General features: G+C 45.3%; 1 protein-coding gene across 1 annotated transcript; it reads left to right on the top strand.

Annotated features, from left to right (window-relative positions):
- Positions 1–91,218: 91,218 nt before the first annotated feature.
- LOC141098227 (beta-microseminoprotein-like) lies at positions 91,219–140,314 on the top strand. Its single transcript, XM_073585835.1, has 4 exons — positions 91,219–91,358; positions 102,556–102,664; positions 103,135–103,240; positions 140,019–140,314. Exons 1-4 carry the CDS (start codon positions 91,353–91,355, stop codon positions 140,143–140,145), a joined length of 348 nt encoding a protein of 115 aa, XP_073441936.1. The 5' UTR covers positions 91,219–91,352; the 3' UTR covers positions 140,146–140,314.
- The last annotated feature ends 3,865 nt before the right edge of the window (positions 140,315–144,179 follow it).

The raw sequence follows: 144,179 nt of genomic DNA, 5'->3' as shown, positions 1-144,179 counted from the left end.
TCTTCCACTGGTCAGGAACATACAACTTTCCACTGGGACAACGCTCAGGTTTGTCCTCCTGGAACTCTTCCAGAGCACGTCTCAAATCGGGCGAGATGGCAGAAAGAACTACCCCTTCGCCTAAGATGGTAGCAGGCTTGGTCACCACAGGAGAATCAGCAAAGAAACTCCTAGAGAGGGCGTCTGCCCTGACATTCTTAGTTCCAGGAAGAAAAGAAACTACAAAATCAAAACGTGTAAAAAACAAGGCCCACCTAGCCTGTCTAGGGTTCAAGCGCTTAGCCAACTCTAGATAAATCAAATTCTTGTGGTCAGTGAGGACCACGACTTGATGCCTAGCTCCCTCCAACCAATGTCTCCACTCCTCAAATGCCCATTTCATGGCCAACAGTTCCCGATTCCCCACATCATAGTTACGTTCAGATGGAGAGAACTTTCGGGAAAAGAAAGCACAGGGATTCATTTTAGATGTTACAGGATCCTTTTGGGTCAAAACAGCTCCTGCACCAATCTCAGAAGCATCCACCTCTACCTGGAACGGAAGTGAGACATCAGGTTGCGGCAAAACCGGGGCGGAGGTGAATCTTCGCTTCAGCTCCTGAAAGGAAGAAACAGCCTCCGGAGACCAATTTAACACATCAGCACCCTTCTTAGTCAAATCAGTCAATGGCTTGGCAATACTAGAAAATTTTGCTATAAATTTCCGATAAAAATTAGCAAAACCCAAAAACTTCTGGAGGGCCTTCAAAGAAGTGGGCTGAACCCAATCGTAAATGGCCTGTACCTTGGCCGGGTCCATTTCAATAGTTGACGGAGACAAAATAAATCTCAAAAAAGAAATCCTCTGTACTCCAAAAAGGCATTTAGATCCTTTGACATACAGGGAATTCTCCCTCAAGATCCGGAACACAGTCCGAATATGTTCCACATGAGAATCCCAATCCTTGGAGAAGATCAAAATATCATCCAGATAGATAATCAAAAATTTATCGACAAAATCTCGGAAAATATCGTTCATGAAGCACTGGAAGACAGAAGGGGCATTAGTGAGCCCAAAAGGCATCACCAGGTACTCAAAATGTCCCTCCGGAGTATTAAACGCCGTCTTCCATTCATCCCCATGCTTAATGCGAATAAGATTATAAGCCCCCCTGTGGTCAAGCTTGGTAAACCAGCAAGCACCTTTAACTCTGGAGAATAGATCAGAAATCAGGGGTAACGGATACTGATATTTAACAGTAATTTTGTTGAGAGCACGATAATCAATACAAGGTCTTAATGATCCATCCTTTTTGGCTACAAAAAAAAAAACGGCACCTAAGGGTGACGAGGATGGTCTAATATGACCCTTCTCCAACGCCTCCTTAATATAGGATCGCATAGCCTCGTGCTCGGGTACAGATAAATTGAAGAGCCGACCCTTGGGAAATTTACACCCCGGGCTCAGTTCAATTGCACAGTCATAACTCCTATGAGGAGGCAGAGACACAGACTCATTCTCACTAAATACATCATAAAAGTCCGCCAAATAATCAGGAACATCATGTGACTGAGGAGAGGTGGAAAACACCGGAGCCTCACTAAAGGCACACCGACAACCCCAACTCACCACAGACACATATTTCCAATCCAAAACTGGATTATGAATTTGTAACCAGGGAAATCCCAGAACAATGGTATCATGCAGATTATGCAACACCAAAAATCTGCGATTTTCTTGATGGTCTGGGGCGACCCGCATTACCACCTGGGTCCAAAACTGAGGTTTATTTTTAGCCAAAGGAGTAGCATCAATCCCCCTCAAAGGGATAGGTGTCTGCAGAGGTGTCATCGGAAACCCACAACGTTTAGCAAAATCCAAGTCCATAAGGTTTAGGGCTGCTCCCGAATCCACAAAAGCCTTGGCGGAAAATGTGGACAGCGAGCAGATCAGAGTAATAGCCAAAAGAAACTTAGGTTGAATACCACCAACAGAAAACGTGTGTGAAAAGCGTTTCTCTCATTTAGGACAGACAGAAATAATATGCGAGGCATCTCCACAGAAAAAAACACAACTTATTACGCCTTCTGAACTCCTGACGCTGCTCTCTGGAGAAAACTCTATCACATTGCATAGGTTCAGTCATTTGTTCAACAGGTGGCAACACCTCTCGTGCAGTTTTGCGTTCGCGCAAACGCCGATCAACCTGAATGGCTAATGACATAGAATCGTCAAGACCAGAGGGAACAGGAAATCCCACCATAGTATCTTTTACGGCTTCTGACAAACCCTTCCGAAAGAGAGCAGCCAAGGCATTATCATTCCAGGTATTAAGTACCGCCCACTTTCGGAATTTTTGACAGTACAATTCTGCAGAATCTCGACCCTGGTTCAATGCCAGCAGGGTCTTTTCAGCCTGATCAATGGCATTAGGTTCGTCATACAACAACCCCAAGGCTTGAAAAAATGCGTTCACATTAGTCAGAATAGGATCATCTGGTTTCAAAGAAAACGCCCAATCCTGGGGATCGCCACGCAGCAAAGAGATGACAATTTTAACCTGCTGCGCGGAGCTCCCTGACGAGTTAGGCTTCAAGGCAAAAAATAATTTACAATTATTTTTGAAATTCAAAAATTTAGACCGATCACCACAAAATACATCAGGTGTAGGAATCTTTGGTTCAGCAGCATGTGAATGAGCAAGGTAGGCGGAAATTCCCCGCACTTCCGCAGCGAGCTGCTCCACACGATCAGACAATTGCTTTATCTCCATTGAGAGAAAAAAAAAATTCCCCCTACGGCCTCAGAGATATAGAGGAAAAAATATACACACTTTTTTTTTTTTTTTTTACAATTCTTTCCTGCTATTGAGTACCCTAGGATCTGCGGTATGGCGGGTGATTCTGTTATGAACGAGTCACCGTAGGAGGCAGACACAAAAATAGAAGCTACGTCCAGAAAACCAGGGAAGTTGGCAACTATCAGATTTCAGACCCCTGAACCTATCAACACAACTAGCAGTAGCCGTGGGGGGTTCCTACGGTGCCCTAGACCCCTCGATCACAGCCGGAGAGCTAAATAGCCTAAAGACAGAAAAGGAAATCTAAACTGCCCCAGAGCATACCCCAAAGTAAAAGGCAGCCCCCAAAATATAATGACGGTGAAGCAAGATGAAAAAACACTCACACAGATAGAAAGATAGGCTGAGCAAACGTTGGGGCCCAAGCTAACTAAACAGGACAGGAAAGGAAGGTTGCTGTCTGCAATCTGCCAAAACCCTATCAAAAGACATAAGCCAACAAGCTGATATGGAAAAAGATCCTGAAGCAGCTAGGCTTCAAAAACTATATCAGCAGTCAGGTATTTTCAGAAGACAGAGCTAAAGGAATTCAGCTCACCCCAGCAGGGAATGGCTGAAATCCAGAAAAACAAAGCAAAGCAAAGTCAAAGCACAAATGCAAAAAGCAGGGCAGAAAACTTAGCTTTAGAAGAGCAGGAATTCAGACTGGTCTCCAAGGATCCCACAGAGAAATCACCCACAGGGCAGAAGGGCGTCGGCAGCCTTATATCCAGTCTGTAACCCAACTCAGCCAGTCATCATCATTAGGCTCAGGTGCCTGATAATCAGGCTCACTACCTTTCCTTACCAGAAGAGGGAGTTCATCGGGCCTCAGTAGTGAAGGGGAAAATGAACTCACAACATAAACCGCTTCTAAAGTCGGAGCTTCAAGAACAAGTTTTGGCTTACATTGCTGACTCAGCCTCCAGCTCTATCGCCTCCTCTTCTGAAGTTTTTTAAAAAAAAGCACTGAGTCGTCATTGGAAGCTCATGGTCAAGAACCACACCTTTCCTTGTGTCCTTCACCCCTACCAAAATTGAAGGATGCGGTAGGCCACACTACAGATTACTCCATGCCTGGGTTATCAAGTCAAATAGAAATTACCCAGGCCAAGATGAATCTGACATGGAGTGCACTGATGCACAGCCACTGCTAGATTTATTTACTGGTACATTCACTCAGAGCACTACATTGTGCTCGCAGTGTACTGAGCCAGAATCTGACCCTGATGAAACTCAGTTGCCCCCTCTCGCATACTATACCACCATACACGGTGACACAGAGGAAGGTGCACATGACATTGAGGAGGAGGTGATGGATGACCCAGTTGTTGACCCAGATTGGCATCCATTGGGGTAGAATGTGCCGCTGCCAATAGCTCAGAAGAGGAGGAGGAGCATCCGCAGCGGGTATCGACATCGCAACAGTTGTTATCTGGCAGGCCCGGAGCAGTCCAAAAACGGGTTACAAAAACCCAAAATATTGCAGGACACCTTGGCCAGATGGTCAAAAAAGCACAGCGTGCAAGGCCTCAAACTGTCTTCCCTAGTAGGAAGAGTGCAGTGTGGCACTTTTTTGAACAAAATCCTAATGATCAGGCAAAGGTAATCTGTAAGAAGTGCACAAAGACCTTTAGCCGAGGGAAAAATCTGAGAAATTTGAATACCAGTTGCATGCTAAGACATTTAACCACCATGCACTTGCAAGCGTGGATGGAGTACCAAAACTCATGTACCACATGTGCAACTGCTCCCAAAGAAGGTAGTCAGCATCGCAACATTGTTTCCCCCACTGTAAGTCCACCGGTTAGCACACCACAGCAGCAAATGTTGAGTTGTCGTCGCAAGGGCAAATCATTCAGGGAATCACACTGTTATTGCAACGAAAGACTGAATCTAGGCCATCCGAAAGAACACCAACTCCATCACCATCATCAACCCTCTCTCAGTCCGCCATGTCCACCGCTACTTCCACCATATCCAGCTCTCAAGTCCAGCTCACCATACCAGAGACTATGAGTAGGACAAAAAAGTACTCATCCTCTCATCCTCGTACACTGGCTTTGAACACCCACATTGCCAAACTAATCTCGTTAGAGATGATGCCCTATCGGTTGGTTGAAAGCGCAGCTTTCCGCAAACTAATGGCCTACGCAGTTCCACGCTATGAACTACCCAGTCGCCACTTCTTTTCTCGCAAATCCATCCCAGCCCTCCACCTTTATGTGAAAGACCGCATTGTCCATGCACTCAAGCTGTCAGTGAGTGGAAAGGTGCACCTCACAACTGATGCATGGTCCAGTATCCAGTAGGCATGGCCAGGGCCGTTTCGTGTCCATCACTGCGCACTGGGTTAATGTGGTGGATGCAGGGTCCACAGGGGACAGCGGTGGTGGCACAGTGCTGCCTAGCCCACGGTATAGGAAACCATTGGCTGTAGGCATTCGACCCTCCTCCTCCTCCAGAAGCGAAAGCTGGTCCACAGAGCGCAGTCGCACAAGCACTGCATCCGCAGTTGACAGTGTTGCAAACGAGGTGTCCCACTATCGATCAGCTAGTGGAAAGCGTCAGCAGGCTGTGTTGCAGATGATGTGTTTGGGCGACAGACACACCGCAGAGGTACTGGCCGACTACTTTCAGCGACAAACTGAGTCATGGCTGGGCAGTCTACATCTTGAGGCAGGCAAGGTAGTTAGTGATAACGGACGGAATTTTGTGGCAGCCATAGCCCTTTCAAAACTCAGACACATACCTTGCTTGGCTCACACCTTGAACCTGGTGGTGCAGTGCTTCCTCACTATTTATCCGGATTTAACAGGCCTGCTCCTTAAGGTTCGAAGACTGTGCTCGCACATCTGCCGGTCGCCGGTACACTCCAGTCGTATGCAGAAGCTGCAGCGATAGCTCCCCCTTCCCAAGCACCGCCTAATTATCGTTGCAACAAGGTGGAACTCCACCCTGCACATGGTTGAGCGGCTGTGCGAAAAAGGCAGGCCGTAATGCATTTGTGGGAGGATACACGGGCAGGCACTTTGAGGGCAGACATGGAGTTGACAGGTGTGCAGTGGTCGAAGCTGAAAGACCTCTGTAAAGTCCTTCAGTGTTTTGAGGAATGCACACGGCTGGTAAGCGCAGACGACGCCATCATAAGCTTGAGCATCCCACTTATGCGTCTGCTCATGCAAACTTTGATGCACATTAAGGAGCAGGCATCTGCAGCCGAGGTTGATGAGGAGGAAGAGGAGGAGAGAAGCCTTGATGACAGTCAGCCATTGTCTGGTCAGGGAACTGTCGTGGACGAGGTGGAGGAAGAGGAGGAGGATGATGATGGGGATGATTATTTAGGGGAGGAGGATGCTCCTCGTGGGGCAAGAGAAAATGTTGGCTTTGCAAGGTCTGGTACAGGGTTTGTGCGTGACTGGAGGGATGTGGATTTGCCAGAAAGTGCTCCTCCACCCAGCATTCGCAGTGCATCATTGACACCGGGAACACTGGCCCACATGTCAGATTATGCCTTGCAGGTCCTAAAAAGGGACCCCTGCATTGCCAAAATGATGAATGATGATGACTACTGGTTGGCCAGCATCCTGGATCCACGCTATAAAGGCAAATTCCAAAACATCATGCCACAGGAGAACCTTGACCTAATATTGGCTAACAAACAAGCTACTCTGGTAAACCGGTTGGTTGAGGCATTCCCAGCACACAGCAGCGGTGATGGTTCTCACACAAGCCGTTGGGGTCGGGGGCAACTTGGAAGCGGTGTTGGTGGTGGACACATCAGAAGTGGCGTTGGAGACAGGGGTTTCATGACCATGTTGTGGACTGATTTTTCAAGTCCCGCTCACACGACTGGTAATACTGCATCGATTGAAAGTGACAGGAGACAGCACTTGTCAAGTATGGTTACAAACTACTTTTCCTCCCATATCGATGTTCTCCCTCACAGGTCATTCCCATTTGACTATTGGGCAGCTAAACTGGACACCTGGCCTGAATTGGCACAATATGCCTTACAGGAGCTCGCATGCCCAGCTGCAAGTGTGCTATCGGAAAGAGTCTTCAATGCTGCTGGATCAATACTGACAGAAAAAAGGACCCGTCTGTCGACCCAAAATGTGGATGATCTAACCTTCATTAAAATGAACCATGCATGGGTTTCCAAGGATTTTGTACCACCTTACCCTGATGACACATAGGTTGCCAGAAAAATTGTTTTCTTTGGTCCGCCTGTTCCTTGGACTTGACCAATATCGCCTTTAGCAGCAGGTGAATGTCCCACATCAACATATGCCATTTTGTAAACCTCTCTAACTGGGCAGCCTCCTCCCCCCAATGGCCGGGGTCACCACCGAGCGCACGCAACCGTGCGAGTGCCATTGCCCTGGACAGGTGGGTGGGCCGACTCGTGGGCGCGGGCACTGGCACAGGGTCCCTCATAGTGCAATCAAGTGTCTCTGACAGTGGTGGTGCACACCTGCCGTCAGACACACTGACGTACTATGAGGAGCCCAGTGCCAGTGCTTACCTCTCCCTGCTCCTCCGCTGTGTAGTCTGGGCTGTCAAATCCATCACTGGGACTGGCACTTCAAATTTGGTGAACTGATAGAAGATGATGGTTAAGACACAGCTATGCCCTGTCCCGCTGGCCGGGATCCAGCTTCAGATGATCAATGGCTTCCATTTCTTATGGACGTCGACTCACAATGAGATGCAGTGGTGGTTTCTCATCAGCTTTAACAGTTTTCCTACCCACAGACATGTGACATTCCAGCGCACATTTTTAAATGTGCCCTCCCTCTCATGCCAATCCAATTGAATCGCCTACGACCTGTGGCTTCTGTGTTTTGCACTCCAAAGTTACGTGACAGATCATGATAGGCAGTGAGCACCATGCTTACATCTCTCCCTGTGATCAAAATTGGATGGATATGAGTAACGGCGATGGGATCAACGGTACTGCGATACAGCAACACTTTCTTCACAAAGAAAGGTTTTTGCTGCGTCCACACACTAATTAATTGAGGGTCAACATCCCCTCTGAGAATTGCGACGGAAGTTGTTCCTGTGAATAGTAATTCGTAGATTTCTGCAATCACTAGACTTTAGGTAAATAATTGTATGCATCTAATTTCCTATTGCAGAGAGTCTGGGCTGTCTTACTGAGACAGAAATATAAATGAAGATTTAAAAATACCACCAAAAGTGTATCATGGTGTACGCTTGAAATACATTTCCTTTTTTCTAGTTTTTAGATTGTTGTGTAATCCATGCAGAGAACACAGAGATTTTAAATGTTTAAACTCTGCTCTATATACCTGCTATCCAGTGATAATGTACCCTATCTCAACTTTGTACAGTCTGGTCTAATCCATACTGGGCCTGAGACCGTCTGAGCCTGCCTCCTGATCGATACACATAGGTTTTTAATGTGTAAACTATGCAACATATATACGTGTCATCCGGTGAAACTGTACCCTTTATCAACTTTCTCGAATCTTGTAGAATCAATACTGGGCCTGAGAACGGCTGCAGAGCTGTTAAGCAAGCTACAGCACCTGTGGTTTGGACACGTAATGTTTTGCATTTTTTCTGGAATGGCGGTTAGGTCGAAATCAGGAATTGCTGTTGACCTGCACTTACTGGGAAATCATTGTTCACGGCGAATTATTGGAATCCCAGATCCCCATCACTAACAGTGTTCAGCGGGTTATCTGCACCTGTAAGCGACAAAAGATGGTCCTTTCAGTGTAGCGCGCATGTAGCCCCGGACATGGAAGGCCATGATAGCCCTGTTATTGCTCGATCGCGCGTGCCAGAGCCTCGCTTATCCCTCTAGTAAGCTTTACGCGTACCGCATGGGCATGCCGGAGTCTCGTTCGTTAACGGAATAAAGCTGACAAATCGCTAGCACAACTACAAACGGACATACCGCACCACACACACACACAATCGACAAAGCTTTCAATGTGTGCATCTTTTTTTGAGGTGGCATGGTTGTGGTTTCCCGGGTGGAGTCCAATTAAGCCGCAGGCTCCACTCCTGGTGGTGCCCTTTTGGACATTCCTTTAAGGTTCAGCTTTGCAATCATACTTACTGCCCCCGGAAAGCAAACACTTTGGCTTCATGGACGCTGTTTGGAGGTTCATGGGAATAATGCCGCCCGATCGCCAGTTGCCATAATTTATTGGTGGGAAGTACGACGGTATATGATCGTGTTCGTTTTCAGATTTTGTTTTTTTGGGTTTGGCTTTTACATTTTTAGTCCAGACTTTCTTGACTTCATAAGGGCATGACAAGCCTAGATCTGTGTCTCCTCCACCTCCTCCTTTTACTCCTCCACCTCTTTTGTAAATGTAGTTGCCCTTTTCCATATGTTATTTTTGGCTTCTGAGCATTTTGTCGGCTTTGGGACACCTTTTAAGGTGTTTTGTAATTGTTTTGTATGTGTTAGTATGTGTTAGTGTTTGCCTGCCATTGTTTTCAGTGTGGTTCGACGAACATTCGACGAACTTGCCTCCTGTGCGACGAACCAAAACACTACCGGGGTGGCTCAACACTACTCATGATATATAGACATACATTGTTAATGTTTAAACTATGCTATATATACCTGCTATCTGATGATACTGTACACTTTGTCTACTTTTTATATTCATGTCTAATCCATACTGAGCCTGGGAGTGTCTCTGTGTGACTGATGGAATATATATGGAGATTGACAATTATCCTTTGACTGAATAGAGCTGTACGCTTCTGATACAGTACCATATATGTGATGTTATTTTGTGTCTATTTTGTGCTAAATTTGGAAGTTTGGTGGAAGAGGCCGCGGACGTGGATGTGGGGGGGCCAGCTGGTGCTGATGGTGGTGGCGCATCTGCTGGTAGTGGCAAAAGCACAATAGCAGCTAAGGCAGGAGGTGTTGAGCCTGCGTCATGGTCTGTCTACGGAACGCCTGGAAGGCTACCTTTTCTGGGAGTAGGTTAGCCGTTTTTAAAGCCGGAGCATGAGGAACTGGTTTGGGCTTACATTACCGAAACAGACTCCAGCAAATATGCCCTCCTCTTCTGAAGTTTCAAAAAATGCAAGCACTGAGTCGTCAAGTGCTGGCTCCTGGTCAGGAAGAACCCCTTTCCTTGTCTCCTGAACCCCCACCCAAAGTGAATGATGCAGCAGGCCACACTTTACATTAGTCCATGTAGCTCTTTCTATCATTCCATGCATGGGTTATCAAGTCAAATCAAGTCAAATCGTGAATTCCCCAGTCCAAGATGAATCTGACATGGAGTGTGGGTGGCCAGGCAGGGCAGTGGGGTTAATCGGTACCAGTGTCTCCCTGGGATGTGTCACAGTGGTGGTGACCCGTTCCGTGGCTCTGGGCGTCCATGCAAAGGGGTGAATTACGTTTATAGGGGAATGATACGTGACGCCACCTGTGGTTTCTGAGTAGATTGACCAGCGCTGCAGTGGTGCTTCTCTGGGACAGAAGTTGTGGTGCAGCTAAGATGTAGAAGCCCTGCACAGGTATGGCCATTGTCGCAGGGCACATGAAAGAGTTGGTAGATGGTGTGCAGTGCAGGATGTAGCAAAGCTGGCGCAGGCGCAGGAGAAAGAGGACAGACACAGTCGTGTAGTTCCTTTACCTGTACTTGGTAAGTGCCGTCCAGGACCCAGAGTACAGATGGAGAAGGAGTTGGTCAGCCAGGAAGCCAATTTGGAATTCTCTCTCTGCAGATAGGTAGTGTGGCCTCTGTTCCATCGCTTATCTGAGGTACTCGCAGTGCTGAGTTCAATGAAGTTCCCCCTGTTGACTCTCTCTTGGAACTTTCTCGTATGGCAGGCAGACGTAGCCTTTTCCTTCTGGCTCCCACATGTCGCTACTGGGGCCTCCGAGCCTTAGTTGGGTACAGAGCATTTACAGCTGCTACTTCCTCCGGTTTCTGCTGCAGGAACGCCAGTGTCCCTACAAACTCGGAGACCGGAATCCGGACCATGCGCTCAAGCTAGGAGTGAGCCTTAACTCTGCTCATCCTCCAGCTCCCCTACTCACGTCCACACACTTCCCCTTCCCTTCACAGACTGCCCTAACTTACCTCCTCCCGACCACAGACAGCAGCTCCTCATCAGTCAGGTTCAGAGGTCTCCCTGCTGGCCTGGAGTGGGAAATGTGTTGTGTGTTGGTTTAACTGCTAGAGAGATCCTTTGTTGCTCCCAAGCATGACATCACACTCCCTAGGAGGAAGGTAATGCCACTGTGGCGACCGTACTCCTGGGGGCACCACAAGTGCACTGAGGCCCAGGCACTGCTAGATGATTCTGCTGGTACATTGACCCAGACCACTACATTCCCCTCGCACTCTGCACAGCCTGAATGTGACCCAGATGAAACTCAGGTTACCCTTGCCATATACTGTACCACCTTACACGGTGACAAAAAGGAAGGTGCAGCTGAAAGTACAGGTTCGGCCCACCCGCCGTCAGACACACCGCCGTACTATGAGGGACCCTGTGCCAGTGCCATCGCTAACGAGTGGGCCCCCCCTGCTTGCTCTGGATCACAGCACTTGCAAAGTTGAAATACTTACCTCTCCCTGCTCCACCGCCATGACGTCTTCCGCGTTTCCTGACAGTGATATTCTGATCAAAGAGCGCAATGACATCACGTCTGTACGCCCAGACTAGTACAGGGATTCCCTAGCGAGGAGACTTATTTGAGGAGACTTATTTAATTGTTTTCAATGTTGGGACAGCAATTTTTGGGGAGCAATATACTCTGGAGAATGATATATGGGGCCCACCATACACTGGAGCATTGCAAAGGTGGACATCAGTCACTGGAGCAGCATTTACAGGGCCCATTATACACTAGAGCATTAGAAATGGGGCCCATTATATATAGAGCATTATTTGGGCCCATTAGACAGTGCAGTTTCATCCATGGGGACCAACATATAGTGTAGCATTATGTGGAGCTCATCATATACTGTTTCAAACATTATATGGGACCAATGATTCTGTTTGGTGAAATATATGGGCCTCTTTACTCTGTATAGTGCACTATGCGGTGGCCATAATAATGTATGGAGTAAGATACTGTCCATTTTTGGAGCTATTGGAGAATTTAAAATGGATATTAGTCATGAGATGTAAAAAGTGAAGTATTTTTCATTGTACTATACTCTGCCGTATCGGAGCATCATGAGTTGTGGTATGTGTTAAAGGGGCGCTCTTTGGCCCAGGGCACATGAAAACCTGGAGCCAGCCCTACCCCCCCACAAATGTAGCCAAATAACCCCCATTTTTCAGTGCGTAACTAGTATTATGAAGTAAATTAAGGTTGAAAAGCTTCAGTAATAAGATTTGATGTTTTTGACATTCAAAAGGGCACTGTAGGTGTGTTTCCTGGCCTCCATTCCCTGCCGACTTTGCTTCCCCATTGACTTGCATTGGGTTTCGTGTTTCAGTCGGCCTTCGACTTTTCACAAAAATCGGCCGATTTCATTCGACCCGACTTTTGCGAAAGTCGGGTTTCATGAAACCCGACTCGACCCAAAAAAAGGCAAAGTCGCTCAACTCTACTAGTAACCTTTTTTATTCCTTAAGCTGGTGGTTTCAGTTCTAGTTTTGCCCTGGTGGCCGTTAGGGTCATTGCACTTGATGTTTTCTTTGCTTTGCCTTTTGCCCCCGGTGGTCAAAAGCAGCTTTTGGCCCCTGATCATTTGACCATTCCCTTTTCCTATATAGGGTCACATGGTCTATGAGCAGGTGTTGGTGATATTGGTCATTTCAACAATCCTTGGTGGAGGAAGGAGCTAGAGAGAGTTCCTTGCAGCACGGTCAGAGTCCTGGTGTGGAAGGACACACAGTGAGGAGTTCCTTGCAGCTCTGACAACGCTTGGTGACGTAGCAGCTATTCAGGAGGAAAGCTGCATTCTGGTGCTGGACTCTGTCGCTGGTAGCAAGAGCAACAGAGCAGAGCTAAGTGCTGTTATCCCTGTTTGTATTTTTCCCTGGTGTGTATTAGTACAGCGGTGGGGTCAGTGCCTGCACCACCCAGCTCCCTAGCAAGGGATAGGTGTAGGGTGTGCTAGGGTGACAGATTCCAGCTCGGCGACAGGTGAGGAGCCTGTATAGAGAACGTTAGGAGTGTGAGGGACACTGACTCAGGGGAGTGCAGGAGGTCTCCACATCCCCGTTCCATATCGCAGGGCCCACCATTGTAACTGTTTCCCCTTCCCCCGTGTCTTTTTGTTTTAGTTACCGGCCTGCGGGTCGTGTCACAGGACAGTTACGCATGCCGTGTCTTGTTGTTTTAGTTACTGGCCTGTGGGTCGTGTCACACAAGACGGGTCCACGAGACAGCCAGGCAGGCTCCAGGCACTGGGCAGTGCCAGGCAACGTGCAGCGCCAGCCAGGCTCCGGTCGTCAGGCTCTGGAAAGCAGACACGACCTAGAAAGAAACTTAAGCAGTATGGTGCAAGCACCACAGAATCAAGACTGTGCTCACAACATCTCATTCACCAGTGGTTCTCAGCCTGGACGGTCGCATCTTGGTACCGTCCAGGTTGAAAACTAATTATCCCTCAGACACGGATTACGGCATGGGACAGACCGACGTACATGTATGGTACATTGTTGTTTTTTTATTTTATTTTTATTACAGGAGATCAAGGGCTTCAGTGGAATTAGGCGAGGTTGTAAGTTTGATTTATTTGAGAATATTAAAGGAGTCTGTCATCTTTTCAATTAAAGGACTTTACTCTGGGTGTCTGTGTTTTCTTACAATGTAACTATGGGGTTAGTAATGGGGGCGTCTTATTGACCCTCTCCATTACTGCATACAGCCACAGCATCCAATCCGCAGCAAATCCTAACGTAATCCTGAATGTGGAAACATACCCTTAGACACCTATCCATTATTTATCCACTAGTCTGAAAGGGGTTGTTATTATTATTATTATTATTATTATTATGCATTTATAAAGCGTCATTTATTCCATGGCGCTTTACAAGTGAAAAGGGGAAATATAGACAAGTATAATAAACATGTGTAAGACAAGGGACACACAAGTACATAAGGAGAGGGGACCCTGCCCGCGAGGGCTCACAGTCTACAGGGATGGGTGAGGATACAGTAGGAGAGGGTAGAGCAGGTCTTGCTGTGGTTCAGTAGACCGAGGATCATTGCAGGCTGTAGGCTTGTCGGAACAGGTGGGTCTTCAGGTTCTTCTTGAAGGATTCCTTTGATGGTGAGAGTCTGATGTGTTGCGACAGGGAGTTCCAGAGTATGGGGGAAGCACGGGAGAAGTCTTGTATGCGGTTGTGGGAAGAAGAGATAAGGGGGGAGTAAAGAAGGAGATCTTGAGATGATCGAAGGTTGCATGCAGGTAGGTACCTAGAGACCATGTCACAGATGTATGGAGGAGACAGGTTGTGGATGGCTTTGTATGTCATGGTTAGGCTTTTGAATTGTAGCCTCTGGGCAATAGGATGCCAGTGAAGGGCCTGGCATAGGGGGGAGGCTGGGGAATAGCGGGGAGACAGGTGGATTAGTCGGGCAGCAGAGTGTGTAGGATGGACTGGAGCGGAGCCAGAGTGCTAGAGGGGAGGCCAGAGAGTAGGAGGTTGCAGTAGTCGAGGCGGGAGATGATAAGAGCATGCACTAGTGTTTTTGTGGTTTCGTGGTTGAGGAATGAGCGGATCCGGGAAATATTTTTGAGTTTGAGGCGGCAGGAGGAGGCAAGGGCTTGGATATGTGGTTTGGAAGAGAGCGCTGAGTCGAGGATCACCCCAAGGCACCAAGCGTGCGGGACTGGGAAAAAAAAAGCAGCCTTTGACATTGATGGTTAGGTCTGGTGGAGGGGTAGAGTGAGATGGGGGAAAGATGATGAATTCTGTTTTGTCCATGTTCAGTTTGAGAAAGCGAGGAGAGAAGAAGGCTGAGATAGCAGACAGACATTGTGGGATTTCAGTCAGTAAGTAGGCGAGGTCGGGTCCAGATAGGTAGATCTGCGTGTCATCGGCATAGAGGTGATACTGCAAACCATGGGATTCTATGAGCTGTCCCAAGCCCAAGGTATAGATGGAGAATAGTAGGGGTCCTAGGACAGAGCCTTGGGGAACACCGACAGACAGGGGGCGAGGTGAGGAGGTGGTGTGTGAGAGGGAGACACTAAATGTTCGGTCTGTTAGGTATGATGAGATCCAGGATAGGGCCAGGTCTGTGATGCCAAGAGATGAGAGAGTCTGTTGCAGGAGGGAATGGTCTACGGTGTCGAAGGCAGAGGACAGGTCCAGGAGAAGGAGGACAGAGTAGTGTCGCTTGCTCTTGGCGGTTAGTAAGTCGTTAGTGACTTTAGTTAGGGCAGTTTCAGTTGAGTGATGCGATCGGAAGCCAGATTGTAACCGGTCAAAGAGGAAACAGGAGGAGAGGTGGGAGGACAGTTCAAGATATACATGCTGTTCCAGTAGTTTTGAGGCATAAGGGAGAAGTGATATTGGGCGATAGTTAGACACAGAGGATTGGTCAAGGGAGGGCTTTTTGAGGATGGGTGTGATTGAGGCATGTTTGAAGGATGAGGGAAAGACACCATTTGTAAGTGAAAGGTTAAAAAGGTGTGTTAGAGATGGGATGAGGACTGTGGCCAAGTTAGGGATGAGGTGAGATGGGAGTGGGTCGAGGGCACAAGTGGTGAGGTGTGATCTTGACAGAAGGGTGGAGAGCTGATCTTCTGTCATGGTGGCGAAGCTGGCTTTTGCAGAACAGGGCTGAGCGGCTAAGAGGGGCATTGGGGGCTGCGGTCCAAAGTTTTGTCTGATCGTGTCGATCTTCTGCTTAGAGAAGGAGGCAAAGTCTTCAGCAGAAATGAGAGGAGGGGGAGGAGGTGTTGTGGGACGGAGTAGAGAATTGAAAGTGTTGAAGAGCTGTTTAGGGTTGTGAGACAGGGAGGATATGAGAGATGCAAAGTAAGTTTGTTTTGCGGCAGAGAGCGTGGACTTAAAGCTGACAAGGGACTGCTTGTACGCATTGAAGTGCTCAGTAGAATGGGTTCTCTTCCATCTCCGCTCAGCGGCCCTGGAAACCCATCTCAGTTCTTTGGTCAGGCTGGTCAGCCAGGGCTGCCTGTTGATTGTTTGAGTTTTGCTCTGCGTGAGGGGGGCAGCCGAATCAAGTGTTGCTGTTATTGTGGTGTTTTAAAAAGTGGCAGCAGCATCTGTGTCATGAAGGGAAGCTATGTCTGTAAGAGGGAGAAGGGACTCAGAGAGTGATTGTAAATTGAGTTGTTTGAGATTCCTGCGAGGGTGAGCGAGTTTATGGAGCGGGGGTTGTGCAGTAGGAGAGGAGAGGGAAGAGAATGTCAGTAGGTTGTGGTCAGACAGGGGGAGGGGTGAGATAAAAAAACACACACACATTAAGAAAAAAGACTTTTAATGAAGTAAACAAACACACATTTTCTCCATCTTTATTACACTCCCAATCCAATCAAAGCCATCGCGTGGTTCTCACCCGAAATTACGGACATGCGTCTCGTCTTTTTAGACTGCAGCATGTGTATTTATCTTGCGTAGATGCTCTGTCTATGCAAGACAAATTACCCAGTCTATGGAAATGATGCAGTGATACTACATGTATTCAATGAACACATGCGGTATCACCACGCGTAGAAAGGGGGGCGGCACTTTGGGCGGAGCGGGGATTCCGCAGTGCCCAAAAGCTCCTGCAATACTGAAAGTGGAAACATACCCTTATTGACACCTCTCCATTATTAACCAGGCTTAATGTCACCTTACAATAGCAAGGTGACATTAACCCCTTATTACCACATATGCCACCGCTAAAGGGCAATGGGAAGAAAGTAAATGTTGGAATTGGCGCATCTTACAGATACGCCTTTCCTGGGGTGGCTGAGGGCAGATTTTTTTTACCCGGGGGGGCCCAAAAACAATGGTCCCTCTCTATGCTTTTAATATCTGCCCTCAGTCACTGGCTTGCCCTCTCTGGCGGAGAAAATTGGGTGGGAGCCCACACCAGTTTTTTCCGTGAATTAATCCTTTAATTTAACACCTACAGCTCCAAAATTTAACACACACACACTACTAACATTATTAGCCCTGCTGTGGTTCTGCAATCCGCTGTATTCCTGGAACTCCTGATCATGTGACCTGCTCTATGGTTCTACCCAGGCTGTTCTAGCGATGCTCTCTATAGTCCTGGAGGATCTGAACCCAAAGTCCCTCCCTGGTCTTGACCCGGAAGTACTGGTGCTATGGTGCTATATCTGACGGCCCCTCCCTATGGTCAGGGGCTGATTATCGTGTTGCTTCCCTGCATGGCTGCTTGGTCTGCTCGGTCGCTCTCTGTATTCTGTACCCCTGCACTCTGCCCTGTGGTGCGTCTCTGCACACGCTCTGTGCTTGTACTCTGCCTCCTGTCTCGTGCCATGTCTTGTGTTGTCTCTCGTGCCATGTTTGTCTTTCCCTTGCTTTGCCTTGTAATACTTCCGCTGTTCTTTGCCTTTGCCTGTTTCGCCATGTCTGGTCTTTGCTATTCTGAGCCTTGTAGTGCTTCTCATGTTTCTTGTCTCTGCCTGGTTTTCCGTACTCTGTCCTATGGTGCTCTCTTGCACATTTCCATGTCTAGTCCCAAGGTGCTCCCTTGGCCCGGCTCTGTGCTTCGGCCTACGCTCCGCTGCTAGCTCTGTTCTCGCTCTGCCCTGGCTCTGTTTCTGCCTGTGTTCCGCTCCGTGTTCCGTACCCGGTTTTGCCTTGTTTCTCTCCTAGCCTTGCCTTGTTTCTTGCTTTGCCTTGCCTTTTTTCTTCGTGTGCCCTTTGCATGCGCCTGGCCTTCCTAGCTTCCTGCTTGTGTCTCAGCCGTGCCCGCTCTAGCTGTGCCCGCCTGCTTGTGCCTCAGCTGTGCTCGTCGGTCAGTGACAGCTGTGTCGCCTGCTATGCCCCAGTCGGGATCACTGGAGTCTTACCTGCCTGTTTGTGCTGCAGCTCGTCCAGCTAGCCAGTGCTCCAGCTGTGCTCTCTGTGCTTCCTTGCACCCACGATGTCTCTGCACTGTGCTCTCCGTGCTTCTCTTAGCACGCGCAGGCCCTTGCCTGCCCCGTGGCATACCTCCCCGTGCTTCTGTAAAAGTACACGCAGGTCTTGCCATGTACCCTGTCATGCTCTCTTGCACACATAGGCCCTAACCCTGTTCTTGAACCCTGACCCTGGCGTGTCTCTCTGCACGCGCAGGACTCTGCCTTGAACCCTAACCCTGGCATGTCTATCTGCACGCGCAGGACTCTGCCTTGAACCTGACCCTGGCATTTCTCTCTGCACGCGCAGGACTCTGCCTTGAACCCTGACCCTGGCGTGTCTCTCTGCACGCGCAGGATTCTGTCTTGAACCTGACCCTGGCGTGTCTCTCTGCACGCGCAGGACTCTGCCTTGAACCTGACCCTGGTGTGTCTCTCTGCACGCACAGGACTCTGCCTTGAACCCTGACCTTGGCGTGTCTCTCTGCACGAGCAGGACTCTGCCTTGAACCCTGACCCTGGTGTGTCTCTCTGCACGCGCAGGACTCTGTCTTGAACCTGACCCTGGCGTGTCTCTCTGCACGTTCAGGACTCTGTCTTGAACCTGACCCTGGCGTGTCTCTCTGCATGCGCAGGACTCTGTCTTGAACCTGACCCTGGCGTGTCTCTCTGCATGCGCAGGACTCTGCCTTGAACCTGACCTTGGCGTGTCTCTCTGCACGAGCAGGACTCTGCCTTGAACCCTGACCCTGGTGTGTCTCTCTGCACGCACAGGACTCTGTCTTGAACCTGACCCTGGCGTGTCTCTCTGCACGTTCAGGACTCTGCCTTGAACCCTGACCCTGGCATGTCTCTCTGCACGCGCAGGACCCTGCCTTACACCTTGCTTTGAACCCTGGTGTGTCCCCTACACACGCACCCTGCCTGGAATCCTGCCTTGGACCTCGGCGTGTTCCCTAACATGCACCATGCCTGGAGATCTGTCGTGCCTCCTTGCCTGAACCCTGGTTCGCCTGCCAGATGCCCGGAACCTGCCAATCACTGCCAGAGAGCGTAAGCCTGATGACTGCGGCCTGATGTCCGGAGCTGATGTCCGCAGCCAGATGCCCTGTTCCTGTCGATCGTTGCCAGTTGTCCGGAGTCCGATGCCATTGAGCCCTTGCCTGTACCCAGGCGTGTCACCTGGCACGTACCATGCTATGGACCTTGGCATGTCTCAGAGCAAGCACCTTGTCTTGGACTCTAGCGTGTCCTAGCACGCTTCCCTCCTAGGAATTCTGGTGTGACCCCTAACACTTACCCTGCCCTGGACTTCGGTATGTTTTCTGCACGTGTTATGTTTGGAACTTTTGGCGTGCCCTCGCACGCACCATGCCGTGTTTCACCGTTTGTGCCCTGCATCTGATTCTCTGTTTTTGCCTTGTATCTGATTAAAGTGTGTAACCATGTTTGCTGAAGAAACCCTGTGACCTCGCTTATGTTTCATATCCTGTTCGTCCTGTTGCCAGGCACTCAATAGTGTCTCCCTGAGCCGGCCGTCTGGTCCAGCTGCCATGGTGGCTCACCCCCTTGGTCTTGCCCCTGACACTCCCTGTACAGGGGGTGGGTTCTCACTAGGTCAGCTCGCCCTAGGTGGGTGGGTGCCACGGCCCAGAGGGTCCACTCAAAGAAGAATAACGACTCTGCGTAAGCTGACACTCGTCACAGGGAATCAGTCAGTGGAGACATATACGAATTCTGCAGATGTGCAACTGATATAAAATGGAATGACTCGGCTCCCAGAAGATAATTTCTTCAGAGCCTTACTGAAAAGTTGAAAGATACTATGGCAGTGCATGAAACCCCTGAACCCTTGGAGGCTGCTATGTCGTTGGCTATACATGTTGATAAACGCCTTTGGGATAGGTGGATAAGACCACCTTATCCGGAGGCTCTTTTTCGGCCGAGGAGGGGGGAAAGAAGCCGACTAAGCAACGCCCATCAGACCGGACCTCGGTGATTTGCATAACTCTTCACCAACATAACAAAGGTATTTTTTCATCAAAGGTGCGGGGTCGGGGGAAATAAAAAATCCTAAAAGAATCCTTAGGGGACGCACAATTGGGTGATATCTTTACATGATATCACTAAAGTAAAAAGGGGTGACAGATTCCCTTTAAAGGGAACCTGTCACCCACCCAGGGTGTTTTTCAATTAAAGAGGCACCTTCAGCAGCACTAAGGCTGCATTCTGTGAAGGTAGCTCTTCATTTTCTGACCCTTAGTAACGCTCAAATATCGACTTTTATAAATAGCTCCTCATACCTGTAATATGTCCCATAGGTATGATGTGTCCCCCTGTATCAGCTGCCTACCATCCGTCCATCATGTCTGTCAGGTGTTTCGGCGGCGCCCACCATCTGTCCATCATGTTGCCACTGTGCGTCGCTGCCTCCTCCTGTTTTGAATGCAGGCGCCTGCGCTGTGATAAGAGTTCTCGGGCATGCACAGTGCGCGCTGCCCGAGAACAGACATCAGGCTATTGCGCCTGCGTGTTGTGGAGGCCCCAGATCCCGCCCCGCAGTGTGTTATGATGTATTCACACTGCGGGGCATATAACTGAGGGCAGTAGACATGCACAGATCGAAGGCAACTCCCTGATTCAATATGGCACCACACAACTTGATAGAGAGAAGAGAGCAGGTGCAAATTAGTCAGTGCAGGGGCGGACACTGACAGCTTGGGGCCCCTATGCAAGAAATGTTTGGGCCCACCTCTGTTTATGGCAACAAAGCTACAGATAACCTTAAGATATGCTTCCTCTCAATATGAATATTACCGTCCCCTGTTACATGGTGCCCTCTTATGTACAGCACCATCCCTTACATATCGGAATCTCGTTATTTATAGCATCCTGTTTTTGTTACATAGCATCTGTTACACCACTCCGACATACTCACCCGGCCTCTGATCCCAATGGCAGACCAGACGGGGCCATATCAGGCCGCTTCCCCCTGAGGGAGGCGCCTGATCGTTGTGTTACCTTGCACACTGGGCCCTGCTTCCTCCTGTGCTCTCTGCAGCCTCTTGGTACCGTCCTCGGTGTTTCCTGCAGCAGCCTCGCAGGATGTCTTCCATGTTCTCTGCAGTATTCTCAGTCCTGCTCCAGTGTTCCTGTTTCCTCCGTCTCCTGCCTCCGGTGTCCCTCTTCCATCCTGCTCCAGTCCTGCTGTCCTACTCCAGTCCTGCCTCCGGTGTTCCTGTTCCATCCTGCTCCAGTCCTGCCGTCCTACTCCAGTCCTGCCTCTGGTGTTCCTGTTCCATCCTGCTCCAGTCCTGCTGTCTTACTCCAGTTCTGCCTCCGGTGTTCCAGTTCCATCCTGCTCCAGTCCTTCCGTCCTCCTTAATTCCTGTCTCCTGTGTTCCAACTCTGTCCTGTCATCTACACTTCAGTTCCTCCACATTCCAGTCTATAGTCTTACTCCATTCCTGTCTCCTGTGTTCCAGCTCTGTTCTGTCATCTACACTTCAGTCCCACAGTCCTACTCCAGTCCATCCTGAGCCGCCCCTCTCGGTACCGGCTACCGTGTTACTCGAACCCCTGGGCCTGCTCCTAACGGTCCATGTATAGGAGCCGTTTCCACCTGGCAGCTCTCCCGGGGCCCCTCGGTGCCACGGCCCAGAGGGTCCACTCCTGGAGATTTCGGCTCAGACCAGCCATGCTAACAGCATCCACTCTTGTTATATAAAAACTGAAGTGATTGCTGATGGAATCTGGTAAAGCTACTTTTCTGATGGTGGAGTATGATGGACTGGTCAGATGTTGCTCCATCAGCAGTCATGTTATATCTAACAACAGAGGACATTTTGTAGTAAAGAGAGAGCGCTGTGATTAACAAAAATAATGAGAAAGTAGTATGTAAAGGATGGTGCTATATATAAAAAAACATAATACTTTGTAATAATGGGAAAACACTGTTCATAAAAACAGAGGATGCTACATCATAGGGGGCCGTTCCATACATAACTGGAGAGGATGTCACGTAATAAGGGATGCCCCTTCCTGGGATAATGTCCCCCACACTGGGACCATTCCTGGTATGATGTTCCCCTTCCTGGGATAATGTGTTATGTTCCACAAACATAAAATAATATACTACCTGTCTTCCCCTACGCTGCATGGTGTTCACTTCTACAGCCGATGCAGCTGAATTCAGCATCCCCACCATGTTGCATGATGTCACTGTCATGTGTTCTCAGTAACGGGCACGCTGACACCAGCTGCCAGCCTCTGATAGACCACCGGCATGTATTGCAGCTGAGAGAGCTGGCGGGACTCCTGCTCCACAAAACATTTTCAGCAAAATGTGGTTCCAAGGCCTTGCATCCAGCACTTGCATCCAGCTGATATAGTCGCTGGTGTTGGCGTGCCCCCTCCACCTCTGAGACCCCTGGTGCCATGATTACCTGGGATCGATGACATCACAGTTGAGCCTAGAGCACATAATATGTATATTACTAATGTCAGCAGTTATGTGAGCAGTCTTTAATTGTAACACAAGTGTTATCCCATTATCTCTATCAAGCAATTAAGGTTTTTTAATATTATATGCACAATACCTGTGAACTGGCACAGAATAAAAATGAATTTTTATTATTATATTCTTAATGACACACGAGGAGATTGATATTATTGCACTGTATACATATGCAGGGTCAGCATCAGCACCAAGGCAAGTGTCAGGGCCCTGAGCAGACGGGGGGCCCACTCGCCGTCAGGGTCACCGACACGCTATGGGGACCTGGTGCTAGCGCTGGCGAGTGGGCCCCCTACTTGCTCTTGGCCCCGGTACTTGCAATACTTGCCTCTCCCCGTTCCTCCACTGCATCTTCTTTCACGTCTTATGACTCTGTGATGTTTCAGGTCAGATGGCGTGATGACGTGACTAGTGTGCGCCCTCTGCTCTGAACTGTCACAGAGCAAAAAGCCGGACGACTGCGACGCTGAGGAGTCTAGAGGAGAGCAGCAGCCAGCGAGGAGAGGTGAGCACTTCAATTCTTTTTTTTTTTTTTAATGTTTGGCGCAATATATGAGGTCCATCATATACTTGAGCATTACATGGGGTCCATCATACTGTATAGAGGACTACACTGTCCAGCTCCTGAGCTATTGTAGAATTTACAAGAGATATCACTCATGTAATGTAAGAAGTAAGTGAAATCTTTGGCATTATACCTATATTTCTCTGCTGTATCTGCATCATGAATCGTGGTATGTGGTAAAAGTGCCAACTGAGACACTTTTCCCCGGGGCCCACGAAAACCTGGAGCCGGCCCTGTACATATGCACTATGCTCTCCTGATGGATATTGATTAATCACTGATTATAGAGTATAACCTATACGTACCGTGTTTATACTCTGTGAATGTTCATGGTTTGAGAAAGGTTCACAGTTTGAAATGTTGTGCATACCTGGGTGAATAAAGATCAGTTTTTTTCACTATCTCATGCCTGGAGTGCTGCTATTTATTTTTGTCGTATGCCACTATACATCTGCCTCTATTGATATGGTTACATTTCTATATGTAAAACAATATATATATATATATATATACTTACACATTACAGAGACTCAAGTATTCTGACACAAGCATCCTGGCTGAATGTGGCATGTAATACAAGAGTTTAATATTTCTTGACCGAATGTGTAACTTTGCATGACCCTAATTGGATTCCCGTGGAGTCCTGGAAACCTTTTTTTCGGCTTTACAGTACACTGTATTATATACTGATTCTGGGTTACACAATGATTTTGGCCATGGCACAGGTTGTGCAGCATGAAAACATTGTAAACTGCTGCTACATGACATAGCAGCAGAAATAAGTGACCAGGGTCACATTACAACCCCTGGGTACCGTGACAAGCAGATTGAAAACAAAAATCAGAACTTGTCACACCACTGCAGGGGTCGCACTGTGACCCTCCTCACCTGTAACAGCGGCATGAAGAGAAGTTTGGCAGCTTGATCTAAGTTGTGACCAAACATCATGTAACCCCAGCATGTGTATGTGGGATAACATTCCTGCCGTGCGACGACAATGCCATGCATGCCGATGTCAGCTGCTGTCCTGATTGGCGGTATGGATTGCAGTGCAGGGACCCGGTGCGTTTCCGCTCTGCAACACATTTCAGCTGATTGTGCCTCCTTGGACGCACAAACAGCTGAAGTAGGGGCCCCCCTCCAGTATATACCCGATTGCACCCACTATGATTGCAATCATTACGCCCATGGGTAATAGAAGACATGTGACAACGTTATCACCATTGTGGTGTGAGGTGTAGTGATCGGTGCTGCACTGCCACAGATGGAAGCACAGGATCACTGCTCAGTCAGTTCCAATGCTGGAATGAATGCTAGTATCTGCTCCAGCACTGATCTCTAACAGCCAATAATTGTGCAGTGGGTGGGAGGAGGACAGGGCTGGACCCTTAGGCCAGGCAGTGCTAGCTCTGGTTGAGAATTTAGAAGAAAAAGCAAAGGTTGTTGCCTAGTGTGGAGTGCAGCATGTACTCAGACTCGGTGCAGGAAATGAAGTGAAATTCAGGGTGTCATAAATTACAATAGAGCATAAACTAGGTTTAAAAAAATATTCTGGTGCTTTAATAATCGGTATCAGTTTAGGCCAGGTGGTATCGGCGGTGGTTTTCCAGGTGGTATCAGCAGTGGTATCGGCGGTGGTTTGACAGGTGGTATCGGCAGAGGTTTGCCAGGTGGTATTGGCAGTGGTTTGCCAGGTGGTATCGGTGTTGGTTTGCCAGGTGGTATCAGCGGTGGTTTGCCAGGTAGTTTGCCAGATGATGGTTTGCCAGGTGGTATCGGCAGTGGTTTGCTAGGTGGTTTTGGAGGTGGTATGCCAGGTGGTTTCCACAGTGGTTTGCCAGGTGGTTTGCCAGTTGGTATCGGCAGTGGTTTTCCAGTTGGTATCGGCATTGCTTTGCCAGGTGGTATCGGCGGTGGTTTGCCAGGTAGGTTTCGGCAGTGGTTTGCCAGGTGATATCGGCGGTGGTTTGCCAGATGGTATCGGCTGTGGTTTGCCAGGTGGTTTCGGCGGTGGTTTGCCAGGTGGTATCGGCGGTGGTTTGCCAGGTGATATCGGCGGTGGTTTGCCAGATGGTATCGGCGGTGGTTTGCCAGTTGGTTTCGGCAGTGGTTTGCCAGGTGGTATCGGCGGTGGTTTGCGAGATGGTATTGGCGGAGGTTTGCCAGGTGGTTTGCCAAATGGCATCGGCGGTGGTTTGCCAGATGGTATCGGCGGTGGTTTGCCAGTTGGTATTGGCGGTGGTTTGCCAGATGGTATCGGTGGTGGTTTGCCAGGAGGTATCGGTTGTTGTTTGCCAGGTGGTATTGGCGGTGGTTTGCCAAATGGTATCGGCGGTGGTTTGCCAGGTGGTATAGCCGGTGGTTCGCGAGATGGTATTGTGGTGGTTTGCCAGGTGGTATCTGCGGTGGTTTGCCAGATGGTATCGGCGGTGGTTTGCCAGATGGTATCGGCAGTGGTTTGCCAGTTAGTATCGGCGGTGGTTTGCCAGCTGGTATCGGCGGTGGTTTGCCAGATGGTTTTGGCGGTGGTTTGCCAGGTGGAATCGGCGGTGGTTTGCCAGTTGGTTTCTGTGGTGGTTTGCCATTTGGTTTTGGCAGTGGTTTGCCAGATGGTATCAGCGGTGGTTTGCCAGTTGGTATCGGCGGTGGTTTGCCAGATGGTTTCGGCAGTGGTTTGCCAGTTGGTATCGGCGGTGGTTTGCCAGTTGGTATTGGCGGTGGTTTGCCAGTTGGTATCGGCGGTGGTTTGCCAGATGGTTTCGGCGGTGGTTTGCCAGGTGGAATCGGCGGTGGTTTGCCAGTTGGTTTCGGTGGTGGTTTGCCAGTTGGATTCAGCGGTGGTTTGCCAGATGGTATCAGCGGTGGTTTGCCAGTTGGCATCGGCGGTGGTTTGCAAGATGGTTTCAGTGGTGGTTTGCTAGTTGGTTTCAGTGGTGGTTTGACAGATGGTATCGGCGGTGGTTTGCCAGTTGGTATCGGCGGTGGTTTTCCAGTTGGTTTCGGTGGTGGTTTGCCAGTTGGTTTTAGTGGAGGTTTGCCAGGTGGTATTGGCAGTGGTTTGCCAGGTGGTATCGGCGGTGGTTTGCCAGGTGGTTTGCCAGATGGTTTCGGCGGTGGTTTGCCAGGTGGTATCGGCGGTGGTTTGCCAGATGGTTTCGGTGGTGGTTTGCCAGGTGGTATTGGCGGTGGTTTGCCAAATGGTATCAGTGGTTGTTTGCCAGATGGTATCGGCGGTGGTTTGCCAGGTGATATTGGCGGTGGTTTGCCAGGTGGTATCGGCGGTGGTTTGCCAGGTGGTATCGGCGGTGGTTTGCGAGATGGTATCGGCAGTGGTTTGCCAGGTGGTATTGGCGGTGGTTTGCCAAATGGTATTGGCAGTGGTTTGTCAGGTGGTGTCGGCGGTGGTTTGCGAGATGGTATTGGCGGTGGTTTGCCAGTTGGTATCGGCTGTGGTTTGCGAGATGGTATCAGCAGTGGTTTGCCAGGTGGTATCGGTGGTGGTTTGCCAGATGGTATTGGTGGTGGTTTGCCAAATGGTATTGGCGGTGGTTTGCCAGGTGGTATCGGCGGTGGTTTGCGAAATGGTATCAGCAGTGGTTTGCCAGGTGGTGTCGGCGGTGGTTTGCCAGATGGTATCGGCGGTGGGTTTCCAGGTGGTATTGGTGGTGGTTTGCCAGTTGGTATCGGTGGTGGTTTGCGAGATGGTATCGGCAGTGGTTTGCCAGTTGGTATCGGCAGTGGTTTGCCAGATGGTATTGGCGGTAGTTTGCCAGGTGGTATCGGCGGTGGTTTGCCAGGTGGTTTCGGCGGTGGTTTGCCAGGTGGTATCGGCGGTGGTTTGCCAGGTGGTAATGGCAGTGGTTTGCCAGATGGTAACGGCGGTGGTTTGCCAGGTGGTATCGGCAGTGGTTTGCCAGGTGGTATCGGCGGTGGTTTACCAGTTGGTATCGGCGGTGGTTTGCCAGGTGGTAATGGCGGTGGTCTCTGATTTTTTCCTATATAGAGTGGAGATATAATAAACTGTGTTAAAGTGCATTCCAGCTACAAGATATTGATGTGATATCCTCAGGATCTATAGTATATCACAAAAGTGAGTATACCCCTCACATTTTTGTAAATACAGTGTTGTCCCATGAAAAAAAATATCTCCTCTACATAACTCAACACGCAGCCATTAATATCTAAACCGCTGTCAACAAAACCGAATGCACCCCTAAGTGAAATGGCCAAGTTGTGCCTAATTAATATTTTCCCTCCCGGTATCACGTGACTTATTAATGTTACAAGATCTCAGGTGTGAATGGAGAGCAGATGCGTTAAATTTGGTGTTATTGCTCTCATACTGGTAAATGGAAGTTCAACATGGCTCCTCAGGGCAAAGAACTCTCTGAAGATCTGAAAAAAGGAATTGTTGCTCTACATAAAGATGGCCTAGGTTGTAAGAAGATTGCCAACACCCTGACACTGAGCTGCAGCATGGTGGCCAAAGCCATACAGCAGAATAACAAGACAGGTTCCACTCAGAACTGTCCTCACCATAGTTGACCAAAATACCAAAATAGTTGAGTGCACGTGTTCAACGTCATATCCAGAGGTTGTCCTTTCAAAATAGACGTATTAGTGCTGCCAGCATTACTGCAGAGGTTACAGGGGTGGGGGTGGGGGGTCAGTCTGTCAGTGCTCAAACCATATGATGCACATTGCATCAAATTGGTCTAAATGGCTGTCATCCCATAAGGAAGCTTCTTCTAAAGATGATGCACAAGAAAGCCCGCAAACACTTTGCTATAGACAAGCAGACTAAGAACATGGATTACTGGTACTAAGTCCTCCTGGCTGAGATCAAGATAAACATATTTGGTTCAGATGGTGTAAAGCGTGTGTGGCAACAACCATGTGAGGAGTACAAAGACAAGTGTGCCTTACCTACAGTCAAGCGTAGTGGTGGGACTGCATGAGTGCTGCCAGCTGTGGGCAGCTACATTTTATTTAGGGAACCATGAATGCCAACATTGTCTGCTTCAGTATGTCATAGTACAAGATTCCCTCTCTTAGGAAACTGGGCCTCTGGGCAGTATTTCAACATGATAATGACCCCAAACACACCTCTAGTGTAACACGACCACTGCCTTGCTAAAGAAACTGAGGGTAAAGGAGCTGGACTGGCCAAGCATGTATCTAGACCAAAACCCTATTGACCATATGCTTGGTATCTTCAAACGAAAGGTGGAGTAACGCAAGGTCTCCAAGATTTCCCAGTTCCGTTATGTCGTCATGAAGGAATGGCAAAGGATTCCAGTGACAACCAGTGAAGCTCCAGTGAACTCCATGCCCAGGAGACTAAAGGCAGTGCTTGAAAATAATGGTGGCCACACGAAGTATTGACACTTTGGGCACAGTTTGGTCATTTTCAGATAGAGGTGTACTCACTATTGTTGCCAGCGGCTTAGACATTAATGGCTGTGTGTTGTTATTTAGATGGCACCAAATTGACACTCTTATACAAGTTGTACACTGACTATTGTACATTGTATCAAAGTGTCACATCTTCAGTGTTGTCCCATGAAAAGATACAAAAAAATATTTACTAATTTTTGTAATGTGCTGTATCCCCAAAGATCAGCTGTTATAAGTTGTTCTAGGACCTGATCTACGTTGTCTGGTGATGACCGCTATACAGTGACTGGGAAGACATATTAGTACTCTATTCAATATGTTTATATGAAGCCGGAGCTTATAATAGCTGATCAGTGGGGGGCTGGGTGTTAGATACCCCCACACACACACTTATCTGATATTGATTGCCTATGCTTAGTATATTTTAATCAATATCTTGTGACATGACAGGACAACCCCTTTAAGAAACACATAAGCTAAATTTTTATGTTTTTTTAACATTCAGACATCCTGGTTAAGAATGAATAAATTATGCACTACATAATTGTTAGAACTACAAGGATGCCATTTAATGTTGAAACCATTCCTACATGCGATGGCTCGATTGCACGATTTTGCAGAAAAAAATTTAGGAAATGCATTTAAAATTATGTGGTTATTGGCACCTGCATACAGTCTAAAGACATTTATGTTTTAATAACCATTCACTTAAAAGGGCACCCAACAAATTATAATATGTAAGTACAAAATAAAGGCCATATTTATTTGTGAATGCAAATACAATTCCAAATGAAAAAGTCCCTTTTCACAAACTCCCCCTCATGTTGCCATCCCATAGCTCCAATGCTGTCAGTCGAGCATGCCCCCTGTTTGTCTCTTTATTTCTCCATAGGCTGTTTGGAAGAGTATGGACGGTGAACAGGCCTGAAGCACCAAGGAGAAGCTGTGTGCTCCTGGGCAATTAAACTTCGGAAGAATAGGACCGCTTAGCCCTGTTAAGCTGGATACATGGAGGGGCTGAAGGAGAATAAAAAAGATGCAAAAAGAAATTTCATGTTGGTCTGATCTGTATATTAACGTTTATTATACAGATTTGGAGTTTTTTGCCATTGGCAAATTATATTTTAAATGCCCAAAATGCAAATAACTGCAGACATAAAAAATCCTGTTTGATTTCATGATGACTGCAATGAATTACACCACCTAGTAAGTAGTAAAAATTTAGCGTACTGGAAATTTCAATCATGAAGCTAGAGGCAGCACATTACAGAATGACAGTGAAACCTGGGGTGACGTGCAAAAGGGATCTTGTATACTCACTGTTTTCGTTTTTTCTGAAGAAAACGAAGCCGGAGAAGAAGGATCGAAGCCTAAAAAAAGATAGAAACAAGGTACCATGAGTGTTAAGAAAAGACATCCTCCATTTCCTGAGATACCATGATATTGTGTACACTCGCTTACTCTACAAATGTCCAGCAGACTCATGAAATATGAGGAGGTCTCCTGAACGCCAGGTACAGTAGGCAAGTAGCACAGTTTATAATCTGTCCTGGTCACTGTCCGAATGAATGGAAGTGCTGGTACTGAGCTCGCACCATTCAAGGGAATAAAACTCATGGATTAACACTTTACTGACATCCACCATACATAGGGTGCAAGGTGGTAGCGGGTGCATGGAGCGGGTTCACGGGAGAGCCTACCCCATAACCAGCTGATAATGGCTGTGACAAACAGCCAGAACCTACCTATAACAGCCGTAACTGTTAATCAATTACATTTTCAGTTTTTCAGTTAAGAAATTTGTCATTTTTTGATTGAATCTATTAACCCTTTCACGACTTATGACTTAAACTCAAAAAGCCATCATGTGACTTAACAGCTGCAGGAGGAGGGGTGTTCCACCGGCAGCTGTTGTCCAGTTAAATCCCGCTATCAATCACTTACAGTAGGATATAACACGCGACAATCAAAATCGCATCATCCATTCCACCTCTCTGCACCGATGGGTTAATATGACAAGGTATAAAGTTTGCGGTTAAAACAATGTGAGAATTGCACTTTCCAAACTTGGAATTTTTTTCCCTTTTTCCAGTACACTTTATGGTAAAATGAATTGTGCCATTCAAAAGTGCAACTCATCCCACAAAAACAAGCCCTTATATGTCTATGTGGACAGAAAATAAGTTATGACCCTTGGGAGAAGGGGAGGAAAATACGAAAACAGAAAATGGTTAATTGTCCGGAAGGGGTTAAACAATGCTTGTCTTGTGCCCCCCAAAAACATGATGCAACTTCCTTCGTTTTTTTGCAGGAAAACATGATACCTGTGGTTTTTGCTGCATGTTTGCACTTACTCATTGCTTTCTATGGGTGAAAAAACGCTGAAACAAAACAGTGAAAGAAATTACATGCTGCAGTTTGCAAAAACACAGCCTTTTTACAATTCAGTCAGGAAAAAAAAATACAGCGTGCGTGCATCAGATTTTTAATATCTCATAGATTTTGATGTATTGTAAAATGCAGCTTAAAATTTGCATTTAAAAACACAGCAAAAAAAATGCAGCAAATACGTATTGTGTGAACAAGGCTTAGACACACACTTTTTTAAGCATGAGTTTTTTTCTTGCTAAAAAAAGTGCATCTTGTAGTCCAGAAAATACAGGACATGTCTTAGTAATTATTTAAAGAAAAATATATTGTGGCTTTAGAAGGGAATATTAGTTTGTAAAGCAAAAAAAATAAGTCGTCTAGTCAGTGAAATTGGACTTGACTTGAAGAATAAAGTTATCATGTAATATATACGGAGCGCTGAACGCTGGGACTGTAAAGCCCAATAAACAATGGGGAAGATACTGATGATTTAATTTAATTTCCCAAACACTTACACAAGTTTTTCAACACTTTTTACGTATTTATGGTTTTTATAAAAACTACACTGAATTTCTCACAATACAATGATTTATATTGATTTATCATGATGTTATGTAAATATCTTATGTATGTATCTTATGACATTATAGATGTATGGAAAGATCTGCAGATCGTCACTGACTCATGTAATAACTAAAGGGCCTGTTACACGGGGCGATTACAGGCGTTCTGCCACTTGCATTTACCTTGATGGAAGCTTCTCGCTCCTTGTTCTTCTGCAAAGAAATAAAATCAAATAAATAGGAGTCCAGATAATCACTTAAAATAAATCTTTCTCAGCCTGCAATATTGTATAATGAAATCTTGCCTATCAGAGGAGCTGTGTCTCATCATCCCATATAGTCCCTCTAACTTTCAAGAAGAAAGTCATAGATCAGAAATAGAAAAGAATGATGGACACCAGTCACTATGCTCAAAGACAGATATCAGGACACTTTATTCTTCTCCCAGTCCCAATCTTTTCTCCACTGGTACAAACATCCCATTGTTTTCTCCACTGGTGAAAACATCCCAGAGATTGCCTATTACTAAGAAACTAATTACTGGCGTACAGAATAGACAGGCGGACATCTGACCCCTCAGTGACTGAAAGACAGAATAGAGAGGTTGACAGCTCCATTTACTATCTGCAGGATATGTATGTGGATCCAAAAGGAAACCACAAAAGATTGCACTAAAGATTAGACAATCAGAAGGCAGCAAAGAAAGCTTCAGGAAAAAAAAACTTTTCCAAAACCTCTTAAAAATCAAATAAATAACAAACATGACTGATAACCAATAAATGGGTGCCTTATTAGCAGCAGCAGGCATCGGCTGATGGGAGCAGTAGTCCCATCAGGTGAGCCCCAGTGACCGGAGGTAAACTTTACACCTCCAATATCAGCTGTGGGCTCATGTTTTTTGGCAGTGTGGGAACCGCAGCAGTCTGACCAGTGGTGATGATTTTACAGCTGAGCAGAAGCAGTGTATGACGCGCTGTCATGCACATGACATGGCAAACACTTGATGCTCAGGCCCCCCATCCAAGTGAAGGGGGTCAGGGTTTTGGTCCAAGTACTGTTCTGGTACCTGAACCTGAACTTTTTGTAACTGTTCGGCCAAAAACACCGGACCCAAACATCCAGGTGTCCGTCCATCTGGGCCTAACACCGTCTGAGCCTGCCTCATGCTGTATAGACATATATTTTGAATGTGTACGCTATCCATACATGTTATCCGGGGATACGGTACCCTTTCTAACCTTTGTGCAATGACGTGCAATCCATACTGGGCCTAACACCGTCTGAGCCTGCCTCATGCTGTATAGACATATATTTTGAATGTGTACGCTATCCATACATGTTATCCGGGGATACGGTACCCTTTCTAACCTTTGTGCAATGACGTGCAATCCATACTGGGCCTAACACCGTCTGAGCCTGCCTCATGCTGTATAGACATATATTTTGAATGTGTACGCTATCCATACATGTTATCCGGGGATACGGTACCCTTTCTAACCTTTGTGCAATGACGTGCAATCCATACTGGGCCTAACACCGTCTGAGCCTGCCTCATGCTGTATAGACATATATTTTGAATGTGTACGCTATCCATACATGTTATCCGGGGATACGGTACCCTTTCTAACCTTTGTGCAATGACGTGCAATCCATACTGGGCCTAACACCGTCTGAGCCTGCCTCATGCTGTATAGACATATATTTTGAATGTGTACGCTATCCATACATGTTATCCGGGGATACGGTACCCTTTCTAACCTTTGTGCAATGACGTGCAATCCATACTGGGCCTAACACCGTCTGAGCCTGCCTCATGCTGTATAGACATATATTTTGAATGTGTACGCTATTCATACATGTTATCCAGGGATACGGTACCCTTTCTAACCTTTGTGCAATGACGTGCAATCCATACTGGGCCTAACACCGTCTGAGCCTGCCTCATGCTGTATAGACATGTATTTTGAATGTGTACGCTATCCATACATGTTATCCGGGGATACGGTACCCTTTCTAACCTTTGTGCAATGACGTGCAATCCATACTGGGCCTAACACCGTCTGAGCCTGCCTCATGCTGTATAGACATATATTTTGAATGTGTACGCCATCCATACATGTTATCCGGGGATACGGTACCCTTTCTAACCTTTGTGCAATGACGTGCAATCCATACTGGGCCTAACACCGTCTGAGCCTGCCTCATGCTGTATAGACATATATTTTGAATGTGTACGCTATCCATACATGTTATCCGGGGATACGGTACCCTTTCTAACCTTTGTGCAATGACGTGCAATCCATACTGGGCCTAACACCGTCTGAGCCTGCCTCATGCTGTATAGACATATATTTTGAATGTGTACGCTATCCATACATGTTATCCGGGGATACGGTACCCTTTCTAACCTTTGTGCAATGACGTGCAATCCATACTGGGCCTAACACCGTCTGAGCCTGCCTCATGCTGTATAGACATATATTTTGAATGTGTACGCTATCCATACATGTTATCCGGGGATACGGTACCCTTTCTAACCTTTGTGCAATGACGTGCAATCCATACTGGGCCTAACACCGTCTGAGCCTGCCTCATGCTGTATAGACATATATTTTGAATGTGTACGCTATCCATACATGTTATCTGGGGATACGGTACCCTTTCTAACCTTTGTGCAATGACGTGCAATCCATACTGGGCCTAACACCGTCTGAGCCTGCCTCATGCTGTATAGACATATATTTTGAATGTGTACGCTATCCATACATGTTATCCAGGGATACGGTACCCTTTCTCACCTTTGTGCAATGACGTGCAATCCATACTGGGCCTAACACCGTTTGAGCCTGCCTCATGCTGTATAGACATATATTTTGAATGTGTACGCTATCCATACATGTTATCCGGGGATACGGTACCCTTTCTAACCTTTGTGCAATGACGTGCAATCCATACTGGGCCTAACACCGTCTGAGCCTGCCTCATGCTATATAGACATATATTTTGAATGTGTACGCTATCCATACATGTTATCCGGGGATACGGTACCCTTTCTAAGCTTTGTGCAATGACGTGCAATCCATACTGGGCCTAACACCATCTGAGCCTGCCTCATGCTGTATAGACATATATTTTGAATGTGTACGCTATCCATACATGTTATCCAGGGATACGGTACCCTTTCTAACCTTTGTGCAATGACGTGCAATCCATACTGGGCCTAACACCGTCTGAGCCTGCCTCATGCTGTATAGACATATATTTTGAATGTGTACGCTATCCATACATGTTATCCGGGGATACGGTACCCTTTCTAACCTTTGTGCAATGACGTGCAATCCATACTGGGCCTAACACCGTCTGAGCCTGCCTCATGCTGTATAGACATATATTTTGAATGTGTACGCTATCCATACATGTTATCCGGGGATACGGTACCCTTTCTAACCTTTGTGCAATGACGTGCAATCCATACTGGGCCTAACACCGTCTGAGCCTGCCTCATGCTGTATAGACATATATTTTGAATGTGTACGCTATCCATACATGTTATCCGGGGATACGGTACCCTTTCTAACCTTTGTGCAATGACGTGCAATCCATACTGGGCCTAACACCGTCTGAGCCTGCCTCATGCTGTATAGACATATATTTTGAATGTGTACGCTATCCATACATGTTATCCGGGGATACGGTACCCTTTCTAACCTTTGTGCAATGACGTGCAATCCATACTGGGCCTAACACCGTCTGAGCCTGCCTCATGCTGTATAGACATATATTTTGAATGTGTACGCTATCCATACATGTTATCCGGGGATACGGTACCCTTTCTAACCTTTGTGCAATGACGTGCAATCCATACTGAGCCTAACACCGTCTGAGCCTGCCTCATGCTGTATAGACATATATTTTGAATGTGTACGCTATCCATACATGTTATCCGGGGATACGGTACCCTTTCTAACCTTTGTGCAATGACGTGCAATCCATACTGGGCCTAACACCGTCTGAGCCTGCCTCATGCTGTATAGACATATATTTTGAATGTGTACGCTATCCATACATGTTATCCGGGGATACGGTACCCTTTCTAACCTTTGTGCAATGACGTGCAATCCATACTAGGCCTAACACCGTCTGAGCCTGCCTCATGCTGTATAGACATATATTTTGAATGTGTACGCTATCCATACATGTTATCCAGGGATACGGTACCCTTTCTCACCTTTGTGCAATCACGTGCAATCCATACTGGGCCTAACACCGTCTGAGCCTGCCTCATGCTGTATAGACATATATTTTGAATGTGTACGCTATCCATACATGTTATCCGGGGATACGGTACCCTTTCTAACCTTTGTGCAATGACGTGCAATCCATACTGGGCCTAACACCGTCTGAGCCTGCCTCATGCTGTATAGACATATATTTTGAATGTGTACGCTATCCATACATGTTATCCGGGGATACGGTACCCTTTCTAACCTTTGTGCAATGACGTGCAATCCATACTGGGCCTAACACCGTCTGAGCCTGCCTCATGCTGTATAGACATATATTTTGAATGTGTACGCTATCCATACATGTTATCCGGGGATACGGTACCCTTTCTAACCTTTGTGCAATGACGTGCAATCCATACTGGGCCTAACACCGTCTGAGCCTGCCTCATGCTGTATAGACATATATTTTGAATGTGTACGCTATCCATACATGTTATCCAGGGATACGGTACCCTTTCTAACCTTTGTACAATGACGTGCAATCCATACTGGGCCTAACACCGTCTGAGCCTGCCTCATGCTGTATAGACATATATTTTGAATGTGTACGCTATCCATACATGTTATCCGGGGATACGGTACCCTTTCTAACCTTTGTGCAATGACGTGCAATCCATACTGGGCCTAACACCGTCTGAGCCTGGATCATGCTGTATAGACATATATTTTGAATGTGTACGCTATCCATACATGTTATCCGGGGATACGGTACCCTTTCTAACCTTTGTGCAATGACGTGCAATCCATACTGGGCCTAACACCATCTGAGCCTGCCTCATGCTGTATAGACATATATTTTGAATGTGTACGCTATCCATACATGTTATCCAGGGATACGGTACCCTTTCTAACCTTTGTGCAATGACGTGCAATCCATACTGGGCCTAACACCGTCTGAGCCTGCCTCATGCTGTATAGACATATATTTTGAATGTGTACGCTATCCATACATGTTATCCGGGGATACGGTACCCTTTCTAACCTTTGTGCAATGACGTGCAATCCATACTGGGCCTAACACCGTCTGAGCCTGCCTCATGCTGTATAGACATATATTTTGAATGTGTACGCTATCCATACATGTTATCCGGGGATACGGTACCCTTTCTAACCTTTGTGCAATGACGTGCAATCCATACTGGGCCTAACACCGTCTGAGCCTGCCTCATGCTGTATAGACATATATTTTGAATGTGTACGCTATCCATACATGTTATCCAGGGATACGGTACCCTTTCTAACCTTTGTGCAATGACGTGCAATCCATACTGGGCCTAACACCATCTGAGCCTGCCTCATGCTGTATAGACATATATTTTGAATGTGTACGCTATCCATACATGTTATCCGGGGATACGGTACCCTTTCTAACCTTTGTGCAATGACGTGCAATCCATACTGGGCCTAACACCGTCTGAGCCTGCCTCATGCTGTATAGACATATATTTTGAATGTGTACGCTATCCATACATGTTATCCGGGGATACGGTACCCTTTCTAACCTTTGTGCAATGACGTGCAATCCATACTGGGCCTAACACCGTCTGAGCCTGCCTCATGCTGTATAGACATATATTTTGAATGTGTACGCTATCCATACATGTTATCCGGGGATACGGTACCCTTTCTAACCTTTGTGCAATGACGTGCAATCCATACTGGGCCTAACACCGTCTGAGCCTGCCTCATGCTGTATAGACATATATTTTGAATGTGTACGCTATCCATACATGTTATCCGGGGATACGGTACCCTTTCTAACCTTTGTGCAATGACGTGCAATCCATACTGAGCCTAACACCGTCTGAGCCTGCCTCATGCTGTATAGACATATATTTTGAATGTGTACGCTATCCATACATGTTATCCGGGGATACGGTACCCTTTCTAACCTTTGTGCAATGACGTGCAATCCATACTGGGCCTAACACCGTCTGAGCCTGCCTCATGCTGTATAGACATATATTTTGAATGTGTACGCTATCCATACATGTTATCCGGGGATACGGTACCCTTTCTAACCTTTGTGCAATGACGTGCAATCCATACTAGGCCTAACACCGTCTGAGCCTGCCTCATGCTGTATAGACATATATTTTGAATGTGTACGCTATCCATACATGTTATCCAGGGATACGGTACCCTTTCTCACCTTTGTGCAATCACGTGCAATCCATACTGGGCCTAACACCGTCTGAGCCTGCCTCATGCTGTATAGACATATATTTTGAATGTGTACGCTATCCATACATGTTATCCGGGGATACGGTACCCTTTCTAACCTTTGTGCAATGACGTGCAATCCATACTGGGCCTAACACCGTCTGAGCCTGCCTCATGCTGTATAGACATATATTTTGAATGTGTACGCTATCCATACATGTTATCCGGGGATACGGTACCCTTTCTAACCTTTGTGCAATGACGTGCAATCCATACTGGGCCTAACACCGTCTGAGCCTGCCTCATGCTGTATAGACATATATTTTGAATGTGTACGCTATCCATACATGTTATCCGGGGATACGGTACCCTTTCTAACCTTTGTGCAATGACGTGCAATCCATACTGGGCCTAACACCGTCTGAGCCTGCCTCATGCTGTATAGACATATATTTTGAATGTGTACGCTATCCATACATGTTATCCAGGGATACGGTACCCTTTCTAACCTTTGTACAATGACGTGCAATCCATACTGGGCCTAACACCGTCTGAGCCTGCCTCATGCTGTATAGACATATATTTTGAATGTGTACGCTATCCATACATGTTATCCGGGGATACGGTACCCTTTCTAACCTTTGTGCAATGACGTGCAATCCATACTGGGCCTAACACCGTCTGAGCCTGGATCATGCTGTATAGACATATATTTTGAATGTGTACGCTATCCATACATGTTATCCGGGGATACGGTACCCTTTCTAACCTTTGTGCAATGACGTGCAATCCATACTGGGCCTAACACCATCTGAGCCTGCCTCATGCTGTATAGACATATATTTTGAATGTGTACGCTATCCATACATGTTATCCAGGGATACGGTACCCTTTCTAACCTTTGTGCAATGACGTGCAATCCATACTGGGCCTAACACCGTCTGAGCCTGCCTCATGCTGTATAGACATATATTTTGAATGTGTACGCTATCCATACATGTTATCCGGGGATACGGTACCCTTTCTAACCTTTGTGCAATGACGTGCAATCCATACTGGGCCTAACACCGTCTGAGCCTGCCTCATGCTGTATAGACATATATTTTGAATGTGTACGCTATCCATACATGTTATCCGGGGATACGGTACCCTTTCTAACCTTTGTGCAATGACGTGCAATCCATACTGGGCCTAACACCGTCTGAGCCTGCCTCATGCTGTATAGACATATATTTTGAATGTGTACGCTATCCATACATGTTATCCAGGGATACGGTACCCTTTCTAACCTTTGTGCAATGACGTGCAATCCATACTGGGCCTAACACCATCTGAGCCTGCCTCATGCTGTATAGACATATATTTTGAATGTGTACGCTATCCATACATGTTATCCGGGGATACGGTACCCTTTCTAACCTTTGTGCAATGACGTGCAATCCATACTGGGCCTAACACCGTCTGAGCCTGCCTCATGCTGTATAGACATATATTTTGAATGTGTACGCTATCCATACATGTTATCCAGGGATACGGTACCCTTTCTAACCTTTGTGCAATGACGTGCAATCCATACTGGGCCTAACACCGTCTGAGCCTGCCTCATGCTGTATAGACATATATTTTGAATGTGTACGCTATCCATACATGTTATCCGGGGATACGGTACCCTTTCTAACCTTTGTGCAGTGACGTGCAATCCATACTGGGCCTAACACCGTCTGAGCCTGCCTCATGCTGTATAGACATATATTTTGAATGTGTACGCTATCCATACATGTTATCCAGGGATACGGTACCCTTTCTAACCTTTGTGCAATCACGTGCAATCCATACTGGGCGTGAGAACGGCTGGCGAGCTGTTAAGCAAGCTACAGCACCTGTCCAGACAAGTACAGGGATTCCCTAGCGAGGAGACTTATTTGATTGTTTTCAATGTTGGGACAGCAATTTTTGGGGAGCACTATACTCTGGAGAATGATAGATGGGGCCCACCAAACACTGGAACATTCCAAAGGTGGACATCAGACACTGGAGCAGCATTTACAGGGCCCATTATACACTAGAGCATTAGAAATGGGGCCCATTATGTTTGGAGCATTATTTGGGCCCATAAGACAGTGGAGCTTCATCCATGGGGACCAACATATACTGTAGCATTATGTGGAGCTCATCATATACTGTTTCAAACATTATATGGGACCAATGATTCTGTATGGAGAAATAGATGGGCCTCGTCATGAGATGTAAAAAGTGAGGTATTTTTCATTGTACTATACCGCTATTTCTCTGCCGTATCGGAGCATGATGAGTTGTGGTATGTGTTAAAGGGGCGCTCTTTCGCCCAGGGCACATGAAAACCTGCAGCCAGCCCTCCCCCCCCACAACTTTAGCCAAATAACACCCATTTTTCAGTGCATAACTTATATTATGAAGTTAATTAAGGTTGACAAGCTTAAGTAAGAAGAATTGATGCTTTTGGCATTCAAATGGGCACTGTTGGTGTGTTTCCTGTCCTCCTCTCACTGCCGACTTTTATTCCCCATTGACTTACATTGGGTTTCGTGTTTCGGGACGACCCCGACTTTTCCCTATAATCGGACGATCTTGCTCGACCCGACTTTTGGAAAAGTCGGGTTTCACGAAACGAAACGCGACCCTAAAAAACCAAAAGTCGCTCAACTCTACTCTGCACCCCATCTTGACTGAAAAAACCCAGAAATGTAAACATTTTTGCAAATTTATTAAAAAGGTAAAACTTAAATATCACATGGTCATAATGGTCATAAGTATTCAGACCCTTTGCTCAGTATTGAGTAGAAGCATCCTTTTGAGCTAGTACAGTCATGAGTTTTCTTGGGAATGATGCAACAAGTTTTTCACACCTGGATTTCGAGATACTCTGCCATTCTGTCAATGCATTGACGGACTGCATTAACACTACTCACATAACGCGATCGCGTTATGTGAGCCCGCTAGCGCAGATGCTCCCCGTGTCTGAGGGTTCATCACAAAATGACAGCACATCGCTAGCGCATGCCGATTTATGGCATGCGCTAGCGATGCGCTCCTAATGGAAGTGAATGGCAGCGTTAACGGATTGCGTTACACCACGTTATGCCACGGTGTAACGCAATCCATTAAACGGACTGCCTTAACGCAGTGTGACACCAGCCTACTGCATCTGTGGAGCTCAGCCCCAGTGATCTTAGGGTTCTACTTTACTTCTCCCACCAAGGCTCTTCTCCCACGATTGCTCAGTTGACTTGACGGCCTGGTCTAGGAAGACTTCTGGTGGTCCCAAACTTCTTCCATTTAAAGATTATGGAGACCACTGTGCTCTTAGGAACCCTGAGTACTGCAGAAATTCTTTTGTAACCTTGGCCAGATCAGTGCCGAGCCACAATTTTGTCTCTGAGCTCCTTGGCCAGTTCCTTTGACCTCATGATTCTCATTTGCTCTGACATGCACTGTGACCTGTGAGGTCTTATATAGACAGGTGTGTGCCTTTCCAAATCAAGTCCTATTAGCTTAATTAAACACAGCTGGACTCCAATGAAGGAGTAGAACCATCTCAAGGAGGATCACAAGAAAATGAACAGCATGTGACTTAAATATGAGTGTCTGAGCAAAGGGTATGAATACTTATGACCATGTGATATTTCAGTTTTTCTTTTTTAATAAATTTGCAAAAATGTCTACTTTTCTGTTTTTTTTTACCCAGTCAAGATGGGGTGCAGAGTGTACATTAATGAGAAAAAAAATGTACTTTTGTGAATTTACCAAATGGCTGCAATGAAACAAAGAGTGAAAAATATAAAGGGGTCTGAATACTTTCTGTACCCACTGTATATACATACATAAATACATACATATATATAATACATTTTATTTCTATAGCGCCGACATATTCCGCAGCACTTTTACATTTCAGAGGGGATTTGTACAGACAATAGACATTACAGCATAACAATAATCACATAGATTATAACAAATACCAAGAGGAATGAGAGCCCTGCTAGCAAGCTTACACTCTATAAGGGAAGAGGTAGACACGAAAGGTGGGTGGTATCATTTGCCCTGATTGTTTGGACCAGCCATACTATTAAGTGTGTAACAGTACAGACACAGAGGGCTAATGGATGCTTAAAGCATGTGGGAACATGATGCGGGGAACCTGGTTATGGTAAAACTTTTGACTGTGCCACCCAGGGATAGATTAGGTTAATGTGTTGAGGCGATAGGCCAGTCTGAATAAATGCATTTTCAGGGCACGCTTAAAATTGTGGGGATTGGGGACTAATCGTATTGACCTGGGAAGTGCATTCCAAAGAATTGGCGCAGCACGTGTAAAGTCTTGGAGACGTGAGTGGGAGGTTCTTATTATTGAGGATGCTAACCTCAGGTCATCAGCAGAACAGAGGGCGTGGGTAGGGTGGTATACTAAAGCAAGGGAGGAGATGTAGGGTGGTGCTGAGCCATGGAGGGTTATGTGGGTGAGGGTAATAAGTTTATACTGAATTTTGGAGTGGATGGGTAGCCAGTGTAATGACTGGCACAAGGTAGAGGCATCAGTGTAACGATTGGTGAGGAATATGATCCTGGCTGCAGCATTCAAGACAGATTGGAGAGGGGAGAGTTTGGTAAGAGGGAGACCGATTAGAAGAGAGTTACAGTAGTCGATACGAGAATGAATAAGAGAAACAGTAAGAGTTTTTGCGGAGTCAAAAGTAAGAAAAGGTCGAATTCTAGAAATGTTTTTGAGGTGCAGATGACAAGAGCGAGCCAGTGATCGAATGAGGGGGGCAAAGGAAAGCTCAGAGTCAAGTATGACCCCAAGACAGCGGGCATGTTGCTGGGGAGTAATTGTGGAACCACACACAGAAATGGCAATGTCGGGTATAGGTATATTAGTAGAGGGAGGAAACACAAGGAGTTGAGTCTTTGACAGGTTCAGTTTCAGATATAGTGAGGACATGATGTTGGACACAGCATTTAGACAATCGCCGGTGTTTTCTAGAAAGGCTGGCGTGATGTCAGCAGAAGAAGCGTATAATTGGGTGTCATCAGCATAGAGATGGTACTGGAAACCAAATCTACTGATTGTTTGACCAACAGGGGCAGTGTACAAGGCGAAGAGGAAACGAAACCCGACCCTAGGATGATGTCGGCCACGAGGTCGGCGACTTACGTGCCAAAGTCGCGTTTCAAAAGTTTGTTTTGCGCTCTTTTTCAGCCAATCAGGATCCACGGACACTGTGGGCAAGGTGATGACATAGGCCGGGGTCACCACCATCTTTCAGAAGGGCATGCAAGTGATTGGCTTGCTTTGGTGGGCGTCACAGGGGGTATAAAAGGGCGTGCATGCCGACCGCCATGTTCCTCATGCTGATCTCAGAATAGGGAGAGCTGCTGCTGATTCTGTAGGGAGAGCGTTGGGCAGGGAAGAAGACACCAAAAACTGCTTCTGCTTCTAGCGATTTTGCCTGTACAACACACCAGTCACTGTGTGTGCAGTGCAAGGGGAGGCTATATTTTGCTGGATCAGCGGTGTTGGTTGTTAGGCTGCCTTCTAAGGCTTCCTGACGGCTGCATTGCTGTTTACCCACTGCTCTGCAAACTGCTTTTTTAAAAGCATTCCCAATTTTTTTTTTTGTCCTGCTGAGGTACTGAGCGTGCATTTTTTCACACCATACAGCGGTGCACACTCCTCACACAGTACCGTGTAACGGCTGTTATCACAGCCACAGTGAAGCTATCTGTGTGTCACTCTGTAAGAATAAGTCGAGGACATGTTCCGTTCTTACAGACCTGCACCTTCTAGTTTTGTCTAGCTTTCAAACAGTTAAATATATTTGATATTTGATCACATTCAAAACTATAGAGAGACAGCGTGTGTCAGTCCGTATACTTAAAAAACACGGAGCTTGACAATTTTACGTACACCGGACAGCCGTGTACGTGCACGCTCCTCTCAGTACCGTGTAACGGCTGTTATCACGGCCACAGTGAAGCTATCTGTGTGTCACTCTGGAAGGATAAGTGGAGGACTTGTTCCGTTCTTACAGACCTACACTCTAGGGAGATTCCTATTCTGCCCAATTCTATATACACCTTGTAGTTTGTGATACACTAGCCAATTTCTGCCTGTGACATAGCGCTGTGATATTCAGTGGGCCTCACACAATCCAAAAGTGTCCAGTGTCCACTAGTGTGTGCAGAAATTCAAAATCTCCGCTATTCTGTAGTCAGTTTTTTCACACCTGTGCCATCGAGCCTGTGACATAGCGCTGTGATATTCAGTGGGCCTCACACAATCCATAAGTGTCCAGTGTCCACTAGTGTGTGCAGAAATTCAAAATCTCCGTTATCCTGTAGTCACTTTTTTCACACCTGTACCATCGAGCCTGTGACATAGCGCTGTGATATTCAGTGGGCCTCACACAATCCATAAGTGTCCAGTGTCCACTAGTGTGTGCAGAAATTCAAAATCTCCGTTATCCTGTAGTCACTTTTTTCACACCTGTGCCATCGAGCCTGTGACATAGCGCTGTGATATTCAGTGGGCCTCACACAATCCAAAAGTGTCCAGTGTCCACAAGTGTGTGCAGAAATTCAAAATCTCCCTTATCCTGTAGTCACTTTTTTCACACCTGTGCCATCGAGCCTGTGACATAGCGCTGTGATATTCAGTGGGCCTCACACAATCCAAAAGTGTCCAGTGTCCACAAGTGTGTGCAGAAATTCAAAATCTCCCCTGTCCTATAGACACCTTGTACCTTGTTTTACATTACTATATAGTTTGTTGGATTTTGTCTACATTTCTACCAAAAATAAGGAAGGCTGGTGGAAGAGGCCGTGGAATTGGGCAGGGGTTGGCAGCTGGTAATGATGGTGTTGGTGGTGGATCTGATGGTAGTGGCAAAAGCAAAATAGGACCGAATGCAGGAGGTGTTGAGCCTGTGTCATCGTCTGGCTCCACAAGGCCTCGAAGGCTTGCTTTTCTAGGAGTTGGTAAACCGCTTTTAAAGCCAGAGCTGCAGGAAAAAGTTTTGGCTTACATTGCTGACTCAGCCTCCAGCTCTATCGCCTCCTCTTCTGAAGTTGTAAAAAATAAAAGCACTGAGTCGTCATTGGAGGCTCATGTTCATGAACCACACCTTTCCTTGTGTCCTTCACCCCAACCAAGATTGAAGGATGACGCAGGCCATACTACTGATTACTCCATGGAGCTGTTTTCACATACCATGCCTGGATTATCAAGTGAAATGGTGAATTACCCAGGCCAAGATGAATCTGACATGGAGTGCACTGATGCACAGCCACTGATAGATGATTCTGCTGGTACATTCACTCAGAGCACTACATTGTCCTCGCAGTGTACAGAGCCAGATTCTGACCCTGATGAGACTCAGGTGCCCCTTCCCGCACACTATACCACCATACACGGTGACACAGAGGAAGGTGCACATGACATTGAAGAGGAGGTGATGGATGACCCAGTTGTTGACCCAGATTGGCATCCATTGGGGGAAGAGGGTGCTGCTTCCAATAGCTCAGATGAGGAGCATCCACAGCAGACATCGACATCGCAACAGCTGTTATCTGGCAGGCACGGAGCACTCCAAAGACAGGTTCCAAAAATCAAAAGAGTTGCTGGACAGCTTGTCCAGAGGGTCAAAAGATCACAGCGTGCTAGGCCGCAAAATGTCTGCCAAAGTAGGAAGAGTGCAGTGTGGCACTTTTTTGAACAAAATCCTCATGATCAGGCCAAGGTTATCTGTAAGAACTGCGCAAAGACCTTTAGCCGAGGGAAAAATCTGAAAAATTTGAATACCAGTTGCATGCTTAGACATTTAACCACCATGCACTTGCAAGCGTGGACACAACACCAAACCTCAAGTACCACATGTGCAACTGATCACAAAGAAGGTAGTCAGCAATGCTACATTGTTTCCCCCACTGTAAGCCCACCGGTTAGCACAGCAGCAAATGTTGAGGTGTCGTTGCAAGGCCACAGCAGTCAGGGAATCCCACTGTTATATCAACGAAATACTGAATCTAGGCCATCAGAAAGAACACCAACTCCATCACCATCATCAACCCTCTCTCAGTCCGCCCTGTCCACCGCTACTTCCACCATATGCAGCTCTCAAGTCCAGCTCACCCTCCCAGACACTATGAGTAGGTCAAGAAAGTACTCAGTCTCTCATCCGCGTACACTGGGTTTGAACGCCCACATTGCCAAACTAATCTCGTTAGAGATGATGCCCTATTGGTTGGTGGAAAGCCCAGCTTTCCGCGAACTCATGGCCTATGCAGTACCACGCTATGACCTACCCAGTCGCCACTTCTTCTCTCGCAAAGCCATCCCAGCCCTCTACCATCATGTGAAAGACCGCATTGTCCATGCACTCAAGCAGTCAGTGAGTGGAAAGGTGCACCTCACAACTGATGCATGGTCCAGTCGGCATGGCCAGGGCCGTTACGTGTCCATCACTGCGCACTGGGTAATGTGGTGGATGCAGGGTCCACAGGGGACAGCGGTGGTGGGACAGTGCTGCCTAGCCCACGGTATAGGAAACAGTTGGCTGTAGGTGTTCGACCCTCCTCCTCCTCCTCCTCCAGAAGCGAAAGCTCGTCCACAGAGCGCAGTCGTACGAGCACTCCATCTGCAGCTGCCACTGTTGCACACGAGGTGTCCCCCTATCAAGCAGCTAGTGGAAAGCGTCAGCAGGCTGTGTTGCAGATGATGTGTTTGGGCGACAGACACACTGCCGAGGTGCTGGCCGAGTACTTTCAGCGACAAACTGAGTCATGGCTGGGCAGTGTACATCTTGAGGCAGGCAAGGTAGTTAGTGATAACAGCCGTAATTTTGTGGCAGCCATAGCCCTTTCAAAACTCAGCCACATACCTTGCTTGGCTCACACCTTGAAACTGGTGGTGCAGTGCTTCCTCAAAAATTATCCAGAGTTAACAGCCCTGCTCCAGAAGGTGCGAAGACTGTGCGCGCACATCCGCCGGTCGCCTGTACACTCCATTCGTATGCAGAAGCTGCAGTGATTGCTCCACCTTCCCAACCACCGCCTCATTATCGACATTGCAACAAGGTGGAACTCCACACTGCACATGGTGGAGCGGCTGTGCGAGCAGAGGCAGGCCATAATGCATTTGTGGGAGGATACACGGCCAGGCACTTTGAGAGCAGACATGGAGTTGACAGGTGTGCAGTGGTCGAAGCTGAAAGACCTCTGTAAAGTCCTTCAGTGTTTTGAGGAATGTACACGGCTGGTAAGCGCAGATGACGCCATCCTAAGCATGAGCATCCCACTTATGCGTCTGCTCATGCAAACTTTGACGCACCTTAAGGAGCAGGCGTCTGCAGCCAATGTTGACGAGGAGGGAATCCTTGATGACATTCAGCCATTGTCTGCTCAGGGACCTCTCCTGGACGAGGTGGAGGAAGAAGAGGAGGAGGAGGATGATGATGGGGATGATTACTTAGGGGAGGAGGTTGCATCTCGTGGGGCAAGTGAAAATGTTGGCGTGGCAAGGTCTGGTACAGGGTTTGTGCGTGACTGGAGGGATGTGGATTTGCCAGAAAGTGCTCCTCCAACCAGCACTCGCAGTGCATCATTGACACCGGGAACATTGGCCCACATGTCAGATTATGCCTTGCAGATCCTAAAAAGGGACCCCCGCATTGCCAAAATGATGAACGATGACGACTACTGGTTGGCCAGCATCCTGGATCCACGCTATAAAGACAAATTACAAAACATCATGCCACAGGAGAACCTTGACCTAATATTGGCTAATAAACAAGCAACTCTGGTAAATCGGTTGGTTGAGGCATTCCCAGCACACAGCAGCGGTGATGGTTCTCACACGAGCCGTACGGGCCGGGGGCAGGTGGGCAGAGGTGTTCGTGGTGCACACAGAAGTGGCGTTGGAGACGGGTTTCATGACAATGTTGTGGACTGATTTTTCAAGTACCGCTCACACAACTGGTAATACTGGAAAGTGACAGGAGACAGCAGTTGTCATCTATGGTTACAAACTACTTTTCCTCCCATATCGATGTTCTCCCACACAGGTCATTCCCCTTTGACTATTGGGCTGCTAAACTGGACACCTGGCCTGAATTGGCACAATATGCCTTACAGGAGCTCGCTTGCCCAGCTGCAAGTGTGCTATCGGAAAGAGTCTTCAGTGCAGCTGGATCAATCCTGACAGAAAAAAGGACCCGTCTGTCAACCCAAAATGTGGATGATCTAACCTTCATTAAAATGAACCATGCATGGGTTTCCAAGGATTTTGTCCCACCTTCCCTTGATGACACATTGGTTGCCAGAAAAATGGCTTGCTTTGGTTATCCTCCTATTCCGCGAACTTGATCTATTTCGCCTTTTGCAGCAGCTGAAGGTCCCACATCAACATATGCCACTTTGTAAACCTCCCTAACTGGGCTGCCCCCCCCAATGGCCGGGGTCACCACCTAGCGCCTGAAACCGTGCGAGTGCCGTTGCCCTGGACAGGTGGGTGGGCCGACTCTTGGGCGCGGGCACTGGCACAGGGTCCCTCATAGTGCAATCAAGTGTCTCTGACGGTGGTGGTGCACACCCGCCGTCAGACACACCGCCGTACTATGAGGGGCCCAGTGCCAGTACCGACGCCCACGAGTGTGCCCCCTTGCTTGGGAAGGGCCCCAGCATTTGCAATGTTTACCTCTCCCTGCTCCTCCGCTGTGTAGTCTGGGCTGTCAAATCCTTCACTGGGACTGCCACTACAAATTGATTGAACTGAAAGATGATGGTTAAGATGTAGCTATGCCCTGTCCTGCTGTCCGGGCTCTAGCTCCAGATGATCAATGGCTTCCATTTCTTATGGACGTCGACTCACAATGACATGCAGTGGTGGTTTATCATCAGCTTTCACATTTTTCCTACTCGCAAACGTGTGACATTCTGGCGCACATTTTAAAATGTGCCCTCTTATGCCAATCAAATAGAATCGCCTATGGCCTGTGGCTTCTGTCTTTTGCACTCCAAAGTTACGTGACAGATCATGATAGCCAGTGAGCACCATGTTTACATCGCTCCCTGTGATAAAAATTTGATTGAGATGAGTAACAGTGATGGAATCAACGGAAGTGTGATACAGCAAGACTTTATTCACAAAAAAATGTTTTCACTGTCTCAACACACAAATTAATTGAGGGTCAGCATCGCCTTTGAGAATTGTGAAGGAGGTTTTTCCCGTGAATAATAATTCCTAGATTTCTGCAATCAATAGCCTTTATGTCACTAATTGTATGCATCTCATTTCCTATTGCGGAGAGGCTGGACTGTATTACTGAGACAGAAATATCTATGAAGATTTAAAAATAACACCAAAAGTATATAGTTGTGTACGCCTCCAATGCATTTCCTTTTTCACACTTTTTAGATTGCTGTGTAATCCATACTGAGAACACGGAGATTTTACATGTTTAAACTATGCTATATATACCTGCTATCCAGTGATAAAGTACCCTTTGTCAACTTTGTACAATCTGGTTAAATCCATACTGGGCCTGAGAACATCTGAGTCTGCCTCCTGATCTATAGACATATGTTTTTAATGTGGAAACTAGGCTACATATATACGTGTTATCCGGTGAAACTGTACCCTTTATCAACTTTCTACAATGTTGTTGAATCCATACTGGGCCTGAGAACGGCTGCCGAGCTGTTAAGCAAGCTAGAGCACCTGTGGTTTGGACACGTAATTTTTTCAGGAATGACGGTTAGGCCTAACTCCGGAATTGCGGTTGACCTGAACTTACTGGGAAATCATCGTTCGCGGGGAATAATCTGAAGCCCAGATCCCCATCACTAACGGAGTTCAGCAGGTTATCTGCACCTGTAAGCGACAAAAGCTGGTCCTTTCAGTGTAGCGTGCATGCAGCCCCGGACATGTACGGGAATGCTAGACCTGTTATTGCTCGATCTAACGTGCCACAGCTTCGCGTATCCCTCTAGTAAGCTTGACGCGTACCGCGGGGCCATGCCGGAGTCTCGGTCGTTAACGGAATAAAGCTGAGAAATCGCTAGCACAACTACAAACGGACATACAACATGACACACAGAATCGACAAAGCTTGCAATCTGTCCATCTTCTCTGTAGCTTGTATGGTAGTGGTTTCCCGGGTGCAGTCCAATTAAGCCACAGGCTCCACTCCTGGTGGTGCCCTTTTGGACATTCCTTTAAGGTTCAGCTTTGCAATCATACTGCCCCTGGAAACCAAAAACTTTGCCTTCATGGACGCTGTTTGGAGGTTCGTGGGAATAACGCCGCCCGATCAGCAGTCGGCATATGGGTCGCCCTCCCAGGGCTGTGGGGTACTCGGTACCGGGCCGGTGTCAGTGGGATGTGTCACAGCAGCGGTGACCCGGACGGTGGCCCTGGGCCCACGAAAACCTGGAGCCAGCCCTCCCCCCTCACAACTGTAGTCAAATAACCCCCATTTTTCAGTGCGTAACTAGTATTATGAAGTAAATTAAGGTTGACAAGCTTAAGTAATAAGAATTGATGCTTTTGGCATTCAAATGGGCACTGTAGGTGTGTTTCCTGTCCTCCTCTCACTGCCGACTTATTCCCCATTGACTTACATTGGGTTTCGTGTTTCGGGACGACCCCGACTTTTCCCTATAGTCGGCCAATCTTGCTCGACCCGACTTTTGGAAAAGTCGGGTTTCATGAAACGAAACTCGACCCTAAAAAACCAAAAGTCGCTCAACTCTAATCAGAATAGAAGCAGAGGTACAAAAACGGCAGGCAATAGAATGGTCAGAAATCCAGGCTGAGGTCAGAGTTTAACTATAGCAAATTACACAGTAGCACGCAGGGGAACCAAGAATATATCCGGCGGCTTGCAAGACCAGTCCCAAGGTATTTGAGGGATCAGGTCATCCCTCACAGGTTCCCAGGACTGATGATGTAACCAGGACCGCCCCAGGACCAGGCCAGATGGACATGCAGTAAGCCCTACATGATTGACAGAGGGGCAGAGCCTGCAGCCACCAGATGCCTGCGCAGGGACCTCTTCTCTGTCACCACCCTCACCTTGAGGCGAACCACGGCGCCTCCCAGTGGTCGAGGCAGGAACAGCCGTCCCCGAGTCTGACGGCGACATGACGGCCCGGCGCTTCCTAGTGACCGAGACCGGAACAGCAGGCCCCGAGTCTGGCGGCGAAGTGTCAGTCCGGCGCCTCCTAGTGGCCGGAGCTGGAACAGCAGGCCCTGAGTCTGGCGGCGACATGCCAGTCCGGCGCCTCCTAGCGGCCGAAGACGGAACAGCAGGCCCTGAGTCTGACAGCGATGTGACACTCAGGTGGCAGATCTCCACTGATCAAACCAGCTGCACCACCTCCCGTCACCACCAAAGGGAGTCCAGAAGGGGAACTCACAACTGGTGAACCAGAGAATGAACTCACAACAAGTCGGTGAGTCAGAATCTGCAATCACTGCTGAAGCACGGCAAGACTAGCTGAAGCTGTAGCTGACTTTCTAAAATGTGCACACAGGCGGCGTACTTTAACCAGCAGTTCCGGCAGCTCTGGATAGCTTTTTAGAAAATGTTGAACCACAAGGTTCAGCACATGGGCCAGGCATGGTACGTGTGTCAGTTCGCCTCACCTCAGAGCCGCCACCAGGTTCCTGCCATTGTCACACACAACCATGCCTGGCTGGAGATTCAGCGGTGTCAGCCACACATCTGCCTGCTCTTTCAAAGCTGTCAACAACTCTTCAGCATTGTGCGGTTTGTCACCTAAGCAAATTAGCTTCAGCACAGCCTGTTGCCGCTTTGCTTTGGCAGTGCTGCAGTGCTTCCAGCTTGTGACTGATGTGCTCATTTTGGACATGGAGGCTGAAGAGGAGGAGGAGGTGCAGGAACTGTACACAGTGGGGGCAACAATGATTGATGTAGGGCCCGTAATCCTTGGTGTCAGGAGGACGTGTTCCATCCCAAGGTCTGACTGGGTCCCGGCTTCCACTATGTTAACCCAGTGTGCCGTCAGCGAGATGTACCTTCCCTGGCCACAAGCACTTGTCCGCGTGTCCATGGTTAGGTGTACTTTCCCAGTAACTGCATTGTTGAGGGTGCGGGTAATGTTGTGGGACACGTGCTTGTGTAATGCCGGGACGGCACAGTGGGAGAAATGGTGGCGGCTGGGGACCGAATACCTTGGGATGGCCGCCGCCATCAGGTTGCGGAAAGCTTCCGTCTCCATGAGCCTAAAAGGCAACATTTCGACCGCAAGCAAATGAGAAACATGAGAATTGAGTACTGTGGCCTGTGGGGCGTTGGCTGCGTATTTCTGCTTACGTTCCAATGACTGGGGTATGGACAACTGAAGGCTACGCTGGGACAAGGACGTGGACGTGCTTGATGATTGTGCTATTTGACTGTGGGCAGCGGCAGGTGCAGGGCAGGAGGCATCTTTGCATGCGCCATGGACAGGGGATTAGCTTCCACGCACAACAGTGGAAGAAGCAGTGGTGTCACCTGCAGACACTGTTCCTGGAGCATGGAGTTGGGCCCACAAAGTCGGGTGCTATGCTGCCATGTGCCTGATCATGCTGGTGGTGGTAAGGCTGGTAGTTTTGCTACACCTGCTGATGCTGGCACGACGTCTTGCAAACGGCCTGTTTGGGGTTATCTGCGGAGTCTTTAAAAAATAACCAGACTCGAGAAGACCTAACAGTTGGACTAGCAACTTCCGTCAGGTTGATGCTACGGGGAACAGTTGCACGCCTTCTGTCTGCAGCTACCACACTGCTTCTTCCTGCCTGAAGTGGTGTGATGCCTACCTCCCCCTGTGTGCTGCTGTCCTCACTCTGCATGTCCTCCTGCCAGGTTGGGTCTGTTACTAGATCATCCACCACCTCATCTTCCACTTCCCCACCCTGGTCCTCCTCCTGACTTTCCAGTAATTGTGTCTCATCATTTCCACAAATTTCCAAATGCAAGTATGGGCAAAATGCCACCTATGTATAATCAATAATAAACCTAGTGAATAAAAATAATACGTGCCCAAAAATAATACTAACGGATAAAGTAATTGTAAACTCCAAACAGAATATACCAAAAAGAAGAAAAAGGAGTGCGATACATATAATGAAGTGCACAACAGTACAATAAAGTGAAAATAATATTTATTAATTACAAATTAATGTGTACAAATATTTATTAAAATTAGGTATATATTAAACCCTAATCAGTATATGTACCCAGTGCAAACCAAAACAACAAAAACTCTTAAATGGCATATGATAAAATTGTTTTACACAAAAGTGCTATAATGACCATAAAACAGCGGTATTGTTACATACATGTAGGTAGAAAGCCTCAATAGTACATAATAGAATCAGTTTTACACCAAATGTTAGAGTAACCATAGAAACCAATAACGCTACATGTATATAAGGACCAACCCACAAAATATTGCCAATAAAAATACCAAAAAGAGCCAAGTAAAGTCACAGCTTCTTAGCGCTTACCCATATAGTATGGTGCCTGGTTGCTCTGGAGCCACGTGTCACCCTTGACGCGCGTTTCGCACTTGGCTTTATCAAAAGGGATCCCTAAGCGCTAAGAAGCTGTGACTTTACTTGGCTCTTTTTGGTATTTTTATTGTGTTTTGCTTTATCAGATTTAATAAGTACATTAACAGACTGCAAAAAAATACAATGTGTAGGCCTAAAATGGCCAAATTTTTGGCACTGATAAATGAGGCCTGTTAGGGAGATACCACTATGACAAATGTGTCGCCTGTATTCTTTTATTTTTTTTGCTAACTAGTGCTGTATATAAGTACTGTGACACCCAGGACAAAAAAAGGAAAACCGGCCTAAACTGGCCAAACTTTGAGCATGCACAGATATCAGCTGGCACGGAGATTCCACTATAACAAATGTGTGGCCTGTTTTTTATTTTTTTTTTGCTAAATAGTGCTGTATATAAGTACAGTGACAGACAGCAAAAAAAAAAAATTGAATTTAGGCCTAAATGTAGCAGAGTGTATCTTTTGAGAATCCACAGGTACACAGGAGAACTTCACTGAGCAAGTTATCTTGAGTAAGCAGCATTTACTTCTTATAGTGAATAAAAATATCTTTGACAAGTATCTGCATTTTAAATATCAGAAAATCAGCATAATAATTCAATAGCAGACACAAATAGATAGACAATAAGGACAATCACAATCTGCCAAGAGAACAAACTGAGCAAAGCTCCAAAAACGCGACTATACTGTAAGTCCAAAGTAAAATCAATAATTTTTATTATTTTTATTGAGACAAATCCAGATACAAATGGCGGGAAGTGGACAATAAAGTGTGAAAACCGCACACCGCATGGATAAAAAGGGGTTGCTGTACAAACAGAACCTATGCAGTAACAAGAAAAACATTTGATTTTACAAAAGAGTTAGGATCGCTGGTGGGTATTTGGCACTAGTATAGCTGAGACTGATCAAAGAAATTGTTTTATTAAAAAGAGACTTTCCCATCATGGCGGCCCGCACTTGACCCACAAGAAAATGGCCGCGATTTGGAGCGCGTGCGCAGTGCGACCGGTATTGGTGTGATATGCTCCGGTCACGCGCATTATAATGACATCACATGGGTGGTTGTTTTACCACGCATGCGCGCGACTCTTGTGATGGTGGCGGTTCATTGCATTAATGCCGCCCGGCCTCACTGGGCATGCGCCGCTTTAATCAACGGGATCTGGGAGTTTGGGCATATAAGGTGGATTTGCAGTATAGGCAGACATCTCCCCTTGATAAAGAAGTGGCGAAACGCGTGTCGGGGGTAACAGTGAGGCGTCGACCTGGGCACTGTGGCAATATGGGTGAGCGATTATGCACTTTATTTGGATATATTGATACATATCTTTGTGAACTTATCCTTGCTTGACCCACATGTGGTGCATATTTTAATAGGCTGTCAATGATTTTTCACGTCTGCATCTTTGTATAGGATTGCTGCATTGCCATTCGGGCCTATTCTAATACTACACATTGGGACTCATACTTGTACTTTTTTGCCGCTGTCTATTATTTGTACCATGGTGACTCTTCACTGTCTGTTGTTTCTGGGATTGCACCCTCTATATACCTCATGCATTATAAGTGTTTGATATTTTTAACTTTAATAAAGATGTGTTTTCTATATAACTTATCTCATCTTTTGTTGTGGTTTATGGCTACTCCACTTGTTCTCTTTATTTGCGTACATAAAGTTACTAAATTATCGCAAAGTGCATATAGTGCATGGCAATGTATGGCAATTAAGAATGCACTGCCAAAAAGTACATATCTATATCTTATATGAGCTCCATCCATCAAGTAAACAGTTAAATACACAGGTCATTATCAAATAGCAGGTGATAATTCACCATGGTTAGACAGGTATATGATGCCTAAGAAGCATAGTAGTAAGAGAGGAAGCATAAATTACCTAATGAAATGGCGGGCAGAGGTTCCAGCAATCCACCCCAACGATTGTTTCGGAGGGTTACTCCTTCATCAGGGGGCGTGAATGATCACCTGCTATTTGATAATGACCTGCGTCAGGATTTTTAGAATGTTTTTGTTATCCCTTTCTTGTTCAGAACAAATCAAAATGTCGTCTACATATATGAGTAGAGTTGAGCGAAACGGATCGAAAAATTTCAAAAGTCGCCGACTTTTGGCAAAGTCGGGTTTCATGAAACGAAACCCGACCCTAGGATGAGGTCGGCCACGAGGTCGGCGATTACGCGCCAAAGTCACGTTTCAAAAGTTTGTTTTGTGCTCTTTTTCAGCCAATCAGGATCCACGGACACTGTGGGCAACGTGATGACATAGGCAGGGGTCACCACCATCTTTCAGAAGGGCATGCAAGTGATTGGCTTGCTTTGGTGGGCGTCACAGGGGGTATAAAAGGGCGTGCACACCGACCGCCATCTTACTTCTGCCGATCTTAGCATAGGGAGAGGTTGCTGCTGCTGATTCTGTAGGGAGAGCGTTAGGCAGGGAAGAAGAAAAAAAAACTGCTTCTGCTGCTAGCGATTTTGCCTGTACAACACACCAGTCACTGTGTGTGCAGTGCAAGGGGAGGCTATATTTTGGTGGATCAGCGGTGTTGGTTGTTAGGCTGCCTTCTAAGGCTTCCTGACGGCTGAATTGCTGTTTACCCACTGCTCTGCAAACTGCTCTTTTAAAAGCAATCCCAATTTTTTTTTTTGTCCTGCTGAGGTACAGAGCGTGCATTTTTTCACACCATACAGCGGTGCACACTCCTCACACAGTACCGTGTAACGGCTGTTATCACAGCCACAGTGAAGCTATCTGTGTGTCACTCTGTAAGAATAAGTCGAGGACATGTTCCGTTCTTACAGACCTGCACCTTCTAGTTTTGTCTAGCTTTCAAACAGTTAAATATATTTGCTGTTTGATCACATTCAAAACTATAGAGAGACAGCGTGTGTCAGTCCGTATACTTAAAAAACACGGAGCTTGACAATTTTACGTACACCGGACAGCCGTGTACGTGCACGCTCCTCTCAGTACCGTGTAACGGCTGTTATCACGGCCACAGTGAAGCTATCTGTGTGTCACTCTAAGGATAAGTGGAGGACTTGTTCCGTTCTTACAGACCTACACTCTAGGGAGATTCCTATTCTGCCCAATTCTATATACACCTTGTAGTTTGTCATACACTAGCCAATTTCTGCCTGTGACATAGCGCTGTGATATTCAGTGGGCCTCACACAATCCAAAAGTGTCCAGTGTCCACTAGTGTGTGCAGAAATTCAAAATCTCCGTGATCCTGTAGTCACTTTTTTCACACCTGTGCCATCGAGCCTGTGACATAGCGCTCTGATATTCAGTGGGCCTCACACAATCCATAAGTGTCCAGTGTCCACAAGTGTGTGCAGAAATTCAAAATCTCCCTTATCCTGTAGTCACTTTTTTCACACCTGTGCCATCGAGCCTGTGACATAGCGCTCTGATATTCAGTGGGCCTCACACAATCCATAAGTGTCCAGTGTCCACAAGTGTGTGCAGAAATTCAAAATCTCCCTTATCCTGTAGTCACTTTTTTCACACCTGTGCCATCGAGCCTGTGACATAGTGCTCTGATATTCAGTGGGCCTCACACAATCCATAAGTGTCCAGTGTCAACAAGTGTGTGCAGAAATTCAAAATCTCTGTGATCCTGTAGTCACTTTTTTCACACCTGTGCCATCGAGCCTGTGACATAGTGCTCTGATATTCAGTGGGCCTCACACAATCCATAAGTGTCCAATGTCCACAAGTGTGTGCAGAAATTCAAAATCTCTGTGATCCTGTAGTCACTTTTTTCACACCTGTGCCATCGAGCCTGTGACATAGCGCTCTGATATTCAGTGGGCCTCACACAATCCATAAGTGTCCAGTGTCCACAAGTGTGTGCAGAAATTCAAAATCTCCCCTGTCCTATAGACACCTTGTACCTTGTTTTACATTACTATATAGTTTGTTGGATTTTGTCTACATTTCTACCAAAAATGAGGAAGGCTGGTGGAAGAGGCCGTGGAATTGGGCGGGGGTTGGCAGCTGGTAATGATGGTGTTGGTGGTGGATCTGATGGTAGTGGCAAAAGCAAAATAGGACCGAATGCAGGAGATGTTGAGCCTGCGTCATCGTCTGGCTCCACAAGGCCTCGAAGGCTTACTTTTCTAGGAGTTGGCAAACCGCTTTTAAAGCCAGAGCTGCAGGAAAAAGTTTTGGCTTACATTGCTGACTCAGCCTCCAGCTCTATCGCCTCCTCTTCTGAAGTTGTAAAAAATAAAAGCACTGAGTCGTCATTGGAGGCTCATGTTCATGAACCACACCTTTCCTTGTGTCCTTCACCCCAACCAAGATTGAAGGCCATACTACTGATTACTCCATGGAGCTGTTTTCACATACCATGCCTGGATTATCAAGTGAAATGGTGAATTACCCAGGCCAAGATGAATCTGACATGGAGTGCACTGATGCACAGCCACTGATAGATGATTCTGCTGGTACATTCACTCAGAGCACTACATTGTCCTCGCAGTGTACAGAGCCAGATTCTGACCCTGATGAGACTCAGGTGCCCCTTCCCGCACACTATACAACCATACACGGTGACACAGAGGAAGGTGCACATGACATTGAAGAGGAGGTGATGGATGACCCAGTTGTTGACCCAGATTGGCATCCATTGGGGGAAGAGGGTGCTGCTTCCAATAGCTCAGATGAGGAGCATCCACAGCAGACATCGACATCGCAACAGCTGTTATCTGGCAGGCACGGAGCACTCCAAAGACAGGTTCCAAAAATCAAAAGAGTTGCTGGACAGCTTGTCCAGAGGGTCAAAATATCACAGCGTGCTAGGCCGCAAAATGTCTGCCAAAGTAGGAAGAGTGCAGTGTGGCACTTTTTTGAACAAAATCCTCATGATCAGGCCAAGGTTATCTGTAAGAACTGCGCAAAGACCTTTAGCCGAGGGAAAAATCTGAAAAATTTGAATACCAGTTGCATGCTTAGACATTTAACCACCATGCACTTGCAAGCGTGGACACAACACCAAACCTCAAGTACCACATGTGCAACTGATCACAAAGAAGGTAGTCAGCAATGCTACATTGTTTCCCCCACTGTTAGCCCACCGGTTAGCACAGCAGCAAATGTTGAGGTGTCGTTGCAAGGCCACAGCAGTCAGGGAATCCCACTGTTATATCAACAAAATACTGAATCTAGGCCATCAGAAAGAACACCAACTCCATCACCATCATCAACCCTCTCTCAGTCCGCCCTGTCCACCGCTACTTCCACCATATGCAGCTCTCAAGTCCAGCTCACCCTCCCAGACACTATGAGTAGGTCAAGAAAGTACTCAGTCTCTCATCCGCGTACACTGGGTTTGAACGCCCACATTGCCAAACTAATCTCGTTAGAGATGATGCCCTATCGGTTGGTGGAAAGCCCAGCTTTCCGCGAACTCATGGCCTATGCAGTACCACGCTATGACCTACCCAGTCGCCACTTCTTCTCTCGCAAAGCCATCCCAGCCCTCCACCATCATGTGAAAGACCGCATTGTCCATGCACTCAAGCAGTCAGTGAGTGGAAAGGCGCACCTCACAACTGATGCATGGTCCAGTCGGCATGGCCAGGGCCGTTACGTGTCCATCACTGCGCACTGGATTAATGTGGTGGATGCAGGGTCCACAGGGGACAGCGGTGGTGGGACAGTGCTGCCTAGCCCACGGTATAGGAAACAGTTGGCTGTAGGCGTTCGACCCTCCTCCTCCTCCTCCTCCTCCAGAAGCGAAAGCTCGTCAACAGAGCGCAGTCGTACGAGCACTCCATCTGCAGCTGCCACTGTTGCACACGAGGTGTCCCCCTATCGATCAGCTAGTGGAAAGCGTCAGCAGGCTGTGTTGCAGATGATGTGTTTGGGCGACAGACACACCGCCGAGGTGCTGGCCGAGTACTTTCAGCGACAAACTGAGTCATGGCTGGGCAGTGTACATCTTGAGGCAGGCAACGTAGTTAGTGATAACGGCCGTAATTTTGTGGCAGCCATAGCCCTTTCAAAACTCAGCCACATACCTTGCTTGGCTCACACCTTGAACCTGGTGGTGCAGTGCTTCCTCAATAATTATCCGGAGTTAACAGCTCCAGAAGGTGCGAAGACTGTGCGCGCACATCCGCCGGTCGCCTGTACACTCCATTCGTATGCAGAAGCTGCAGCGATTGCTCCACCTTCCCAACCACCGCCTCATTATCGATATTGCAACAAGGTGGAACTCCACCCTGCACATGGTTGAGCGGCTGTGCGAGCAGAGGCAGGCCATAATGCATTTGTGGGAGGATACACGGCCAGGCACTTTGAGAGCAGACATGGAGTTGACAGGTGTGCAGTGGTCGAAGCTGAAAGACCTCTGTAAAGTCCTTCAGTGTTTTGAGGAATGCACACGGCTGGTAAGCGCAGACGACGCCATCCTAAGCATGAGCATCCCACTTATGCGTCTGCTCATGCAAACTTTGACGCACCTTAAGGAGCAGGCGTCTGCAGCCAATGTTGACGAGGAGGGAATCCTTGATGACATTCAGCCATTGTCTGCTCAGGGACCTCTCCTGGACGAGGTGGAGGAAGAAGAGGAGGAGGAGGATGATGATGGGGATGATTACTTAGGGGAGGAGGATGCATCTCGTGGGGCAAGTGAAAATATTGGCGTGGCAAGGTCTGGTACAGGGTTTGTGCGTGACTGGAGGGATGTGGATTTGCCAGAAAGTGCTCCTCCAACCAGCACTCGCAGTGCATCATTGACACCGGGAACATTGGCCCACATGTCAGATTATGCCTTGCAGATCCTAAAAAGGGACCCCCGCATTGCCAAAATGATGAACGATGATGACTACTGGTTGGCCAGCATCCTGGATCCACGCTATATAGGCAAATTACAAAACATCATGCCACAGGAGAACCTTGACCTAATATTGGCTAATAAACAAGCAACTCTGGTAAATCGGTTGCTTGAGGCATTCCCAGCACACAGCAGCGGTGATGGTTCTCACACGAGCCGTACGGGCCGGGGGCAGCTTGGCAGAGGTGTTCGTGGTGCACACAGCAGAAGTGGCGTTGGAGACAGGGGTTTCATGACAATGTTGTGGACTGATTTTTCAAGTACCGCTCACACAACTGGTAATACTGCATCGATGGAAAGTGACAGGAGACAGCAGTTGTCAACTATGGTTGCAAACTACTTTTCCTCCCATATCGATGTTCTCCCACACAGGTCATTCCCCTTTGACTATTGGGCCGCTAAACTCGACACCTGGCCTGAATTGGCACAATATGCCTTACAGGAGCTCGCTTGCCCAGCTGCAAGTGTGCTATCGGAAAGAGACTTCAGTGCAGCTGGATCAATCCTGACAGAAAAAAGGACCCATCTGTCAACCCAAAATGTGGATGATCTAACCTTCATTAAAATGAACCATACATGGGTTTCCAAGGATTTTGTCCCACCTTCCCCTGATGACACATAGGGTGACAGAAAAATGGCTTGCTTTGGTCCACCTCTTCCTGGGACTTGACCTATTTCGCCTTTTGCATCAGCTGAATGTCCAACATCAACATATGCCACTTTCTAAAACTCCCTAACTGTGCTGCCTCCCCCCCCTGGCCGGGGTCACCACCTAGCGCACGACACCGTGCGAGTGCCGTTGCCCTGGACAGGTGGGTAGGCCGACTCTTGGGCGCGGGCACTGACACAGGGTCCCTCATAGTGCAATCAAGTGTCTCTGACGGTGGTGGTGCACACCCGCCGTCAGACACACCGCCGTACTATGAGGGGCCCAGTGCCAGTACCGACGCCCACGAGTGGGCCCCCCTTGCTTGGGCAGGGCCCCAGCATTTGCAATCTTTACCTCTCCCTGCTCCTCCGCTGTGTAGTCTGGGCCGTCAAATCCATACTGTGCCTGACACCGTTTGAGCCTGCCTCCTGATGTATAGACATATATTTTGAATGTGTACACTATGCTATCCATACATGTTATCCGGGGATACGGTACCCTTTCTCACCTTTGAGTAATCACGTGCAATCCATACTGGGTCTAACACCGTCTGAGCCTGCCTCCTGATGTATAGACATATATTTTGAATGTGTACACTATGCTATCCATACATGTTATCCGGGGATACGGTACCCTTTCTCACCTTTGTGCAATCACGTGCAATCCATACTGGGCCTAACACCATCTGAGCCTGCCTCCTGATGTATAGACATATATTTTGAATGTGTACACTATGCTATCCATACATGTTATCCGGGGATACGGTACCCTTTCATACCTTTGTGCAATCACGTGTAATCCATACTGGGCCTGAGAACGGCTGGCGAGCTGTTAAGCAAGCTACAGCACCTGTGGTTTGCACACGTAAGTTTTTCATTTTTTCAGGAATGACGGTTAGGCCTAATTCCGGAACTGCGGTTGACCTGCACTTACTGGGAAATCATCGTTCGCGGGTAATAATTGTAATCACAGATCCCCATCACTAACGTTGTTCAGCGGGTTATCTGCACCTGTAAGCGACAAACGCTGGCCTTTTCAGTGTAGCGCACATGCAGCCATGGACATGTAAGGGCATGACACACCAGTTATTGGCCAATCTCATGTGCCAGAGCCTCACGTGTCCCTCTAGTAAGCCGGACTCGGACCGCTGGGCATGACGGAGTCTCGTTCGTTAACGGAATTAAGCATGCAATGTGTGCATCTTTTCTGTAGCTGGCATGGTTGAGGTTTCCCAGGTGGAGTCGAATTAAACCATAGGCTCCACTCCTGGTGGTGCCCTTCTGGACATTCCTTTAAGGTTCAGCTTTGCAACCATACTGCCCACGTAAAACAAACACTTTGCCTTCATGAACGCTGTTTGTAGGGTCATGACTCGTGGGAATAACGCCGCCCAATCAGTTAACCTGCTAGAGAGATCCTTCGTTGCTCCCAAGCATGACATCACACTCCCTAGGAGGAAGGTAATGCCACTGTGGCGACCGTATTCCTGGGGGCGACACAAGTGCACTGATGCCCAGCCACTGCTCGATGAATCTGCTGGTACATTGACCCAGACCACTACATTCCCCTCGCATGCTACACGGCCTGAATCTGACCCTGATGAAACTCAGGTTACCCTTCCCATATACAGTTCCATCTTACACGGTGACAAAGAGGAAGCTGCAGATGAAAGTGCAGGTTCGGCCCACCCGCCATCAGACACACCACCGTACTATCAGGGGCCCTGTGCCAGTGCCGTCGCCAACGAGTGGGCCCCCCCTGCTTGCTCAGGATCACAGCACTTGCAAGGTTGAAATACTGGGCAGTGAGATGGAAGATGGGAACGACGAGGCGTCCAGACTAGTACAGGGATTCCCTAGCGAAGAGACTTATTTCATTGTTTTCAATGTTGGGACAGCAATTTTTGGGGAGCACTATACTCTGGAGAATGATAGATGGGGCCCACCATACACTGGAACATTCCAAAGGTGGACATCAGACACTGGAGCAGCATATACAGGGCCCATTATACACTAGAGCATTAGAAATGGGGCCCATTATGTTTGGAGCATTATTTGGGCCCATAAGACAGTGGAGCTTCATCCATGGGGACCAACATATACTGTAGCATTATGTGGAGCTCATCATATACTGTTTCAAACATTATATGGGACCAATGATTCTGTATGGAGAAATAGATAGGCCTTGTCATGAGATGTAAAAAGTGAAGTATTTTTCATTGTACTATACCGCTATTTCTCTGCCGTATCGGAGCATGATGAGTTGTGGTATGTGTTAAAGGGGCGCTCTTTCGCTCAGGGCACATGAAAACCTCGAGCCAGCCCTACCCCCCCACAACTTTAGCCAAATAACCCCCATTTTTCAGTGCGTAACTTGTATTATGAAGTTAATTAAGGTTGACAAGCTTAAGTAAGAAGAATTGATGCTTTTGGCATTCAAATGGGCACTGTAGGTGTGTTTCCTGTCCTCCTCTCACTGCCGACTTTTATTCCCCATTGACTTACATTGGATTTCGTGTTTCGGGACGACCCCGACTTTTCCCTATAGTCGGACGATCTTGCTCGACCCGACTTTTGGAAAAGTCGGGTTTCACGAAACGAAACTCGACCCTAAAAAACCAAAAGTCGCTCAACTCTATATATGAGTACATAAATCCATCTATTCATCAGCCTTTTTGTGTACAAGCATGGATCAGCTTTGCTTCTTTGAAAATTTTCATTTGTAAGCATTTCCGTGATTTTGTCTTTCCACGCTTTAGCTGCTTGCTTTAACCCATACATGCTTTTCTGTAATTTGCAAACTTCGTTTGGGTTTCTTTCATCTTTGAATCCTGGAGGTTGTTCCATGTAAATGTCTTCTGTTAAATCTCCATTCAAAAATGCTGTCTTTACATCCAGATGTATCAGTTCCATCTGTTTCATTGCTGCAACTGTAAGTAAAGTTCTTATTGTAGTATGTTTGACAACTGGAGCAAATGTCTCATCATAGTCTTCTCTATATTTTTGAGAATACCCTTTAGCTACTAGTCTTGCTCGGTATCTTTCAGGTGTGCCATCTGTTTGGTATTTTACTTTAAAAATCCATTTACATCCTATGGCTTTTCTTCCTTCTGGTAAATCTGTCAGTGTCCATGTATTTGAGTCATGCATGGATTTCATTTCTGTTTCTGTTGCTTCTATCCATTTATTAGCTTCTTCTTTAGGGAGTTTAGATATGTATTCCCAAGAAGTAGGTTCATAAATTTTACTTGTGCTTGTCTTGTATGAGAGACGTTTTGGTGGTTTACCTTTGTTCTCTCTCATTGAACGTCTTGGTTCTGTGTCTGTTTGTAGTTGTATTTCTTCATTTTCAGTATTCTCTTCATCATCAATTTCAACTACTTTCTCATCAGATACCTCTTCAGCTATGTCACTGCTGTTTTTCTCATTTTTTGTTTCAATTGAAATCATAGTGTCTTCATTTAGCTCCTCAATGAATGTCACACTGTTACTCACCGTGACTCTGTCTGTTTTCGAATCTAGGATTCTGTATCCCTTGCAATTTTCACTATATCCAACAAATATTCACTCCATGGGTCTGTTTTGAAGTTTGGAACATTTTTCTGTTGGAATGAATATCCAAAAACTTTTAACTGATTGACACTTGGTTTCATACCTTGCCACAGTTCATATGGAGTTTTCTTCAGTTTTCTGGAAAAAAGTCTGTTCTGTAGATATGTAGCTGTCATTGCTGCCTCAACGCAATATTTCTCAGGTAGTTTGGAATCTGTCAGCATACATTTTATCATTTCTGTCAGAGTTCTGTTTTTCCTTTCTGCTACTCTATTTTGTTCAGTTGTGTATGGAACAGTTTTCTGGTGTTCTATTCCATTTTGTCTTAAGTAGTTTTCTATTTTGTGACCTGTAAATTCAGCTCCATTATCACTTCTGATGACAATTGGCTTCCCTTGAAATTTCTTACTCAACCTTATTATGTAGTCTACAAGTTTATCAAAAACTTCACTTTTGTTCTTAATTAAGTATGTGACTGTGTATCTTGAGTAGTCATCTATAAAAGTCACCATGTATCTATTTCCTCCTGATGTAGTCACTTTCATGGGTCCACATATTTCAGTATGCACCAAATCTAGTGGTCTTTTGCTTTTCATCTCACTTTCTTTTGGAATAGATATTCTTGTGGCTTTAGATTTTATACAACATTCACATCTTATGGTAATTGAGCAATCTGATATCTTTAGGTCTTTTGTCAATTCTTTTCTTTGTAGTTCCCTTATACTATCAGGGTGTCTGTGTCCTAGACGACTATGCCACACGTGAATACAGTTCTTGTGATCATGTGTACATACCTTCATCCGTTCCTTTGGTGTGTCGAGATAATATAATTGTTCATCTGCCTTGACATTGGTTATCACCTTGTTTCCTGCTAGAATTGCACACTCATTGTCTTTGAATTTTACAGTGAATAGCAAAAATAATGATATTAGCGGCGCTTGTATATAGGTGCTGAGTTAGCTGCAAGTACCAGAATACCCCCACCACAATGGAGTTATTATCAGAATAAATAAATAAATGAAATAGTACTCGCGCTATGAGACAAACACCAAAAACATTACTGATTAATTATAATAAATACCTGCACTAATTCAGTAGAAGCCTTGTTTAATCTGAATGAGATGAGGCATAAATCTTCCAAAAGGGTCAATATAAAAACTAAAGAATAAATGGTAAAGGTATAAATTCTGCCAGGTACGTATACAAAAAGAGGGCAGTAAATCAGTGACCTTTTGCTTTTGAGCAAGTATGCAATAGTATTAATACTCTATGGATTGTGCAAATAAGCAAAATAATTAACAAATAAAATTGCTGATATGCAGAGAGAGGACCTGCAGCACAGAAGACATATGATTATTAACATTAGCGTCAGAAAAAAGCAGGGTGTTCAGTGATGTCAAGACTGTGCCATTAAAGGTAATTACCACTGTCCACTATGAGTGCTAAAGGTGCTTTAACCCCTTTCCTTCATTGGACGTAACATTCCGTCCATGTGCCCTGGGCCCTAATCACCATGGACGGAATATTCCGTCATAGCAATAAGCGGCGCCCACGTGGTGAGCGCCGCTTATCGCGGCCGGGTGTTAGCTAATTATCATAGCTGACACCCGGCACAATGTGTCAGGGGCGGTCACGGACTGCCCCCGACACGTTAACCCCTTGTACACCGCGATCAAACACGATCGCGGTGTACCGGGGGTTAAAGGGAAGCATCGGCAGGGAGGGGGCTCCCTCCGTGCTTCCCTGAGCCCCCCACGGCAGCGCAATGTGCAGCGCTGCTGCGGGGGGCTCCTTTCCTTCAGGTCCTCGGATCCAATATGGCAGCGGGGACCTCCGGGGGCCTGCAGGAAGCTGGCTTCCTCACTGCCCGCAGAGCGCAGGCATGAGGAAGCCTGCAGCAGTGCCTGTGACAGATCCAACATTTTGGTAGATGGCAGCTATTCATCGAGACTCTAATAGCTATATCTCGATGAATAGCTGCCATCTACCAAGATGGCTGTTGAATGTGCCACGCAGTCAGTTCATGAGATTACATCGTAACTGCTCCAATTTATCACAATATAGCAAAGAAGCTGATACACTCATAAATAAATTTAGAACTAAAGATTACGAACAAAATTACCTACTGGAAGTTAAAAATAAGGTAAAAAATATCCCCAGAGAAGAACTTCTCTACAACAGCAGAGAAAGAACTGAGAGGCAACCAGAAAATTAAAAAAATTCAGACATTATATCTATCCCTATTATCATGCAATATAATTCAAATACTCAATTGCTCAAAAAAATAGTAAAAAAACATTGGGAGCTTCTGAAGGAAGATAAGGTAAAGGGGATAAGATTGCTCAATATCCAAAATTTATTTTTCGTAAAGTTAATAATCTGAGGATTCTTATAGCACTTACAGTACGAAACCCTAAGGCCTCTTTCACACTTCAGTTATTTGCATCAGTTATAATCCGCCAAAAAGGCAGACAAGCGGATCCGTTCTCAACTGATGTGAACGGATGGCACAGGATCCGTTTTTAGACGGATCCTGAAAATGAGCAAATTTAAAGGAATCGCTGGCCGGGGAGAGAGAGAGAGAGAGAGAGAGAGATTTTTTTGTCTGGCACCCAGACAGATTTTGGGGTTAACTCAGTGTGTGGAGGATCCGTCGAGAAAAAAAATGTTGCAAGCTCCGTTTGGAAATCTTTGAGGATGTTGACGGACACTAAGATTCTGGCGGATCCTCACAAAAAACGGATGCAACGGACGGCAATCAGTCAGGATCCGCCAATAATGAAAGTCAATGGGGAAAAAAACGGATCCGCAAAGAAAAATGGCGGATCCGTTTTTTTTCAAAATTGGCGGATCTTGACTGATTGTCAAAAACGGAAGTGTGAAAGAGGCCTCAGCATCAAAATAATCGAATTGGTCCCTTTAAAACACAGATAAAGGGATTTATTCCATGCCATAAATGTAAAATGTGCAGAACATTACATCCCACGAAACAAAAATTTGTTACTTCACAATGTGGAACGCAGTTTGAAATCCAGGATTTTATCACTTGTAGCACTACAGGAGTAATATATGTAATTGAATGTCCTTGCCATAAAATGTATGTAGGTCGAACTATACGTCCTCTTTGTAAAAGGATTGGGGAACATCTGAGGAACATCAGAAACAAGGCGGACAATCACCCCCTATCAAGACATTTTAAAACATTCCACAAGGGGTCCACTAATGGAACTAAAATTATGGGCATTAAAATAGTTATTAAAGACTGGCGCAAAGGTAACTTTATCAACCAAATGTCAAGAGAAGAGACCTGCTGGATTTTTGAACTTTACACACTGAAACCAAAGGGACTAAACAATGAGATTGAACTGTTTGCGTTTGACTAAGGGTTAATGAGCCAATGATATACATACAGCTGTAAACGCAGGAGGAGCCATCCCTGTGGAAGGAATCCACAGCAATTCCGAAACGCGTAGGATTATTGGCTCCCCCTGCACACCGTTGCTTTCAGCTGGGCACCACGTGACTTTGTTAGTCACGTGACCTGAATTACGTCACACAGGTCCTGTGCTACTGCAGGCTTTGACAAGTCCTGCTAGCGTTCCGGGCGGCTGCCCACGCTCTAAAGCATAGCACAACCAAGGAGCTTGTCACTGGCCGGGACAATGCTCCAGAGCTCTCCGCTACTTTGGAGGGTCTCCACATCGAGACACAAGTTAAGTATTACTTAACCCATTGGCAGATCTTTACAATTCAGCAAGCGCAGGTACCAGACATTGTCCCGAACACCCCCAGCACTCATTTGATGGGCCACTACTACTATCTGTGAACAGCATGGCATCAGTAATTTTTAGTTTGCTTAAAGCACCTTTAGCACTCATAGTGGACAGTGGTAATTACCTTTAACGGCACAGTCTTGACATCACTGAACACCCTGCTTTTTTCTGACGCTATTGTTAGTAATCATATGTCTTCTGTGCTGCAGGTCCTCTCTCTGCACATCAGCAATTTTATTTGTTAATTATTTTGCTTATTTGCACAATCCATAGAGTATTAATACTATTGCATACTTGCTCAAAAGCAAAAGGTCACTGATTTACTGCCCTCTTTTTGTATACGTACCTGGCAGAATTTATACCTTTACCATTTATTCTTTAGTTTTTATATTGACCCTTTTGGAAGATTTATGCCTCATCTCGTTCAGATTAAACAAGGCTTCTACTGAATTATTGCAGGTATTTATTATAATTAATCAGTAATGTTTTTGGTGTTTGTCTCATAGCGCAAGTACTATTTCATTTATTTATTTATTCTGATAATAACTCCATTGTGGTGGGGGTATTCTGGTACTTGCAGCTGACTCAGCACCTATATACAAGCGCCGCTAATATCATTATTTTTGCTATTCTCTCTTTTACCACATTTTGTCTGGCAGCAGTATATTTTCATTACTGATTGATTCTCTTTTTTCTCCCAAACATGAGTGACTTATGAGAAGATAGAAAAGACCGAATTAACTATACCAAACATTTTTAAATATGGGCCAAAAAAAACAATCCACCAGTAATTTTAATGAGGATAGTATCTCTAAGGCTAAGGAATCATTGAAGCGTTTGGAACAATTATTGTTGAAAGAGATGAGAGACTTATGGGAGGTAGTCACCCTAGAGAGATATTTAGCTTTTGATTGTGTTCCAAAAGGCTTAGGCTACTTTCACACATCAGGTTTTCGGCGTCAGGCGCGATCCGGCGTCGTGCCGGAACGCCGGATCCGGCAAATGTTTCGTAAAACCGGATGTGACGGATCCGGTTTTCTGCCGGATCCGTCTTTTTCTTGACAGACAAAACCGGATCCGTCTCATCCGGTACATCCGTTTTTCTATCCGTTTTTCGACGGATTACGCCGGATCCGGTTTTTAAAATTGACCCTTGTGGCCTTCCGAACGGGATTGGCTACTGGAAAACTATATATAGCATGTTCCTACAGCCCTTCTTTGACAGGTTGTAGAGGAGAAAGTGCAGGTTGGAGAGAAGAGCAAGTTACTGGCGAAGATGGATGTTGTCATTGGAAATATTTTGAAGAATTTGGCGGATTTTATAGCGGAGGCGAATCGTTTGAGGGTGATTGTTCTGGAGAAGGAGAGAGCGAGACAGCAGCGCATCAGGCATCGTAGACGACGTTTGTGGATCCACCCCATCACAGCCAAGAGAATGACGCGTGGGGTCTATTCTACACTCTGCATGGACCTTCGACGAAACCCGGATAAATTTTTTGGATATGTTAGGATGAAAATGGAGAATTTTGATTACTTGGTGGAGCGCATTGCACACCTCATAAGAAAAGCCGGCACCTATTGCCGCTTCTCTGTTTCACCCGCAGAGCGTCTGATGGTGACTTTAAGGTAAGCCACATTTATTGGATGTGATTGCATCAGAGCACACTTTCACTGCAATCTTGTTGGTGGTAGTTTGTATCTCCAAGTGTTATAGGTCAGTTTTGGTATGTAATGCAGTGATTTAAAACTAATTTATTGTTTTTTAATTCCCCACAGATTTCTTGCAACTGGAGAATCCCTTTCGTCACTGCATTTCCAGTACAGACTCGGGATTTCCACCATATCTGGAATTGTGAAGTACACATGCCGTGCACTGTGGGACTCCTTAGCTGAAGAGTTTTTACCAGAGCCCACAACAGAGAGGTGGATTGAAATTGCTGACAAGTTTCAACAGATATGTCAGTTTCCCAACTGCTTGGGCGCTGTGGACGGGAAACATATCCGCATTGTAAAGCCAGCTGGATCGGGATCGGAATATTTCAATTACAAGAAATATTTTTCAATTGTCCTCATGGCCATCGCTGACGCGGAATACAAATTTATTGCGGTTGATATTGGGGCCTATGGCCGCTCCAATGACTCTCAAGTTTTCAAACTGTCTGCCATGAGGCGTAAACTGTATGGAAACACCTTCCAGTTCCCACCACCTAGACCGCTGCCGCAAACATCTGGTCCACCTATGCCATTTGTCTGTGTAGGCGATGAAGCCTTCCAGCTGTCAGAACACCTTTTGAAACCGTACTCTAGCAGAGGATTGACAAGACCAAAACGCATTTTTAATTACCGCCTCACAAGAGCAAGAAGAATGGTTGAATGTACCTTTGGTATTCTGACAGCCAAATGGCGGGTCCTATTGACTGCGATCAACCTCAAGACAGAAACTGTGGACGAGGTGATCAAAGCGTGCGTGGTACTCCACAATTTTGTTATCTGCAAGGAACCCATTTCCATTGAGGACACCTCTGAAGAAACCACCTTGCAAGATTACCATGACATTACCACTAGAAGTTCTGTGACGGTTTCAGTAATGAGGGACAATTTTGCACTATACTTCAAGGCACTATACCTCAAGGCAGAGTACACTGGCAGGATGACAGAGTGTGAAAGATTTGTGCCCAACCAAACTTGTGTACCTTCTGTACCAACAGTATATACCTTTGCCAACCAAAGTTGGCTATCTTGTCATGGTCTCTATTTTTAGCTTTAGGCCACAGGTGTGTACCTGGTTGTGTTTTATGCAAAGTATTTCACCTTTAAACAAAAGTTGTGTACATTGTTAGGAAATCACCAACAATAAACACAACTTTTTAGGTGAAATACTTTGCTTCAAACACAACCAGGAACACAACTGTGGCAAAAAGCTAAAATTTACCCACAGTTATATACCTAGTTTTGAATACCATTTCACCTTTTAAATACCCTGTATTTAACCTTTTTCGCCGCAGAAAGAAATGACAGACAACCAGTGTAAAATAATTTAACTTTTATTGAAAAATGTTTTTTTTAGTAAACTTTTTTAAAATTTTAATAAACTTGTTTGAAACTATAAAACTGAAACCATAAAACTGGTCATTTTTATTTAAATACACACATTATAAATCTGTGTAGTGTGTGGTGGAAATACTGCTGTAGGGGCTGCGGGACACTTCGACACTGGGAGTGTGGAGAGAGGACTGGGATCGTGGTGGGGAAGGAACAGTTAGAGGTGAAGGTGTGGAAAAAACTACAGAATGGGTGGACATGTGGGAAGCAGAAGAGGTGGTGGGTGGTGGAGTGGAGGGTTGGGCAGGGACTGTAGGAGCAGATGATGTTGATGGCAAGTTGTATGGGGAAGGAGTTTGGTACGGGGCAGGTTGCTGGAAGTGGGGAGATGTCTGGTACGTGGCAGGTTGCTGGAAGTGGGGAGATGTCTGGTACGGGGCAGGTTGCTGGAAGTGGGGAGATGTCTGGTACGGGGCAGGTTGCTGGAAGTGGGGAGATGTCTGGTACTGGGGAGGTTGCTGGTACTGGGGAGTTTGCAGGTACTGGGGAGGTTGCTGGTACTGGGGAGGTTGCTGGTACTGGGGAGGTTGCTGGTGCTGGGGAGGTTGCTGGTGCTGGGGAGGTTGCTGGTGCTGGGGAGGTTGCTGGTGCTGGGGAGGTGGATGGTGCTGGGGAGGTGGATGGTGCTGGGGAGGTGGATGGTATGTAATAGGAGGGGGAGGATGGAAAGTGGCTGGAGGGGGTGTAGATGTAATAGGAGGGGGAGGATGGAAAGTGGCTGGAGGGGGTGTAGATGTAATAGGAGGGGGAGGATGGAAAGTGGCTGGAGGGGGTGCAGGTGGAGGAACTACTGTGGTGGGAGGAGGAGGTTGGGAGGTAACTTGCTGGAGAGCAGCGTGGCATGAATGCATTACATGCATCTGCTGGGCAGGAGAGAGCGTTTCCATGCGCTCCACAACAGACCTGAAAAAGGTGTGGTTTGGCGAAGATCTTGCTTCTGAATGCATGGTTTGCAGAAGTGTCTTCACCTCCAGAATGCTGGAGTTGATCTGCTGATAGCCTGCGGAGATTTGCTCTGACAAGACTTTTAGACAGTTCTGGAAAGATGCATTCAGATGCAAGAACTCTGGCGCATAAGTCTTTTCCTGACCCCTCTGCCGCTGCCGCCCAGTACCCGCAGGTGTACTAGAGGTGGCAGGGGCAGAAGGGTGGGGTAAAGGGAAAGCGATCTCCTCACCAGCAGCTTCATGTAATGTAGGCGGCCACGATGCTCCTGTGCTGGTGGATGGGACAGATGGGTCGAATGTGTGGGAAGGCTGGGAAGGTGCAGATGTACCGGGGCGGTCGAAGTGTCCCTCGGTGCCGGTCTCCTCAGGGATCGCCTCAGAAGGGTCCAATCGTGCAGGCTCCCGAGTGCTGCTCACCGTGCTGTGGAATAAAGAGAAAAAAAAAAAACAATTAAAATACTGACATGGTATGGCCCTGGCTGAAAAAAAAAATTTACATCTAACATTTTTTTTCACATGTGGTGTGTAATATTTACCTTCTAGTGACCATTGTTTCTCGGAGGAACGACAGGACTTCTGCGTACTTGTACTTGCTCCTGCGTCCTCCAGATCCACTCGGGGCCCGCATCTCTTTATTGAACTCCTTCTTGAAACGATCCCTCACAGACCGCCACCGATTCACAATTCTGTTCCCTGAAACGAGAAAGGACAAAGTGGTTAGTATACAACATCAGTGTTTCCCAAACTCCAGTCCTCATGGTCCCCAGGGGTCATGTTTTCAGGATTTCCATAGTAAATAGAAATCCTGAACACATGATCCGTGGGGACCACGAGGACTGGAGTTCGGGAAACACTGGCTTACATCAAGCAACCGGTACTGTATATACTTACGCTCTTTAATCTGGTCCCGAACATCGAGGTCCTCCCAGCGGCCCACAAGGAGCGAACAGATTTCCTCCCAGAGTCGTCGGGTAACGATAAGGTCAGCGTGGCGGCGGTCAGCCATATTCCAGAGCGGCTCCCTTTCTCTGACGAGATCGATGAGGTGGTCCACATCGAGTCCTCCATCCTCACCGTCAGAGTCGGGAGCACGCTGTGAAGGCTGTTAAAGAAAAAGACAAAAATAACATAATTAGCCTCCACAAAAGAAATGAAATAAAAAGTGCAAAAAAACAAAGCAAAAATATTTATACTTACACGCTGTTGACCGCCGCGTTGGTGTCGCCGACGACCCTGGGAGGCACTGCTAGGACCTCTTGGCCGAGCACCAGATTGGGAAGACTAGAGAAGAAAACAAAAAATGTTATGTCTTTGGATGTAGGCATTTGTTTGCTGTGTGTGGTCTGCAGAACATTGTTTTCTATGTGTTGTGTGTAGTGTGATGTTGTGTTTCTGCGTTTGATGCAAAAAACTTACCAATTGTGAGCCCACTCCAGGTGTCTGTCCACCCCTTCCTTCTTCTTCTGGGAGCTCCTCTTCATCTTGGGAATCCTGTTTTGAAATAAAAGGCAATGAATAGACATATATTACAGAGATGATGGATTTTGGAAATAAAAACTTACCGTCAAACGCTGACGATGCGAGGGAGGGCTCCCAGAAGATGATGTGCTGTCTTCCTGGTGGCCACACTCCATGCCTGTGGGTGGTGTTCCAGCTGCTGCCATTGCTGCTGCTGCTGCTGCTGCATCTATTGGGCGGCTGTTGAATAAAGAGAAACAAAGGGCCAATGAATATCTTGATATTCAATAGCCCTAGTTTGGAGGAATGGGGGATTTGATAATTACCATCTCTCATCTGCTGCTGGCCTCCCCTCCTCAGCATGTTCCATTTGCTGCTCCATTTGGGGTGGTGGTGGTGCTGATGGTGCTGCAGTGGTCTCCTGCCTTCTCCTGCTTCGCTTGGTTGCTTTCTTGGGTGGCATGTTGGGTGTGGCTGTGGGTCCCACTGTCTTGCTTTTATATATGTCTTGTGGGCAGAGCTACTGAGCATGCTCAGACCAAAGAAACCGGATCCGGCCGCCGGATCCGACTGTCGCCGGATCCGGCGCATTGCGGCGCTCATAGGCTTTCATTGTATGAAAAAGCCGGACACGCCGGATCCGGCGTGTCCGGCTTTTTCGCCGGAGACAAAAAACGTTACAGTAGCCGTTTTTTCCAGACGCCGGATCGCGACACATTGCCGGATCCGGCGAAAACCGGATGAAACGCATGGCCATACGGCGCGATCCGGCGCAAATGCAAGTCAATGGGGCTGAAACCGGATCCGGCATTGCATTTCGCCGGATCCGGTTTCTGTCAAAAGCGCCGGATCGCGCCTGACGGCGAAAACCTGATGTGTGAAAGAGGCCTTACTTATATAAAAACCATTATCTGGAGACATAGGGGACGAATCCACCCTCAATGAGTGGGATAATCTGCTAAAAGACTTTTCTAAGCCGGCTGTATCCTTTATTATTAGTAAAAGAAAAAAACAGCTCATAACTAATAAGACTGAAATTGCGAGACTTTTTAAGGACATCAATCCGTATAAAAATCATCCAGAAATTAGAAATTTGTCAAATCGTATTAAAAATCGTATTAATAATAAAGAAAGAGAGATAATTGAAAAAAAGAAAAAAAGTTCGGTTGTGATGCTATTCTAAATTACACTTGTAGTCAGCAGGGTGACGAACAGGAATTTGAAACTATTGTCCAGATCAATGACAGTAATTTATCTATAATTATGTCAGAAGACAGGTTTTCAACATACTCTTCCCCTAAGCAGAACTCTATCCACACCCAATCTGAACGTCCGGATAATGTCATATTAAACAGAACCGAAGAGCCAACTTCTAGCAACAACCAGTCTCAAACACCTAGAGATCATAATGATATAATAATTCCAACACTATCTCAAAATAGGTTTGAGATTTTAAATACAGTAATAGAAACATTGCAAGGTAATACTATGGAACAAATTAAATCAGACAACAATATAATAGCAAGAACACAAAAGCAAACGAGAATCCAAACAAACAACACTCAACATTCAAATGTACGTAGAACTACAAATACGTTTTTTCAATTGGCCCCAAGAAGAAACGCTACAGGGGATGTAGAGGGGGGAAACTCTCCCAAAAAAGAAGAAATCTAAAGAAATAAACAATGAGGTACAAACATTTTTTAACTTAAGTAAATATCCACTCAAGGCGAATGAGGAATCTTTGCTTAAGAAAGGTTTAAAATTTGATACACAAATTTAATAAATTTCAGGCTTTCATTGGCATCAAGCAATTTATGCGCAAATTAGCCCTAAAAAAAATACTTTTTTAAAAAAACTATATCAGATACTACAATACCTGCACAACAAGAAATCTGTTCTAACTCTACTAATCTCAAGGCCAAATCTAAGTTCAACCCAATAAATGAGTACTCAAAAGCCTTTGAGTCCTTTCAAAAGAATGTCATTCATGATCTTAAAAAGATTAGTGACAAGAAATGTGCTCAGTATAAATATAATCTCACGTGCAAAGAACGGAAGGCAATACGGGAATTGCAACAAAATAAGGACATTGTAATTTGTCCGGCAGATAAGGGGGGGATTGTTATTATGGACTATGTGCAATATGAGAATGAACTCTTAAGAATTTTGGGTGATACAACGACATATATGAAATTGGAGACAGACCCTATAGATAAATATATAATTGAATTGAGGAATCTGATAACTAAAGGTTTAGAAAATGGATTTTTGAATAAACAAGAATATGAATATATAGATACTCCACATCCTAGAACTGCTGTATTTTACCACTTACCAAAAATACATAAGGATTTAAAAAAAAACCCGGGTCGTCCCATTATATCAGGAATTGGAAACCTCACTTCAAACTTATCTCACTATGTAGACTGTCACTTACAAAAAATAGTACCAACTCAGCCAGCCTATTTGAAGGACACAAAGCATATCATTCAGATATTAAATGATTTCCAATGGGACAATAAATTCATTTTAGGTACGTTAGATATTACATCATTGTACACAGTAATTCAGCATGATAAAGGTACAGAAGAAGCACTTGGTCACTTTTTAAGTAAAACAAACACTCCCCCAGATAGAGTCAATTTTATTAAAGAATGTGCTCTCTTCATTTTAACACATAATTCTTTTAAACACGAGATGAACTACTACACCCAGCAGTGGGGTACAGCCATGGGGACCACATTCACGCCCAGTTATGCTAACCTCTATGTGGGAAGGTGGGAGGACTTCCACATTTATCAGGGGGGTGTACTGCGTGCGGATCTGGCCCTATGGCTACGTTTCATAGATGATGTAATTTTTATATGGAAAGGGGGGGAAGAGTCTTTAAATCAATTTTTAAATGATATTAATAAAAATAATTTTTATTTAGAGTTTAATGCTACTACTAGTAAAGATAGGATACACTTTTTAGATTTGGATATTTTTATTAATCAGGAAAGAATCCAAACCTGTACATATATGAAATCAACTGACTCTAATAGCTATATCTCGATGAATAGCTGCCATCTACCAAGATGGCTGTTGAATGTGCCACGCAGTCAGTTCATGAGATTACATCGTAACTGCTCCAATTTATCACAATATAGCAAAGAAGCTGATACACTCATAAATAAATTTAGAACTAAAGGTTACGAACAAAATTACCTACTGGAATTAAAAATAAGGTCAAAAATATCTCCAGAGAAGAACAACAGCAGAGAAAGAATGGAGAGGTAACCAGAAAGTTAAAAAAATTCAGACATTATATCTATCCCTATAATCACGCAATATAATTCAAATACTCAATTGCTCAAAAAAATAGTAAAAAAACATTGGGAGCTTCTGAAGGAAGATAAGGTAATAGGGGATAAGATTGCTCAATATCCAAAATTTATTTTTCGCAAAGCTAATAATCTGAGCAATCTTATAGCACCTACAGTACGAAACCCTAAGCATCAAAATAATCAAATTGGTCCTTTTAAAACACAGATAATGGGATTTATTCCTTGCCATAAATGTAAAATGTGCAGAACATTACATCCCACGAAACAAAAATTTGTTACTTCACAATGTGGAACGCAGTTTGAAATCCAGGATTTTATCACTTGTAGCACTACAGGAGTAATATATGTAATTGAATGTCCTTGCCATAAAATGTATGTAGGTCGAACTATATGTCCTCTTTGTAAAAGGATTGGGGAACATCTGAGGAACATCAGAAACAAGGCGGATAATAACCCTCTATCAAGACATTTTAAAACATTCCACAAGGGGTCCACTAATGGAACTAAAATTATGGGCATTAAAATAGTTAATAAAGACTGGCGCAAAGGTAACTTTATCAACCAAATGTCAAGAGAAGAGACCCGCTGTATTTTTGATCTTAGCACCCTGAAACCAAAGAGACTAAACAATGAGCTTGAACTGTTTGCGTTTGACTAAGGGTACCGTTACACCTAGCGATGCACCAGCGATCCCGACCAGCGATATGACGCGGTCAGGATCGCTGGTGCATCGCTAAGTGGTCGCTAGTGAGCTGCCACACAGGCAGATCTCACCAGCGACATCACTGGGGACGAGGATCGCTAGTTACCTGTCAGACGTGGCGATCCTGCGTCCTCCCGCCCACGTCCACGCGTCGCTCGTCGGCGCCACAGGAAGCACCGCAGGAAGTGGCCGACGTGGAATGGTCCAGGAGCTTCTCGCGCGATCAGCGATAACCAGCGGGGGAGCCGGTCGGAGGTAAGTATCACATGCAGCGATATCGCTAGCAATATTGCTGCAACGTCACAAAATCGGTGACTTTACAGCGATATTGCTAGTGATATCGCAGTGTGTAACGGGGGCTTAAGGGTTAATGAGCCAATTATATATATACAGCTGTAAACGCAGGAGGAGCTATCCCTGAGGAAGGAATCCGCAGCAATTCCGAAACGCGCAGGATTATTGGCTTCCCCTGCACACCGTTGCTTTCAGCTGGGCACCACGTGACTCTGCTAGTCACGTGACCCGAATTACGTCACACAGGTCCTGTGCTACTGCAGGCTTTGACAAGTCCCGCCAGTGCTCCGGGCGGCTGCCCGCGCTCTAAAGCACAGCACAACCAAGGAGCTTGTCACCGGACGGGACAACGCTCCAGAGCTCACAGCTACTTTGGAGGGTCTCCACATCGAGACACAAGTAAAGTATTACTTAACCCATTTGTGGATCTTTACAATTCAGCAAGCGCAGGTACCGGACATTGTCCTGAACACCCCCAGCACTCATTTGATGGGCCACTACTACTATCTGTGAACGGCATAGCATCAGTAATTATTTGTTTGCTTAAAGCACTCATAGTGGACAGTGGTAATTACCTTTAATGGCACAGTCTTGACATCACTGAACACCCTGCTTTTTTCTGACGCTATTGTTAGTAATCATATGTCTTCTGTGCTGCAGGTCCTCTCTCTGCATATCAGCAATTTTATTTGTTAATTATTTTGCTTATTTGCACAATCCATAGAGTATTAATACTATTGCATAGTTGCACAAAAGCAAAAGGTCACTGATTTACTGCCCTCTTTTTGTATACGTACCTGGCAGAATTTATACCTTTACCTTTTATTCTTTAGTTTTTATATTGACCCTTTTGGAAGATTTATGCCTCATCGCGTTCAGATTAAACAAGGCACCTACTGAATTATTGCAGGTATTTATTATAATTAATCAGTAATGTTTTTGGAATTTTACAGTGAGTCCATTGGCTGTTAAACGCTTCACAGGTAACAATCCGCCTTCCAATTTTGGAACCTACAACACATTTTGTACAAGTATCTTTGAATTTTGTCCTAAATTTATTGAACAGTTTACCATACCTTGGCCTATACCTTCTGCGGTTATTTTGCTTCCATCTGCAAGATTAATGGCTTCTTTCTTATCTAAATCAAGTTCAGTGAAGGATTTCTTGTCACTTGTCATATGACTCGTTGCTCCTGAATCTATAAACCAACCAAGTGATGATTTCTTGTTTGCTACTTTAAATGTGTCATTCCAATTATTCTCACATGAATCGGAAATTGTGTTTTTCACTTTCTGTGTATACTCTTTATGTTGTAATTTTTGTTGTTCTGCTTTCCATATGGTACAGTCTTTCTTTAAATGTCCTTTTTTCTTACATCTGAAACGTTCTCTTGTTTCTTTATTATAGGGTTTTTTAAATTCTGTAGCTTTAAGAGAGTTTCCAATGTTCTTTTCAGTAGAAGAATCATTTGTTTGTTCTTTTCTTCTCTGATATTCATCTATTAGTCTGGTTTTCACAAAATCTAATGTGATGTCTTTCTGGTCTTGTCTCTAGGGCATTTATCAAGGCTGTATATAAATCTGGTAAACTGCACAATAATATTGCTGCTACATGACTTTCCTTAATGTCTTCACTAATAGACCTTAGCTGTGATATTACTTCCATCATTGAGAATATGTGCTTCTGCATGTCGTCATTTGCACTCAATCTCATACTGTAAAGCTTTCTTGATAGAAATAACTTGTGATTTAAACTGGGTCTTTCATGTAATTTTCTTAATGCGTCCCACATTCCTTTTGCTGTTTCTTCATTCTTTATGTGGATTAATTGAGCATCATCCACTAATAAGCTAATGGTGGCTCTAGCTTCTCTATTCCTTCTATCCCATGTCTGATTATCTTCATCAGGTCTATCTGTAATGATTACTTCCCATAAATCGTCTTTAGATAACAACATCTCTACTTTGAATTTCCATAACGGATAATTTTCACTGTTCAGCTAAGCCATTGTAAGTTTCAGCTCAGTCTCCTTCTATTAACATAGATTATCTGCTTCTCCAGTGTCTAAGGTTATCTCCTGGGTATCTGGGCTTCCTCCTGGGTGTCTAGGCCTATCTCCTGTTCTGGGTGTCTGGGCCCATCACCTGTAGCAGAGTGTATCTTTTGAGAATTCAAGGGTACACAGGAGAACTTCACAGAGCAAGTTATCTTCAGTAAACAACATTTACTTCTTATGAGTAAACATGAGATAAGAATTCAGATACACACAGCCATGCTGCTGGCATAATACAGTAAAAAGTGAAAGTAAAAACTAAACAACAACAAGAGAGCTTTCCTCCCCACAATACAGCAAACATATAACTTCACACTATCGCCATCTGCTGTCAGGCTAGTGTAAAGTCCTCCTTTATATAAACAATAAGTCCATTTCTGTTGCATATGCCAACACTAAAAAGACAAAAAAAAAATTAGCAGACGGATGGATGATGCGTGACACAGATATACCACACTGTAAAATATGTGGCCTGTATGTATTTTTTTGGGGGTTCAACAAAATAGTGTCAAGAAAGTGTGTAAGACACTCAAAAAAAGTCTACTCAACCGTACCACATAAAAATTAAATATTTCTCTGCGCACTCAAAAGGGATGTTTGGGACCCTGGATTTTCACACTGTGCTAGGAAAAGGATCTGGCTGTATTGTGCACTGTCAAGAAGCAAATGGAGGAAAAAAAGGGCTCTGGATTGCTTTGCAATAAAAACAGCTCTATTAGTCCTGGCCAAAAAATTTTTCAAAGCCAGTTACAACTGGGGCTAGATATATAAGGCCAATATATCCTACAGGTAGCAGCAGCAGCACCAGAACACAGGAAGGGAATGAACCCTCTTGATGTATGCAATGATATGTATATACACACATACAGTGCCTGCAGGACTTGCACTGAAGTGTATAGAGCAACGTACACTACCCTGCTACCTAACACAGGAACCTATATACTCCGGAATTAGTCCTTAGAAGGACTGTGGGTTTATCTGGATTTGAATAGTTTACGATGGTAGACCCCACACTGACTAATAAATCCCCAATTCTGACCCTATCTTGGCAGCAACTCTCCCAACACTATCTAAATCCGGAGCTGAATGCGCCGAGCAGGGCAGCGCCCGGTCTCTTATACCCCTTATGATGCTGTGCAGCCAGCCAATCACTGCACGACCACAAAAAAGATAGCTGCGGCATTTTATTGCCTGGCAGACAATCCCTGCATCGTGATTTAGTCTCTGAAGTCCGCCTAAAAAGCTGGATGGAGACCCGAGTTCCCACCGAGTAATCCTGGAAATGCTCGGTGCTCGCCGAGTACACCGAGTACAGTGATACTCGGGCGAGTGACGAGTAGTGGCGAGCATGTTCGCTCATCACTAGCTACGACGTACTTTCTCGTCCATGGAAATTAAGTCCCAGGGCACATGGGCGGGATAGTACGTCTAATGGCAGAGAGGCGTTAAACTATGTGTAAGGGCCTCATCGGTAAATAGCTTTGGTTGTTGATTGTGGGGGCTATGTGGGGGCTCATATTGTATGTAGGGGGCTATGTGGGGGCTCATACTGTATATAAGGGTATCTCTGTGAGAAAGAAAGTCCTCCAAACACAATGTGTTTATGTAAATGATAGACAATTTTATTGAAGAAAACACAAATTGTTAAAAAGTTGAAAAAGGAGATGTAAACAGACCATACAGGAAATTAAAAAAGGAAACACTGAGCAGGTATGGTAAACAGGTAAGTTACATCTATGCTAGACCTTGCAAAACAGGCTTAAATCAATAAATGGGCAAGTGCATGAGGTTACAATATAAACAAAATAGTGTCCTCATAGATAAAGTCCGAGGTGCAAATGGTAAGTTTAAAGAACTTGCAAACAGATGCAGCGGCAGATGGAAGTACTGGACAGTGCTGGGCATTGTTTCTGGTAACTCCCATGGAAAAAATTAAACCAAATAAATGGCATGTATAGTACCAATGGTAGAGAGTAACTGGTTCATGGGTGAATCCAGAGACAATATAAAATAAAACAGGTGGTCAAGTAGGTATTTATAAGTAATATTACAAAATTTAAAGAACAATATCAAAGCCATGACCTATACCAAGACAAAGATACACACGGTCCACAGGGTCTGCGTTTCAGCAGTTCTTCCACAGAACATGGCTTTGATATTGTTCTTTATATTTTTGTAATATTCCTTATAAATGCCTACTTGACTGCCTGTTATGTTTTATATTGTCTCTGGATTCAAACATGAAGGATTTACTCATGTACTTACCCATTCATTGATTTAAGCCCATTTTGCAAGGTGTCAGTGTTTGATTTTTTCATATCATGTATGGTCTGGTTACATCTCCGTTTTTTAACAATTGCAACTATTTCTGTTTTGTTCAATAAAATTGTCTATCATTTACATAAACACATTGTGTTTGGAGGGCTTTCTTTCTCGCATAGGTTCTCCATTTGATCACAGTCCTCTGTGTTATCTCTTAGGGCTTGCTTTTGTATATAGGGCGATGTCAGCTTGCTTAATTCTGCTCAATATTAAGTTATTCAACTATTAATAATTTTTTTTATATCATATGAATTTTGAGCAGAATTAATTTCAGTGTATTGGTGCAGAGTACATTTATTCGTCCACCCCTGCTTTATGGTGTATAGTGCTATGTTATGTATTGCTGTACAGGAGAAAAAAAATTGAGCTGCAGATGTGCGCAAGAGCACCTGTGTGTTACTCACATGACCTATCACATGATCTATCAAAGGGGATCATGGGACATGTCACGTGATACATCAGGTACCTGGCGGGACCCACGCCTTCATAACTGCCCAGGGTCCTGGCTATATTAACCTGCCCCTGTCTATACGCTGGTTCACATATGTGTTAGGTACTTCCATTTGTCTTTCCAAATTTAGGAAAAGACCAGTAAAATTACCCCTTATTGCAACGTGACATGACTGTGTCACCATAAGGCCTCCTTCACTTGTCCGTGTTTCCAGTAGGTGTTGTATCCATTTTTTCTCAGTTACCACATGTACCCATTATAACCTAAGGGGCTGCTCACATGTCCATCTGTTTACACGAACCGTGTGTCCATGTGAACCAGCACAGATGACAAGGGTCAATACAAGTCCAGCACATGGCTGGCATCGGTGCTGTACGTGTTTAAAGGGAACCCGTCACCAGAAAAAAACACTATCATCCTGCAGATATGGGATTAATCTGCAGGTTAATAGCGTTACTAGCTTGGCCAACGCCTGCACGTAGCCAAAGGGAGGGGAGAAAATTAACTTTATTCCCCCAGGGGGCGGTGCCGGTTTAGTCACCACTCTGAGTAATTGCGCCTCCGGCCCTGACTGACAGCCAATCCCATTGCAGAGCCAGTGTCAGTCAGTGCCAGGGTGTGGTTACAGAATACAGACCGGTAACTGGGAAAATGTTCATTTTCTCCTCGCAGCGTTCAGCTACGTGCAGGTACCAGAAAGGTTAGTAACGCTATTACAAAAAGTTACATAAACCAGCTCACCCCAGCTAGGCGTCCTAGGAAGCATGTAACTGCAAAGGACCAGTTGTAGAACAGAAATGGAAAAAGATGATCCAGCTTTCAAAAGGCAAAGATTTATTGAATCTTTTATTCAATAAATCTTTGCCTTTTGGAAGCTGGATCATCTTTTTCCATTTTAGTAACATCATTCACCTGCAGATTAACCCCATATCTGCAGGTTAATTGCATATTTTCGGGTGATAGGTTCCCTTTAACATTGAAAGTATAGGAGAAGCTTTGTAATTTCATTTTCTTTATCTGTACTGGAAAAACACAAGATGACACATGTTTTTAAAAACGTACACTCAAATGGGTGATAAAAAATAAAAACAGATGGTCAATATGGACTCTGCCACACGTATGTGTTTTTATACGGACGTCTGAAGGGGGCCTAAATGTGCAGTTGTTTGTAGCGGGTTCAGGAGCTGAACCCGCTCCATACTGAGCAGATGTTGACTGTTTTACATAGCCGGCATCTGCCTCTAAAAGCTGAGAGCTCACCTCAGTTGCAGCTGAATTAAAGCGGATATCTAGGACTTTGTTAAAAGAAGAAAAAAATTATGTCTAAGTACTAACAGGAAGGTAGTTTTTACCTACCTGACTGTTGGGCGGCACAGAGAGGTCACAGACGGCTTCTGCCTGCTATTCGCATGCTTCTGTCAAGTCAACAGAGCCGCGGCTTCTTTTCCTCTCTGCTCTGTTGAACTGGCGGGATTACTGTTGTCATTCTGATTGACAGCTGGCTCTCCGTTGCCTAACTGGGGCAGACGGCAGTCAATCAACATGTTGTCAGCAGTCCCTCACTGTCAACAGTGCAGCGAGGAAAAGAATTCGCAGCTCTGCTTGATGGTAGCGGAAGTCACTAAATTGCAGGCAGGAGCAATCTGTGACCTTTCTATGCTGACAAACAATAGCACTGGGCACAATAGGCAGGTACAAAGTAACTACTGTCAAACAATCAGAATGACAACTGCAATCCAGTCCGTTCAACAGAGCTGAGATGAAAAGAAGCCGCAGCTCTGTTGACGTTACGGAAGCCTGTGAATCGCAGTCAGGAGCAGTACGTTACCGCTCTGTGCCGCACATCAGGCAGGTAGGTATCAACTACATACCTGTTAGTACATAGGCATAATTTGTTTTCTTTTTTTAACAGAGTCCCGAAAATTCCCTTTAAGTTTTTAAAAGCCCTTGTCAGTCACTGACAGCGACAATTAGTGTGATGGCCAGTGCATGTACTTATCAGCTCCCATCGGCCCGACTCTGATAGTTGCAGGTTGCAGATAGGTTGCCATGTGTTGATGCTATATTGGTCATCCTATGAAGCCGAGTCAAAGGCTGGAGCTCCTAGGAAGATGTCACAACTCTTTTTCTTCTGCATCTCTCATTGTTTCAGTTGGGTTTATCAGAAAAGAAAGAGGTTGGCATGTAATTGTCTCTCTGCAAACTGCATATGGAGCAGTGATGTGAAAGTGCAGAGAGTATGTAAACAGTCATATCACAGAATCTGAAAATATTTTTTGAGGGTGAAAATAAAGTTTTCAAAAGATATATTTCTTTGAAGATAGTGTTCAAAAGGGCCTGAATAGGAAACTTTTGTATATGTAGTGAGCTGAGTTATGGTACTGTATCTATATATTAAGCTTGGTTTTGATCCCTCATCTATGCAGTAAGCTTGGTTCTGCTTCCTTATCTCTGTAGTAAGCTCAGTTGTGCTCCCTCATCTCTGTAGTATGCTCAGTTCTGCTCCCTTATCTCTGTAGTAAGCTTGGTTCTGTTCCCTTATCCCTGTAGTAAGCTTGGTTCTACTCCCTTATCTCTGTAGTAAGCTCAGTTCTGTTCCCTTATCTATGTAGTAAGCTATGTCCTGTTCCCTTATATCTGCAGTAAGCTCAGTTCTGCTCTCATATCTCTGTAGTAAGCTCGTTTCTTCTCCCTTATCAGTGTAGTAAGCTTGGTTCTGCTCTTATATCTCGAGAGTAAGCTAGGTTCTGCTCCCTTATCTCTGTAATAAGCTCGGTTCTACTCCCATATCCCTGTAATAAGCTTGGTACTGCTCCTGGAGCGCCCAGCGGGGCCGAGGGTTACTTGGTACCGGGCCTTTCAGGCTCTTTCAAAGGGGAAGTGTGTCACGGTGGTGATGGTGACCCGGTCCGTGGCCCTGGGGGTCCAATGTCAATGATGGAAGTTTAGATGTAGGGGGAAGATGGTAGGAAAATGAATTAGGAAAAGGGGATTCGTGACACCACCTGTGGTATTCAGCAATGCGAGTGTTAAGCCGACGCTGCTCTGCAGATCCTCTGGGACGGTGTTAGGGCAGCGAAGATGGTAAAGCTCTCCACAGGTAGAGCTGTGTCCCAGGGCAGTTGAGCCAGTGATGGTGATGTTGAGAATGGTGTATGGCAGGAGAGATGTAAAAGGACAAAGGACACAGTTGGGTGCAATTTCTGGTTTTTACTCACAAGTTTCTGGTTACCTGATGACCCGCCTGGTACTGCATCCTCTGGGTGAGGGGTCCAGCCGACTCCCAGGCAGACTGGGTTCACCCCTTCAGGACTCCTCCTTGTGGTAACCTTCCTAGGCCGTCTCTCTGCGCTGTTCACTCCGCTCTCCTGCCCTGCGCCTTCGCAAACAGCGTCCCCAAGCCGGCAGCCACGGATCTCACCAGGCGACAGGGGTCAGGCCCCAGGATCCTCTACAGCCACCTTTGCTAGGAATGTGTACGGTTGTGGCCGAGGCATCCAAAGTCACCTAGGCTTCCAGCTTTCCAGCCGAGCTCCGCAGTACTCCACTAGTTTGAGGGGCCGGCTTCCTCACTGTGACCTGGTCCTCCCTTTCAGGATGCGGGTCCCACGGTTGGTTTAACGCACAATCCGTGCCCCAAAGACCCCTTCTCTTCTCTCAGGAGCTTCCCTCTGGATGTTTCTCTCACTGACTGGAGCTCTCACTGCGTCAGTCCTGCTCCTCCGCTATCCTGTCACCAACTGACTATTCTCTGGAAAGATCTATTTACCTCAGAGCTAACTCCTCCCACCAACTGTCACCTACTTCAATCTGATTGGATGTCAAACTATCACTCCTCTGCTAAGCTCCTCCCACTCTACCTACCATTCTCACTTGCCTCCCAACACCCTTTCCTGGCCAGTCTGGTGTGTATTGGGTGCAAGTGATAGGAGTCCTGTGTGATGTTCCCTCCTTACCTGAGTGTGGGATACCACACCTCTGGATGAGGTGCAGTACCTCTGTGGTGACTGGACCCTCAGGGGCGCCACACTCCCATATCTCTGTAATAAGCACGGTTTTGCTCCCATATCTCTGTAGTAAGCTCAATGTTAGGCATCGGGTTCCTGTCATTGCACAGCAGGAATCGTGAGCCTTGCCTTCGGCGGTCTCCCATTCCTCTCGGCTGCAGAGGAGGCTGCTCAGCAGACTCAATGATCCCGGCGCTCTGCTCAGACTAGCACTGTGGGATTGGTTGCAGATGCCATCTCTGGCCCAGCTATAGCAACGCATGCTGGTCAGCAGCGATCAACTCCAGGGACTTAGTCCTCCTTTCGGTCCACTGAACATGCCTGTGGGATGATCTCTCAATGGAGATCAGAGGTCACATGCTCAGGTCCTTCTCCAGCTCAGATTGGACCATCAGGAAGGTCCCGGAAGGAAGCTACTATAAAAGGTTCGCATGGCCGCACTGCCATGTGCTAGTATAGACTCTTGTGGCTTATGGTGTGTATGATGACGGATGCTTGATACTGCGACTGACTCATTATGATCCCCTCCCTCTGGTTGTGCTTTGGTTTAGAGAATAGGAGTTAGAGTCTGCGCCCCCCAGTGGCATTGCATTCGCCACCGAGCTCCCTGTCATCAGCACATGCAAGTGTCCGATGGTGACAATCTGTCCAGGGCACTATCGTACCGCATTGAGTGCTAGCAACCGCCAGAGTGGCGCCGTGCGCTAACATTGTGCTTTCCAGCCATAAGGTTAGGCTGGTTAGTGGCGTTCCCCAGTGCGGCGCTGTATGCACCTAGTGTGCTTTTGTGCTTTATCCTTAATTTGTGTATGTCCAGGCACCGCAGTAGCGGCGCCGAACGCTAGTGGGTCTAGAGGGACTCTAACCCCGTGTCCTTGGGGCAGGATCCTGTGACCACAACACTAGTGCTCACTCAGCGGTATTGCGGTCCTGTGAAGCAACAGGGTCGGCTTCCTATTAACCGGGTGAAGTTGACCCGTGTGTACTAGTTATCCCACCAGTTATTGTCCGCCATTACCGAGCAGCAGTTGTCATCTTTGCACAGTGGACCCTGGGCTGCGAACGCACTTCTTACCATCTCTTTATTATTTTGTGCGTTTTGCCAGGCATAGCATGATTCTGCTCCCATATCTCTGTAATAAGCTCAATTCTGTTCCTATATCTCTGTAGTAAGCTCGATTCTGCTCCTGTATCTCTGTAGTAAGCTTGGTTCTGCTCCCATATCTCTGTAGTAAGCTCGGTTCTGCTCCCATAACTCTGTTATATGCTCGGTTCTGATCCCATATCTCTGTAGTAAGCTTGGTTCTGCTCCCATATCTCTGTAGTAAGCTTGGTTCTCCTCCCATATCTCTGCAGTAAGCTTGGTTCTGCTCTCATATCTCTGCAGTAAGCTTGGTTCTGCTCCCATGTTTCTGTTGTAAGCTCGGTTCTGCTCCCTTATCCATATACTAAGCTCCTTTTCTTCCCATACCTATGCAGTAATCTTGGTTTCATTCCCATGTCTATGTAGTCAGTTCAGTTCCTATTTCTGTGTAATCTTGCTACTATTGCTGTATATATATAATACAAAATCCCAATGGCAAAAATCATAGTAAAGAATAGTGGTCAGAGAGATTCCCCCACCACCAACTGGCATTAGCCGCAGGAAAACTCCATCAACCATGTAAACATGCAAAAAGAAAGGAGTCCATATCCATAGGTAACATCACCTCATTATTTTATTATACTGGAAAATTACATCAAACAATAATAATATAACAATATTATGGCAGAGTGTAAAACTGAGAGACCAAGGTGCAACACTAGTGCAGTATTACTGACAGCAGGGAATGTCAAAATAGATATATTGCCAGTGCACCAACATAAGAGGCCCCACAGACAAAGATTGGCAGAGGTGTACTAATCCCCTAGTGAGGTATATAAAAATCCCAGTGATCCCTCGCCTATCAGTCAGTAGGTCATCACCCCAATCAATGTTTCTTACCCATAACTGTCAGAAGGCCTGCATGCTGCGCCCCGATGCGCGTTTCGCGTGGGCTTCTTCCGGGTTGCGATATTCACTGTCTCTTAGTCCTCCTTATATCACGCTGCCCCAGGTGTCCTTTATACCGCTAATTGTGGAGCATGTGATGCTACATCCGGTTTCCCTCCCGGAAACATGCGCCACAATAGCGGTATACAGGACACCTGGGGCAGCGTGATATAAGGAGGACTAAGAGACAGTGAATATCGCAACAGCCCCCGGAAGAAGCCCACGTGAAACGCGCATTGGGGCACAGCATGCAGGCCTTCTGATGGTTATGGGTAAGAAACATTGATTGGGGTGATGACCTACTGACTGATAGGTGAGGGATCATTCTGATTTTTCTATACCTCACTAGGGGATTAGTACACCTCTGCCAATCTTTGTCTGTGGGGCCTCTTTTATGTTGGTGCACTGGCAATATATCTATTTTGACATTCCCTGCTGTCAGTAATACTGCACTAGTATTGCACCTTGGTCTCTCAGTTTTACACTCTGCCATAATATTGCTATATTATTCTGTCTAATGTTTGATGTAATTTTTCCAGTATAATAAAATAATGAGGTGATTTTACCTATGGATATAGACTCCTTTCTTTTTGCATGTTTACAATATTGCTGTATATATGTAGGCAGTAAGCTCAGTTCTGCTCCTTAATCTATGCAGCAAGCTCCGTTCTGTTTCCAAATCTATGTACTAGCCTGTTACTTCTGCTGCTTTAAAGCAGCGCCCAGAAATAAGCAGACCAAAGGTGGGCAACCTCAACTCGAGGGCCGCTGGCTTGAGGTTGTGTCCAAGCTGAAATGTGCCAGTCAGCCCCTGTGTGCCACCATGCCCTGCATTATTCCATAGTAAATGTATTAAAATGGCACACTATCACAAAATCTGTAAATTGCATGGAGCTTTGTGGTTTACTTCATAAGTAGAGTGGTGGGCTGCCTAATTGTTGCCACTTTCTACATCTGTAGTACAGGTAGAGAGTAGTGTAGTATATGCAGTATAAATAGAGACCACTACAGACCCATATTTTAGAGAAATTTGTATACATGTTCAGGTATCTACAGGAAAGATGTATATCTTTTGTACCGTGTTATCTACAGCATATCTACAGGTATCTACAGCATATTTTTGCATGAAGAGCTTAAATGGAAATTGTCAGCAGGTTTATGTTATGTAATCTGAGGACAGCATGCTGTAGGGGGTAAAATGCTAAAATCAGCTGTGTGTCACTGTGTTAGGCTGTGTGCTGTGGTTTACTTGTAATGAAGGTTTTATCACAAGGACATTATCATTGCTGGGACTAGCTGCCTTGTCTCAAGTCATCCGACCACGCCCCCTACTCTGATAAGCAGCTCACTGTCAATAGACAATGTACATAGAAAGCTGTGGTGTGGGTGGTATTAGCTTTCTCAGCTGTGCTGCATTCTACATCTTAGATCTCTCATTGTGTCACAACTGCTGCACCCAGTAAACTTTAATACAGTAATAGAATCAGGGTTTCCAAAGATGCTGCTCTAAAATGAGGTAACAAAATCAGCTACAGGATGAGCTAGTGATTTAATCCATATAAACCTAACCAATCAAGCACAATAGTTTTATAGCATGGCCAGGAGTGTACTTATAAAACTTAACCTTTAATAGGTATATTAAAAAAACAGGCAATGTATACTTTGGACATACATACATAAATTTTTTCCAAAGTGCAAGTGCTCATGGTTAACAGTGCTCTATTTAAAAAATGGTTAAATCTCACACGTTCTTGTTCATTCCCTTCTCAGATCTGTCCAACTTTGAGGGGAATGGATGACGAGAGGAGGGGAGAAATGTAAAAGTTGAATATTCCCTGTCATTGTCGTGCCCCTACTTTACTCCCGCCCTGACAAGGGCAGTACCCAAGTGTAGACCTATTAAGGGTAGCCAATATGAACCGTGTAGCCTCCCAACGCGTTTCTTCCCCTGTTCAGGGGATTCATAAGGAGAGAGAAGATAGAAATGTGGGTGCTTGCAGTGGCAAGTTAAACCCGGTTAGCTGACTAGTAACGTCAGTGCTCCTGTCTAGAGATAAATGTTTTTTAATATACCTATAAGTACACTCCTGGCTATGCTATAATCCTCCTTCTAAAATGAGGTAGCAATGCCTAGTGAGTTTCCCTTTAATTTGTTCATCTTTAAGTACTTAGCACTTGCTTATATCTACGTTATAGCTGACTTGGACATAAAAAAAAACAAATAAAGTGGAAAAATAGATAGGCAACGCAAATAAAAACAAAACCTAATTATTCTGCACATGTAGTGTATTAAATTGGAATATTTCAGATTAACTGTGCAAAGCAAGCGAGATACTCTGCTCTGGATTTCAGAATTGCAGCCAAATGATGGTGCCAAGAAAGATGCAATGAGAAAAACATTGTTTTTCATTGGAAAAGGAAATTTCATAATATTTGTGCAACTAAGAGTTTAAATAACGTTCAGTACAAACATTCAGCAGCTGCAGAGAACACGTCATGATGGTGAGTACTCTATTACTATATTACCCTCTGGTTCATACAAAGCAGTTTCGATATACACTCACTAGCCACTTTATTAGGTACACCTGTCCAACTGTGTGTTAAGACTTAATTTCTAATCAGCCAATCACATGGCGGCAACTCAGTGCATTTAGGCATGTAGACATGGTCAAGACAATCTCCTGCAGTTCAAACCGAGCATCAGTATGGGGAAGAAAGGTGATTTGAGTGCCTTTGAACGTGGCATGATTGTTGGTGCCAGAAGGGCTGGTCTGAGAATTTCAGAAACTGCTGATCTACTGGGATTTTCACGCACAACCATCTCTAGGGTTTACAGAGAATGGTCCGAAAAAGAAAAAAAATCCAGTGAGCGGCAGTTCTGTGGCCGGAAATGCCATGTTGATGCCAGAGGTCAGAGGAGAATGGGCAGACTGGTTCGAGCTGATAGAAAGGCAACAGTGACTCAAATTGCCACCCGTTACAACCAAGGTAGGCAGAAGAGCATCTCTGAACGCACAGTGCGTCGAACTTTGAGGCAGATGGGCTACAGCAGCAGAAGACCACACTGGGTACCACTCCTCTCAGCTAAGAACAGGAAACTGAGGCTACAATTTGCACAAGCTCATCGAAATTGGACAGTAGAAGATTGGAAAAACGTTGCCTGGTCTGATGAGTCTCGATTTCTGCTGCGACATTGGGATGGTAGGGTCAGAATTTGGCGTAAACAACATGAAAGCATGGATCCATCCTGCCTTGTATCAACGGTTCAGGCTGGTGGTGGTGGTGTCATGGTGTGGGGAATTTTTTCTGGGCACTCTTTGGGCCCCTTGGTACCAATTGAGCATCGTTGCAACGCCACAGCCTACCTGAGTATTGTTGCTGACCATGTCCATCCCTTTATGACCACAATGTACCCAACATCTGATGGCTACTTTCAGCAGGATAATGCGCCATGTCATAAAGCTCGAATCATCTCAGATTGGTTTCTTGAACATGACAATGAGTTTACTGTACTCAAATGGCCTCCTCAGTCACCAGATCTCAATCCAATAGAGCATCTTTGGGATGTGGTGGAACGGGAGATTCGCATCAGGGATGTGCAGCCGACAAATCTGCGCCAACTGTGTGATGCCATCATGTCAATATGGTCCAAAATCTCTGAGGAATGCTTCCAGCACCTTGTTGAATCTCTGCCACGAAGAATTGAGGCAGTTCTGAAGGCAAAAGGGGGTCCAACCCCTTACTAGCATGGTGTACCTAATAAAGTGGCCAGTGAGTGTATGTTTCATACACGTTATGTTCAGGACAAAGCGTCCTTTCAGCTTTACTTTGATAACAATTGGAAAAAAAACATTAAAAACTCATGTGCAAAAATGTACTAAATGAAAAAACATACCAGTAACTTTAGCAAAAATCAGCTGGAAAATGATCATAGTGTTGGGAGTGCATCATACACGTACGCATGATCACGAGTACTGTGCTAATAACTTTGCTGTTACAAGTAAACAAGTGAAGAAAGTTTAGTGATACAACATACAGTGCTTTGCAAAAGTATTCGGCCCCCTGGAACTTTTCAACCTTTTCCCACATATCATGCTTCAAACATAAAGATATACCAAATGTAAATTTTTGGTGAAGAATCAACAAGTGGGACACAATTGTGAAGTTGAACGAAATTTATTGGTTATTTTAAAATTTTGTGGAAAGTCAAAAACTGAAAAGTGGAGCGTGCAATATTATTCGTCCCCTTTAACTTAATACTCTGTTGCGCCAACATTTGCTATGATGACAGCTGCAAGTCGCTTGGGGTATGTCTCCATCAGTTTTGTACATCGAGACACTGAAATTCTTGCCCATTCTTCCTTGGCAAACAGCTCGAGCTCAGTGAGGTTTGATGGAGATCGTTTGTGAACAGCAGTTTTCAGCTCTTTCCACAGATTCTCGATTGGATTCAGGTCCGGACATTGACTTGGCCATTCTAACTCCTGGATACGTTTATTTGTGAGCCATTCCATTGTAGATTTTGCTTTATGTTTGGGATCATTGTCTTGTTGGAAGACAAATCTCCATCCCAGTCTCAGGTGTTTTGCAGACTCCAACAGGTTTTCTTCAAGAATGGTCCTGTATTTGGCTCCATCCAACTTCCCATCAATTTGAACCATCTTCCCTGTCCCTGCTGAAGAAAAGCAGGCCCAATCCATGATGCTGCCACCACCATGTTTGACAGTGGGGATCGTGTGTTCAGGGTGATGAGCTGTGTTGCCTTTTTGCCAAACATATCGGTGGCTTGTTGCAAACTTTAACTGACACTTTTTATGGATATCTTTGAGAAATGGCTTTCTTCTTGCCACTCTTTCATAAAGGTCAGATTTTTGCAGTATACGACTGATTGTTGTCCTATGGACAGACTGTCCCACCTCAGCTGTAGATCTCTGCAGTTCATCCAGAGTGATCATGGGCCTCTTGGCTGCATCTCTGATCAGTCTTCTCCTTGTTTGAGATGAAAGTTTAGAGGGACAGCCGGGTCTTGGTAGATTTGCAGTGGTATGATACTCCTTCCATTTCAATATGATCGCTTGCACAGTGCTCCTTGGGATGTTTATAGTTTTGGAAATCATTTTGTATCCAAATCCGGCTTTAAACTTATCCACAACAGTATCAGGGATCTGCCTGTTGTGTTCCTTGGTCTTCATGATGCTCTCTGTGCATCAAACAGAACCCTGAGACTATCACAGAGCAGGTGCATTTATACGGCAACTTGATTACACACAGGTGGATTATATTTATCATCATTAGTCATTTAGGACAACATTGGATCATTCAGAGATCCACAATGGACTTCTGGAGTGAGTTTGCTGCATTGAAAGTAAAGGGGCCGAATAATATTGCACGCCCCACTTTTCAGTTTTTGACTCTCCGCAAAAATTTAAAATAACCAATAAATTTCGTTGAACTTTGTGTCCCACTTGTTGTTGATTCTTCACCAAAAATTTACATTTGGTAACTATGTTTGAAGCATAATATGTGGGAAAAGGTTGAAAAGTTCCAGGGGGCCGAATACTTTCTCCAGGCACTGTACCTAGTTAAATACATTTTCTGATTATCAGTCACCCTTAAGCCTTATTTGTCTTTATTTAGAAGCTTTCTTGTATACTTTTTTGCAGTGAATTTTAAAGGTAATTTGTCAACAGGTCTGAGAACAGCATATTGTAGAGACAGAGATCCTGATTCCAGCGATTTGTCACTTACTGGGCTGCTTGCTGCAGTTTTTATAAAATCACTCTTTAATCTGCTGAAGATCTACCAGTTCTCTGAATGTTGACCTCTGTATAAACCCACCTACACCACTGATTGGAAAATTTCTGTATGCACTTTGCATATGTGAGCAGGGGGATGCAGTGACAGACAGAAGGCAGAGCAAGAGTTAATAACTTTACTTTAACAGGGGAATACTTCACACAGAGAGGTAAACAGTTAAATGAGGGAATAAATGGTTCAATTTGCAAAGGATATGCAGAGTGAAGGAACAATGAACCAGGTAATGGCAGTTCTTCTGAAACACTTAACGTGTCAGAAGTTCCTCAGACTGTGACTTCTGCTGGGAAGTCAATAGCGCCAACAACGGCTGGCGCGGCACTTATCCAGGAAGGTCCTGTAGGCAATGAGGATCTGTCTTCTGGCGGCAGCAGTTGGTCTCCGGTACCTTCCGCTGAGCCCCTAATCCATAAGTTGATGAGGCCGAGTCAATTAAGGCCGTAGTGCTGTCCGGGTCCAAAGCAGACCAGCAAGTATCAACTGGCAAATCAGGGTGCAAGTGTCTGTCCCATACCAGGTTTCTCTTATGTTGCACGTGCCCGGTACTCACGGACACGGAACAAACGGCACCTAGCTCACTGATAGTCACCGAGCACCCTGCACCTCTCTCTCTCAAGTCCCAGCGGTTGGCAGCGGGGGTTAACAGATGCAGGCCTGCGCAGCACCGGTGCTCTGGGGACGGAGCACTCCTCTCAGCCTGCTGCATGCCGCCTGCCCGCGCCAAAACTGTCTCTAGGCCACCAGATCTGTCTGTTGTAGTCTGTCGCAGCCCTCTCTTCCTGGGTCATGGGGTAAGCAGATACCCGCAGCCCGGTCTTCTCTCTTATAGGCAGAAAGCTGCCAATCAGTGGTGGGGGCAGGGTTATAAGGCACTCAAAAATATGGAGAACTACCTGGTTTGCCAGTCCTCTAGGAATAATCTCCTGTGATTTTATCAAAACTGCATCAAGCAGTAAGTGACACAACACTGGAATCAAGGTATCTGCATCTATATTATATTTCTCTCAGACCTGGTGACCGATTCCCTTTAACCCCTTCACCCTTAAGCCTGTTTTCACCTTAATGACTAGGACAAATTTTAAAATTCTGACCATTGTCACTTTATGAGTGCTAACTCTGGAACACTGCAATGGATCCCAATGATTACACAGGTCAACGAAAAAAATTTTTTTTTCTGGTGTCCAAAATATTTTAATGAATTTGGGGTATTTTTGGGGTGCTGATTCTGAATATGTCATCAGTTTTGCCAGATTGGCTCAAGTTTTTGAGATTTTTGGTATCTTATTTATAGCACTTGTTGGTAAATGCGACGCATCATCTCATTAATTTCTTTGGATTAGTACTTGAACTGAGCAGTTCTCAATATAGTTTTGTGTTAATTAGTGTTCTAAAAGTTTGTTCATAGCTTGATTTTTGCACTAACTTTATGTTGTTGTCTGTTTTCCAGTGAAAAGCATGAACTCATCATGAAGAAGTTGTCTTAACGATCCAGACTCATTCTGTTACATTTGTGGTGAATATACACTGCCAAAACATAGAAGAAACATAACAGACTTCGTAAAAAAAGTGTATTTTGCCTATTTTGGGGTTATGCTTGGGGACCAAGACAAGTTTTGGGCACCACACATAGTGTGCAAAGCATGTATCGAATTATTACGAAAATGGAGCAAAGGACAAAGAAAAAGCTTCAAATTTGGTGTTCCAATGGTGTGGAGAGAGCCAAAAAATCATCATGATGACTGTTATTTCTGTGCAGTGCAAGTGCAAGGATTCAATAAGCATAAGAAACGAAAATGGGAGTAACATGGAATCTGCAAGAAGGCCTGTCCCTCATTGTGAAGATGTGCCTGTACCTGTGTTTACCATAAATAACAGTCATCATGATGATTTTTTGGCTCTCTCCACACCATTGGAACACCAAATTTGAAGCTTTTTCTTTGTCCTTTGCTCCATTTTCGTAATAATTCGATACATGCTTTGCACACTATGTGTGGTGCCCAAAACTTGTCTTGGTCCCCAAGCATAACCCCAAAATAGGCAAAATACACTTTTTTTACGAAGTCTGTTATGTTTCTTCTATGTTTTGGCAGTGTGTATTCACCACAAATGTAACAGAATGAGTCTGGATCGTTAAGACAACTTCTTCTTGATGAGTTCATGCTTTTCACTGGAAAACAGACAACAACATAAAGTTAGTGCAAAAATCAAGCTATGAACAAACTTTTAGAACACTAATTAACACAAAACTATATTGAGAACTGCTCAGTTCAAGTACTAATCCAAAGAAATTAATGAGATGATGCGTCGCATTTACCAACAAGTGCTATAAATAAGATACCAAAAATCTCAAAAACTTGAGCCAATCTGGCAAAACTGATGACATATTCAGAATCAGCACCCCAAAAATACCCTAAATTCGATGAAATATCTTTGGCACCAAAAATGCTGTTGACCAGTGTTATACAAATGTTTTTTCATGACATTTTGTACTTCATGATAGTGGTAAAATTTGTGCGATACGACTTTCGATTATTTGCAAAAAAAATGGAAATTTGGCGAAAAGTTTGAAAATTTTGCAATTTTCAAACTTTTAATTTTTATGCCCTTAAACCACAGAGTTACGTCACACAAAATAGTTAATAAATAACATTTCCCACATGTCTACTTTACATCAGCACAATGAAACATATTTTTTCTTTGTTAGGAAGTTATAAGGGTTAAAAGTTGACCAGCGATTTCTCATTTTTCCAACAAAATATGCAAAACCATTTTTTGGGGGCCCACATCACATTTGAAGTGACTTTGAAGGATCTATATGACAGAAAATAGCCAAAAATGATATCATTCCAAAAACTGCACCCCTCAATGTACTCAAAATCACATTCAGGCTATGTACCCACGTATGAAGAAAATTCCTGACTGAAAACCGGACTCCTTCCCATTAAACGTGCGTTTTTTATACGTTTTTTCCAGAGAGTCCCGTCTCATAGAAAATAGTTAGAAATGCGGATTTTTCCGCGAAATTAATGAGCATGCTGTGTTTTTTTACAGTGATGCGTTTTTTTCCACGAAAAAAACGCATCAATATGCACAAAAAGTGCAGAATTCATAAAAATGAATGTGATGCTTCTTTTAAGCGTTTTTAAGCGTTTATGTCAGTAAAAACGCTTAAAAAACACGAAATAAAATGCTTACGTGTGCACACACCCTCAAGAAGTTTATTAACCCATCCGCTGCTTCACAGGAAATAATGGAATATGGAAGAAAGAAGGAACATTTAACTTTTTTTCACAAAAATTTTACTTTAGACATAATTTTTTTTCTACTTTTACAAGGATAACAGAAAAAAATTGACTCCAAAGTTTATTGTACATTTTTTCTGAGCACATTGATACCCCATATATGGTCCACTGTTTGTATGCACGATAGGGTTTGGAAGGGAAGGAGCGCCATTTTACTTTTTGAATGTAAAATTTGCTGAAACAATTACCTGACGCCATCTCTCGTTTGGAGAGCCCCTAATGTGCCTAAATAGTGGAAACCCCCCACAAGTGACACCATTCTGGAACTAGACCCCTCAGGGAACTTATCTAGGTGTGTGGTGAGCACCTTGAACCCCCAGATGCTTCACAGAAGTTATAATGTAAAGCCGTGAAAAAAAAAAAATCACATTTTCACCCAAAAAATGTTTTTTTAGTCCCATTTTTTTATTTTGCCAAAAGTAACAGGAGAAAATTGACCCCAAAAATTGTTGGGCAAACTCTCCTGAGTATGCAGATGCCCTATATGTGGAGGAAAATTACTGTTTGGGCGAACAGCAGGGCTCAGAAATGAAGGAGTGATGTTATGGAAAGCAGACTGTTGTGTGGGTGTCATGTTGCGTTTGGAGAGCCCATGATGTGTCTCAACAGTGACACAATTTTGGAAACTAGATCCCTCAAGCAATTCATCTAGATATGTGGCGAGTGCCTTAAACCCAAAGGTGTTTTGCAGAATTTTACAAAGTTGATGTGTGAAAATGATAAAAATATATTTTTCCCACAAAAATGTTGTTTTAGCCCCATTTTGTCCATTTCAACAAGGACAGCAGGAGAAAATAGACCCCAAAATTTGTTATGCAATTTCTCCTGAGTGCGCCAAACCCTATGGTCGGAAACTATTTGTGAGGCACTGTGAAAAGCTCAGACGAAAAGAAGCTGAGCACTTACATTGGGGTTTCCATCTAAATTTCTGAGTGCCGTGACTCTGATGAAACATCCAAGAGATCCATTCACTATAATGATGCACAAGAGTTACTCTGGACTCTGTCTGGCATCTGTTCTGTGATATTTCAGTTTTTCTTGTTTAATAAATTTGCAAAAATTTCTACATTTCTGTTTTTTTTTCAGTCAAGATGGGGTGCAGAGTGTACATTAATTAGAAAAAAATTAACGTTTTTGAATTTACCAAATGGCTGCAATGAAACAAAGAGTGAAAAATTTAAAGGAGTCCGAATACTTTCCGTACTCACTGTGTGTGTGTGTGTATATATATATATTATCATTTTGGGCTTGCTAAATGCTGTGATTGATAATGTGGTGGCTCCAGGCAGCATTTAAGGGGTTAAAGTGGCTGGAGTCAGTGGTGCGGGGTACCTGGCACTGAGTGCTGGGTGTCAGCTGTCAGAATCAGCTGACACCCGGCGGTGATCGCCCGCACACAGCCTCCTGTGCACAGGTGATCGCATGACGAATATATACTGCTTCAGTCGCAAAGTCTTTCCCAACCATGACGTATACATACTGTACCTCAAACTTCGGGAAGGGGTTAAAATTAAAAAGTAAGCAGCATAATGTAGGGGCAGAGACCCTAATTCCAGCTTTCTGCCTGAGTAAAGTATGCACAGAAGCTGTCAATCAGTGATGTAGTCTCAACATTCAGAGAACTCTTAGGTCTGCAGCAGAAAAAACTTATTTTATCTAACCTGCAGCAAGCAGCCCAGTAAGTGACACATTGCTGGAATCAGGGTTTCTGCCCCTTTATCATTCTGCTCTCAGATGGGAACACTGTTTCAGTCTCTTGGTGGTGTGAACACTGTCTTACCAACTTGTTCACTGTATGTGCATGGCCCATGCGTTCGTTTTTTTTTTTTATGCTCTCAGGGTAGCAAAAACCTGCCGACAGATTCCCTCTAATTGAAAACCAAGAGTGAAACATATGTTTAAAAAAAGCCAGACTTAGGCAAGATTCAGAGGGATGTATCTCATGGTCCGTGTATGGATTGCAGTGTGACTGCGGATCTACTTATCCAAACTTACAGATTCATATATATCTATGAGGCTATAACTTCAGGTCAGAAAACACACAGTCAGTCCCAACATTGCGGTCTATATACGGACTGTGAAATATTTTTGTGGAAATTCAAAAACTGAAAAGTGGGGCGTGCAATATTATTCGGCCCCTTTACTTTCAGTGCAGCAAAATCACTCCAGAAGTTCATTGTGGATCTCTGAATGATCTAATGTTGTCCTAAATGACTAATGATGATAAATATAATCCACCTGTGTGTAATCAAGTCTCCGTATAAATGCACATGCTCTGTGATAGTCTCATGGTTTTGTATGAAGCACAGAGAGCATCATGAAGACCAAGGAACACAACAGGCAGGTCCGTGATACTGTTGTGGAGAAGTTTAAAGCCGGATTTGGATACAAAATGATTTCCAAAACTTTAAACATCTCAAGGAGCACTGTGCAAGCGATCATATTGAAATGGAAGGAGTATCATACCACTGCAAATCTACCAAGACCCGACCGTCCCTCTAAACTTTCATCTCAAGCAAGGAGAAGGCTGATCAGAGATGCAGCCAAGAGGCCCATGATCATTCTGGATGAACTGCAGAGATCTACAGCTGAGGTGAGACAGTCTGTCCATAGGACAAAAATCAGTCGTACACTGCACAACTCTGGCCTTTATGGAAGAGTGGCAAGAAGAAAGCCATTTCTCAAAGATATTCATAAAAAGTGTCATTTAAAGTTTGCAACAAGCCACCTGGGAGACACACCAAACATGTGGAAGAAGGTGCTCTGGTCAGATGAAACCAAAATCGAACTTTTTGGCAACAATGCCAAACGATGTTTGGCGAAAAGGCAACACAGCTCATCACCCTGAACACACCATCCCCACTGTCAAACATGATGGTGGCAGCATCATAGTTTGGGCCTGCTTTTCTTCAGCAGGGACAGGGAAGATGGTTCAAATTGATGGGACGATGGATGGAGCCAAATACAGGACCATCCTTGAAGAAAACCTGTTGGAGTCTGAAAAAGACCTGAAACTGGGACGGAGATTTGTCTTCCAACAAGACAATGATCCCAAACATAAAGCAAAATCTACAATGGAATGGTTCACAAATAAACGTATCCAGGTGTTAGAATAGCCAAGTCAAAGTCCAGACCTGAATCCAATCGAGAATCTGTGGAAAGAGCTGAAAACTGCTGTTCACAAACGATCTCCATCAAACCTCACTGAGCTCGAGCGGCTTGCCAAAGAAGAATGGGAAAGAATTTCAGTCTCTCGATGTACAAAACTGAGAGACATACCCCAAGCGACTTGCAGCTGTAATCGCAGCAAAAGGTGGCACAACAAAATATTAAAGTTAAAGGGGCCGAATAATATTGCACGCCCCACTTTTCAGTTTTTGAAATTCCACAAAAATTTAAAATAACCAATAAATTTCGTTCAAATTCACAATTGTCCCCACTTGTTGATTCTTCATCAAATTACATTTACATTTGGTATCTTTATGTTTGAGGCACGCTATGTGGGAAAAGGTTAAAAAGTACCAGGGGGCCAAATACTTTCGCAAGGCACTGTATATATGTCTCAACAACATATGTGTGTGCATATATATATATATATATATATATATATATTCTATGTGTATACATCTATTCTTTCATTTGTATTTTAACCTGTCATTGGGATCCATTATATGTCCATTTTACAAACCGGCGAGAAAATCTCGCTATATGGATGCAAAACGGATGTCACACGGATGCTTAGATGCAAGAAAATCACTTTCTCGCATGATAATCGGATGACATATGGATCACGGTTCATGAAACATCTGTGCGATTCTGGTCCGTGAAAAACGGACCATTTTTTTTATATGTCGTGTGTGACTCCGGCCTTAGGATAAGGCTCATGCAGATGTCTGTCCGAGCATGGACCGTTAGTGCATGGACTGGCTGCGGGTCTCCTGACCCGAGCGTGACAGCTTCATAGAAATATATGAAGCATTGTGATCCGTGATCGAACCGATTTGCCTGGATGCCTGCATGAGCCCTAAGTTAGAATTATCAGATTGGTGAGGGCCCATACCCGACAACCCTCACTGGACAGCTTTTAAAAGTTCTGGCAGCTTATAAACAACTAAGACAAGACAAGCTGTTGGGGTGAGCAAGTGGTAATAACCCAGAATCTGTTCACTCCAAAATGGTATTAATGTTTAGTATTCTCAGAGGAAAAAAACGTAATCATAAATTCCCCTTCACAGTCTCCATCTTTCTTTATGTAAGAACACGTAGTGCAACTTTTGTTCTTTCCAAAGGGAAGTGAACATCAGAAAATATTTTCATTTGGTCAAAAATTCACTTTCCAAAAATATATTCTTTTAAGCTTTTACATGTTCTAGTTTTACAGTCACCCATGTAGTAAGATCAATGCATGGAGCTTCCACAACATTTGACAAAAATTTACAGATACCCAACATTACTGTTCACTATGATATCAAAATTTACGACATTGATGTGCATGTCTTCACATCCACAATAAATCCTCAAAAATAATAGGTTTATTACTGATCAAGAGAGTGGGGGCTGTAAAACTTTGCCTTTTATTTCAGAAATCCTATTTGGTGATTGCTTGGTTTGGTGCGGGGATCTTTATGGGTGTTTGCAATGCTGCCTGCTTTTTCCATGGACCTAGTGCAAATATGGATGGAGATCCTGAGGGTAAGTTTTTTGGGGGGAGTGGGCATGGGATTAAAGTCAGTGGATGAATAGGCTATATGACTTTATAAAATACAACTTTTAACACCAGCCACATAATGTGCAGTCCTCGTATAAAACTATAATAAAAAAGAAACTCTCCGCACAATGCTCTACTTTGCATTTCAAGTACTGCATTTTGATGTATTAAATATTCACTTGCACATATCCAAATATAAACACATTTTTAACATTGACTTATACAATATTCAGCCACAATGTATGGCAATCCAGGTAAAAGGGTTGTGCCGGGTTACCAAAATAAAGATCTTTCATTTGTTTATGACGCTGAAATGTAAAAAAAATGACTGATTATGGGCTTTATCTGGTACTGTAACCTTTTCCAATACAATACCAGGAAAATGTTTCTTGACCAGAGTGGTGCTTTTTTCTGCATGAGAATTTTGTTGTGAATGAGTACTTTTATTTTCTAGGATGCAGTTTTGAAGGAGAACTGCATAATTACGGATCATCGTGGAGAACAAAGGACTGTCTAGATTGTGACTGCTATAGTGATGGGACTATGAGATGTTGCTCTAAGTAAGTTGTTTATGAAGTTCACTATTAATAAAGTAGTTTGCAGTCACTTTATATGAAATCATGAAAGTGTGTGGTGTTCACACTGTCACTATTCCCTTGTATTTTTTGCGGAGGTGATGGACACATTACTGCAATGATGCTATCAGGATCCTGACAGCGCCGGCGTACAGCCTCCACTGAGCAGGGACTCACCCGCACTGTAGGGACCCCTGGGGACCAGAATAGCCAGAAAGTATAGGTGCACAGGACCTTAGTGTTGAAGTTTAGCAAGCCGTCACGGGACCTACGGTCATGTGACTGCAAGGGGGCGGGGCTTAGCGTCCTGCTTTCAGAGAAGACAGCAAACTCAGAGTCAGGCAAAACGGAGGTCGTTCACAGTACGGACAGCAAGGTACAGGAGGGGAAAACAGATGGGAGGTCAGACAAAGCCAAAGGTCATACACAAGAGGGCGACGCGGTACCAAGGGGACGAGCAGAGAGAAGTCGGGTCACAAGCAGAGAGTCATACACGACAGGTAGCGCAGTACAAGAGGGACAGGCAGAACTCGTAACAGAGACAGAACCGAATCAAAACCAAACAAGCAAGCAAGATATCAGGCACAAGGCACTCGTACGCACAAGGTCAACTAACTCAGCCAAGGGCAGGAGTATAACTGACACCGGACCTAGGTCCAGTGAGCATTAAATAGCCGTCCTCTGCCAGGGAGAGGCGGAACAATTAACCGCCAATCAGACCAGGACGGGCCAAAGCGAAACCCCGTCCTGGATCATGACAGATGCAATGCGTTCATGTGCCATCTAGATTCTCATCCAGCTTCTTTCAATAGAGAATTGTATGAGAGCCTAGTCAACGCTTGACCACAACTATGCAACTTGCATACTTAAAGTCACATTACCGCCCACTCGTACAATGAATACATGGGAGATCTGACAGTACGCGCAGCACACACGATTCAGCAGTCTGCAGTTACATTTCGGGACTGCATCATCAGATTTCTATCAATTTGAAGTTTTCCATAATGCCTTACTTATAATAGAACAGCGGCTTATTTTAGACCTAGTTTTTTTTTGCAGATTGAAAAATGAAGAAGACTTCTCCTTCTCCAGTCGTTAACTGTACAGGTTCTTAGATTTGATAGGGTAGTATATGCCTTGGAGCTGGAGTACACAGGGAAAGAGACTTCTCGGATTCCAAAATGCGTTATTCCCATCACCAAAAGTCATTACCTAGCCAATGGATAGGTGACAACTTACGGATTGGTAAGATTGGTGGGGACCCACACCACACCCAAGAACAGATTTCTAAAAATATTTGTCGCCATGAAGCAGTAGCCATTCATGTGAATCACAGCTCCATTCATTGTTTGAGGAACTGACATACTTGGCTACCTCAGGCAGTCCCACAGAGAAAGAAAGGAGCGGTGTCGTCAGCCTCAACTTTCCAATGGGGCATTTCAGAGACAGAGACATTCCATGCTCAGGAATGCCCCCGCAGTCAAACACGCACCTCTCTGTAAGATGTCATCTATCATTTGGATAAGTGATAGCTTTCAATGATGTGAGTAACTGTTTAACTAGATGTATAAACATAACTGCAGAAAAAAAGAGACATGGGCCATTCTAATGATATACATGTGTGCTAAGCCTTTTTTTTTTACAAATGAAAATGAAGTTCTTAGTTGACATTTTGATCAAAGTGTCAGTGTGCAAGCACATGGCCACATCAAGACCTCTTTGTAGGTGGATCCCTTCAATCTTAACTCTTAGGCTGGAGTCACACACAACGATTAAAAAATCGGTCCAATTTTAACTGTCCGAAATCGCACAAAGGTTTCTTCACCATGGCTCCGTCTGTGATCTGATTTTCCAGCGTAGAACCGATTTTATTCGCATGTAAGCATCCGTTTCACATCCATCTGGCGAGATTTTCTAGCAGACTTGCAAAATGGACATCTAATGGAGCCCTATGACAGGTTTTCAAACACAAAGGAAAGAATAGATATAGACACATAGAATACATACACATATATATATATATATATATATATACACAGTGTTGGCCAAAAGTATCGACACCCCTGCAATTCTGTCAGGTAATACTCTGTTTCTTCCTGAAAATGATTGCAAACACAAATTCTTTGGTATTATTATCTTCATTTAATTTGCTTCCAAGGAAAAACACAAAAGAGAATGAAGCAAAAAGCAAATCATTGATCATTTCACACAAAACTCCAAAAATAGGCCAGACAAAAGTATTGGCACCCTCAGCCTAATACTTGGTTGCACAGCCTTTAGCCAAAATAACTGTGAACAACCGCTTCCAGTAACCATCAATGAGTTTCTTACAATGCTTTGCTGGAATTTTAGACCATTCTTCTTTGGCAAACTGCTCCAGGTCCCTGATATTTGAAGGGTGCCTTCTCCAAACTGCCATTTTGAGATCTCTCCACAGGTGTTCTATGGGATTCAGGTCTGGACTCATTGCTGGCCACCTTAGAAGTCTCCAGTGCTTTCTCTCAAACCATTTTCTAGTGCTTTTTGAAGTGTGTTTTGGGTCATTGTCCTGCTGGAAGACCCATGACCTCTGAGGGAGACCCAGCTTTCTCACGCTGGGCCCTACATTATTCTGCAAAATTTGTTGGTAGTCTTCAGACTTCATAATGCCATGCACACGGTCAAGCAGTCCAGTGCCAGAGGCAGCAAAGCAACCCCAAAACATCAGGGAACCTCCGCCATGTTTGACTGTAGGGACCGTGTTCTTTTCTTTGAATGCCTCTTTTTTTCCTGTAAATTCTATGTTGATGCCTTTTCCCAAAAAGCTCTACTTTTGTCTCATCTGACCAGAGAACATTCTTCCAAAACGTTTTAGGCTTTCTCAGGTAAGTTTTGGCAAACTCCAGCCTGGCTTTTTTATGTCTCGGGGTAAGAAGTGGGGTCTTCCTGGGTATCCTGCCATACAGTCCCTTTTCATTCAGACGCCGACGGATAGTACGAGTAGACACTGTTGTACCCTCGGACTGCAGGGCAGCTTGAACTTGTTTGGATGTTAGTCGAGGTTCTTTATCCACTATCCGCACAATCTTGCGTTGAAATCTCTTGTCAATTTTTCTTTTCCGTCCACATCTAGGGAGGTTAGCCAGTGCCATGGGCTTTAAACTTCTTGATGACACTGCGCAGGGTAGACACAGGAACATTCAGGTCTTTGGAGATGGACTTGTAGCCTTGAGATTGCTCATGCTTCCTCACAATTTGGTTTCTAAAGTCCTCAGACAGTTCTTTGGTCTTCTTTCTTTTCTCCATGCTCAATGTGGTACACACAAGGACACAGGACAGAGGTTGAGTCAACTTTAATCCATGTCAACTGGCTGCAAGTGTGATTTAGTTATTGCCAACACCTGTTAGGTGCCACAGGTAAGTTACAGGTGCTGTTAATTACACAAATTAGAGAAGCATCACATGATTTTTCAAACAGTGCCAATACTTTTGTCCACCCCTTTTTTATGTTTGGTGTGGAATTATATCCAATTTGGCTTTAGGACAATTCTTTTTGTGTTTTTTCATTGAACACAAATTAAATGAAGATAATAATACCAAAGAATTTGTGATTGCAATCATTTTCAGGAAGAAACAGAGTATTACCTGACAGAATTGCAGGGGTGTCAATACTTTTGGCCAACACTGTATATATATATATAATTCATGCAGTTCTTCATAGCAGAATAGCCACTGTAACATTTGCCGGCTTCTGTAAATTCATTCCCCTACCCGACATGAAATGACATATGGTTTACATATAGTTAACCATTTCATTTCATGTTTTTTTTTTTTATATCTATCACTAGTAATTAGATGAGGGTTTTTGTGTAAAATTTTGGAGTTGTAGGTGTTAATTTAAGGGGTTAATTCATTGTCAAAAATTGCGGGGACTCCCTGCAGCCTCAGTGACGTCAGCGGAATTCCCCGCAATTTTTTACAGCGAATTAACCCCTTAAATTAACACCTACAACTCCAAAATTTTACACAAAAACCCTCATCTAATTACTAGTGATAGACAGAAAAAAAACAACATGAAATGAAATGGTTAACTATATGTAAACCATGTGTCATTTCATGTCGGGTAGGGGAATGAATTTACAGAAGCCGGCAAATGTTACAGTGGCTATTCTGCTATGAAGAACTGCATGAATTATATATATACACTCACTGGCCACTTTATTAGGTACACCATGCTAGTAACGGGTTGGACCCCCTTTTGCCTTCAGAACTGCCTCAATTCTTCGTGGCAGAGATTCAACAAGGTGCTGGAAGCATTCCTCAGAGATTTTGGACCATATTGACATGATGGCATCACACAGTTGGCGCAGATTTGTCGGCTGCACATCCCTGATGCGAATCTCCCGTTCCACCACATCCCAAAGATGCTCTATTGGATTGAGATCTGGTGACTGAGGAGGCCATTTGAGTACAGTGAACTCATTGTCATGTTCAAGAAACCAATCTGAGATGATTCGAGCTTTATGACATGGCGCATTATCCTGCTGAAAGTAGCCATCAGATGTTGGGTACATTGTGGTCATAAAGGGATGGACATGGTCAGCAACAATACTCAGGTAGGCTGTGGCGTTGCAACGATGCTCAATTGGTACCAAGGGGCCCAAAGAGTGCCAAGAAAAAATTCCCCACACCATGACACCACCACCACCAGCCTGAACCGTTGATACAAGGCTGGATGGATCCATGCTTTCATGTTGTTTACGCCAAATTCTGACCCTACCATCCGAATGTCGCAGCAGAAATCGAGACTCATCAGACCAGGCAACGTTTTTCCAATCTTCTACTGTCCAATTTCGATGAGCTTGTGCAAATTGTAGCCTCAGTTTCCTGTTCTTAGCTGAGAGGAGTGGTACCCAGTGTGGTCTTCTGCTGCTGTAGCCCATCTGCCTCAAAGTTCGACGCACTGTGCGTTCAGAGATGCTCTTCTGCCTACCTTGGTTGTAACGGGTGGCAATTTGAGTCACTGTTGCCTTTCTATCAGCTCGAACCAGTATGCCCATTCTCCTCTGACCTCTGGCATCAACAAGGCATTTCCGGCCACAGAACTGCCGCTCACTGGATTTTTTTTCTTTTTCGGACCATTCTCTGTAAACCCTAGAGATGGTTGTGCGTGAAAATCCCAGTAGATCAGCAGTTTCTGAAATACTCAGACCAGCCCTTCTGGCACCAACAATCATGCCACGTTCAAAGGCACTCAAATCACCTTTCTTCCCCATACTGATGCTCGGTTTGAACTGCAGGAGATTGTCTTGACCATGTCTACATGCCTAAATGCACTGAGTTGCCGCCATGTGATTGGCTGATTAGAAATTAAGTCTTAACACACAGTTGGACAGGTGTACCTAATAAAGTGGCCAGTGAGTGTATATATACAGTATATATACACTCACTGGCCACTTTATTAGGTACACCATGCTAGTAACGGGTTGGACCCCCTTTTGCCTTCAGAACTGCCTCAATTCTTCGTGGCAGAGATTCAACAAGGTGCTGGAAGCATTCCTCAGAGATTTTGGACCATATTGACATGATGGCATCACACAGTTGGCGCAGATTTGTCGGCTGCACATCCCTGATGCGAATCTCCTGTTCCACCACATCCCAAAGATGCTCTATTGGATTGAGATCTGGTGACTGAGGAGGCCATTTGAGTACAGTGAACTCATTGTCATGTTCAAGAAACCAATCTGAGATGATTCGAGCTTTATGACATGGCGCATTATCCTGCTGAAAGTAGCCATCAGATGCCTGTTCTTAGCTGAGAGGAGTGGTACCCAGTGTGGTCTTCTGCTGCTGTAGCCCATCTGCCTCAAAGTTCGACGCACTGTGCGTTCAGAGATGCTCTTCTGCCTACCTTGGTTGTAACGGGTGGCAATTTGAGTCACTGTTGCCTTTCTATCAGCTCGAACCAGTCTGCCCATTCTCCTCTGACCTCTGGCATCAACAAGGCATTTCCGGCCACAGAACTGCCGCTCACTGGATTTTTTTTCTTTTTCGGACCATTCTCTGTAAACCCTAGAGATGGTTGTGCGTGAAAATCCCAGTAGATCAGCAGTTTCTGAAATACTCAGACCAGCCCTTCTGGCACCAACAATCATGCCACGTTCAAAGGCACTCAAATCACCTTTCTTCCCCATACTGATGCTCGGTTTGAACTGTAGGAGATTGTCTTGACCATGTCTACATGCCTAAATGCACTGAGTTGCCGCCATGTGATTGGCTGATTAGAAATTAAGTCTTAACACACAGTTGGACAGGTGTACCTAATAAAGTGGCCAGTGAGTGTATATATATATTGTATTCTATGTGTCAATATCTATTCTTTCGTTTCTTTATTTAACCTGTCAGTGTGATTTTACTGTATTGCTAAATGAATTGCTGGCTTTTTGTAAAGGACACCGGGTGCGATTTTATCACAACTCACATATCTGGTCCGTTTGTAATCCGATTTTTTATCGACCCCATAGACTTGCATTGGCGAGTCCGATCCGAAAATCGGTGACAATCGCAGCATGCTGCAATTGTCTCGATCCAAGGAAACGTTCAGAAAAAAAATCGGATGATGGGAGCTGCCCCATAGAATAACATTGGGACGAATGCAATGCGATTTTTTATCGCATTGCATTTGTCCCATTTAATCGCTAGTGTGACTCTGGCCTTAGGCCTCATACCCATTGGCGATTAAAAAAAGGTCCAATTTCTGGACTGGAAAAAAGGGTGGAGTGTTATGCCAGTGTCATGCGATTTCTATGCGATTTTTTATTTTTCCATCCATTTTTTTCCCCAGCAACTCTTTTTCTACAGTCATTTACAGGACCATTTACAGTGTTCTATACCACAGAATGGTGATGTATCCGTTAAAAATGGATGGAAAACGGATGGTCCATTTTTGGTCCGTTTTTTTAATCGCACCCATTGACTTCTATTGGCGAAAATCGCTGCAAATCGCAACATGCTGCGATTTTTTTCTCAGACCGATTTTGGCTGAGAAAAAAATTGCAAGTGAGATGGCACCCATTCACTATCATTGGTCAGAGTGCAATCAGATTTAAAATCAGATTGCAATCGTCCGATTTTATCGCCAGTGAGTATGAGACCTTAAGGACTGAGCTACTTTGTACATTAATGACTGAGCCTCATTTTTAAAATCTGACCAACGTCACCTTATGAGATAATAACGCTAGAATGCTTCAACATATCCCAGGGATTCTGATACTGTTCTTTTATGACACATTGTACTTCATGTTAGTGGCAAATTTTGGTTGATATGATTAGCGCTTATTTATTAAAATTTTGAAAATTTGCCATTTTTTTTTGGTTAGAGAAGTTAAAAGTTAATCAGCAATTTTTCATTTTTCCAACAAAACCTATTTTTTTAGGGATCACGGCACATTTGAAGCGACTTTGATGGGCTATAGAAAATACCCAAAAGAGACACCATTTTAAAAACTGCACCACTCAAAGTACTCAAAACCACATTCAAGAAGTTTATTACCTTGCAAGTGCTTCACAGGAATTAAAAGAGAGCTGAAGGGAAAAAAAAAAGAAAATTTTAATTTTTCCCATGAAAATGTTGCTTTAGTACCACATTTTTCATTTTCACAAAGGTAACAGGAGAAAATGGATCATACAATTTGTTGTGCAATTTCTCCTGAGTACACTGATACCCCAGGTGGTGGAAAACTACTGTTTTGAGGACATGGCATAGCTCGGAAGGAAAGGAAGGGACACAATTTTCATTTTGGAGTACAAAATTATCTGGACTAGATAGCGGACGCCATGTCACATTTGTTCCTAACCACTGGAAAACCTCAAGCAACTACACCCCTTAAGAAATGTATCTAGAGGTTTGATGTGCATCACAGATGCTTCACAGAATTTTATAACGGTGAGCCGTGAGAAATAGACATAAAAGGAATGGGTGGCTCGACCAAATGAATGGGATCCACCTGTGACATATCAATACATTTTTCCCACAAAAAATGTTGCTTTAACCCCACTTTTTTCATTTTCACAAGAGAACAGAAGAAAATAGACCATAAAATGTATTGTGCAATTTCTCCTTTTCTCCTGAATACACCGATACTTCATGTGTGATGGAAAACTAATGTTTGGGCTCATGGCATAGAAAGAAGCTCCATTTGACTCCATGTGACTTCAGATTTTGCATTAGTCAAAGCCTGATGAAGAGACCTGAGTAGTCGGGAAAGCTTGCAATGTGTCACCATCTTTTCAGTTAGCCATTAAAAGGTATCAAGCACTAAGGACTCTCAATTCTGAATATTTTTCCATTTGACTTTTGGTCCTTTTGGAGCGTAAAATTGGCTGGAATAAATAGTGGACGCTATGTAGCATTTAGAGACCCTTCAAAGCTCCAAAACAGCGGAAACCCCCATAAGTGACCAAATTTTGGAAACTACACCACTCAAAAAATTCCTCTGGGGGTGTAGTAAGCATTTTCAATCCACAGGTATTTCAAAGACTTGCATAACATTGGGCTGTGAAAAGGAAAAAAGTACATTTTTTCCGCTAAAATATTGTTTTACCCCATGTTTTTAATTTTCAAAAGTGCTAATAGGAAAATATGAACCACAAAAGTTGTTACACCTTTTTTCCTGAGTACAGCATACCACATATGTGATCAAAAACTACTTTTTAGGCAGAGTGCAAGGCTCAGAGGAGGAGGAGCGTCATATTGAAGTACATATTTGAATGGTCTGCACAACATTGGCAGTGCCTCTGGGGTTATCAAAATCAAAAAGGTAGTGTACGGTCTTGATGGTTTTGGAAACCAAATATGAAACAAAAAAAAACCTTTAAAAAAGAACTTTTATTAAATTTATCTAAAAGTCAAAATACTACAAAAATTTCTAAAAAAAGGAGTTGGTACAGGGTCTTGGATTGATGCTCATGTGGAAGTTATCCACTGAGATAGAACACCATAATTAACATATTTGAAAATAATAAATCAATAGTATACTTAGGAAGAGTCTATGGAGATTAGAATGTGCATAACCCTACATGAATCTCTTCCTAACAGCCGAGGTTGGCACCCTGGGTACGAACTGATGCCCCCCGCTCCACGTCGGCTGACCCTCCCTAGCCCTACCACGACTCCTTACCAAAGCCACCACCAAACACCTCAATTAAGTGCTACAGTGCAGAGAAATTTGTTTGTCTCGTCCTTGGTGCGCAGTATACACTGAGCCGTGCGGACAATAAGGCATAGCTCAAAAGCGTCCCAGATTCCGCGGGACAGTCTCGTTGTTGCTCCGCCAACCCGCTGTCCTGCCTGGGACTCTATTTGTCCCACACTTCAGGGAGATAAGCCGCACGCCCCCCCATGCAGCAACTCCATTCTCGCCCTCCCTCACCGCAGCCCCATACAGCCTGCCCTGCAGTGAAGTCGCTAGGTTGTGTTCTCTTCTGTGGCGAGGTCACAGGAGGGGAGGAGTCAGGGATCACATGATCAGGGGCCTCTTTGTCTGCAGTACTCTGCTGTGCTGGTTGTCATGGTGCTGGATGAGGTAAAGTTTATGTGTGGGGTCAGGAGGGGTTTACAGTGTGGATGTAGCAGAGCTGTGTGTGTTCGAGGTGTTCAGAGCGGAGCCACGTATGTACGAGGTGGACAGAGCGGAGCCGTGCGTGTGTGAGGTGTATGGAGCGGAGTCGCGTGTGTACTAGGTGTACGGAGCGGAGCTCTGTGTGTATGAGGTGTACGGAGCGGAGCCGTGTGTGTATGAGGTGTACGGAGCGGAGCTGTGTGTGTATGAGGTGTACGGAGCGGAGCTGTGTGTGTACGGGTGTACAGAGCGGAGCCACATGGGTGTACGGAGCGAAGCCACGTGTGTGTGAGGTGTACGGAGTGGAGCCGCGTGTGTGCGAGGTGTACGGAGCGGAGCCGCGTGTGTGCGATGTGTACTGAGCAGAGCCGCGTGTGTACGGGGTGTACGAAGTGGAGCCACGTCTGTACGGCATCTATGGAGCGGAGACGCGTGTGTGCGAGGTGTACGGAGCGGAGCCACGTGTGTGCGAGGTGTACGGAGTGGAGCCGCGTGTGTACGGAGTGTACAGAGTGGAGCCGCGTGTGTGCGAGGTGTACGGAGGGGAGCCGCGTGTGTACGGGGTGTATGGAGTGCAGCCGCATGTGTACGGGGTGTATGGAGCGGAGCAGCGTGTGTACGGAGTGTATGGAGCGGAGCAGCGTGTGTACGGAGTGTATGGAGCGGAGCCGCGTGTGTGCGAGGTGTGTGGAGCTGTGTGTGTACGGAGCGGAGCCGCGTGTGTACGGAGCGGATCCGCATGTGTATGAGGTTTACGGAGTGGAGCCATGTGTGTGCGCAGGAGGTGTACGGAGTGGAGCCGCGTGTCTGCGAGGTGTACGGAGCGGAGCCGCGTGTGTACGGGGTGTATGGAGCAGAGCCGCGTGTGTGCGAGGTGTACGGAGCGGAGCCACGTGTGTGCGAGGTGTACGGAGTGGAGCCACGTGTGTGCGAGGTGTACGGAGCGGAGTCGCGTGTATGCGAGGTGTACAGAGCGGAGCCGCATATGTACGAGGTGTACAGAGTGAAGCCGCGTGTGTACGGGGTGTACGAAGCGGAGCCACGTCTGTATGGCATGTACAGAGTGGAGCCGTGTGTGTGCGAGGTGTACGGAGTGGAGCCACGTGTGTGCGAGGTGTACGGAGCGGAGCCGCATGTGTATGAGGTGTACGGAGCAGAGCTGCATGTGTACGGGGTGTACAGAGCGGAGCCGCGTGTGTACGAAGCGAAGCCGTGTGTGTACGGGGTGTACGGAGCTGTGTGTGTACGGAGTGGAGCCATGTGTGTACGGAGCGGAGCCACATGTGTACGGAGTGCAGCCGCGTGTGTACGGGGTGTATGGAGCGGAGCCGCGTGTGTGCGAGGTGTGTGGAGCTGTGTGTGTACGGAGTGGAGCCGCGTGTGTACGGAGCAGAGCCGCATGTGTATGAGGTTTATGGAGTGGAGCCATGTGTGTGCATGAGGTGTACGGAGCGGAGCCATGTGTGTAGGAGGCATACAAAGCTGAACCGTGTGTGTATGAGGTGTGCGGAGCCATGCGTGTACACGGTGTATGGTGTTGAGCATTCTTACCTCCCAACCGTCTCGGATCCAGCAGGACAGTCCTGATTTTGAGTCTGCCCCACTGCCCCGGCCGGGAGGTTACTTTTCCCACGGACACAGGAGTACATGTCGAAGCCCCAAGGAGCACTTTAAAATTCGCATGTGACGTTCCACCGGAAGTGATGTGCTGGAAGCTGACCGGAAATGAGGTAATTTCAGGAGGAGATCGTGACGGAACCATGGAGGCACTTCACGGAATGTTTCAGATCCATCACCGTGTCATCCTCCGACAGCAGGATTGCCTTGAAATCAGGGATGTCGGCGATGTGAGCGGATCATGATATGTCCTGCATCGGGAGGCTCAGGTGGGCACTATAATAGGAGTCGGGCTGCTATAGTATCTTTATAGAATCTTTCTTTCTTTCTCTCTGTTTCTTTCTCTCTCTCTTCTTTCTTTCTTTCTTGCTTTCCCCTTTTCCTTTCTCTCTCTCTGTTCTTTCTTTTGCTCTGTTCTTTCTTTCTTTCTCCTCTTTTTCTCTCTCTAATCTTTCTTTCTCTCTCTGTTCTTTCTTTCTCTCTCTGTTCTTTCTTTCTCTCTGTTCTCTTTCTTTCCCCTCTTTCTTTCTCTCTCTGTTCTTTCTTTCCTCTCTTTCTCTCTCTCTGTTCTTTTTTTCCTCTCTCTGTTCTTTCTCTGTGTTCTCTTTCTTTCTCTCTGTTCTTCTTTTCTTTCTTTCTCTCTCTGTTCTCTTTCTTTCTCTCTGTTCTTTCTCTGTCTCTCTCTCTGTTCTTTCTTTCTCTCTTTTCTTTTTTTGTATCCCCACTTTCTTTCGCTCTGTTTTTCTTCCTTCTTTCTTTCTCTTTCTCTGTACTCTCTTCCCCTCTTTCTTTCTCTCTCTGTTCTTTCTTTCCCATCTTTCTTTCCCTCTCTGTTATCTTTCTTTCTTTCTTTCTTTCTCTCTCTCTGTTCTTTCTTTTCCTCAGTACCAGTCAATGTGCCAACAGTACCAGCCACTGTGCCCATAATGCGAGCCCACTGTGCCCGTAATGCCAGCCACTGTGCCCTCAGTACCAGTCAGTGTGATCAGCAGTGCTAAATGGGTGCGATTGGGGCATGGACATGGGTGTGACTAGTTGTGAAATGGGTGTGGTTGGTTGCGTGCGCCGCAGCCTTTGTTCCTCTTTCCCTTGTTCAAAAGTTGGGAGGTATGCAATAAGGTTCAGTATTTGGAGAAATAATGCTGATCATATAAATGACTATCATAAGATTTTGAAACAGAGCAGTAGTAATGTTCATACCCAGTGTGATGGACAGAGGGGGCACTAGTTTCTCATCCTCAGTTCACAAGAAAAAAAATAACAGACTAATCCCTCCAAAGAGGGAGAGGTTTCTACTCAACATTGAAAAGGCAGAGACAGTAATCAGTCATCAGACATTCTTCTATGAATAATACATAGTCCCAAAGGTGCGATGGTACCATATTCCCCAAAGTACCCTGGATCCCTTAAAAGCCACCGGTATATGAAATAATGGTAAGTTCTCACTTGTCTAAAAAGCACCATTCTAGAAAACAATAGTGAGTACAGCAAACAATAAGTTCCTGCATGCGGATTTTCATTATCAGGCACTGCCTCAGGCTTATTGCTGCCATCTCCCCTGATGAACCCCATTTGGATTGGCAATATAGGGGGGAAAAGCGTCGGAATGGGGTACCCGCCCCCTCTGAGTTAAATTTGAATTCACTATTGTTTGCTATACCGGTGTCTTGAGACAAATGCACAAAAATGCTGACGGAGGCCCCCCCCCGGCACCACAGAGCACTGCAGCCATTTTCACCCACTGCGGCGCACATTGGAACACCCCCTCATTCCAGCCTGTGGCCTACAGCAACGCGCCACTCTTGCTTCCTCCAGCAGCGACCCTGGGTTCCCGCTTCACCACAGCCACCACCCCCGGTAAGCAATATGACGCATGGATTATAAGAGGCACCACCATTTTATTAAAAAAGTTTTTTTTCCCTATTTTTCTCCTCAAAACTTGGAGTGCGTCGTTTTTGCATTGCCATATTTTGAGAGGTATAATTTTTCTATATTTCTGCTGACAGAGTGATGTGAGGGCTTGTTTTTGCGACTTATAATCTGCAAAATACGGTATACGTGATTAGGATTAAACTAAGTAGGCAGCAAAGATACCATGGATTCTGTGTGGCTTCTGATTGGTGGTATCTGGCTTTTAAGAGCTACAAAAACCCTGTGCTTTTATGGAGACCTAAAAAGATGGACACAGCTGGGCCACAGACCAGTCAGCATCCAGGGGTTCTGTCTGAATCACGTATCACAGAAATTTTCATAGAAAACCCGGTGTAAGCGCTCAGTGTAGATTGCAGGATAAACGTGAGGCAAGCATTACTATTATCTTTGGGAGGCAAATAAATAAACAGCAGGTAAAGAATTGGTTTTACTAATTTTTTCATGACATTCCTTGTGCAGTAAAAGTGATTAGATGACTTTATTCTTTGGGTCGGTGTGAAAACAGCGATACCAGATTTATGTACTTTATTTAGGTTTTGCTACTTTCACACACTAAAACACCATTTTTTTTCAAAAAAAAAGTTTTTGCATTGCCATATTTTGAGAGGTATAATTTTTCTATATTTCTGCTGACAGAGTGACGTGAGGGCTTGTTTTTTGCGGTAATTGAAGTTTGTATTGGTACCATTTTTGAGCACATATTTTTTGATCACTTTCTATTCAGATTTTTTGGATGCAGAATGAACAAAGACAAGCAACTCAGATTTTTTTTTTAGATTTTTTCTATGATGTTCACCTTGTGGTAAAAGAAGGGGCAGCACGGTGGCTAAGTGGTTAGCACAGCAGCCCTGCAGCGCTGGGGTCCTGGCTTCAAATCCCACCAAGGACAACATCTGCATGGATGTTGCATGTTCTCCCCGTGTTTGTGTGGGTTTTATTCCACATATTTCCTGAGGTATAATGAAAAAGCAAAGTTTTTTGCCATGTTATTTATTTATTTATGTAGGTTAACTACTCTGACAGTTTTTATAGATTGGGTCGTTTTGGATGTAGCAATACCAAATGTGTGTACTTTTGTTTCCTTTTGTTTTTACATACATATGTGTACTTATTGGTGTAATATTTTTGGTTCTTTATTTTGTGTTTTCTTTGTTTTCTTTAATATTTTTTTCAATCTCTTTCTTAACTTTTATCACATTGATCACTAGTCTCATGCATTGCAATATAGATGTACTATAATGCATGAGACCTGTGAGATTACACAGGCAGAGCATCTGCTAGACCATGCCTATAGCACCGCACCTAGGACAGTAAGAGGTCATTGTTTGACCTCCAGGTGCCATGCCAATCATCGGCTTCCAGTGATTTCCTTTTGGAGGTGCTGATGGAGGTGAAAGAGGGAGCCCCTTCCCTCTCACAACCTTCTAAATACCATGATCGATATTGAAAATGGCATCTGGAGGGTTAATCAGCCAGGGGTGGTGCTGGTACAGGCCCTGGCTGTTACCTCAGGAACTCGGCAGTCAGGTGAGCCGAATACCCAGCTATGATCGTGCAGGGAAGAGAAGATGTTTCAGCACTTGCTGATTATCACATTTTTGTGAATTCTCTTTCTGGGCTCCCTCTGGTGGTTACTGAAGGTAGTGGAGCTGGTCAGATTGACAGAGGTGTTGCAGGTTCTCTCTCTGGGCACCCTCTGGTGGTTACTGGAGGTAGTGGAGCTGGTCAGACTGACAGAGGCTTGCCACCTGATAATGATAATGACGATTGGAGATCTGGGGTTTCTGACTGGAGTATTTAACCCCTTTCCTACAATGGACGTACTATTCTGTCCATGTGACCTAAGTCCCAAGGATGGAATAGTACGTCTAGTGCGATCAGCGGCGCTCACGTGGTGAGTGCCGCTGATCGCGGCCGGGTGTCAGCTGATTATCACAGCTGACACCCGGCATAATGTGTCAGGGGCGGTCACGGCCCGTCACGTTAACCCCTTGCACACCGCGATCAAACACGATCGCGGTGTACCGGGGGTTAAAGGGAAGCATCGGCAGGGAGGAGGCTCCCTGCGTGCTTCCCTGAGCCCCACACAGCAGCGCAATGTGCAGCGCTGCTGCGGGGGGCTCCATTCCTGCAGGTACCCGAATCCAAGATGGCGACTGGGACCTTCGGGGGCCTGCAGGGAGCTGACTTCCTCAGTGCCTGCAAAGCGCAGGCATGAGGAAGTCTGCGTCTATGCCTGTGACAGATTGCTGATCTGCCACAGTGATCTGTGACAGATCAGCAATCTGTCACAGGACAGTGATGTCCCCCCTGGGACAACCTAATAAAGTTAAAAAAAAAGAGTGTAAAAATAATTTTAAAAAAATCGCTGAATAAATTAAAAAAAAAAAATTCCCTAATAAATTCATTTTTTGGAAATAAAAAAAAACAATAAAAGTGCACATTTGGTATCGCCGCGTCCGTAATGACCCACCCTATAAAACTGTCCCTTTAGTTAGCCCCTTTAGCAAACCCCTTAAAAAATAAAAATAAAAAACGAAGCAAAAAATAATGATTTATTATCATACTGCCGAACAAAAAGTGCAACAACGCACGATCAAAAAGACGCATATAAATATCCATGGTACCGCTGAAAATGTCATCTTGTCCCGCAAAAAACGAGCCGCCACACAGCGTCATCAGCGAAAAAATAAAAAAGTTATAGCTCGCAGAATAAAGCGATGCAAAAATAATTATTTTTTATATAAAATTGTTTTCATTGCATAAAAGCGCTAAAACATAAAAAAACATAAATGAGGTATCGCTGTAACTGTACTGACACGAAGAATAAAACCGCTTTATAAATTTTACCGCACGCAGAACAGTGTAAACACATCCCCCAAAAGAAATTCATGAAACGCTGGTTTTTGTTCATTCTGTGTCACAAAAATCGGAATAAATAGCGATCAAAAGATGTCACGTGCCCGAAAATGATACCAATAAAAACATCAACTCGTCCCACAAAAAAAAAGACCTCACATGACTCGGTGGGTCAAAATATGGAAAAATTATAGCTCTCAATATGTGGTGATGCAAAAACTATTTTTACAATAAAAAGCGTCTTTTAGCGTGTGACAGCTGCCAAATATAAAAACCGCCATAAATAGTAAATCAAACCCCCCGTTATCACCCCCTTAGTTAGGGAAAAATAATAAAATTAAAAAAATGTATTTATTTCCATTTTCCCATTAGGGTTAGGGTTAGGACTAGGGTTAGGGTTAGGGCTAGGGCTAGGGTTAGGGCTGAGATTAGGGTTAGGGGTGTGTTAGGGTTAGGGTTGGAGTTAGAATTGGGGGTTTTCCACTGTTTGGGCACATCAGGTGCTCTCCAAACGCAACATGGCATCTGATCTCAATTCCAGCCAATTCTGCGTTGAAAAAGTCAAATGGTGTTCCTTCCCTTCCAAGCTCTGCCATGCGCCCAAACAGTGCTTTACCCCCACATATGGGGTATCAGGGGTCCAATTTCTCCTGTTGCCCTTAGGAAAAGAAAAAATTGGGGGCAAAAATATCATTTTTGTGGAAAAAAATATGATTTTTTTATTTTCACGCCCGGGTGTTATAAACTTCTGTGAAGCACTTGGGGGTTCAAAATGCTCACCACACATCTAGATAAGTTCTATGGGGGGTCTAGTTTCCAAAATGGGTCATTTGTGGGGAGTATGAATAGTTTAGGCACATCAGAGGCTCTCCAAACGCGCATGACACCCGCAGACCATTCCATCAAAGTCTGCATTCCAAAATGTCACTCCTTCCCTTCCGAGCCCCGATGTGTGCCCATACAGTAGTTTTCTCCCAAATATGAGGTATCCGCGTACTCAGGACAAATTGGACAACAACTTTTGGGGTCCAATTTCTCCTGGTACCCTTGGGAAAATAAAAAAATTGGGGACTAAATGATCATGTTTGTGGAAAAAATACGATTTTTTTATTTTCACGCCCGGGCATTATAAACTTCTGTGAAGCCCTTGGGGGTTCAAAGTGCTCACCACTAGAGTTGAGCGAAACGGGTCAAAAAAATTCAAAAGTCCCCGACTTTCGCCAAAGTCGGGTTTCGTGAAACGAAACCCGACCTTAGCGTGATGTCGGCCACGAGGTCGGCGACGTTAGCGCCAAAGTCGCGTTTCAAAAGATGCTTTAGCGCTCTTTTTCAGCCAATCAGGAAGAACGGACACTGTGGGCAACGTGATGACATAGGCAGCGGTCACCACCATCTTGGAGAAAGGCATGCAAGTGATTGACTTGCTTTGTGTGGCGTCAAAGGGCCGGGACGCCGACCGCCATGTTACTCATGCTGATCTCAGAATAGGGAGAGCTGCTGCAGCTGCTGATTCTGTAGGGAGAGCATTAGGAAGGCAAAAAGAAAAAAAAACTGCTTCTGCTGCTAGCGCTTTTCACTGTAGTTACTCTGCAGTGAAAGGTGAAGATTTTTGCTTTTGTGCAGCAGCGCTAGTGGTGATTAGCCTGCCTTTTAAGGCTAGCTACATTGCTGTGTGCACACTGGTGTTCAAACTGCTTTTTTAAAAGCAATCCAAACTGTATTGTTTTGTCCTGGTGAGGTAGTGAGCGTTCATTTTTTCACACACCGCACAACAGTGTACGCTCCTCACACAGTACCGTGTAACAGCTGTTATCACGGCCAAATTGAAGCTAAGTGTGTGACTCTGTAAGGAAAAGCCGAGGAGTTTGTCAGTTCTTACAGATCTACACCTTATAGTTTTGTCCGTTTTTCAAACAGTTTAGTATATTTGCTGTTTGATTACATTCAAAACTAGAGAGAGACAGCGTGTGTCAGTCCGTATACAAAAACACGGAGCTTGACAATTTTACATACATTGTACAGCGGTGTATGTGCACGCTCCTCTCTCAGTACCGTGTAACGGCTGTTATCACGGCCAAGTTGAAGCTATCTATGTGTGTGACTCTGTAAGGAAAAGTCGAGGAGTTTGTCCATACTTACAGACCTACACTCTAGGGAGATTCCAATTCTGCCCAATTCTATATACACCTTGTAGTTTGTCATACACTAGGCAATTTCTGCCGGTCACATTACGGTGTTATAGACACAGGGCCTGACAGAATCCAACTGTGTCCTGAAGTGTAGAGAGATTCCAATTCTCCACAGTCCTCTATCCACCTTTCTTACAACATCCAGAATCTGCCTGTGTAATACTATTGTAGGAACTCGAGGATTCTGATAGCGTGGGGCAATGAACAGACAGAAGCGGGTTACTTTAGTGCAAATAGTGTATTTTATAACAGCAGTGACACACAAAAACAATATGCTGATAACCTGAAATGAGACAAGTCCTAAAGCTATATAGCAATTCAGTAAAGTTCCTAAAACAGAGTCCTCATAAACATGTGATCCAAGGTGAGTGTAACACTCAGGTGATGTGGCGCAGTTCACAACGTAGTGATGCAGAGAGAGTCCAATCAGGTATGTAGCAAGCACAGGGAAGTCCAGAACAAGTCTATAGGTCAATCCCAGATGCAGCAAGAGCACAGGAAAGTCCAAAAGCTGATTCACAAGTTGATCCCTGGAGCGGCATGAACACAGGTGAGTCCAGAAACAGGTTCACATTAAGGCATACGGTAGGTGATAGTTCCAACTGCTCTCATTGGGGAAGAGTGAAGGGTTAAGAACCACACATAGTTCAGGAACACAGTTCTTACCAAATACCATGAACCAAGGGTTAAGTTCCAAAGATGAGTGCAGCTTTCCTACAGAGAACAGGGAATGTCCAGAGCCACAGCAGAAGCACACTCAGAAACCAGCAGCACAGCTGAAGGAAGCAGAATACTCCAGCAAGGAAAGGTAGCACCTGAGCCGGTTTTATACACATGAACAGGAAGTAGGGCACACAAAAACAGCAACCTCCATCTTAACAAAGGGCAAATTCATTCACAAGGTGATTTAGAAAACCCGGAATACTGACAGCCTGTCACATTGTGGTGTAAAATAAACAGGGCCTGACAGAATCCAACTGTGTCCTGAAGTCTACAGAGATTCCAATTCTCCACAGTCCTCTATCCACCTTTATTACACCATCCAGAATCTGCCTGTCACATTGCGGTGTAAAATAAACAGGGCCTGACAGAATCCAACTGTGTCCTGAAGTCTACAGAGATTCCAATTCTCCCCACTATTATATACACCTTATACCTTGTTTTACAGTACCATATAGTTGGTGGGTTTTTGGGTACATTTTCCCCAAAAATGAGGAAGTGTGGTGGAAGAGTCTGTGGAAGTGGGCGGGGGTTGGCAGCTGGTAATAATGGTGTTGGTGGTGGATCTGCTAGTAGTGGCAAAAGCAAAATAGCACCTAATGCAGGAGGTGTTGAGCCTGCGTCATCGTCTGGCTCCACAAGGCCTCGAAGGCTCCCTTTTCTGGGAGTAGGTAAACCGCTTTTAAAGCCGGAGCATCAAGAACAAGTTTTGGCTTACATTGCTGACTCAGCCTCCAGCTCTATCGCCTCCTCTTCTGAAGTTTTAAAAAATAAAAGCACTGAGTCATCATTGGAGGCTCATGTTCATGAACCACACCTTTCCTTGTGCCCTTCCCCCCAACCAAAATTGAAGGATGCGGCAGGCTACACTACAGATTACTCCATGGAGCTGTTTTCACATACCATGCCTGGGTTATCAAGTCAAATCATGAATTACCCAGGCAAAGATGAATCTGACATGGAGTGTACTGATGCACAGCCACTGATAGATGATTCTGCTGGTACATTCACTCAGAGCACTACATTGTCCTCGCAGTGTACTGAGCCAGAATCTGACCCAGATGAAACTCAGATGCCCCTTTCTGCATACTATACCACCATACACGGTGACACAGAGGAAGGTGCACATGATATTGAAGAGGAGGTGATGGATGACGCAGTTGTTGACCCAGATTGGCATCCATTGGGGGTAGAGAGTACTGCTACCAGTAGCTCAGAAGAGGAGGAGGAGCATCCACAGCGGGCATCGACATCGCAACAGCTGTTATCTGGCAGGCCCGGAGCAGTCCAAAAACGGGTTACAAAAACCAAAAGAGTTGCAGGACAGCTTGGCCAGACGGTAAAAATAGCACAGCGTGCAAGGCCTCAAAATGTCTTCCAAAGTAGGAAGAGTGCAGTGTGGCACTTTTTTGAGCAAAATCCTAATGCTCAGGCAAAGGTTCTCTGTAAGAAGTGCGCAAAGACCTTTAGCCGAGGGAAAAATCTGAGAAATTTGAATACCAGTTGCATGCTAAGACATTTAACCACCATGCACTTGCAAGCGTGGACGGACTACCAAAACTCACGTACCACATGTGCTACTGCTCCCAAAGAAGGTAGTCAGCAACGCTACATTGTTTCCCCCAATGTAAGTCCACCGGTTAGCACACCACCAGCAGCAAATGTTGAGGGTGTCGTCGCAAGGCCAAAGCAGTCAGGGAATCACAATGTTATTGCCACGAAAGACTGAATCTAGGCCATCAGAAAGAACACCAACTACATCACCATCATCAACCCTCTCTCAGTCCGCTATGTCCACCGCTAGTTCCACCATATGCAGCTCTCAAGTCCAGCTCACCCTACCAGAGACTATGAGTAGGACAAGAAAGTACTCATCCCCTCATCCGCGTACACTGGGTTTGAACACCCACATTGCCAAACTAATCTCGTTAGAGATGATGCCCTATCGGTTGGTTGAAAGCGCAGCTTTCCGCGAACTCATGGCCTACGCAGTACCACGCTATGACCTACCCAGTCGCCACTTCTTTTCTCGCAAAGCCTTCCCAGCCCTACACCTTCATGTGACAGACCGCATTGTCCATGCACTCAAGCAATCAGTGAGTGGAAAGGTGCACCTCACAAATGATGCATGGTCCAGTAGGCATGGCCAGGGCCGTTACGTGTCCATCACTGCGCACTGGGTTAATGTGGTGGATGCAGGGTCCACAGGGGACAGCTGTGATGGCACAGTGCTGCCTAGCCCACGGTATAGGAAACAGTTGGCTGTAGGCGTTCGACCCTCCTCCTCCTCCAGAAGCGAAAGCTCGTCCACAGAGCGCAGTCGCACGAGCACTGCATCCGCAGCTGACAGTGGTGCACACGATGTGTCCCACTATCGATCAGCTAGTGGAAAGCGTCAGCCGGCTGTATTGCAGATGATGTGTTTGGGCGACAGACACACGGCGGAGGTACTGGCCGACTACTTTCAGCGACAAACTGAGTCATGGCTGGGCAGTCTACATCTTGAGGCAGGCAAGGTAGTTAGTGATAACGGCCGGAATTTTGTGGCAGCCATAGCCCTTTCAAAACTCAGACACATACCTTGCCTGGCTCACACCTTGAACCTGGTGGTGGAGTGCTTCCTCATAAATTATCCGGAGTTAACAGGCCTGCTCCATAAGGTTCGAAGACTGTGCTCGTATATCCGCCGGTCGCCGTACACTCCAGTCGTTTGCAGAAGCTTCAGCGACTGCTCCACCTTCCCAAGCACCGCCTAATTATCGACGTTGCAACAAGGTGGAACTCCACCCTGCACATGGTTTAGTGGCTGTGCGAACAGAGGCAGGCCATAATGCATTTATGGGAGGATACATGGGCAGGCACTTTGAGGGCAGACATGGAGTTGACAAGTGTGCAGTGGTCGAAGCTGAAAGACCTCTGTAAAGTCCTTCAATGTTTTGAGAAATGCACACGGCTGGTAAGCGCAGACGACGCCATCATAAGCATGAGCATCCCACTTATGCGTCTGCTCATGCAAACTTTGACGCACATCAAGGAGCAGGGGTCTGCAGCCGAGGATGATGAGGAAGAAGAGGAGGGAAGCCTTGACGACAGTCAGCCATTGTCTGTTCAGGGAACTGTCGTGGACGAGGTGGAGGAAGAAGAGGAGGAGGAGGATGATGATGGGGATGATTATTTAGGGGAGGAGGATGCTTCTTGTGGGGCAAGAGAAAATGTTGGCGTGTCAAGGTCTGGTACTGGGTTTGTGCGTGACTGGAGGGATGTGGATTTGCCAGAAAGTGCTCCTCCACCCAGCACTCGCAGTGCATCATTGACACCGGGAACATTGGCCCACATGTCAGATTATGCCTTTGAGTTCCTAAAAAGGGACCCCCGCATTGCCAAAATGATGAACGATGATGACTACTGGTTGGCCAGCATCCTGGATCCACGCTATAAAGGCAAATTCCAAAACATCATGCCACAGGAGAACCTTGACCTAATATTGGCTAACAAACAAGCAACTCTGGTAAACCGGTTGGTTGAGGCATTCCCAGCACACAGCAGCGGTGATGGTTGTCACACGAGCCGTAGGGGCCGGGGGCAACTTGGAAGAGGTGTTGGTGGTGCACACATCAGAAGTGGTGTTGGAGACAGGGGTTTCATGACCATGTTGTGGACTGATTTTTCAAGTCCCGCTCACACGACTGGTAATACTGCATCAATTGAAAGTGACAGGAGACAGCACTTGTCAACTATGGTTACAAACTACTTTTCCTCCCATATCGATGTTCTCCCTCACAGGTCATTCCCATTTGACTATTGGGCAGCTAAACTGGACACCTGGCCTGAATTGGCACAATATGCCTTACAGGAGCTCGCTTGCCCAGCTGCAAGTGTGCTATCGGAAAGAGTCTTCAGTGCTGCTGGATCAATCCTGACAGAAAAAAGGACCCGTCTGTCGACCCAAAATGTGGATGATCTAACCTTCATTAAAATGAACCATGCATCGGTTTCCAAGCATTTTGTCACACCTTACCCTGATGACACATAGGTTGACAGAAAAATGGCTTTCTTTGGTCCACCTGTTCCTGGGACTTGACCAATTTCGCCTTTAGCCGCAGGTGAATGTCCCACATCAACATATGCCATTTTGTAAACCTCCCTAACTGGGCTGCCTCCTCCCCCCATGGTCACCACCTAGCGCACGCAACCGTGCGAGTGCCTTTGCCCTGGACAGGTAGGTGGGCAACTCTTGGGCGCGGGCACTGGCACAGGGTCCCTCATAGTGCAATCAAGTGTCTCTGACGGTGGGGGTGCACACCCACCATCAGACGCACTGCCATACTATGAGGGGCCCAGTGCCAGTACCGACGCCCACGAGTGGGCCCCCCTTGCTTGGGCAGGGCCCCAGCATTTGCAATGTTTACCTCTCCCTGCTCCTCCGCTGTGTAGTCTGGGCTGTCAAATCCTTCACTGGGACTGCCACTACAAATTTGGTGAACTGATAGAAGATGATGGTTAAGACGTAGCTATGCCGGGATCTAGCTTCAGATGATCAATGGCTTCCATTTCTTATGGACGTCGACTCACAATGAGATGCAGTGGTGGTTTCTCATCAGCTTTCACAGTTTTCCTACCCACAGACGTGTGGCATTCCAGCGCACATTTTTAAATGTGCCCTCTCATGCCAATCCAAATGAATCGCCTACGGCCTGTGGCTTCTGTCTTTTGCACTCCAAAGTTACGTGACAGAGCATGATAGGCAGTGAGCACCATGTTTATATCTCTCCCTGTGATCAAAATTATATGGATATGAGTAATAGCGATGGGATCAACGGTACTGCGATACAGCAACACTTTCTTCACAAAGAAAGGTTTTCGCTGTCTCCACACACTAATTAATTGAGGGTCTGCATCGCCTCTGAGAATTGTGACGGAAGTTTATCCCGTGAATAGGAATTCCTAGATTTCTGCAATTACTAGAATTTATGTCAGTAATTGTATGCATCTCATTTCCTATTGCGGAGAGTCTGGACTGTCTTACTGAGACAGAAATATATATGAAGATTTAAAAATACCACCAAAAGTGTATACTGGTGTACGCTTTAAATACATTTCCTTTTTTCTACTTTTTAGATTGTTGTCTAATCCATACTGAGAACATGGAGACTTTAAATATTTAAACTATGCTATATATACCTGCTATCCAGTGATAATGTACCCTTTCTCAACTTTGTACAAGCTGGTCAAATCCATACTGGGCCTGAGACCGTCTGAGCCTGCCTCCTGATCTATAGACATAGGTTTTTAATGTGTAAACTATGCTATACATACCTGTAATCCGGTGATACGTTACCCTTTCTCACCTTTGTCCAAACACGTCTAATCCATACTGGGCCTGAGACCGTCTGAGCCTGCCTCCTGATATATAGACCTACGTTTTTAATGTGTAAACTATGCTATACATACCTGTTATCCTGTGATACGGTACCCTTTCTCACCTTTGTCCAATCACGTCTAATCCATACAGGGCCTGAGACTGTCTGAGCCTGCCTCCTGTTATATAGACATAGGTTTTTAATGTGTAAACTATGCTATACATACCTGTTATCCAGTGATACGGTGCCCTTTCTCACCTTTGTCCAATCACGTCTAATCCATACTGGGCCTGAGACCGTCTGAGCCTGCCTCCTGTTATATAGACCTACGTTTTTAATGTGTAAACTATGCTATACATACCTGTTATCCAGTGATACGGTACCCTTTCTCACCTTTGTCCAATCACGTCTAATCCATACTGGGCCTGAGACCGTCTGAGCCTGCCTCCTGATATATAGACATAGGTTTTTAATGTGTAAACTATGCTACATATATACGTGTTACCCAGTGAAACTGTACCCTTTATCAACTTTCTAGAATCTTGTCGAATCCATACTGGGCCTGAGAACAGCTGCCGAGCTGTTAAGCAAGCTACAGCAACTGTGGTTTGGACACGTAATTTTTTGCATTTTTTCAGGAATGCCGGTTAGGCCTAATTCAGGAATTACGGTTGACCTGCACTTACTGGGAAATCATCGTTCGCGGGGAATAATTGGAATCACAGATCCCCATAACTAACGGTGTTCTGCTGGTTATCTGCACCTGTAAGCGACAAAAGCTGGTCCTTTCAGTGTAGCGCGCATGCAGCCCCAGACATGTAACGCCATGATAGACCATGATAGTGCCAGAGCCTCGCATATCCCTCTAGTAAGCTTGACGCGTACCATGGGGGCATGCCGGAGTCTCGTTCGTTAACAGAATAAAGCTGTCAAGTTGCTAGCACATCTACAAACGGACATACCACACCACACACACAATCGACAAATCTTTCAATATGTGCATCTTTTCTTGAGGTGGCATGGTTGTGGTTTCCCGGGTGGAGTCCAATTAAGCCGCAGGCTCCACTCCTGGTGGTGCCCTTTTGGACATTCCTTTAAGGTTCAGCTTTGCAATCATACTGCCCCCGGAAAGCAAACACTTTGCCTTCATGGACGCTGTTTGGAGGTTCGTGGGAATAATGCCGCCCGATCGCCAGTTGACATAATTTATTGGTGGGAAGTCCGACGGTACATGATCGCGTTCGATTTCAGAATTTTTTTTTTTTGGTTGGTATTTTACATTTTTATTCCAGCCTTTCTTGACTTCATAAGGGAATGACAAGCCTATATCTGTGTCTCCTCCACCTCCACCTCCTCCTTTTACTCCTCCACCTCTTTTCTAAATGTAGTTGCCATTATCCATATGTAATTTTTGTCTTCTGAGCATTTTCTCTGCTTTGGCACACCTTTTAAGGTGTTTTGTAATTGTTTTCTATGTGTTTGTATGTGTTTGTGTTTGCCTGCCATTGTTTTCAATGGGGTTTGACGAACATTCGACGAACTTGCCTCCTGTGTGACGAACCAAAACACTAGCGTGGTGGCTCAACACTACTCCTGATATATAGACGTACATTGTTAATGTTTAAGATGAGAAACTGGGTCTGAGCAGAAAAAGTAAATTAATGTGCATGCAAAATGTAATTGCATATGAACACATGACCTTTACACAGAGAAAACCAAAAGCAAAACACAAAACAAATATCCTGGAATAAAAAAAATATATATATATATATATATATTTTTACTTTTTTTATTCCAGGATATTTGTTTTGTGTTTTGCTTTTGGTTTTCTCTGTGTAAAGGTCATGTGTTCATATGCAATTACATTTTGCATGCACATTAATTTACTTTTTCTGCTCAGACCCAGTTTCTCATTTGTTTCTTTGTGCATTCTGTGCATATAAGGGTGTGACCGCCCTGTTTCTGAGTTGGAAAATCCATCCTGTCTGGCCTATACTATTACTGGTGGTTCAGTCCCTCTGTCCTTGTTCACATTTACGTCACTTGACAAGTGGAAAGGTTTTAAATACAAGAGTTAGGACTGTCCCACAAGGTTTGCCGTGACGTGGCGGGATGGCTTCTACATTATTTTGATCAAAATTATGTTAACTAAATACCCTTATTATTACTATTATTACTACCTTCATGCAATTTTTGCAATATATTTTTTTACTTTTTTTATTCCAGGATATTTGTTTTGTGTTTTGCTTTTGGTTTTCATTGTTAATGTTTAAACTATGCTATATACCTGCTATCTGATGATACTGTACACTTTGTCTACTTTACTATATTATTGTCTAATCCATACTGAGCCTGTGAGCGTCTCTGTGTGACTGATGGGATATATATGGAGATTGACAATTATCCTTTGACTGAATAGAGCTGTACATTTCTGATACAGTGCCATATATCTGATGTTATTTTGTGTCTATTTTGTGCAAAATTTTGAAGATTGGTGGAAGAGGCCGTGGACGTGGGCGTGGGGGGGCCAGCTGGTGATGATGGTGGTGGTGCATCTGCTGGTAGTGGCAAAAGCACAATAGCAGCTAAGGCAGGAGGTGTTGAGCCTGCGTCATGATCTGGCTCCGGAACGCCTGGAATGATACCTTTTCTGGGAGTAGGTTAACTGTTTTTAAAGGCGGAGCAAGAGGAACTGGTTTTGGCTTACATTGCCGAAACAGACTCCATCAAATATGCCCGCCTCTTCTGAAGTTTCAAAAAATGCAAGCACTGAGTGGTCAAGTGCTGGCTCCTAGTCAGAAAGAACCCCTTTCCTTGTGTCCTGCACCCCCACCCAAACTGAATGAGGCAGCAGGCCACACTTCACATTAGTCCATGTAGCTCTTTCTATCATACCATGCCTGGGTTATCAAGTCAAATCGTGAATTCCCCAGTCCAAGATGAATCTGACATGGAGTGTGGGTGGCCAGCCAGGGCAGTGGGGTTAATCGGTACCGGGCCGGTGTCTCACAGGGATGTGTCACGGTGGTGGTGACCCGTTCCGTGGCCCTGGGCGTCCATGCAAAGGGGTGAATTATGTTTATAGGTGAATGATACGTGATGCCACCTCTGGTTTCTGATTAGATTTACCAGCGCTGCAGTGTCGCTTCTGTAGGACAGATGTTGTGGTGCAGCTAAGATGTAGAAGACCTGCACAGGTAGGGCCATAGTCGCAGGGCAGATGAAAGAGTTGGGAGATGGTATGCAGTGTAGGATGTAGCTGAGCTGTGCGCCAGGCACAGGAGAAAGATGACAGACACAGTCGTGCAGTTCCTTTACCTGTACTTGGTAGGTGCTGTCCAGGACCCAGCGTACAGATGGAGAAGTAGCTGGTCTGCCTGGAAGCCAATTTGGATTTCTCTCTCTGCAGATAGGTAGTGTGGCCTCCGTTCTAGCGCTTATCTGAGGTACTCGCAGTGCTGAGTTCAATGAAGTTCCCCCTGTTGACTCTCTTTTGGAACTTTCTCGTATAGCTGGCAGTCGTAGCCTTTTCCTTCTTGCTCACACACGTCGATGCTGGGGCCTCCGAGCCTCAGTTGGGTACAGAGCATTTACAGCTGCTACTTCCTCTGGATTCTGCTGCAGGAACGTCAGTGTCCCTACAAACTCGGAGACCGGAATTCGGACCATGCACTCCAGCTAGGAGTGAGCCTTAACGCTGCTCATCCTCCAGCTCCCCTTCTCATGTCCACACACTTCCCCTTCCCTGCACAGAATGGCCTAAATTACCTCCTCCCGACCACAGAGAGCAGCTCCTTAGCAGTCATGTTCAGAGGTCTCCCTGCTGGCGTGGAGAGGGAAATGTGTTGTGTGTTGGTTTAACTGCTAGAGAGATCCTTCGTTGCTCCTAAGCATGACATCACACTCCCTAGGAGGAAAGTAATACCACTGTGGCGACCGTACTCTTGGGGACGCCACAAGTGCACTGATGCCCAGCCACTGCTAGATGATTCTGCTGGTACATTGACCCAGACCACTACATTCCCCTCACACTCTACACAGCCAGAATTTGACCCAGAGGAAACTCAGGTTCCCCTTCCCGCATACTATACCACCTTACACGGTGACAAAGAGGAAGGTGCAGATGAAAGTGCAGGTTGCTTGAGCTGGTGGGGGGGCATACTCATGGGCGACGGCACTGGCACAGGGCCCCTCATAGTACGCAAAAGTGTCTCTGCCGGTGGGAGGGGACCCCCACCCGCTGTCAGACACACCGCCACACACCGCCATACTATTAGAGGGGCCCTGTGCCACTGCCGTCGCCAACGAGTGGGCCCCCCCTGCTTGCTCAGGATCACAGCACTTGCAAAGTTGAAATACTTACCTCTCCCTGTTCCACCACCATGACGTCTTCCGCGTTTCCTGACAGTGATAGTCTGATCAGAGAGTGCAATGACATCACGTCTGTACACCCTCTGCCTAAACAGCCAAGTGCAGTGAGATGGATGATGGGGACGACGAGGAGTCCAGACTAGTACAGGGATTCCATAGCGAGGAGACTTATTTAATTGTTTTCAATGTTGGGACAGCAATTTTTGGGGAGCACTATACTCTGGAGAATGATATATGGGGCCCACCATACACTGGAGCATTCCAAAGTTGACATCAGACACTGGAGCAGCATTTACAGTTCACATTATACACTAGAGCATTAGAAATGGGGCCCATTATGTATGGAGCATTATTTGGGCCCATAAAACAGTGGAGCTTCATCCATGGGGACCAACATATACTGTAGCATTATGTGGAGATCATCATATACTGTTTCAAACATTATATGGGACCAATGATTCTGTATGGAGAAATATATGGGCCTCATTACTCTGCATAGCGCACTATGCGGTGGCCATAATACTGTATGGAGTAATATACTGTCCGTTTTTGGAGCTATTAAAAATGGATATCAGTCATGAGATGTAAAAAGTGAAGTATTTTTCATTGTACTATGCCGCTATTTCTCTGCGGTATCGGAGCATCATGAGTTGTGGTATGTGTTAAAGGGGCGCTCTTTGGCCCAGGGCACATGAAAACCTGGAGCCAGCCCTACCCCCCCACAAATTTAGCCAAATAACCCCCATTTTTCAGTGCGTAACTAGTATTATGAGGTAAATTAAGGTTGAAAAGCTTCAGTAATCAGAATTGATGTTTTTGGCATTCAAAAGGGCACTGTAGGTGTGTTTCCTGTCCTCCACTCCCTGCCGACTTTGTTTCCCCATTGACTTGCATTGGGTTTCGAGTTTCAGTCGGCCTTCGACTTTTCACGATAATCGGCCGATTTCGTTCGACCCGACTTTTGCGAAAGTCGGGTTTCATGAAACCCGACTCGACCAGAAAAAAGGCAAAGTCGCTCATCTCTACTCACCACACATCTAGATAAGTTCCTTAGGGGGTCTAGTTTCCAAAATAGTGTCATTTGTGGGGGGTTTCCACTGTTTAGGTACATCAGGGGCTCTCCAAAGGCAACATGACACCCGCAGACCATTCCATCAAAGTCTGCATTCCAAAACGTCACTGCTTCCCTTCCGAGCCCTGACGTGTGCCCATACAGTAGTTTTCTCCCACATTTGAGGTATCAGCGTACTCAGGACAAATTGGACAACAACATTTGGGGTCCAATTTCTCCTGGTACCCTTGGGAAAATAAAAAAATTGGGGACTAAATGATCATGTTTGTGGAAAAAATACGATTTTTTATTTTCACGCCCGGGCATTATAAACTTCTGTGAAGCACTGGGGGGTTCAAAGTGCTCACTACACATCTAGATAAGTTCCTTACGGGGTCTAGTTTCCAAAATGGTGTCATTTGTGGAGAGTTTCTGCTGTTTTGGTACATCAGGGGCTTTCCAAATGCGACATGGTGTCCGATCTCAATTCCAGCCAAAAACGTCAAATGGCGCTGCTTCCCTTCTGAGCTCTGCCATGCGCCCAAATAGTTGTTTACACCCACATATGAGGTATCAGTGTACTCAGGACAATTTGCAAAATAACTTTTAGGGTCCTGTTACCCTTGGAAAAATAAGAATTGAGGGTGAAAAGATAATTTTTGTGGAAAAAATATAATTTTTTAATTGTATGGCTGTACGTTATAAACTTCTGAGAAGCCCTTGGGGGTTCAAAGTTCTCACCACACATCTAGATAAGTTCCTTGGGGGGGTCACTTGTGGGGGGTTTCCACTGTTTAGGTACAACAGGGGCTCTCCAAATGTGACATGGCGTCCGATCTGAATTCCAGCCAATTTTGCAGTGAAAAAGTCAAACGGCGCTCCTTCCCTTCTGAGCTCTGCCATGCACCGAAACAGTGGTTCCCCCCCACATGTCAGGTATCAGCGTACTCAGGACAAATTGCACAATAACTTTTGCAGTACAATTTCTCCTGTTACCCTTGGTAAAATAAAAAAAATTGAATCTGAAGTATTTTTTTTGTGAAAAAATGTTCATTTTTTTTTAAATATTCAAAAAATTCCTGTGAAGCACCTGAAGGGTTAATAAACTTCTTGAATGTGGTTTTGAGCACCTTAAGAGGTGCAGTTTTTAAAATGGTGTCACTTTTGGGTATTTTCTATCATATAGACCCCTCAAGTGGCTTCAAATGTGATGTGGTCTGTAAACATAAAATGGTGTTGCAAAAATGAGTAACCGCTGGTCAACTTTTAACCCTTATAACTTCCTAACAAAAAAAAATTTTGGTTCCAAAATTGCGCTGATGTAAAGTAAATATGTGGGAAATGTTACTTATTAAGTTTATTGTGTAACATATCTCTGTGATTTAAGAACATAAAAATTCAAATTTGGAAAATTGCGAAATTTTCGCTAAATTTCTGTTTTTTTCTCAAATAAACACAAGTTATTTGAATGAAATTTTACCACTAACATGAAGTACAATATGTCACGAGAAAACAGTGTCAGAATCACCAAAATCCATGGAAGCGTTTCAGAGCTATTACCTCATAAAGGGACAGTGGTCAGAATTGTAAAAATTGGCCCAGGAGTTATCACGCAAACCACCCTTGGTAGTGAAGGGGTTAAGACAGCTGACTTCCTTCAATCCCTGCTGGTGATTTTCTTCCTGTGCCTCCTGAGGTTTGATGTCTCCTGCTCTGTTCCTGCATGTTTCAGCTAAGTGGTTCATTTGCTAATTTTTTTGCATTTGATCTGATTTTGTCTATCTCTGCTTTGTGCGGGTAAGCTTGCTCCTGCTGGGGCTGTGCTGGATCACCGCCCATATGTTACTGCTTGTGTCAGCTTGTTCTGTCCCCTGTTATATTGGTCTCTTTTTGCTTTGCTTTCAGTATATACCAGAGTGCTGATATAGTGGGGGCGAAGTCGTGTGACTTCAGTGTTTTTTTGAGCATCAGACGAGTTGGATTTTTCAGGGTTTTTTGCGTGATTGCAGACAGTGTCTTTTGTTTACTGTCCGGTCAAGTCAGTCTGGGACCCATCATTTGCTCAGTCTATTTTTCTGCCTGCGTTTGTGTTTTCATCTTGTCTCACTGACAATATATGTTTGGGGGCTATATATTCCTTTGGGGTCTGCTCCGGGGCAGTTTAGATTTCACCTTTCTTGCTTTAGGCTGAGTTAGCTCTCCGGCTGTGCTGAGACGTCTAGGGCATCGTAGGTACGCTCCACGGCTACTGCTAGTTGTGTGGATAGGATCAGGGGTCTGCAATCCGCTTAGTTACCAACCTCTCTGGTTTTCTGGTGGCTTAGCCTGGTCCTGCTATCCTCCTCGGTGATCCAATCATAACACACATGTTGTGATCGTTCAGTCAGATTGACTGACTTATCACGGCAATCAGAGAGCTGGCTCTGCCTCTCTAGCCGTGCCAGTCAGCTGTCAGCATCTGCTGTCGGCATGGAGCTGTCACTATGTTTTCACACACGATGGATATAGCTCATCATGATACTGGAACTGAAACCTTCTTATGATGTACTATACTCGTCATTAGTTGTTAAGGAGTTGAAGGGGTTATATAGGAGTGTTATAATTTTGCATATGGGGCTAAGAACTAACAGACAGGTATCTCCTGTTCTGCTCGGTGATGATTTCTGCTGGCTCAGAGCGGTCAGAGACCGCTCCTGTTTATGAATCCCCTGTTTTCACTTTTGTTAAGTGAAGAGAGCAGCATCTTCTCTTCCACTCTGCTCTGTTATTGCGGCGTCTCTGCCGATGTCATGGTGATTGACAGCCAGCTCCCGGCTGGTTAATTGTGGGAAACTAGGAGGAAATCAGCAGTGATGCCCTGTCAACAGAGCAGAGTGGAAGGAGAAGAGCTGCTCTGTTCAAAGAGATGTGAAATAAAGCAGGGGAATTGCTGGATGAGCCAGCAAAAATCATCCCAGTGCAGAACAGGCAGGTAGGTATAAACTCAATGCTATGTTACAGCAATCTCTTTTTAAGTGGATCCCTACAAAAGGATTGTGATTTTTCAAAGTGTGTTTCTTCAAAGTGTTTTATGCCAGACAGCAAACGTAAATACTTTGGTTAATCGTCCCCCAAATCCTCCTGGGTCTACCAGTGGTTTGAGTGTTTTTCCTTAGCCTATCACATTTTTTCCACTTCTTAAACCTCCCGTTTCCCACTCTGTTGTTTTGTGAGTGTATTTGTATGATTGTAGTTTTCTTTTATCCCTGTCTGTTAAACCTGTCTATTTGGTTACTGTTATGCTATACACTTCGTCCCCTCACCTCCCTGGATGGGGGAGGGATCAGGTAAGGGTTAAGTTAAGAGCAAAGATAGGTACTAGAATCCGGTGTCTCCACCTTGAGGAGTAATCTGGGAGACAGGGATAAACTAAGGTGCCCCTGGTTTGTGGGACTTTGATATTCAGGTGTCTGTCTTCTGTGCCCTGGAGTCAAAGCTTGGAAGCCGAAGACGACTGTGGCGCAGACTGACAGGACCAAAAATTACATTTTATATCAACATGTTGTCAGCAGTGGTCACCCGAGGAAAGTGTCTGTCACATATCCACCGTGTGCACGGAGGCCTGCCAGCGACATGCACTTGCGTGGCCTGTAGCTGGAAGGGGCGAGCTGCAACCCACATAGACTATATTTGTATGAGGAATCACTCATGCCCCCTGGTACACAGGTTATTACTGGTGCAGTTTGCTGTCCGTTGCACATGGGCCTCATTCTGACCCAATATACAGTTGTTTAAATGAGCCTCTTACGAGTCATGATTCTTGGTGCAAGTGGGCGGCCGTATTATCGCTTGTATGTGATTTGCATAGTTATGGTCACATACAGACTACTTTAATCCTACTTCTCACAGTTCTCTCCTATTGAGAGAAGCCGTAGGCACCTACTCAGCCCGTGACCGAAACCGAAGCCATATTCTCAGCACGTGACCACAATTATGCAAATTACATACATGCGCACAAGAATGAGAATTGTGACAGGCTCAGCATGTGCATTGCACATTGTCACAATTTAGCAGCCTACAGATGCCCGTGCTCAACAGTCAGCACATTAAGCCAATAATTTCTTCCAGGCCTGAACCTACATATTTTTTTACCACTTAAAGTGCATTGCAAATATCTTCTGATCAGTGAGGGTCTAGGTCTTGAGATCCTACCAGTCGCTCAAAGCACAGTTCTGCGGCACATCCACAGAGTGTGTGGACCCATAGAATTATTACTTACCCCGTACACTGTTCTATGTGTGTGCTGCTTACAAGAGAAGTGCACTTCAGAGCCGTGTTTTGAACTATTGGTGGAGGTCTCAGACCCTCACCGATCACAAGCTGTTTGCAGTGCCTATTGTACACTCACTGGCCACTTTATTAGGTACACCATGCTAGTAAGGGGTTGGACCCCCTTTTGCCTTCAGAACTGCCTCAATTCTTCGTGGCAGAGATTCAACAAGGTGCTGGAAGCATTCCTCAGAGATTTTGGACCATATTGACATGATGGCATCACACAGTTGGCGCAGATTTGTCGGCTGCACATCCCTGATGCGAATCTCCCGTTCCACCTCATCCCAAAGATGCTCTATTGGATTGAGATCTGGTGACTGAGGAGGCCATTTGAGTACAGTGAACTCATTGTCATGTTCAAGAAACCAATCTGAGATAATTCGAGCTTTATGACATGGCGCATTATCCTGCTGAAAGTAGCCATCAGATGTTGGGTACATTGTGGTCATAAAGGGATGGACATGGTCAGCAACAATACTCAGGTAGGCTGTGGCGTTGCAACGATGCTCAATTGGTACCAAGGGGCCCAAAGAGTGCCAAGAAAAAATTCCCCACACCATGACACCACCACCACCAGCCTGAACCGTTGATACAAGGCAGGATGGATCCATGCTTTCATGTTGTTTACGCCAAATTCTGACCCAACCATCCGAATGTCGCAGCAGAAATCGAGACTCATCAGACCAGGCAACGTTTTTCCAATCTTCTACTGTCCAATTTCGATGAGCTTGTGCAAATTGTAGCCTCAGTTTCCTGTTCTTAGCTGAGAGGAGTGGTACCCAGTGTGGTCTTCTGCTGCTGTAGCCCATCTGCCTCAAAGTTCGACGCACTGTGCGTTCAGAGATGCTCTTCTGCCTACCTTGGTTGTAACGGGTGGCAATTTGAGTCACTGTTGCCTTTCTATCAGCTCGAACCAGTCTGCCCATTCTCCTCTGACCTCTGGCATCAACAAGGCATTTCCAGCCACAGAACTGCCGCTCACTGGATTTTTTTTCTTTTTCGGACCATTCTCTGTAAACCCTAGAGATGGTTGTGTGTGAAAATCCCAGTAGATCAGCAGTTTCTGAAATTCTCAGACCAGCCCTTCTGGCACCAACAATCATGCCACGTTCAAAGGCACTCAAATCACCTTTCTTCCCCATACTGATGCTCGGTTTGAACTGCAGGAGATTGTCTTGACCATGTCTACATGCCTAAATGCACTGAGTTGCCGCCATGTGATTGGCTGATTAGAAATTAAGTCTTAACACACAGTTGGACAGGTGTACCTAATAAAGTGGCCAGTGAGTGTATATTTAACAATAAATGATTATAATTGTTATCATTCTAAATACAATGACAGGTACAATTTAAAGAACTATAATTATTTTTTTTTTACTGTGGCCTAAGAACAAACGGGCAGGTAATTGCCAACTACCTCCCTGCCCTTCCCAGCGCTGATCTCTGGTGGCAGACAGCGGTCACAGACCACTCCTGATGGCGATTCAGCAGCTTCTGCAGGGACAAGCCCCCTGTCAATCATCGTGATGTTGGCAGTGATCTCCCATCAACAGAGCATCCCACAGGAAAAAAAAAGAGATTCTCTGATGTGAAGCGGCAGAATCACAAGCAGAAGCAGTCTGTGACCCTCTACGCCAGCACTGGGCAGAACAGGCATGAAGTTAGCAACAACCTGCCTGTTAGTTCCTAGGCACATAGTAAAAGAAAAAAAAAACAGTCCCGGATGATCGAGTTTTGAAAAAGAGTCAATTTCTCCAAACTACAGTACTATTTCCTCCAATATGTAAGGCAATCACAGTCTGTACTATCTGATAAGTGATAGGCCACTGTTACAGAACCAATCAGCACCCAGAATATGTTGTGCAGTTATACGTATGGATAATAGGTTCCATGGGAGATGCATGTCCCTAATGCATCAGCATTCCCCTTTTGTCCGCCCTCCCCCACCTTTGTAATTTCCACAGTAAACATCGGCAGGCTCCGGCCACCTGCGGCTATTGTAATGTATGTCTGGCCTGACGCTTTTCTATTGGCCTGCCCTCTGTATCTGTGTGATATATTCTTTGTCCTGTGAGTAAAGTGTTGTCAGACTGGAAATACATGGAGAAGCAGTGATCTTTTATATGCGCCCATGTAACTCAGGGATTCCAGCCAGCGTCATTCATTCAGACTCCAGCCAACACAGAGCGGACCTCCGAAAACACGGGGTGGTACTGAAAGAGGTACCCCAGCTTGGTAGACCGCGTTACAGCCACTATAAGCACATCTAAATAAGTCGTATCGATGGCATGACTGCTTTGTGTTATATTCAGTTGTTAAGCATGGAACTTACATTTATTGTTTAGATTTAATAAGGGTGTTCTAAACTGGTAATAAATAGTACAATCTATATGTTTACATAACTTTGTTGCAGTATGAAGGGGGGGTAGAAAGATTTCTTGCACAGCGACCCTCTGCAGTATGTGTCCACCCCTGGTCAGGTCACAGGATGGATGAAACAATCATATCACAGTGCCTCTGCCAAACTGTGTAAAATGTCAAAGCCTCTTTTGATTTGCCTAAATAATATTGAATAATATTACTATAAATGTTTGTGGTCAGTATTCAGCCACTGACATAAGTAATATGGAAACCCAGGATATAAGAGGATTCCTATTTGAGTATCTCATGTATAACGTGTTACATTAGAGAGTATGAACAGACAACTCAATGTGAAATAGCTTCCACTCTAATAATGTTTTCTTTTTTATTTAGTTTTGGCAGACCAGTCAGTTACAACAAGGCAAAGTGCGAAGCAATCTTTGACAAGGAGGCCTGTGTTTACAGGGTGGTTAGAAAAGATAATCCAAAGAAGACCTGCAAGCACTCAATGGTGGGATAAATCCATTCACAAATATCAGCAATGGAACTTGTAATAAATACAGCATTTACATTCTTTGTATAATGATGACATCAGTTAAACTATCACTGGCCATATACATTATTTTCAGCAGTGTGTATGACCATATTATGTGCTAAATAAATAAAAACGCTTATTACTAATGATGAAATGAGAAATGCTTGATTCTTGATCCAGTAACATGAAGACTAATAATAAAAGTTGATAGAAGATTTGCTTTGTCTTGGAGTAGTGAGCACAGGTAATATCTCTTACATATCATGTAGCTATTCCAAAGGAAAGAAATAACATCACACTCTTCCCATACAAGTGTATGGAGCGAGGCTGTGCCAAACTGGCCAGGAGTATGTATAACACATACATACCCTCCGGTCCCAGCTCAGAAACTGGAGAATCCGGTGACTGCAGACTTATCCATTTGGATGGGACAACCCCTTTAAAACATGGCCCAGTTATTAAATATAAGTATCACCTATAAGGCTTGTCAGAGATATTTTTTCTCTAGTATTCCAACTATACTTACCCACCTCTGCGGCAGTGCACATGACACCTGCAGCCAATCAGTGCTTCTTCCAATGTAGATCCAGTAACATGACCCTCATCTGTGCTGGAAATTGCAAGCTGAATAACAATATGATGTATCAACAGTCATGTGAAAAAGCCCTATGGTAGCTACAAAACAAGAAACAAGTCTCATTCAGAATATAAAAAAAACATTAAATGCTTTTCCCACTTCTACATAAAAATTATTTTTTGGTTATTTTTAACCAGTTTGTCTGATGTGTGAGCCAACATGTTATCAGTATTAGTAGGTTAGCGCCTAAAGTCTATCCAGCTAATGGAACCCATCCTGCCAGTGCTCATTCTTTATTGTGTCTTTCCTACTTGGGACTTGTTGCCACCATCAATGCAACAAGAGTTTGTTCACTAATGCTGAATCCTCTCTTAAAACCTGTCCGTGTCTGTACGACCATTAGAAAATTTTTGCAGGACCAATTGGTCACTTGTTGCTGGAACATGGCTGGTGCATTGATGATCACTTGCAAGGGGGAATTTGAGTTGTTCTTTCTTTTGGTACTTACTTGTCAGGGGGGTCGGATGTGGTACAACGTAGATGATGAATTTTTGTTGCGGGGTTGCTTTAGCTTTGCTGGTTGTCTGTTTGGGGAAGGCTAGTGTTGCAGATAAGTGGACATTTGTTGGGGGTGGTACGAGGGTACATATTGGAGATTTATTGTCATATTTGCTCTAATCGGGGTAGGAGTTTTGATTAACACTTGGCCAAGGGATTTTTAGGGTTCAAGATATGTTTGTTAATTGAGTAGTGCAGCGGTAGCACACTGTGCAGTGACGAGGCACTGACCCAGCAAGGTTCAAAGCAAAATATCTCTTTATTGTTTAACTCACAAAAACACAGCACTTGATATCCTCTGCATCACAGCGGGGAAACAGGAAAGTCCACCTTTGGATCCCAGCCGGGAACAAGACAGTCCACTTCCGGTTCGCAGCCGAGCACATATCCTCTGGATTACAGTCACCTCTTGAAACCATTTGCCGTGTAACTGCAGCGCCTCTTGTTGCTGCCGCTGGAACTGCTTCTGCAGCGCCTCTTGCTGCTGCCGCTGGAACTGCTGCTGCAGCGCCTCTTGCTGCTGCCGCTGGAACTGCTGCTGCACGCCTCTTGCTGCTGCTGCCACTGCAGCTCTTCCTCCTGCTGCATGAGGACCACCTGTCTCAAAAGCACCTCCATTTCTCCAGCAGACTTGAGCTGTAGAGTTGCAGGCTTGCTCACTGACATGCAGCATGCTTTGGGGTATTCCTCAGTTCACACTGCCTGCATTCTTTCCATCATATGTAGTGCAACGGTAGAACCCTGTGCAGTGATGAGGCATATCCTCTGGATTACAATCACTAAACACGCCAGTCCACCTTCTCACCAGTTGCTATGGGCGACTGCACTGCTGTGTCAAAGTTCTACTCACAGCATCACACCGTACATGATATCCTCCGGAGACGGGAACCATATCCTCCAGTTTATAGTCACTAAACAAGCCAGTCCACCTTCTGACCCGTTGCCGTGGGCGACTGCACCGCTGTGGGTGCCAGACCTCTCAGCTCCCCTGGCTCTTAGGCTTGGTTTGCCTGTGTTGCCTCACACAGGTGGAGCACTGCAGAGCCGACTGCTCTGCACTCTGCACACCAGACTGTCCTTGAACCTGACACACCCAAACCCTATACTGCAGGGTTTTTAACTAGCAACCTGTGGCCTTCAGCCATATGGACAACCCAGCCAGGAATGAAACGGACTGCATCACTCCGGTCCTGCAGTCTGTTTCAATACACAAAAGTGTTGTGAGTTCATTTTCTGGTCTATCAGTTGTGAGTTCTCCTTCCAGGCTCCCTCTGGTTGTAACAGGAGGTATTGAGGCTGATTTAATCAGTAGAGATCTGTCACCTGATAATGAGGATGATGATTGGACCTCAGGAATCTCAGATTGGATTTAAGACAGCCGACGCCCTACTCTGGTGCTGGTGATTCCTTCTGCTTTTCAGGTCTTGGTTCTCAGCTCTGTTCCAGTCAGCTCAAGCTAAGTTTCTCTGCTAATGTTCACATTTGATTTTGTTGTTCTATTCAGTTATTTGTGTGGTCAGCCAGCCCCGGCTGGGGCTGTGCTGAATTTCCACTCTTATTTATCTGTATTTGCCAATTTGCTTTTTGTCCCTTATTAGATTGGCCTCTTTTTGCTCTGTCTCAGAATATTTCAGAGTGCTGATATAGTGGGAGAAGTCTAGTGACTTCAGGGTTAATTTTGTTATCAGAAGTGTTGGACATTATTTTGTAGGGTTTTGGGCAGATTGCAGACAGTGTCTTTCCTTTCCTCTCCTTTCTAGTTAGTTTGGGCCCCATCGTTTGCTCAGCCTATTTTTCTGCCTGTGTATGTGTTTTTTCATCTTGTTTCACCGTCAATACATGTGTGGGGGCTGTCTATTCCTTTGGGGTCTGCTCTGGGGCAGTTAGTTTTCCCCTTTTCTTGCTTTAGGCTTATCTAGTCCTCCGGCTGTGACGAGGCGTCTAGGTTCATCGTAGGTACGCTCCATGGCTGCTGCTAGTTGTGTGGGTAGGATCAGGGATCTGCAATCTGCATAGTTACCAACCTCTCTGGTTTTTCTGGGCTTAGCATGTTTAGGTTTTTTCCTCCTCGGTGACCCATTCATAACACAAAAGCCCAGAGCAGGTTTTCCCTAAATCTGCCTTAGACAACCAGCATGTCCAAGACCTATACTCACTTTACGCCTGTGACTGCAATGCTATCTCATGGTCTCTATACTCCTCTGTGCGCATCCTGGGGGGAGCATACAGTGACCCTCACATGTAACTCCAGTCACTTCCTCACGTACCCCCTCCCTCTGTTCAAACCTGTGGGGTTGAACACTTGTCAGCCCACATGGGCGCGTGACAGGGCATCCGCATGACCCTGTGATACCCCCACCTGACACTGTACTGAGAAACCAATTCAGGCCCTTGGTACCGTTTCCTCTGTACCCTATATCACGCTGAAAGGCCGCGGTCAGCCTCGGCAACTCCGGGCATGCATCTGTACCACGCAGCACTGAACTCGAGCCTCCCGATGCTACTGTCTAGCCAGAGCTCTTTCCAATTTACCCTGACCCCCCGGCCACAACCTTGGCTGGTGCCAGAAGGTTCCTCATGCATACATCCTTAGTTGCCTCCATGACCACACCTTCCTGATTCCTCCAGGTTTTCTTTTATACGTGCGTTTTTTATATACCTGCATCTGTGTGGGACCCTGGAACTGAAGTCTCTCGAACTTAACAGGGGACATTTCCAGCTCGGGTTTCAGAGGGGTCTCCACGACCTCTCCTGCCACAACCTCTAGGGGGAATCTATTGGGGTTACACTCTGTCCATAGGTTGGCAATCCCTATGGCAGGTATCCCTGACTTGGGATCTTTGGGTTCTGCACCCGGACAACATCCTTGACCTCTCCTGCCACT

Source organism: Dendrobates tinctorius, unplaced genomic scaffold (genome assembly GCF_039654945.1).
Source record: "Dendrobates tinctorius isolate UK_male_01 unplaced genomic scaffold, ASM3965494v1 ptg000089l, whole genome shotgun sequence".
NCBI classification, from domain to species: domain Eukaryota; kingdom Metazoa; phylum Chordata; class Amphibia; order Anura; family Dendrobatidae; genus Dendrobates; species Dendrobates tinctorius.
This window is presented reverse-complemented; position numbering and strand designations above follow the sequence as displayed.

What these genes read in the sequence shown, in the direction of transcription:
- LOC141098227 (XM_073585835.1), top strand. An exon ending in TATGGATGGAGATCCTGAGG is followed by an intron (nt 102,665 to 103,134) that starts GTAAGTTTTTTG and finishes TTTATTTTCTAG; the next exon opens with GATGCAGTTTTGAAGGAGAA. An exon ending in ACTATGAGATGTTGCTCTAA is followed by an intron (nt 103,241 to 140,018) that starts GTAAGTTGTTTA and finishes TTTTTTATTTAG; the next exon opens with TTTTGGCAGACCAGTCAGTT.